Genomic DNA, 113,395 nt, shown 5'->3' with positions numbered 1-113,395 from the left:
CTCGTTTATAATAATATCTTTAAAAGTTATCGATAATTACAAAATACCTCTAAATATTGTGCTAGTTCTATATTAATTGAAAAACAATAATAATAAAATTCAATAAATACAATATTGATGTCAGAAATAAATATCATTAAACAATATTGAGTTGCTTGTTTGATTATTTATTTAAATCGATCTTAATATGTTTAAAAATTGAACCACATACCTTAAAGTTTATAAACCTCCCGTATTGTGTCTGCCGCTAAAAGCTTCAATCTCATGTATGCAACCACCACTGATGTGTATGCATGGCTAGTCAGATGAGTAGTACACTTCTAGTTATCACGTGATCGTAAACGTTCAGTGTTCAACGCTCATTTTCATCACTTAAAGGGACCTTTTCACACATTTTGGCATGTATTGACGTTTGTCATTAAATGAGTTATATTGATAAATGTAAACATTGGATCTAAAAAGCTCCAGTAGAAACAATACTAAAATTAAAGAAAGAAAAAAGTAACCCTCAACTGGGCTCGAACCACTGACCCCTGGAGTAAACAACTAATGCTAAGACCACTCGTACAACGAATAATGTACTTCATTCTTTATATAAGCAACACTCTTAGTGTCACAAAATATAAAGACAACGACAGAACTCTCCAAGCTATTCAATTGTTTCGCGTTGCAACGCGTTATATTTTTCAGGTTTTTAAATCGTCAAAAGATGCATATAATGGATATTTCGAGCATTGTAAATGTTCAGTATTTCTGTGTTCTCGCAAATGTAATAACTACAACGAACATTTGCGAATCGGAAATATTTTTTAATATTGTCATTTTACTGAAACGTAAAAGATCCCTTGAAGCACACAGGGTTCACATTTTAGCAACACATTTCTTGTCACATAGTACTATGCAATTTCAATATTTCACATTTGAAGACACAATTCTTATGGCAATCCAGGACGCCGGGGTCGTAGTGAAAAGGCATGTAGACGGCTGCAACTCAGAGATGCACACCGTACTACGACTACTTTGAACCTTTAAAAAATAAGGGATGTGCTCTACAAAATGGCGGTTTAATGCATGTGCGTATAGTGTAGTCCCAGAGTAGCCTGCACTGTCCGAATAGGCTTATCAGGGACGACACTTTCCGCTTTTATGATATTTTTCGTTTAAAGACACTCTTCTTAGCGAAAATCATGATTAGGCGGAAAGTGTCGTCCCTGATTTGCCTTTGCTGACTGCAAAGGCTATTTTGGGCGACACTCTACACACATGCATTTAACCCTCTGTTCACAGAGCAAGGCAGTATAGCCCAGCGTTGGACGGTGCTACTGGGTTCAGCTGACGCCTGAGATAGAAAGACTAATTGTTAAGGCATGTCTGCCTCCACTACATGATGTAAATGCGATTACACACACTACAGATGCAATGCTCGACAATAAATTGTTGTTCTTGGTTCGTGGACGTGGACATACTTGCCGTGGGACACGCAACTGGTGAAGCCAATACATCACTGCAGCGAAGAAACGGCGTGAATATCTGTAGCTTTACTTTAACTCAGTCGCGGGATCAGTTCATTTGTAGGACACTATGATATAAACATAAACGCGCACAAATAGTTTACGAAAGAAGTTTCTGCAACTCAGTTCGATTAAAGATTCGCAATTTTATGAATATGTTTTAATGAAAGAATTATTTTTTACAAAAAACGCATCAGATGAGTTTGTTTTAAACAGTAACATTTTTGTTTGTCAACTGAAATCTTCAGATATACGCTGGAATAAAAACATTTACTTGCTTGAGTTGACATCGTTTTCGCATAATATAACATTCGCTGGTTTAAGCAAATACATAATTGTATGTACTTAACATTCTTACTGTCATCCCTCAATGCTAATTGCGTATTCCTACGAAACTACTTGGATTTAAAGTCTGAAAAAAAAACACGTCCGATTACCGAGTTATGTCATCATCATCATCATCATCATCATCATCATCATCATCATCATCATCATCATCATCATCATCATCATCATCATCATCATCATCATCATCATCATCATTATCATCATCATCATCATCATCATCATCATCATCATCATCATCATCATCATCATCATCATATCATCATCATCATCATCATCATCATCATCATCATCATCATCATCATCATCATCATCATCATCATCATCATCATCATCATCATCATCATCATCATCATCATCATCATCATCATCATCATCATCATCATCATCATCATCATCATCATCCTCCTCCTCCTCCTCATCCTCATCCTCCTCCTCATCATCATCATCATCATCAGCAGCAGCAGCAGCAGCAACATCATCACCATCATCATCATCATCATCATCATCATTGTGCACTAGCGTTATTTACAATTAAATGTATATGTATCAACCAAAATCTTAATAGACGTCAACATTCTATATAAATTAAACGCACACATTAACATCTTGGTAGAAATATGCTGTCTTACAATATAATAACAAATGAAATGTAAATTAGCTGTGAAGTCAGATTGACAAATATGAGTTACAGCGGAAACGTATTCTTTAAGGCGTAAACCGGATACTGTTGTTATGCCTCATTCCGATGTTTCAATTTCGAAGAATTAATCTTTATTATCCTGTATGATATACAATCAGTTGAGTGTGTACTAAACCAGTCATCCAGCTAATTACCTCTCGACTGTCGAATTGTCCACTATGAGTACTTTAAGTACTCTGCTCAATTATTATACACTCTTATTAATGAGTTATACAATATATTTCGTAAGAGGTTATAAATGAATGAAGTCCTTAGTATTTTTCATTGTGAGTTCCAAAATCTAAAATATTTTTTTTACAGTTCTTGACTTGAAATTCACGAGAAACACAATTATATTCAATAGACGAATAACACCGAAAAAGAGACTTTCACTTCCGTTTCAGTGAAAGGAAAAGCGGTAGTAGATCATGAGTTCACCGAATATTTAACCTAAATTATCAAACATATTTGAACAAGTAAAAAACTGTCTTGGCAACCAAAGTACAGTTGAGGCGTTAATAAGTAATGTTGATGGCTTATATTACATTGGACTCATCGAAAAGTAAACTTTAAGTGCATATAAAGAATTCTCAGGAATCCTTCCGAAATAAATCTAAGTCCTGGTGGGATATAACTGAAGATGCATTATACAACGAAACAAGCTAAAGTGAAGATTTTTTAAATGCACCGTACCAAACGCGAAAATCTCCAAGTTTAACAGCTGTGTCGGAAGCAACAAAGACTATATGGATCGAGAGATCAACAGTCATACACAAATGAGATACATCAGCAAATGAAACTACAGGCACAGAGGATCCTAATATTTTTGTAGAGCATGAAAGTATTAGGAACAACACAAGGCTCGTTCATGCTGAGTGAAACGCTAGTCGAAAACGGCAATATTGTAAACGCCAAACTCATTGTGTGTCCTTAAAACATGGAAGACTGACTTTAAAATTGTTTTAAAATTAGCAAAATAATGAAAAATATTTAGCTTTGAAGAACACACGTTTAGCGACCGTTGGGATCAACGCGACTGCGATGGCCTTGATGGTTCTACGCCGTTCCTAGCGTAATAGCTGCGATCTGTATTCAGACCGATTGTCGATATTTCGGACAGTGTTGTCGTCAGAGCGACGTCATTAACGTCACCATACAGGCGAGACTACAACTAAAGCAGCTGTCAATGTTTCTCTGGGACATTGCATTGAATGGCTTCAAAATTGTTACTAAACGAACAACAGTGTTCTCAACGGGCTCAAATATCGTGTTTTCCTCATAGATTCCTGTTGTTCGCATAGATTTCATAAGCCCGACAATGCGTTTAGTCATTCGTAAAGTCACTAGTATAACATGAGAACTTTTAACCTTGAAATACCTATAGGGGCCGTGATGATCTCGAAATACAAAACTGGTTCATTATTTTAAAATAGTGAAGCTAAATATATATATCGATTTTAAATATTGTTCAGTAAAGTAAAAAGCTATATATTTGCACCTCGTATGATTTGGCATGTTGAGGGTATATGTTTGAACAATATAATTTAAGAATTTGCATGATAAATCGAATATATGTTTGTTGACTTTTGATAGCATGCGATTAATATCAGATTCCTTCAAAATGGTGTGATTCATACACCTTTTAGACTCGTCTGATATCAGATGATCACAAACGTCACCAACCATATGTTCTCTATGTATATGCTTCAATACACATATTTTGTTCATGCTTTATTAAAAATAAATTAAAGCATAATTTAAGTATTTAAGATGCTCTAAGCCACGTATCTTTCCCGTTGTAAAAAATCCCATCCATGTTCTTATTATTAAAAAAACATTGATCTTGATCTTACATTTTGGGAAAAGGGATTAAGCGTAATCTACAAAAGCCGTTTCCAGCCTTAGATTAACAACTAACTTTTAAAGGGATCTTTTCACGCTTTGGTAAATTGACAAAATTGAAAAAAGTTGTTTTAGATTCGTAAGTTTTCGTTTTAGTTATGATATTTGTGAGGAAACAGTAATACTGAACATTAACCATGCTCTAATATAGCCATTATATGCATCTTTTGATGATTTTAAAACCTAAAATTTATAAAGCGTTGCAACGCGAAACGATTGAATAATTTGGAGAGTTCTGTTTTTGTCGTTAAATTTTGTGAAACTACAAAGATTGCTTATATAAGGTATAAACTACATCACGAATCTGTACACGGCGGAATAGCTCAGTAGGCTAGAGCGTTTTTACTTCAGGACTCTGGCAGGACTCCAGGGGTCACTGGTTCGAAACCTGCTCCGGGCAATGTTCTTTTCCTTTTTTTAATTTTTTTCTTGATTTTTTACTGGAGCTTTTACGATCCAATGTTTACATTTATCAATATAAAGCATTTAATGAATAAGTTAAAAAAATGCCAAAATCTGTGAAAAGGCCCCTTTAAGTATAATATTTGCTTCTATGCAAGGTACACAGGCCTAACAGGCAACATGAAGTTACCGAATCGCCTACATTTTTTGGCAATATGTTTTATGTGTCCGATTAATGATACATTTAAAATTTGCGCAATATATAATACGTTGATATACTTACGATGATATACGTATTTAGCTTTTCCATTGACGTAAAGCCTTTATGGATTTTCTACGGATACAGGTTTTGCGAGCGACGCCTTGTGATAATACAGTGTACAATTACCCCATAAATGAAGTAATTTACAGATCTAAATTTGACCTTTGAACAGGAAACTCAGATCTTGCATCCAATAGGCCATCTCTAAATTAAGCTTTTTTCCAGGCGATTTGAATACAGCGGTAACTCTGTGAACAATTAAAATTACCACAACGCTGGAAATTTTAACAAGCGGTTGCTGTGATCCCAATTTTGTCTTAATTGAAAAACGACAAATCGAATCACGCTGTTAGCGCATAGGGGCTTAGACATGACGTCATGTCATGATGTACATTTATGATAGGTTATTTAAAAATAGTTTGATGAATGAAGTTGCAATCGGAAAACCTGTATTATGCCCACACTTTGAAATTCTTGTATGTGTGAACTTGACGATTGTGGAAGATATATATTACCCGGAAAACAGTCCGGAATGCTGTTGTATGTCCAAAGCTGAAATTTGAACCAAAAGCGTTAAATGACGTTTGATCTTTGTGCACGGGTCATGCAAGCGTTTCGAAATCTATACATGGAGTTTATTGATGTTAGCATATTGCAAGATTTGCCGGAGCGGATTTGTATTTCGCTTTTGTATTTATTTAAGTCCATGATTACTGATTAAGTTGCAATGCCGAGTTGCAGTGAAGAACGCACGATTCACGCAATAACATATACTTAACCATTGCGACATCTATATTGAATTTCATGAGAGAAGATTCGACAAAAACAAACAAACCACATTTTGGAGGGTCCCACGTATAATATGGCAAATCTTTTCTGGTTTATTGCCATGATGTATGAAATAAAATCTTAGAATATTAATTACACGACGCATATCTTTCAAATCATATTACAACTTTATAATATCTCACTTACACAGTATATCCATAAAAAGAAAGACAGCACGAATTCTGTCTGTTCTTTTCTGTTAATAAGATATCGAATTAAGAATGGAACATAATAACTATAGCACTTGTATTGTGAAGACCCAATGTGGACTCAGGTCGACGTGGTGTAATATATGGTATCCGCCTAGCGACCGGGAGGTCCCGGATTAGATCCCCGTGAGGGAGCGTTCGTAAGATCTCCCCCAAAGACACCAAGCACTTGTTCTAGGCCGAGGAAATGGACTTGAGATCGTTACAATAAGCCTTAGGCTTAAGATGCATTCGAGTTTTAATAAAAACGTTAAAACTAAACCGGGACTTGTCGTAATCTGTTTTTTGATAAAGGCGTAATTATCAAGAATTTTGTCAAAACAATACAAACGCATAAATAGTTGTTTTAAAGGCAAATGATTTTATTTTCATACATACAATACAGCATACAAAGCATAGCTCTCTCTTATATCATGATGTAGGTTTACAAAGATGTGCATTGTTTTACAGTAATGTACATTACACACGTTGTCCAAAAATGCGATAATCATTCAAATAGCCAAAAACGTATTTACTATAGCTTCATATCAATTATGGAAAAGGAATATTGAATTATATGGGGTCAAACATGTTAAAAGACGATACTGAAAAATAAAGATGACTTTAATTTTTAAATATACAGAATTTTGCAAATTTTAAGGCAAAATACTGATATAAAAACAAACACAAAAATGCAGAAAAGATCATTAAGAATTGTTTGCAAAACGAATGAATCATAAACAACTACATTTGTCATATATTCGACTAAAATATTAATATTAATATACGTTATTGAAACTATATTCCTGCAAAAATAACTAATATGTATTCTAATCGCGTTTTCAAAAAATTCTTTACACGTGCATGGTTCACTCTATAATTATGTTCACTTATGTCTATTTCAATATATTTCTAAAAACATTCATGCGTTATAACACATTCATTTATTTTTCGAAGCGAAACTATCATGCTTCATGCTATTATAGTATGGTTATTACGAATTTGAAAATGTGTTTGACAACAAAACCCAAAAACATTCATTATGATACACCACAAAACTCACGAAAATAAGCTTAAGACTGAAATCAGGGTGTTATTTAAAAACAAATCGTATTCAGGAGAATGATGGGAACAAAGTGTTCGATACATGGTTGCTTTGTTAGATTGCTACCATTTCATTTTAAATTGATGTTCATCAACAAATAAAACATCTATCATTTGCTCAAACACTAACTTGTTATTATGGCAAAAGAAAAGCTGCCAGCAAACGACGGATACACTGCTTACTAAAACATAACATACACACATTTTAAAAGAACTAAAATTTTGTTGAACCAAAATATACGAAGTCTGAAAGAAATACAGAATAACACAAGAAATGCAAAACTTTAATATACAAACATGGTGAAAAGCCAACGATCCTTAAAGGCTCATGGATAAAATTATCATTCCTTTTGAGGCATGGAAATTGCGAAACTATTGCACTGTGTATATTGAAAAGCTACTGTGATGTGATATGTTAACTGTCATTAAATTTTTGGAATCATTGTTAAAAATACGGAAACTATTCGTCTATCTAAAAACAGGCCTCTTGGAGTGTTACAAACAACCGCATAACGTAGCTTAACAATAATAATAATGAGTAACACAATACATATGCAATTATTTCAAAGTCGATTCATCCAATTAGACATAAAGCTTTACAATATAATACAATATCATGGTTGCACTAGACAAATAGGAGACAAACTATATATTATCATACACTTTAATGGCTTGAATATTCAATATAAAGAAGTGAAACTCCAGCTGATGTAGCAGTAGTGCATTCTTTTTATATACAATTCAATTTGTTGGTCCTTTATTTAAGGCAAGTGATCAAATGCCAAAACAGTACGAAACAGCAAAATACGAAACAACATACACACATAGAAGAATAAAGATTGGGTCACCGCCTTGGAACGGTCAATGCAAAGCACCGGGGGTATAAAAAGGAAAACAGATATATAGTATAAAACATTTTAATAACTGCAAAATTAAAATAGGAAACCATATAATACACTTTAGAGATTAGATTATTCGAACTGACATAACATAACAGTACATATTTTACACCCCGAGTAAAATAACGGTCAAAAACTAACATTCTTACTTCAGAAATACACTTGAAACGAAATGTAATGTAGATTTTAGCATGGTATAACATAACTTTACAGTCATACATTATATTTTCGCCTCCCAAATAAACATGGTTAAATAGTTAAGATAAAGAAATATAAAGAGACAATAACACCGCATTTTGAAATTTCTGTGTTCATAACATTAATAGTTTTAAAAACAAACTTTTGCTTATTTCTGGTGCAAAACGAACATCACAAAAATGTTGTGATTTGTTTTCTGCTATAATATATGTAAAAAAACAGTTAGTGTTTTCATAAGATTCTTATTGATTGAATGACACAGATCATGATGCATTTTTAGCGAAATGATAAACGTAATCAGCAAACGACGTAAAACTTTTAAGCAGCTTTAACAGCTACCACTCGTCGTAACGTACTATGCTTAATTATACAAGCCCTAGAATTTTGTCAAAATTCTCGAAGAAGCTCGCTAATTGCATATACAAATGTTCATAAACTCATGATAGAAAATGTACTGACAAATTAGAATTGACTAAAGGTAAATGTATTCGTGCCGAGCAAAGTAACATGTTTGACAGTATCACCAGATTTTTTAATCGTACATATTCCTCAAAATAACCGATCTTTATATTAATGACAACAAACTGAAGAGTTTGTCACCCTCCCATAATAATACAAATTAACGAATACCATAAACACAAATAGACGGCATTTGATATAATTACGTCCTTCTTTTGAGCATTACAGCTTTATCCAGGAAATGCTATTATCAAGCAGGTTATTTCGCGGACGTTTATTTGTTTTAAAGCATGCCTAATGAGTGGTGTAAGTATTTACATTTTCAAAACGAACATGTAAATTTGCGTTAAGGAGTTAAACAATTGGCACTTACAGAACTCAAGCTATATTAAAATACCTTTTTGGACGTAATTCCTCTAGGTTTACTATATTTGACTACACAATAGAACTCTTCGTTTACGTATTCCTTGTTTTCTCTCATTTACTGTAATTCTCCTAAATTACGAAGTCTGAGGAATTGACCACCTTGACGTTATTTTTCTCCTCTTTGGCCTCTGCGTTATGTGTCTTCACTTGCATGTCGTACTTTCGTACTTCATTAACTACAACATTTGATAATGTAGTCATGGGCGTCATCGAGCATCACTTCAAAATGAATAAACTGTTTTCATTAAATTTGAGAAATAAAATATACCACAACTGTCATTGAATGCGTTTAAGGGTTTAATTTTACTAAAAATAATTTGGTACTGGAATGATATAAAGCACTCACCTTTTTGACTATTCGATGATTGAAGTTGTTTCCTGAACATAAGAAAAAGCAGTAATCATTAAATTGTAAACTATATACATTAATAAACTGTTATCGATAACGAATATATGAATAAAATTGATAACTATTTTATATTCAAACTCCAATTTGAACAAACATCTATAAGCGTTTTACGTAGGTACTTACAGTTGAACGGCATTCAGAGCCCTCCTCCCTGTATTTTGAACAAAAAGAATGAATGTTCTTAACTATATTAAACAATGTTTATTAATTATAGGCAGTACGGAAAATGATGATTACTAAATACAATAGCTGGTCAAAAGTGATAATGCGATGTTACACCAAGTATAGAAAAAAACAAGAAACCCAGGAGAGATTGTTTTGATAACCTCCACTATTAATTTATGTAACAATCACCTATATAATACACGATACTACGTGCAATACAAACATTAACAGAAAACACGTATTAACAATTTGGTTACGGCAATTAAAAAGTCAGTCCGAAACTTTCGGGATTTAAATCGATGTATTTTTAAACACACCAAAACACTGAGCTTGATATTAACCACAAACACACACGTGTTAAAAACAAGATTATTATCTTAGATTTGAAGTTCTTTAATGGTTACAACACATCTTTGATGTTAAGACATGTGTTGCTGTTTTATTACACTATGACAAAAACTGTGAATGTTGTATTAAGTTAACACATTGCGTGAACCGCCATATACACCACTTAACAAATGATCTTAAGCATGTATCATTTAAGAAATGACGTTTGGTTTTAGTTTTACTACAAATAACTTGTTACTGGAATGATATCAAGCACTCACATTCAGCTTGGGGATTATTCGATGATTGAAGTTGATTCCTGAACATGAGAAAATGCATTTATCATCATATTGTAAACTATTGACTGTTATCGATAATGAATATTTTGATACACTTATAAACCATTTTTTACTCAAACTCCAATTTGAACAAGCATTTATAAGCGTTGTACGTAGGTACTTACAGTTGAACGGCATTCAGAGCCCTTCTCCCTGTATTTGGAATTAAAGAGTGATTTTTCTTAACTATACAAAAATATGTTTATTAATTATAGACAATGAAAATGTTACTTACTCAATAAAATAGCTGGTCAAATGTGATAGTGTGTTTTTACACCAAGTATATAATAGAAAAAAACACAACAAGAAACCCAGGAGAGATTGTTTTGATAACCTTCATTATTCATTAATGTTACAATCGCCTACACAATACTCGATACTACGTTCAATACACACATTAACAGAAAACACGTATTAACAATTTGGTTACGGCAATTGAACTGTCAGTCCGAAACTTTCGGGATTTAAATCGATTTATTGTTAAACACACCGATACACTGAGATCGATAGTAACCACACATACACACGTGTTTAAAACAACACAATTATCTTAGATTCGCAGTTCAAATTTAAAACGATTAATATCTCACAATTGTCATTGAATGCGTGAAAGGGTTAAAACACATCTTTCATGTTATTACATGTGTTTTTGTTTTATTACACTGTGACAAAAAGTATGTGAATGTTGTATTGAGTGAACCAATTGCGTGAACCGCCATATACATCATTGAACAAATTATCTTAAGCATATATCATTAATCAAAGGACATTTGATTTTAATTTTACTATAAATAACTTGTTACTGGAATCACATCAAGCACTCACCTTGGGAAGTATTCGATGATTGAAGTTGATTCCTGAACATGACAAAATGCAGTTATTATTATATTGTAAACTATATACTGTAATTTATAACGACTACTTGAATAAAGTGTTAACCATTCTATATTCAAACTGGATTTTGAACAAGAATTTATAAGCGTTTTACGTAGGTACTTACAGTTGAACGGCATTCGGAGCCCTCTCTGTATTTGGAATAAAAAGAGTGATTTTTCTTAACTATGAACATGTTGCCTACTGAATAAAATAGCTGGTCAAATGTGATAATAAGTTGTTACACCAAGTATATTATAGAAACAATAAGAAACCTAGACGAGATTGTTTTGATAACCTCCACTATTCATTTATGCAACAATCGCCTTTACAATACATGATACTACGAGCAATACAAACATTACCAGAAAACACGTATTAACAATTTGGTTACGGCAATTGAACAGTCAGTCCGAAACTTTCGTGGTTCAAATCGATTTTTGTTTAACACACCGAAACACTGAGCTCGATATTAACCACAAACACAAACGCTTATAAAAAACAACAACATTACTATTTTAGATTTGAAGTTCAAATTTAAAACAACAAATATTTCACAATTGTCATTATATGCCTTTAAGGGTTACAACACATCTTTGATGTTAAGACATGTGTTGCTGTTTTATTACACTGTGACAAAAACTGTGAATGTTGTATTAAGTAAACCAATTGCGTGTACATCAAATAACAAATGATCTTAAGCATATATCATTTATGAAATGACGTGTGGTTTTGATTTTACTAAACATAACTTGCTAGTAGAATGACATTAAGCACTCACCTTGGGGATTATTCGATGATTGAAGTTGATTCCTGAACATGAAAAAATGCAGTTATCATTATATTGTAAACTATGTACTGTTATCGATAACGAATATTTGAATACAATTATAAACCATTTAATATTCAAACTCCATTTTGAGCAAACATGTATACGCGTTATACGTAGGTACTTACAGTTGAACGGCATTCGGAGCCCTTCTCACTGTATTTGGAATAAAAAGTGATTTTTCTTAACTATATTAAAAAAGTTGTTTAATTATAGGCATTTATGAAAATGTTGCTTACTTATTAAAATCACTGGTCAAATGTGATAATGTGTTGTTACACCAAGTATATTTTAGAAAAAAACAAGAGATTGTTTTGATAACATCCACTATTAATTTATAGAACAATCGCCTTAACAAAACATGATACTACGTGCAATACAAACATTAACAGAAAACACGGATTCAAAATTTGGTTACGGCAATTGAACTGTCAGTCCGAAACTTTCTTTTAAATCGATTTTTTGTTAAGCACGCTGATACCCTGAGATCGATATTAACCACAAAAACACACGTGTAACAATAAACAACAACACTATCATCTTATATTTGCAGTTCAAATTTAAAACAATAAATATATCAAACTTGTCATTAGATGCCTTTAAGGGTTACAACACATCTTTGATGTTCATACATGTGTTGCTGTTTTATTACACTGTGAAAAAAGTATGTGTATGTTGTATTAGGTGAACCAATTGCGTACACCGCCATAAACGTCATTTAACAAGTTATCTTAAGCATGTTTTATTTAAAAAATGCAGTTTGTGTTTAATTTTACTAAAAATAACTTTGTACTGGAATGATATCAAGAACTCACCTTGGGAACTATTCGAGGATTGAAGTTGATTCCTGAACATGACAAAATGCAGTTATCATTATATTGTAAACTATGTACTGTTATCGATAACGAATATTTGAATAAAATTGTTATCCATTTTATATGTTAACTCCAATTTAAATAAATAATAATCATCGTGTTACGTAGGTACTTACAGTTGAACGGTATTCAGAGCCCTACTCCCTGTATTTGGAATAAAAAGAATGATTTTTTCTTAATTATATAAAAATATGTTTATTAATTATAGGCATACATGAAATTGTTTCTTTCTAAAAACAATAGCTGGTCAAAAGTGATAATGTGTTGTTACACCAAGTTTAAAATATAACAAACAAGAAACATAGGAGATATTGTTTGGATAAACCCCACTATTCATTTAAGTAGCAATCGCCTATACAATGCACGATACTACGTGCAAAACAAACATTAGCAGAATACACGGATTAAAAATTTGGTTTCGGATATCGAACAGTCATTCCGAAACCTTCGTAATTTAAATCGATTTATTGTTAAACACAGATAAACATTGAATTCGAAATTAACCACAAACACACAGGTGTTAAAAAAACCACAACATTATTATCTTAGATTTGCAGTTCAAATTTAAAACAATAAATATATCACAATTGCCATTGAATGCGTTTAAGGGTTACAACACGTCTTTCATGTTAATACATGTGTTGCTGTTTTATTACACTGTGACAAAAAGTATGTGTATGTTGTATTAGGTGACCACATTGCGTGAACCGCATTATACATCATTTTACACATGATCTTTTGCATGTATCATTTAAGAAATGACGTTCGGGTTTAATTTTACTAAAAATAACTTGTAACTGGAATAATATCAAGCACTCACCTTGGGTACTATTCGAGGATTGAAGTTGATTCCTGAACATGAGAAAAAACAGTCATCATTATATTGTAAACTATATAATGTGATCGATAACGAATATTTGAATACAATTGTTAAAAATTTTATATTCAAACTCCAATTTGAACAAACATAAATAAGCGTTTTATGTAGGTACTTACAATTGAACGGTATTCAGAGCGGTCGTCCCTGTATTTGAAATAAAAAGATAGATTTTTCGTAACTATACAGAAATATGTTTATTAATTATAGGCATTAATGAAAATGTAACTTACTGAATAAAATAGCTGGACAAAAGTGATAATGTGTTGTTACACCAAGTGTAAAATAGAACAAACAACAAACCTAGGAGATATTGTTTTGATAAACCCCACTATTCATTTATGTAACAATCGCCTATACAATACACGATACTACGTGCAATACAAACATTAACAGAACACACGGATTAAAATTTGGTCACGGCAATTGAACAGTCAGTCCGAAACATTCAGGATTTAAATCGATTTATTGTTAAAAACACAAAAACACTGAGCTCGATATTAACCAAAAACACACTCGTGTTAAAAAAACAACATTTTTACCATAGATTTTTAGTTTAAATTTAAAACAATAAATCACAATTGTCATTGAATGTGTTTTAGGAATACAACACATCTTTCATGTTAATACCTGTGTTGTTGCTTAATTACATTGTGACAAAAAGTATGTGTTTGTTGTAATAAGTTGAACCATTGCGTGATCCTCCATATACACCATGGGGACATGATCTTAAGCATATATTATTTAAGAAATGACGTTGGCGTTAAGTTCAATTAAAAATAACTTTATACTGGAATGATATCTAGCACTCACCCTGGGGACTATTCGAGGATTGAAGTTGATTCCTAAACATGACAAAATGCAGTTATCATTATATTGTAAATTATATACTGTTATCGATAACGACTAATTGAATACAATTATTAAATATGTTATATTCAAACTACAATTTAAACAAAAATTAATAAGCGTTTTACGTAGGTTCTTACAGTTGAACGGCATTCAGAGCCCTTCTCCCTGTAATTGGAATAAAACGAGTGATTTTTCTTAACTATTTAAACAATGTTTATTAATTATAGGCTTTCATGAAAATGTTGCTTACTAAATACAAAATTGATTATGTGATGTTACACCAAGTATATTATAGAAAAACAAGACACCTAGAGGAGATTGTTTGATAACCTCGACTATTTATTTATGTAACAATCACATATACAATGCACGATACTATTGCAATACAAACATTAATAGAAAACAAGGATTCAAAATTTGGTTATGGCAATTGAACAGTCAGTCCGAAACATTCGGGATTTAAATCGATTTATTGTTAAACACACCGAAACACTGAGCTCGATATTAACCACAAACACACAGGTGTCTAAAAACTACATGATTATCATAGATTTGCAGTTCAAAATAAAACAATAAAAGAGAGTTATAAGTTGAATACCTTGCCTGTTAATACTTAAATGGTTACAATATACAAGAATACCATAATTCCAACTTGTTTATGAACAATGAAGTGACGTAAATATACGTATCATCTCAATCCCATCTTGTTGACAAGATTTTAGAACTTATCACATAGTGCATCAAATAATGTTTCTTACTTACTTCTTACTTGGCGCAAGGCAATTCCGCTGCCAATCAGTATCGTCAGGACGATTGCAATTAAAGTCCATATAATTGTTTTTGTATAATCTTCTGAAAAATTAAACTATAATGTAACCGGCAGACAGTACACTTGGAGACTTTTCTAACGTAACACGTAATCAAATCAATATAGCTCCCTTACTTTAGAACTGATTTTGTTGAAATTTGGACTCAGAGTAAATCAACACATATATAATACGTTATTTGAATTTAATTGAAATTGATCAACATAAAAATATTAAACATAACACATTTAAAAAAATCAATGGAAAAGTAAAGTTCTCAAAATCGTTCAACGTAAAATAAAAATGTGAAAAGTAAAACGCATTAACACAAAGGTCTGAATGACCGACTGGGTTGTATAATTGCGCTCCTGAATATTCATGCGAACCATTTTTTTTAATTAATGTAATGTTTTCCTGAGGTAAAAACTGAATTATGGAAATTAAATTAAATTGGCATTATATAACGTCGATGTCTTTTCTAACCCAACATTTTTCAAACTTCAATATTTCAATTATGAGTACATATGAGTACATATTTTTATTTGAAAGTGTACATGTGATCATGATACTACATTATGTGCAAGCAAACGATGAAATCATTCATCCGTGACGATCGGATGCTTTAGCAAGTGGGGAAGGTAGCCTGCAACATGATGATTGCGCGAATTTTTATACGAGACATTTTGATTTTTAAATTAATTTCATGTTTTCCTGGTGTATTCAACCACCTTAAATTAAGAAATTGAAATAAAAATTATAATCATGTCGCGTTTAACCCTTCCACGTGACGAAACCACACCTACCCCACGTGCAAAAGCGCCAGATTGTTTAGGATAAATGATTTTATCGTATATACACCAACTATTGCTGCTTCTTTCTGTATTAGAAAGAAAAATGATGTCCAGGTAAGTTCTACCTTTTTGTGATTTATTTACGCTATAACAGGAACGTAAAAGCTTAACGTGTCTCTGCTGTAACATGTATCGCATGGTATTTGATAAGGTTTGAATTTTACATCGCGTCAACTGAAGTCAGTAGTTACTTTATTTCACGACGTTCGTCTCATTAGTGAAAGAGGAAGGCGCCAAGCCTGAACAACTAAATCAATAATTGGGTAGGACGGTGGTCCAGGGATATAGCCTTTGGACACGAAAGTTATTTGTTCGAGTCCCGTGATACCCTAGCTCTTTCTATGACTTGTCTATGAACTTTCCTGGTTCTTTATCGTGCTCTGTATAAAACACAGAGAGATGGGCTACCCTTTGGGTTTCATACACGTTCACCTCTACTTGGGTTGGAAACATGGGCATTGTCTCTAAAACCTCTGCCCTGACCGGGATTCGATTCTGAGACTTTTGGATTGGTGGTCAAGCGTAAAGTCCCTGAACCACAATGCATCAATCAACATCAAACACAAGTAGGCCTACTGGTTATGTATCCAGGTGGCAGAATAGAGAGTGATAGTATAAATTTGGAGAATTTATTTCACAATTGGACATATACTATTTAAGAAATGATATCCTTTATTATTTCTCTTTAATTCTTTGGTTTTTAAGTACACATCAATTTATATTTATTTACAATAATTGCCAGAGTAAATAGTCAAAAAGTAAATCTATAAATGCAATATTCAAAATTTGTTCATGCAGTTACATACCACACATTAATATTGTTATGGGAAAACAGGGTCAAATGCGTGCAGTGTTGTCCCAGATTAATGAGGCTTATCAGGAACGACACTTTCCGCCTAAAGATTTTTTGTAAGAGAAGACTTCCTTTAAACGAAAATACCATAAAAGCGGAAAGTGTCACCCTAATTAGCCTGTGCAGACTACACAGGCTTATCTGGGAAGACATTACGCATTTGCACTAAGCTGTGTTTTCACAGAATGAGGCTAATTTATTTATTCTCACTTCACTTTGTTTGTATTAATGGTTTTGTGTTATCATATTTTGTATTGCATAGAATTGTGGTTATTAGTGAATATTCCTGAGCAAGAAACACTTCCCTAGCCTTGTAATAGTTTGCAATTCAGGGATCATGACTTAATGAATTGATGCCGCAATATAGTTGAAAATAAATGTTGAAAATAACATAGAATCAACATACAAGTATAGAATTGTAGCTGTACGATGTTTTTTTAGTAACATTCTATCTTTATCATTTTCTTTTCAGTGACAAGTAGCAAGAAAGGCAAATAAAAGATCTATGTCGCCGTAGGTTGCTGCATATAGAACAATGTCTAGAAAACCAAAGGACGATGGATTAATTGTCTCAAATTGAAGTGGTTTCATTGCAGTAGTCTGTTACGTTTAGTTCAGTTATATTGCGATCCTCTCATTTGTGATGGAGGAAGCTCCTTTTCACTATACAACTAGATCAAGTACTTGGATAGAACGATGGTCCACGGAAATTGTCTCTGCCTCGGGATACGAAAGTTTTTGGTTCAAATTCCGTGATTAGCGGGACAACATTTTTTATCTTTGCTTACTGCCAACCCTTTTTTCAAGTATTAAAGGCAGATATTAACCACAGTCTGCACCTGGATACCTAACCAGGGACTACTAGTATTTGAAATCCATTTAACATTTGTTGTAAGAGGCCACTTTTTTTCCAATCGTTATGAAACATGGTCCGAAGGTTTGTTATACTGATATCCTGTACTGAGTTCGGAAATTATCAGATTCCATCCGTTGAAAATCATGGTTGCCAGGGGGCGGGGCATTTTTCCTTGTATCCCTATAGTAAAACATTGTTAACTCTCTTTAAGTCGCATTTACATTCCATTCTTCACCAAACTTGGAAAGGTTTTAAAAAGCGTGGGGATATTGTGGTCATCACCGCCATCCGCTGTCCTGGCCACAATAATCTCCTCCTACACTATAAGCACTAGAACCTTGAAACTTACACACATGGTAGCTATGAGCATATGTGCGACCCTACAATATTTGGAATGTTGATCTGACCCCCGTGTCAAAAGTTATGGGGGTTGGGGTGGGGCCGGATCAGAGATTTTCACCAATTTTTTATGTTATTTTACAGTCATTAACTTCTTCATTAATTTTATACACCGATTTACTAAAAAATGATACTAAACATCTCTTATGACGATACGGTCAATCTGAACTATGCATGGCCCGATTACCAACCCTGGGGGGCCCCACCCACATAGACCACGCCCACGCACAATTTTGTTTTAACATAACTGCTTCATTTATTCACAAATTGACTTCAAATTAATACTGGCTATTATACTGAACATCACATGGTCAAGATAACAAGTTATTTTGGCATAATCAAAATCAAAGCCAGATTGGCGGTCAAGGCCCCGAGCTAATTCATATTTAAAATCAAAGCCAGATTGGCAGTCAAGACCCCAAGCTTTTTCAGCATAATTTAAATCCAAGCCAGTTTGGTGGTCAAGGTCCCAATCTATTTCAGCATTATTATAACCCAAGCCATTTCGGATGTCAAGACCACAAGCTATTTCAGCATAATTAAAATCCAAGCCAGGTTTGCGGTCAAGACCCCAAGCTTTTTCAGCTTAACTAAAATCCAAGCCAGATTGGCGGCCAAGACCCCAAGCTATTTCAGCATAATTTAAATCCAAGCCAGTTAGGTGTTGAAGATCCCAAGCTATTTTAGTATTATTAAAATTCAAGCCATTTTTGCGGTCAAGACCCCAGGCTATTTCAGGACAATTAAATTCTAAGCCATTTTTATGGTCCAGACCTCAAGGTATTTCAGGCTACAATCCAAGCCAGTTTGGTGGTCAAGATCCTGAGCTATTTAAGCATAATTAAATCCAAGCCAGATTGGCGGTTAAGGCCTCAAGCTATTTCAGCACAATTAAAATCCAAGCCACTTTGGTGGTCAAGATCCCAATCTATTTCAGCATTATTAAAACCCAAGCCATTTTGGATGTCAAAACCCCCAGCTATTCTTGCATTATTAAAATCCAAGCCAGATTGGCGGTAAAGACCCCAAGCTATTTCAGCACAATAAAAATCCAAGTCAGCTCAGTGGTCAAGATCCAGAGCTATTTCAGCAAATTCAAACCAGATTTGCGGTGAAGACCCGAGCGATTTAAGCATAATTAAAATCCAAGCCAGTTTGGTGGTCAAGATCCTGAGCTATTTCGGCAATTTTAAAAATCCAAGACAGATTGGAAGTCAATACCCTGAGCTATTTCAGCATAATTAAAATCCAAGCCAGTTCAGTTTGGTGGTCAAGATCTTAAGCTATTTAAACATTATTAAAACACAAGCCATTTTGGATGTCAAAACCCCCAGCTATTGTGGCATAATTAAAATCCAAGCCAGATTGGCGGTCAAGACCCCGAGCTATTTCAGCATAATTAAAATCCCTGCAAGATTGGTGGCTAAGACGGCAAGCTATTTCAGCATAATTTAAATCCAATCCAGTTTGGTGGTGAAGACTCGGAGCTTTTTCAGCATAATTAAAATCCAAGCCAGATTGGCGGCCTAAACCCCAAGCTATTTCTATCAGCATAATTTAAATCCAAGCCAGTTTGGTGGTCAAGATCCCAAGCTATTTCAGTATTATTACAATCCAAGCCATTTGGCGGTCAAGACCACGGGCTTTTTCAGCATTTCATGATCCTAAGCTCATTTTTTCCGTACCCAAATTATTTTTGGCATAATTTTTGTGTACCCGAAATTTTCGTACCCACATTTAGTTTTCGTACTCATAATTTTATTTTTTCTACCCCATTTTTTTTCGAGCCGAAATTATTTTTTGGCATAATTTTTTCGTACCCAAAATGTTCATATCCACATTTTTTTCTTCATAAAAATTTTCGTACCCACATTTGTTACCCAAAATTTTCGTACCCACATCGTTTAGTCCACACTCATTCCTTCCCGCGAAACCCTAAAGGTGTCTCAACACTAGTATGGAATGAGTGCTATATTGACGTCATCATTTGATGACGTTCAATTGAACGAATGATAAAGGCGACTTAAATTCGTTAAGGTCCGGGTTATAGCCGCGATTTGATAGTCTTGAAAACTGGCCCAACGCGTTTGCTGAAATGTGACATGTTTATGGACCAGAACGCGATCTACACGATGGCGTATTTGTCATATCTGCGAAAAATCTAGTTTTTGATAAAATGACGAAAAAGTGGTGTTTTTTATTTGCGCAATCGCTATAAATACGTGGCTTGGCCGGAAGTACATGTAGCGTTAATAGCAACCCCAAGACAATTCACCCCCAGGAGAAAATTCACGCGCTAGACAATTCAAATTTGATTTTAAATATTTATTTGTACCCAAAATATTTCGAACCCATATTTTTTTCGTATCCGATTTTTCTCGTACCCATGTTTGTTGTACCCACATTTTTTTCGTACCCAAATTTTTTCGTCCCAAATTTTTTTTGTACCCATTTTTTTCGTACCCAATATTTTTTCGTACCCAATTTTGTTCGTACCCAATTTTTTTTTCGTACCCAATTTTTTCGTAATAATTTTGTTCGTACCTAAATTTTTCTTTCGTACCCAATTTTTTCGTACCCAAATGTTTTGGGTTCCCAATTTTTGTAGTACCCATTTTTATTTCGTACCCATTTTTTTCGTACCCAAATTTTTTCGTACCCAAATTTGTTCGTGCCCAATTTTTTTTCGTACCCAAATATTTTTCATACCCAAATTATTTCGTACACAAATTTGTTCGTACCCAACTTTTTATTCGTACCAATAGTTTTTCGTACCCTTATTTTGTTCGTACCCTTTTTTTTTCGTACTAAAATTTGTTTTCATACCCATTTTTTTTTCGTACCTACATATTTTTTCGTACCATTTTTTTTTATAGAAATAATCGATTTTCGATTTGATTTGATCTCTCCACTGATTCCATTCCGCGAAACCCTTAAGGTGTCGCAACTCTAGTATGGAATGAGTGATGTATTGGGCGTCATTATTGATGACGTTCAATTGAACGAATGATAAAGGGGGCTAAGTTTCGTTAAGTTGAGGCATATAGCCGCGATTTGGGTTTCTTGGAAACTGGCCCAACACGTTTGCTGAAATTTGACATGTATATGGACCAGAATGCGATCTACCTGTTGGCGTAGGTGTTGTACCTGGGAAAATCCAGTTTTCGAGTATTCTGTGTTTAAATACTTGTATGGGAAAGGGCACGCGTGCAGATATACATTGTGACGTCACGTCATGAAAAGCGCTTAGGCTAGCTTCCATCTTGAAACTAAGTTACGCGTTATTAATTTAATATAAAGTTAAGCGTTTAATCGATAAACAAAGACGTAATAATTGTGTTGGAATATCAATCGGAAATACACATGCATGTCTTTTGTGCACAATGTGTTTCTTTAATAAACATGACATAAATCTATGTGTTATTCAACGTATTGATTGTGTGCGACGAGTTGAAGAAAGGTTTACACGGCTAGGCTTTCCGAGATAAATGTAAGTACACACTGGTATTAGAATGGTATTTTATTTATCCGATAATATCTTTAATATAAATGATAATGAGACAATTACATTATAAGGGTTTAATAATTGATTATTAAATCAATAAATAAACGTGAGCAGCAAATCACTTAATTTCGTTTGCATGTGGAAACCGAAAGTAAACAAACCAACCGTCAAAATGGCTGACAGCAACGTAGGAATGAACACTCAGAAATTATTTACATAAGATCATCAGAAATGATGTAAAGTGAACGCTAGTTAGCTTTTTTTGTAGATAAGTATACGATCCAATGAAAAACAATTAAATTTGACCTAAAAAACACCAGTGGATATGGAAATCATCAGCGTACGAAATTGCAGGCATTTAACAATATATTAATGGAAATGACAACACTCAGTAACTGGCAAACATATGCATTAGTAGGTTGTTTTGTGATTATTTTGAAACGACAAATTACTTCTTGTGGTTCAGCCAGTGCAACTCAACAGAAATAAGTATTAACAGTTTCTCCACTGGACAAGAAAGTTCCAACTTAATACAAGATAAGTGGTTTATATTATTTAAAATATTGCAAGCTTAGAGTTTATATTGACTTTTGACAGTAATATTTATTATATGCAGGCTTCCTGAAAAGGCCGGACCGCCGGTCTTGTCCGCAAAAATTCTTTACGGTCCGGCGAAGTTTATAATATCGCCGGTCCTTGTGACAGGCCAAAGAAATTATGACTAAATACCGAAAAGTCTGTTTTTTCGAAAACGTCAATTTTATTTGTTCGACATATTACTGTGCCATATCAAAACAAACAATATGAAGCGAAACTGTAAACTTTTATACAGGATTATGGAAACATCACAGTTTACTTCGGAACCAAGAATGCACACGAGCAGAAACTTGTTTCAATCTGCGAGTTAAACACGATTCTTTTCAATCGTACAGTTTCCCCTAAAAGTCTTCGAAAATTAAGCATTTTGATGTAAGGCCTTCTTGTCCCCAGACTTTTTCAACCCTCAATATTGCGAATTAATCTTATAAAATAGCCTATTACATGCATTCGATCCCTATACAAATATATATTTTCCTTTGAGTCTGGCTACAATTTAAAGCTGTTTTCCATCATACACTGTAATCACTAAAACATGCAAGTGTTTTGTTTTTCTTTATTAAGTGTACTTATACACAAGCTGCATATTGCAATAAATACAAATTAAACTTTACTAATTTATTCAGTTATAAACTGACACTTCGGTCAGGTGAATTTTTGTCCCGACAGGCTTACTTTTCCATCAGCCTGTCCGGTTGACAGGCACTTTTTGAGACTTTTCAGGAAGCCTGATATGAATGATGACAAACGGCAAAGGGACCGGATGTCAGAAAATTGCATTAATTTAAAAAGTGTGGATCCAAATTAGATTCTCTGCTATCAATTTTGATACCATCATCATATACACAGTACAACAATAAAAAGCTATTAGTTATGCTCGATTGGTCATTGTCGGCTTACTAACATGTACCCTGGGTACTCTTAAGTATACTTACATGTACCCCGGGTACGGTAAATATACTAAAACGTACCCGGGAAATTTAACGCTAAATTGGTCTTTATCGGTTATTTTTTTAAATTAATTATATTTACGTTTATATCAATTTTCTGTAAAATGGCCTCTATATTATCGAAACTCATACTCAAAAAGCATGTTGATGCATTTTTTTTATTAGAAGTTTGTTTTAGATAATCGGTAGCGCGTTTTTCGACAGCGGATTTGGGTCGGGATTACAACTCAGGTACAGTCTAATTTCGACCGGGTACGATTAAGTATATTTACCGTACCCGGGGTACATGTAAGTATACATAAGAGTACCCCGGGTACATGTAAGTAGTACCCGATCCGACAATGACCAATCGAGCATAAGTTATAATTAAGAAATGTCATTGTTTTGAATTTATTGTTTGAATTAATTTGGACACTCTTCGTCTCAGCGTTGTAAGCCTCGTGTTTAATTTATCTTTTTTATTTCATTGTTAATTCAATGCACCTCTAACACGTTCAATTGACTCTTTCATGAAAAATAAAACACACTACAGTGTTACACACACTCACACCTTTGATAACTTTCATTACCGGTAATATGCAAAATATGTTTTTGTTGTTGTTTTTTTGTATTACATTTTATTGAAGTTCTTATTCTGCTTATTTATTGTTTGTTATGTTCATTGACGGTTTTAAGTATTCAGACCACATTTATTCTGACGCTGATGACTACATTGTAACTACCGGTAGTATTTTTATAGATTAAAGGATGATTTTTTTTATTATAACTTACACTGTTAGAAAGTGATGGTGTAAACACCCTCAGTGCATGTTATTTCATACCATACGAAGCTCTCGTATGGTATGAAATACCTGAGGGTGCAAATCCCATGCACCATCAGTCACTTACTAAGGCTTTTTTGGTCATTGTCGGCTCAGGTACTACTTACATTTACCCCAGGTACTCTAGAAACTTACATGTACCCCGGGTACGGTAAATATACTTAAACGTTTTCGGTGATATTAGACTGTACCTGAGTTGTTTATCTGCCCAAAATCCGATGTCGTAAAACGCGCTACTGAGTACCATAAAACGATATTGTTAACCTTAAACAAACTTCAATTTTAAAAAATCTACATCAACAGGCATTTTGAGTATGAGTTTCGATAATATAAAGGCCATTTAACAGAAAATTGACATAAATGTGAACATAATTAATTTTTACAAAATAGCCGACAACAACTGATTTAGCGTTAAAATTCCCATGTACGTTTTAGTATTTTACCGTACCCAGGGTACATGTAAGTACATGTAGTACCCAAGCCAACGATGACCAATCAAGCCTTACTAACTGTATAATGATTATATCTGACCGACTTTACTACCAACAGGAGATGTGCATATTATCAGCCGGTTATGGTTGGATGATTTTTCACAGAGCTATGGCCCTTTGAAATTTTCTTTAAACTGTACATATAGTGCAATTCTTGTCCAGGCTATTTCTCCCCAACTACTGACTGGGCCTTAATGAAGCTTTATGGGACGCTTAACTACCTTCAGGAGATGCGCATGTTATTAGTGGGTTCTGGTTAGATGATTTATTTACAGAGTTATGGCCCTTTGAAATTGTTAAGTAGCTACACCATCCATTGTATTATTTTGTCCAAAGTTATGCCCCTCTTGACGTTTCCTGTTATCTGAATATATAGTGCAATATTGTGACAAAAAATTTTTTGGGGAGCATTACCCGTCTACGACGGTTTCTTGTTTATTGATTGTTATGTTACATTGTCTGCGTTAAGTAAACAGACCACATTTACTCTGATGCTAATGACTAACTACTATTTTAATAAGGATGATTTTTTGTCATTGTAAGTTACACTGAAAGTAACTGATCCTGTGTGCTGTATTCACCCTTAGAATTTTGTGATCTGTGTTTTTAGATGTTATTATCATATGAAATTATTAATAATTTCATATAAATATGAGAGGAAAGTTACACGGGTGTGTACTTTATTTTAAATTAAAAGAAAATTAATAGTCTTTGAATTTTCCGCATCACAAAGTGGTTCAACATTGCCACTATATTTTAACAAACATTATATGAGTTATGATAAGAGTAAATCTGGTGTTAGGGTTGTATTGGTGTATATCAATTCATAGATATACATGCACACCAGTTGTATTGATGTATATGAAGATACAGACAAATGTGGGGAATTATTGAACTTACATTAATTTTGCTGGTAGAGCATGGTTAAATAGCTTCCCTCTATAGTATCTCTATCGCATATGGGCATTATTTTTTTGGGAAAATATGGTTAATAATGTAATTGTATTGTACTTTAGTATATATATATAAGAGTGGTTTAATGTGGTACACTTGAAGACAGGGAGTATAGCCATAATGCTCCAACTCTGTATGAAACTTCAAGAGAATCAGGCTATGAAAAAGAGACATCATCCCAGAGTGGCGTTATAACAATATTTAAAACGAAAGTCAAAACTAATATTTATATAATAAAGGTTATAACTAACCTGTCTTCAAACGGTCACCTTTATAGGGCGACATAAAAATAAGAAAGTAAAACAATGTACTTTAGAGTTAAAATTAGACAAAACAACTATGTTTATACATAACAGTAGATTAATTACATCATGAACAGTACTATATGCATTTATTTTTAGGTAAAATATATAGTGCAACCCCGGGGGCTAAAAGGGGCAGTTTTGGAAGTGTAGGCTGGTGTGGGTGCGGGGTTTCCAGCAGGGGAAATACATCTGGGTTGGTCTAAGGGGGATAATTAGGATGTATAGGAGTACTTTTATGATGGTTTTGTCCCCTGGACCAGAGGGATTGCACGGTAAATGGAAAGAAAAATAAAAAAATATCACACAATATGATATTTGTGGTACTGGGATATTCCAGTAAAATATGAAATTGGTAAAAACACAGATAAAACGCAACCTTCCTATCTTATTCTCTATTCGACTATACACAGCACACATAATTTGACTCTATTGGAAACTGGCCGATAACTTTTGCTGAAAATTTACATGTATATGGACCAGAACGCGATCTACGCAATGGCATACTCGTCATTTCTGGGAAAAATGTAGTTTTTGATAAAATGACGAAAAAGTGGTGTTTTTTATTGCGCAATCGCTATAAACACGTGGCTTGGCCGGAAGTACATGTAGCGTTAATAGCACCCCAAGACAATTCACCCCCAGTAGACAATTCACAGGCTAGATAATTCAAATTTGATTTTAATTTTTTTTTCATACCCTAAATATTTCGTACCCATATTTTTTTCGTACACAAATGTTTTTCGTACCCAACTTTTTTCGTACCCCAATTTTTTTTTCGTAACAATTTTTTTCGTACCCTAATGTTTTTGGTACCCAAATGTGTTCGTACCCAATTTTTTTTTGTACCCATTTTTTTCGTACTAAAAAGTTTTTCGTACCCAAATTTTTTCGTACCAATTTTTTTTTTCGTACCCAATTTTTTTTCGTTCTCATTTTTTTCGTACGCATTTTTTTTTGTAACCAATGTCTTTTGAACACATTTTTTTCGTACCCAAATGTTTTTCGTTCCCAATTTTTTTAGTACCCAAATTTTATTCGTACCCATTTTTTTCGTACCCAAATTTGTTTCGTACCCAAATTTTTTCGTACCCATTTTTTTTTTAACCCTTTTTTTTCGTACCCATATAGTTTTTCGTACCCTAATTTTGTTCGTTCCCTATATTTTTTCGTAACCCAATTTTTTTTTCGTACCGACATTTTTTTTGTACCCAATTTTTTTTCGTTCACAAATTTGTTCGTACTCAAATTTCTTCGTACCCATTTGTTCGTACTCAAATTTTTTTCGTACCCAAATTTTTTCGTATCTTATTTTTTATTTGTAGCCATTTTTTTCGTATCCAAATAGTTTTTCGTACCCTTATTTTGTTCGTACACTTTTTTCGTATGGAATGAGTGATATATTCGACGTCATCATTGATGACGTTCAATCGAACAAATGATAAAGGGGGCTAAGTTTCGTTAAGCTCCAGCGTATAGCCGCGATTTGATAGTCTTGAAAACTGGCCCAACACTTGTGCTGAAATTTCACATGTATATGGACCAGAACGCGATCTACACGATGGCGTATTAGTCATATCTGTAAAAAATCCAGTTTTTGATTAAATCCAGAAAAACTGGTGTGTTTTATTGTGCAATCGCTATAAAAACGCGCTTGGCCGGAAGTAGCGCTGTTCGTGACGTAAACACATCTTCTGGTGACGTTACAATGTTATGGTTTGCACGCGGCGTTTGCCAGATTATTATTATTTTATGTTTCTGTCAATGCGTTGATAACTAGTAATACTACAAACTTCGTTCGAGGGTATATACTATTTAAATAATCAACGACGGAATTATCCGTGTTTAAATATCATCAATATTTGCAGTGCACAGTTGTTCAAAAAGTGTGGGGGGGGGGGGGGGCAGAAAACTTAGTAATTGTGTTCTTGAATTTTGTCCAACGAGTTGAATTGTATATACCATTAGGCCTACCACGCGAGAAAGTTTGCAAACCCATTTATTTCTTACACAACTTAGCTTGATGTTTTGTCCGGCATCGGGGATTCGGTGCTAGTGAATAAGTGTGTTTGTTAGCATGGGTGGTTACACACCAAAAATAAAGAGTTGCAATCACGACGTTTTTGTCTTGGCAATTCCAGCCTTAAATTAATAGTTTAATCGTCTTGTGAACCCTTAAATTAACATTGGCGACAAGGATTTGTGATAGGCGAGTGTCGGCTGACCGTTTTCAACGTCAACTCCGCATTTTCAAGTATAAAAATTTGATTTGTATGTCGTCAACCGGTGTCTTGGTAGAAACATTCTCTGAAAAATGGCGACATTCATCGGAAAAAATGATATTTTCGATGACAGTACGGAGTCGTGGAACTGTTTTAGTGAAAGGTTGGAGGAAAATTTTACTGCAAATGAGATAGCCAACGAAAAGCGTGTGCTAACTCTTCTGTCATTAGTCGGTGGAAGAACTTACCAGATTTTGAGAGATTTGACTTCACCAGACAAACCAGGTACAAAGACCTATAAAGTACTATGTGAACTGTAGCAGAAAAACTTCAACCCTAGACCATTAGTGATAGCGGAACGCTTTCGATTCTATAAAAGGGATCAGAGAACGGATGAGTCTGTAAAAGACTTTAACGTTAGACCCCGGGCTATTTCAGCATTTTCAAAATACATGCCAGTTTGGTGATCAAGATCCCAAGCTCATTTTTTTCGTACCCAAATTATTTTTGGCATACATTTTTCGTACCCAAATTTTTTGTACCCACATTTTGTTTTCGTACTAATATTTTTCTTACCAACATGTTTGTTTTTGCACCGAAATTTTTATTCGTATCTAATTTTTTTTGGCATAATTTTTTCGTACCCAAAATTTTCGTACCCACATTTTTTTTTCGTAACCAAAATTTTCGTATCCACATTTTTCTTACCCAAAATTTTTGTACCCACATTTTTTAGTCCTCACACATTTCATCCCGCGGAACCCTTAAGGTGTCGCAACTCTAGTATGGAATGAGTGATATTGACGTCATCATTTGATGACGTTCAATTGAACAAATGATAATGATCATGGCGACTAAAATTCGTTAAGCTCCAGCGTATAGCCGCGATTTGGTTCTATTGGAATCTGGCCGATAACGTTTACTGAAATTTGGCATTTTTTACTTGACCGGAAGCGTTAATTGCGTTAATAGCAACCCCAAGACAATTCAGCACCAGGAGACAACTTACACGCTAGAGAATTCAGATTTGATTTTAAATAGTACATATTGCGATTTAACATACGAGGCTGAACCCGTTTTATAAAATATTAACAAAACAAACAAAAACAAACAACCGCTAAATTTCATTGATGTAGATAGGGTAGTAAAATATGCAAAATAGTAGCAACCTGATTACACCCACTAGCGTCTATGCATATTTACACATAAAAAATAGATCGCAAGTAAGCAACAAACAATCAAATTTAAACGCAAATAATTAAACAAAATATAAAAATTGAAGCAAGAAATCGATACTTCAAATTACAATTTCTGCACTATAAACACAATACTTATTTTTTTTTACAAGAACACATTCGACATGTACATGTACTTCCAAGTACACGCCAACCGCTATTTTCAAAGCGAATGGGTAGAGTAAACATTTCAAACAATAAAGACAATAACCAAACGGAACTGGAGTTTAACGTAGTGCGCACATTGGAAGTGATAAGAGTAATTTATTTTTCAACTTGTCCATCTCCGTAGTATACGTTTAGTTGTGAGATGTTAACGGTTTCCCCCCTAAACAGGCCTTCGCTGCGAAGTCAAAGTGGGTGGGGAACGCGACTGCTTGTGGATTTCGAGTTGCTGGAACTTTGTAAGGAAGCTGCTTTTGTGCAATAGTCAGCGATTTTGCAAGCTGTGTGTTTGAAGTCGGAGATATATATTGCTGAGATAAATGATGTTGTGTACGTTCTTGTGACCAATGATCTGCATGATATCAGTGGGAGAGCATCCTGAATCCCATATGTTTCCTGGTCGAGTGACGAGTGGTTGGTAAGTTTTATCGTTATACATGCATATTACACATGTTACATTATTTGTGCTTTTTTGACACCCATTTTTCATGCTGATGAACCAACGGTCAGTGCCAGTAGTCCTACTTTCATTGGTCTGTGTGCTTGTGGAAAGTAGAAAGGTGTGTTTAGCTCCGATAAGCCATGTGGATACTTTTTTGGTTTAAATTTCATGCAGTGGGCTTTTTTATCTTTGTGCAGCAACCTCGGCCGCCTCATTTTGTGAAAACATTATTCGCACACTGTTTATAATGTGGAAAAATGAGTCGCGCACTGTTCACAGTGAGAAAAATGGGTGGTGACTATTCAACATTGTGAAAAAATGAGTCGCGCATTGTTTAAAATTCTTAAAATATCAGTCGCAAACTTTTGAAAATTGTGAAAAAAAGTGTCTCGCAATGTTGAAAATTGTGAAATATGAGTCACGCAATGATGAAGATTGTAAAATATGAGCCTCGCAATCTTGACAACTATGGACAAAAGTTTCACACTGTTCAAAATTGTGAACAAATGAGTTGCGACTGTTGAAAATTGTGAAAATAATTAATTGAGCATTGTTCAAATTTGTGAAAAAAAAACTGTTGAAAAATGTGAAAAAATGAGTTGCACACTTTTTAAAATACTGACCTATTGCATCGCGAATTCCTCTAATTTGTGCAAAAACAGCTATCGCTATTAATGATTGAGGAAAAAAAAAACCAAGACTACTATAAAAAAGTTTTCAGTTTAAAGAAATTCGTAATTATTTTGTATTTAAAGTTGTTTACGGCTATTTCATATGCCTATATTATCATTTTTTTTATAATGATATTGTGTGCCTGTCTAATTTGTAATTTGTTCAAGTTGTGCTATAAAGATGTTATTTTAATCATCTTTATTTTGACATTTTGTCTCATGTTGGATTTGTTATATTTTTTGTTTTTATATTTCAATTGCAGAAAGTTGCAACCACACATTGGGTCATGATCATTCTCCCGAGTTCTTGGCGATACAGTTCTAGCCTTATCAGTTTAACCGGTCTCAGTCTTTCTCTGCCTCTCAAAGAATTCAAGATTTACCCTCTCTGCATTTAGGCAGTGCTACAAATCAACCCATTTTATTACTTTTTTTGGAAAGGTAAAACTTTTTTCAGCAAATTTATTATTGAGAAAAGTTGTTATTGTTATTTATTTGAATGTTATAGGTCTAAATTAATTAATAAAATTAATATAAATTGTCTAATTATTAAATAATACATATTGCGATTTTATTCCCAAATTAATAAATAAGTTCATATTGCGTTTAACATACGAAGCTACACCCGTTTTATGAATGTAATAAAAATCCAACCATCAAAATGGCTGACTATAAAACGTCCTAAAGAACTTTAAGAAAGTATTTACAAAATAACATCATCAAACATTATGTAAAGTGAACGCTACTTAGCTGTTTTGTAGATAAGTATACGATCCATTGAAAAACACTAACATTTGACATAAAAAAAGCGTACGATATTGCGGGCATTTAAGAATATATGAATAGAAATGCACAGACTCAGTTACTGGCAAACATATGCATTAGTAGGTTGTTTCGTGATTATTTAGAAACGACTACATAATTCGTGTGGTTCAGCCAGTGCAACTCAACATAAATAAGTATGAAAGTTTCTACACCGGACAAAAAAGTGCCAACAAGGTAAGTGGTTTACATTATTTAAAATCTTGCAAGCTTAGGGTTCATGTTGACTTTCAACAGTATATGTCAGTTCAAAAACAAATAGCTTGTTATTATAATTGATTGATGTGAATGTTTTATTTTATTTGTTTGCAACAATTTGGAACCTTTTGGTTTGACGTTGTAAGCCTAGTGTTTAATTGCCCCTTTGTTCAGCACAAATATGAAATACATGTCTCGTGTGACGTATTTTCATTTAACTCTGGATTTTTATGACTACAAGTCGGTCATGCAGTTTAATATTGTTTAAACCATCGAGAGAATCCAAAGGTATTTTGTGTTTGTTATGCATAATTTAAATTTCCATAGGAATAAAATAACTCCCTGCCACTGAATTATGGCTTTGTTATGGTAAGCATTTGATACAAATGTTATTAAAAAGTAGTGTGGTTTAAAATAAATTTTGAGAAAGGGAACGCACAAAAAAACAACAGAAAATGGAAGTGCGTACATGTATCTTGTAATTTTATTGTTTTAAGCAATGGAATAAAGTTTAAATTTAGGTAAGCGTGTCGCTCATACTAAATTTAGTTTTTATGTCTCTTTTGCTCTTAATATATGGTATGAAATGTGTATCTCATGTAACGTTATTTCATTAAAACTCTGGATTTTAATGACGACAAATCAGACGTTTTATTTTATTTAACAGTAAAATATTTTTCAAAGCATAAAAAAATCCAAAAGTTTTTCTGATTGAATTTTTGCCATGCATAATTTAATCTTCCATACGAATAAAATAACTCGCTGCGTCAGGATTTCGGTTTCCTTAATCATGTTTTAGGTAAGAATGGTTAGCGTTTGATACACATGTTATTAAAAAAAAGTGTGTTTTTAATAAAGTTTGAGAAAGAGAAGGAAGAACAGAAAATGTATAAGGTTCATATAGTTGTAACTTTGTTGTTTTAAGCAATGGATTAAAGTTTAAATTGATGTAAGCGTGTCGTTAATACTAAATTAAAACTTTTTATGACTTCTTCGCTTTCGAAAAATATGAAATACATATCTCGTGTAAAATTATTTTATGTAAACTATTGACTTTAATGACAACAAATTGGATGTGTTATTTTATTTAACAGTAAAATATTATTTAAACCATCGAAAGTATCCAAAAGTATTTGGGATTGTGTGTTTGTCATGCATAATTTTTACTTCCATATGAATAAAATAACTCATTGCGACAGGATTACGGTTTCGTAAATCTTGTTTTTGGTCAGAATGGTTAGCATTCGATGCAAATGTTATTAAAATATAGTGTGGTTTTTAATAAATTTTGATGCAAATGTTATTAAAATATAGTGTGGTTTTTAATACATTTTGAGAAATGTAAGGAAGAACACAAAATGACAGCTCATATCGTTGTAACTTTATTGTTTTAAGCAATGAACAAATTGAGGTAGGCGTGTCGTTAATACTAAATTAATTTGTGTATGACTCATTCGCACTTGTATACTATGAAATACATATTTCCTGTAAGTCGGATGTGATATTTTATTTAACAGTAAAATATTTTTAAAGCATCAAAAGATTGTTCGATTGTTTTTTTGTCATGCATAATTGTATTTTCCATGGGAATAAAATAACTCGCTGCAACAGGATTAGGGTTTCATAACTAGTGTTTTGGGTCAGAATGGTTAGCATTCGATACAAATGTTTTTAATGTCTCTTTCTGCTCTGATATGGTATGAATTTGCTCAGGTGAGCTTTTGTGACCGGTCTTTGTCTGTCGTCCGTCCGTCCGTCGTCCGTCCGTCCACATTTGTTCGTAAACACTCTAGAGGCCACATTTATTGTCCGATCTTCATGAAAATTGGTCAGAAGCTTTGTCCCAATGAAATCTCGGTCGAGTTCGAAACTAGGTCAAAAACTAGTTCACTAGGTAAAAAAAAACACAGTTTTTTATAAACACTGTAGAAGTCACATTTCATGCCCAATCGTCATGTAACTTTGTCAAAATGTTTGTCTTAATGATATGTTGGATGAGTTCAAAAGTGGTTCCGGTCCGTTGAAAAACATGGCCGCCAGTGGGCGGGGCAGTTTTTCTTATTTGGCTATAGAGAAACCTTGTAAACACTCTAGAAGGCACAATTTTTGCCCAATCATTATGAAAGTTGGTCAAAACATTGGTTTTATTGATATATCAGACGAGTTTGAAAATGGTGCAGATTGGTGAAAAAACATGGCCGCCAGTGTGCGGGGCATTTTTCTGTATATGTATATAGAGAAAACATGTGAACACTCTAGAATTCACATTTTTGGCCCAATTTTCATGAAATTTGGTCAGAACATTTGTTTCTTTGATATGAGAGTTGACTTCGAAAATGGTTCCGATCAGTTGAATAACATGGCTGCCAGAGGGGGGGGCAGTTTTCCTTATTTGGCTATAGAGAAAACTTGTAAACACTCTAGAAGTCACAACTTTTGCCCAATCTTCATGAAAGTTAGTCAAAACTTAGGTTTTATAGATATTTCGGACGAGTTCCAAAATGGTCCAGATCGGTGAAAAAACATGGCCGCCAGTGGGCGGGGCATTTTTCTCTATATGTATATTGTGAAAACATGTGAACACTCTAGAAGTCACATTTTTGGCCCATTTTTCATGAAATTTGGTCAGAACATTTGTTTCTTTGATATGAGAGTTGAGTTCGAAAATGGTTCCGATCAGTTGAATAACATGGCTGCCAGGGGGGGGGGCAGTTTTCCTTATTTGGCTATAGAGAAAACTTGTAAACACTCTAGAAGTCACAACTTTTGCCCAATCATCATGAAAGTTGGTCAAAACATTGGTTTTATTGATATCTCGGACGAGTTCCAAAATGGTCCAGATCGGTGTAAAAACATGGCCGCCAGTGGGCGAGGCATTTTTCTCTATATGTATATAGTGAAAACATGTGAACACTCTAGAAGTCACATTTTTGGCCCAATTTTCATGAAATTTGGTCAGAACATTTGTGTCCTTGATATGAGAGTTGAGTTCAAAAATGGGTTCGGTCAGTTGAATAACATGGCTGCCGGGGGGGGGGCAGTTTTCTTATATTTATATAGTAAAAAAAGCTTGTGAACACTTTAGAAGTCACATTTTTGCCCAATCATCATGAAACTTGGTGAAAAGATTGGTTTTATATATATCACATAATTAATGCCATAATTATTGCCATTAGATTTTCAAAATTTTCATTATATTATACAAAATCCTTGTAAACACTTTAGAGGTCACAATTTTGTTTCAGATTTTATGAATCTTGGTCATAATATTTATTTTTGTAAGCAAAGTTAGATGTTTGGTAAGGGGGGTCAAATCAAAATATAGGTCACCAGGTCAAATCTTACAAAAACAAAATCACTCCATATGCGAGAGTTTTGGTTCAATAATGATGAAACTTGACCAGTTTGTTTGTCTGGACAATATCTAGGTCAAGTTTGACGTTTGGTAAAGTTTGAATGAACCGACTCCTCTCAGGTGAGCGAACTAGGACCATCTTGGCCCTCTTGTTAAAATCCAAGCCAGAATGTCGGCCTAGACCCCGAGTTATTTCAGCATAATTTAAATCCAAGCCATTTTGGCGGTAAAGACCCCGGGCTATTTCAGCATTTTCAAAATACTTGCCAGTTTGGTGATCAAGATCCCAAGCTCATTTTTTTTTGTACCCACATTTTTTTTGGCATAAATGTTTCGTGCCAAAAATTTTGGTATCCACATTTTGTTTTTGTACTCATATTTTTGTTTTTACCAAATGATTTTTTCGCACCAAATTTTTTGGCATAATTTTTACGTACAGAAAATCTTCGTACCCAAATCAAAATGTCCGTACCCACATTTTTCTTACCCAAAATTTTCATACCCACATTGTTTAGCCATCAATCATTCCATCCCGCGAAACCGTCAAGGTGTCGCAACTCTAGTTAATGGGGGCTAAGTTTCGTTAAGTTGAGGCAAATCACTGCGATTTGAGTTTCTTGAAAACTGGACGATAACTTTTGCTGAAATTTGGACCAGAATGCGATCTACCTGTTGACGTAGGCGTTATATCTGGGAAAAATTAAGTTTTCGAGTATTTTGTGTTTAAATATTTTTTATGGGAAACCACACGCGCGAAGATAAACATTGTGATCTCACGTCAAGAAAAGCGCTTAGGCTAGCTTCTATCTTGTTACGAAACAAAGAAACTAAATTACGCGTTATTAATTTTACAGTTAGGCGTTAAATCGATAAACAACGACGGAATAATTGTGTTTGAATATCAATACGAAGTACACATGCATGTCTTTTGTTCAGAGTGCTGTTGTTTATATATACATGACATAAATCTATGTGTAAGTGTTATTGTGCACTTGTCCGACGAGTTGAAGAAAGGTTTACACGGCGAGGCTTTCGGAGACACGTCGGATAAACGTAAGTACACACTGGTGTTAACATGGTATTTGATTTATCCGATAATATCTTTAATATGCATGATAATGAGACAATTACATTATTAGGGTTTAATTATTAAATCAATAAATAAACGTGAGAAGCAAATCAATTTAGTATAAACGACACGTTTACCTTAATGACGACGATAATATAATATATCTATTTATAACAATAAAGTAAAACGATATTCACTTCCATTTTCTATTCTGCCATCCATTTATCAAAACTCATTTAAAAACACAATAGTTAATGTATTCCTATCGAAAAATTACAATTATGTATAATAAACACACACTCCGAAATACGTTTTTTCATTCGTTCGATGCTTTAAACAAATAAATAAGTGTTAAAAACATCCAGAGAATTTAACTTAAAATGGTTTGTTTCGACAACAAATTACGTCACATGACATACGTCATAAATTGGGCAATCAGTTGCATGCAAAATAAATGTACGGAAAGGCGGTTTTGAGAAATTTTTAAGTAGAGGAGCAAAATATTATTATATGATATTTATATAAACAATAACAAACGGCAGAGCGGGGACGGACATCTCAAAATAGCATTAATTGAAATAGTTTTATGTATATTAAAATCTCAGCGGTATCTTTGATTACCATCATCAAATGCACAGAAAAAAACAACAATGTAAATATCATGTGTTCTTGACTTTGTCCGACGAGTTGAAGAAAGGTTAACAAGGCGATGCTTGCCGTGAGCAACACTTTAGTATCATAAAGTGAGTAACAAATAAACAAAATAATCAAACATAAGTGTAGCACATTAAAATACATATTGCAAATGACACCGTTTTGTAGAAAAAGTTGAACACTCAATTTAAGCTTTAATAAGAGTAATAAAAAAATAAAATAGAATGTCATCGTTAATCCTATAACATTAAGTTGTCAACTTTAACCCAAAGTTTATAACAAACACCTTGAAGCGATATGCACTTCCACTTCTATTATTCCATGTCTTTATCGAAACTTAGTTAAAACCAAACAATTGTATTGTATTCCTATCGATGTTTACATTTATGCATGATAAACACAATCCGAAATACGTTTTACATTCGTTCGATGCTTTAAACAAATAGTTTACAGATAAAAAACACCACGTCCGCGACATGTCCTTAAATTCCAGAGAGTGTAATTCAAACTATTGTGTTTCGTCATCGAAATGACGTCACACAATGTACTGGGTAATACATTTCGTAATATAAAATCAAAGCGCTGATTGCATTGCAAAATGAATTCAACACTATCTTATGCAAAGCTATAATGATGTTTCAATAAAATACACAGAGTTTTTTAGACACAGAAAAAGGTTAAATGCTACTCGATAGTGTTTTGGCTTAAGATGGGGATGTCCGACAAACTGCAGTTGTTTGCTCTTTTCACGCTTTTAATATTATAGTCATGGGAAATAAGTTCTTTTTTTTAAGGTAGCTAATCGAACGGCATCGAAAAAATAAAAATGTCTGCGAGTAATATGGTTACTTTCATGTGATATGTATATTAAAATCTTTGCGAGAACTTTGGTTACTATCATCAAACGTACAGAAAGAAATAGGTTTTCAATTTTATTTCATCTTGAGAAACCCTTAAGGTGTCGCAACTCTAGTATGGAATTAGTGATATATTGGACGTCATCTATCGCTGACGTTCAATTGAACGAATGTTAATGGGGGCTAAGTTTCGATAAGCTCCCGATTGTAGCCGCGATTTGGGTCAATTGAAAACTGGACCATAACTTTTGCTAAAATTTTACATGTTTATGGACCAGACTGCGATCTATACGTTGGCGTTTTCGTCATATCTGGGAAAATCTAGTTTTAAATTAAATCACGAAAAAGTAGGGTTTTTTATTGCGCAATAGCAACAAGATGGCGGCTTGGCCGGAAGTAGCACTGTTCGTGACGTAAACACCTCTTCTGGTGACGTTAATGTTATGGTTCGGGCGCGGTGTTTCCGCGATTATTATTTTTTAATTCTGACTATCATTCCGTTGATAACTAGTAACACTACAAACTTCGATCGAGGGTCTTGACTAATTAAATAATCATCGACGAAATTATTGTGTGTAAATATCATCAAAAAAGCGGCCCACATTGTTCGCAGTGTACGGTTGTTCAAATAGGCGTGATAGAAAACTAGATAAGTGTAATTGTGTTCTTGAATTGGTCCGACGAGTTGAATTTCATATACCATAACCACGCGAGAAAGTTTGCAAACACATTTATTTCTTTAAAAAATTAGCTTGAAAAATAAACAACACAAATATCAGTGGCACGAACTGTAGTCACAGGTATTTGGCGCGTGGCCAAGTCACTTTAACACTATCAATATGTCATAAAACAACTTTTTTCATCAAACAATCAACATCTGATATAATTTTAATTATATATATATATATCAGAATTTTTAATTGTTTTCTTTTGCTGAAAAAAAGTTGTTTTATGACATTTTGATAGTGTTAAAGTGACTTGGCCACGCGCCAAATACCTGTTCTGGTAGTGGCACGAAACGACCATCACCCGGGGCATAATTTCAATGGAAATGTGTTAAATATTGTATTAATTAATTGTTTAGCCCTTAAAGGGATAAGTATTTGGTTTGCTTTGTTTCATTGTTATATTTTTAACTTCCATAGGAATAAAATAACTCGCTGCGACAGGATTACGGTTTCGTAAATCGTGTTTTGGGTCAGAATGGTTATCATTCGATACAAATGTTATTAAAAAATAGTGTGGTTTTAAATAAATTTTGAGAAAGGGAAAAACAAAAGAGAAGAAAAAAAAGAGAAAATGGAAGTGCATATCGTTGTAACTTTATTGTTTTAAGCATTGGTTTAATTTTAAAATTTTGGTTAGCGTGTCGTTAATACTAAATTTAGTTTTTTAATGTCTCCTTCGCTCTTGTATGGTATGAAATACGTCTCTCGTGTAACAAAATAATATTTAAACTCTGGATTTTAATGACGACAAGTCGGACGTGTTATTTTATTTAACAGTAAAATATGTTTTAAAGCATCGAACGAATGATAATACAAAAGCATTTCGGATTGTGTGTTTGTCATGCATAATGTAAACTTCCATAGGCATACAATAACTCGCTGCGACAGGATTACGGTTTCGTTAATCGTGTTTTGGGTCATACTCGTTAGCATTCGATACACATGTTATTACAAAATATTGTATTTTTTTTAATATAAATTTTCAGAAAGGGATGGAAAAAAGTTAAAATGGAAGTGAATATCCTTGTAACCTTATTGTTTTAAGCATTTGATTAAAGTTAAACTTGAGGTAAGCGTGTCTACATTAAGTTTTTTATGACTCCTTTTAAAGCTGAAATAGTGTCATCAATATAACCTACAGCACGGAGAAATTACGTCACAAGACATACGTCATAAATTGCTCAATCCGATGCATCAAAAATAAAAGTACGGAAAGCCGGTTTTTAGAAATTTTTAGTGGAAGAGCAAAATAGTATTATTTGTGATTTAATCGATAACAAACGGCAGAGCTGGGCCGGACGTCTGAAATAGTGACAATTATATTTTATATAGTTTTGCATGTCGGCTGAGTATTGCTTTTTGTGTTTTTTACGTTGTTGCTTGCCGGGGTAATAGCTAGCTATCCGATGTGTCAGAGGTGATTTTTGAATTCTTAAATGAACCGATTGGCATAGTTTCAGTGCAGAACATAAAAAAACATAGCAATCATATATGTCATTAAAATACAGCATTACATAAAGCGTGTACTAAAGCATATACATTTCATTTATTTGTTAACATGACAATTCTCGAACTCACCCTGGGAGCCGTGCATCCTCACAGCGTCTCTATCCTTTGGGCCGTGCAGCCTCACAGCGTCTATCTCCACCCAGGTGTTTGCCAAGGTGCAGTCTATATCCAGCCGAATTTGGTTCGAGAAACAAGGAGTTGTAGACTGAAAATACAACCACGTTCAATGTTTACCGGTGGAGAAGGAATTTTCTGCTAATTTACTTCAAAGCGTTTTTAGAAAGCACAGCAACAATTATTGTGAGAAAATCAGATATACTACATGCATATTTGTATGAGTCGACTTGAATTCATAAAATAGTGCGGTGATACTTCTTTCACGTCAGAGTTGCGTGTTCTTACTACATCCGCCATGTCTACAAAGGATGCGGCGATGACTTGCGAAAACGTGTTGTGACCCGACAGATATGTGGAACGGTAATGCTGGAAGGTTTCACAGCGTGCGGAACGCACAGACGTAATCGATGACATAGAAAGAGCGCAGTGAGATAGATATTCTTGCGCATGGCGACTGAATTCACCGCTCTTACTGTATAGTCGCCTTATGTGTACAGGTAACATTACACTTAATATTTGCCCCATATAATTCAATGTAAAAGCAACACATTTAAGCGAAAAAAAATGCAACAATGTGTACATAGAGATCCCAATTACCATATCTTTACTTAAAGGGCATTCTAAGCTGAATCGATTGATTAAAGAAAATTAAAAAGACATGTCATGTACACAAATAAATACAAACGAAGAAAGAACTTGACACAAATCAAATTCAACTGTATTTTTTTCACCTTCTTTTTTTCCGGCCGTTTTGTAGTAGATAGTAATTTTTTCAGTGCAATGTCGTACTATAAGTAAAGTCTCTTACTTTTTAATATTTTAGGGATTAAAAAGGGCAGACCCATAAATATCTCTAAAAGATAAAACCAGAATAACAGTCAAGTGTAAAACACGCCTTCAAGTGAATTATGATGATTTGTTTAGAGAGTACAGCCTTGATGACTCGATTATGTAGTATAATGAAACCAGCGTTCGTAACACGCGCATGTCCTCCACCTCACAAGGACGGCACGTACTATTGAGGCCTATTCATGTCAATACCACGCTTTAAAAGTTCGTACTGTTCTTGTGTTAGTTGTGATTTAAGTTAATTCGTTCCTTCCGATAATTAAATTATAAGTAATGAAGTCTTCAAATTTTCTACACGACTATTACGAAATAACAGAACAATGAAACTCATGTTCCACTACTAGAAGAGAAATTAGTGGAAACTAGTATATTATTTAATGCAAATTATCAATTAACCGTATGTAAGATACAAGACAATACAAACAGTATGACAGAGCAAATTAGCATGGTTATGTCTAGGGTCAAGGGCCTTCGAATGGTCCATGCAAATAATTGCGGGTATAAACCGGTTAAGAAGTTTGAACTTACTAAACCTAAATTATCTGTTCGTTCTTTTACCGTAAACGATGGACTAAATATCCTCGCAGACTGAATCCGGGATACTTGAGGCGTCGACCATAGCGTTATCCACGTGCCTGAGACATCGAGGCACTTAACGGCCTTGACACCGCCAGCATTGTAAGTCTCGTAGACGTCGACTTTTGTTACGTAGACGGGAGTGGCGAACTGGAACTGAACACCAAATTTCACGATGGTACGTGTATTACGAGTTTCTAAGCACTGAATAATGCATTTCTTTAATATTTAAAGAAGGACACAGTAATAGTTTCAAATAGTAAGTTTTGTATTAACGGAGAAATACAATGCAGAAAAACCGGTGCTTGTAAAGTGATGATTTATTAAAAGAATCTCGCACTTCCAAGCTATTACGGTATTATTCTATGACGTTAACACTTTTGTTTAAAATTGATGTATAAATCTAACTATAGGAGGACAATACAATTGCTCAATAACAGTGTAATTTCCCAACCTCCAAGAACTGGTTTGCGTCGATGTCTTTTGAAGCCCATGCTCCATGGAGATCCCCGTATGAAGGGTACACATCTGGAACACCCAGTATTTGCTGCGCACTATAACTGAAAAACGAATTACACTAGATGAGCCGCGTTCTTGGAAAAAAAACGCTTACATTGTCGTCCAAGATTAGCCTGTGCATTTCTCACTTGCTAATCAGGGACGACACTGTCCGCAAAGACTTCATTTCGTTTAGAAAAGAGACTTCATTTAAACGCAAATTACATAAAAGCGGACAGTTTCCCCTATTACCCATTGCGGACTTCAAATGCTAATCCGAGAAGACCATTGAAGCACATGTATTAAGCCCCTTTTCCCAATGTGAGGCCCATATAACACAAATGTTTCTGGGAAGGGTGATTATGAAAACAGATGAAAACAGATGAAGGGTCCCGCTCTACCGAGGATGATCAGCAATACATTTTTAATGTACCTTTTACGTCCTGTAAACCAGCTTGTTTCGTTTTTCGTAAATGTTACAACGCAAAGCCGGACATGGCACCTCAAAATGTTAGCGAATATTGTGCTTAAATATTGTTTTAGCATAAATGGCACGCATCATCAAACTACAAACACAACAATATGATAGTATAAATAGCATGCACTTAAATATTCATAATTGCGTAAACTCCTATATTCGAGACGGGTAATATTATTTAGAAATAATATATTAAATAAAATATTCTTATTGTATGTGTTTACAATATGTTCAGATGTAGGGCACAATTGGTTCCAATGATAGTTTCATTTAAATGCCCTGTCGCCATAGAAGCCATGCAAATAACTTCTACGGCTTGCACACAATTGCTCGAGTTAATGAATATTCAAACTGCCGGTACTTACGTGCCGGTATTATACTGCGACGAAAAGTTTAACACTCCAGAGACCCACTGCCATTCATCTGTAATAATAGTAAAACTACTACATAGCATAATGCAGCAAAGCACATCAAATTTAAGTTTGAATTTGAAAAACTGTTTCGCTTCCTTAAAAAACATGGCTCCCAGGGGGGGTGGGACAGTTTTCTTATACAGCAATAGTGAAACCTTGTTAAGGCACTGTTTAACACATTTATTCGCAAATCTTCGTGAAATTTGGTCCGAACATTTGTATCAATTAAATCTCAGCCAAGTTTGAAACTGGGTTATATGAGCTAAAAAAATTAGTCAATATATTGAATATACAAAAAGCATGTTTATACCACATAAGTCTCTTTGTTTGTCTAATCTTCATGAACATCGGTATGAATATTTAACTTGAAAACTAACATTGAACATATAAATTAAGCATTTATGTTTCATAAGGTACTTTCATTTTTTTGTGATAATAGTTTAGTTACTTATAATCATCATCATCATTATCATCATCACCATCATCATGCGGATACTTTGATAACAGATGGCACTTCGATACCAGATAACAACAAAAGCCACGCGCGAGAGGTAAGTTCATCAGGTTTTTTTTACAATTTATATCATAAAGATTAGTTTTTTAGACAAGGCGCATTGTTGAGTTTATATATGGTGTATCCTTTTCTATTGCAAAGAAAAAAATCACGGAAGAATGGTAGATTTCCCCCCTCCCCCCCAAAAAAAAAAAAGAAAATTCGGTCGGAAAACAGCATAAACTGAATGAACAGTTCAACAGAATAAAACTACTTAGAAATATTGCAAGAAATTGTTTGATATTCCAGCATGAAGAGTAATCACTGTGCTTCAAATACTGAAATTTAGATAGTATTCAATGAAATATAAACGAAGATAGAGCATGTTTTAGTAGGTGGTATTCATGAAGTTGCGGATACTTTGATTCCCGATATAGGGCACTTCGGATAACAGAGACTTTCAGCAAATTGGGCACTCTGATAACCGAGTTTAATCTTCTACCTGAAATGCATTTATGTATATTATGGCTATTCTTACCAAATATTTTGAAGTACGATTCAATTTGCATTGTCAAGCCCGACACATTGGAAACCTATGCATAACGTAATTACATACACATGTAAAATATAACCAATGGCTTTGTTCGTTTTCAAAAATCTTATTACTATTAATTTATATAATTAATATTATAAGTGCAAATTTTAAATAAGATTCAAATGCTTATTTCTGAATATACTTCGTAAGTGATCTATCTATGCGTTGAATAATATATTGCAAGTGACGACCGAAAACAATTGTCTAAATAATCAACTGGTTTTAAAGGGGCCGTCCAACAGATTTTTGCATGAATTAAAGCTTGTCATTAACTGCTTTAAATGCTTTATATTGATAAATTTAAACATTTGAACTAAAAATCTCCAGTAAAAAATAAGAATACAATTTAAAAAGAGAAGAAAAAAACGTTAACCTCCACAGGGCTCGAACCACTGACCCCTAGAATCATGGAAGCATGGAGTAAAATTCTCCCGACATTACCACTCGACCATCCACGCTCACGTCAAAGGAAGGTATTTTTAGCTATATAACCAATCCTCGTAGTTTCCCAGAATATCGATTAGCGTCGAACGAGGCTTTAATCTGTTGGACAGTCTCTTTAAAGTGGTGAATTGAGATTAAGAGAATTGAAAATACAACGGATAATGTGGATCAACACGACTGTGTTCAATTGAACTTACAGCAGGATTCTACATGTAAAGCGGCCAATACACCTCATAAAATCCTTTGTCATTGGTGCTCATTAGAATCGCATCATGAAGACGATACTAATGCGTAGCCACAAAATTTAAAAGAGATTGGAACACTCCCTTTATATTGAGCTCTACTTATGGGAAGCACTTCCCTTTCTCTTTTATTATCATATTCCAAAGGGATAAGAACATGTTTCGGTATTTCGTTTTTAATTGACGTCAGTACATACATTTTTATTTATTGCCTGCTTAATATAGCAATATTCCACAGCGAATTCTGCATTTCTGATTCACTAAATAGAGTGCGTTATATCTGGTACAAAGTGTCGAGTTATCTGGAATCGAAGTGCCATTGTCTTTGAGATGATCGGTAAAAGAAGTGTCCATGAAAATTTGGCATCCGACTCTTAAAACATTTGAATTTCCTCAAATACGTTATTTAACTAAATTTTAACATGTTGTAACATTAATGGACATATTGATCTTTCATTTCGATAAGTTGGCACGTTCTTGATTTATTTCCAAGTATTTTTATTTTGTTGAAATACGAACTGATCATCGATTTCATGATGATTATCGATGAAATTTTATCTCTTTTTTATAATCCAATGTTTTTTTCACGACTTTCTTGCTCCGCAATACGAAGTACGCTACCATTAATCGACCAAACAATGTTACGTGTCTGAAAACCAAATGAACATAACATAAATGCACAAAAGCTGAAGAACTCAACTCTCGCGCGTGGCTTTTGTTGTTATCTGGTATCGAAGTACCATCTGTTATCAAATTATCCGCATACCCGGCGTGAATGCGGCAGGTGGGGTATCAAATTTATCAAAAAATTTAGATTGAACAACTGGTTTAGTGCCTACCTAACAGTTTAGAGTTAGTTCGTCACGCATGACTGACCAGTTTAATTGTCGAATTACCTACCAAACAACAGTGTGACAAGCAATTGAAATTCAGACAATACGGTACAATACGACAGAAGATCAGTCGAGGGTGACCGAGCCAGAGCGTTGTTTTTCTTTTATCGTGATTGTAGTGATTAAAGTAAAAGTAAAATCACGCGGTTATGACTACAAACAATGAATAAAAGACCCCATTCATCAACAGTAAGTGAAAGTGCTTTAACAGACGATAGCCGTTTAGAACCACCAGTTTTTGAAACAACCGTAACATCAAAGCAACAAAAGAGACATAATAAAAAGAAAAAGACCGACAAAGCTATAACGAACCAGAAAAGCCTGACTGATTTCATGACAAGTAAAGAAACGTAAATGCCAGCAGATCAATCGCAATCATCGATCGAAAAGCGCTTAAAAGAGATCAGCTCAAAATTGTCAAATGTACTAACAAAAGATGACAGCTTAATCATTAAAAATATCATAAGGGAAACGCTCAAAGAACTTAAAGAGAAACTTCTGGGCTCAGTGATGAAACGAATCGAAATAATCAAAGGGAATATGTTCGAACAAGCAAAAGAGGTCGAGTCGCTAAAACAACAATTCGAGGCAAAACACTTGGAAATCAAAATCAACAAACAATATTAATTAAAAAATATATACAAATATGCCTTGGTAACATACTTCCGGACTAAAACGACAAGTAAAGTTGTATATTGTACTTGTATAGAAAGCAACTGTACAATTTATTTAATTTCGTCACTTATCACTGTGTTTCTCATAGTTTGTTATTTTCAGAATCAAAATTGTTTATTAAAAGAACTGCGTTCTTATTAATTTACAAATGCATGTCACTCATCACTGTGTTTCTCATAGTTTATTATTTTCAGAATCAGATTTTTTTATTAAAAGAACTGCGTTCTTATCAATTTACAAATGCATATAACAGTATATGGGTTTACTGTAATTTGTGTGCTTTTTCTCCCCGGAAGATCTGCACCTTCTTTGATTATATTTGTTTATATAGCTCAAAACCAACTATCCAGACACCTACTCATGTTATATAACATAACTTCCACGTTCAATCCAATCAAATTAAGAGTAAAACAACCATGTGTTGATTATAATTATTTTGTCAATTTAGCTGTACATATTTACGTATTTTAATCCTGTGTTGAGGATTCATTTTTTGTACATTTAGCTGTACATGTTTACTTATTTTTATTCCTGGACATATAACACCTGCATTTTTATAATTACGCAATTAAGAACATTGATCTATATTTTTATATGAAGCGTGTGATGCTTAGAATATATATATATTACAAAAATACAGAAAATATGTGCTATACATACAAGTATGTGTAGTCAGTATGTTGTATTTGCTATACAATTCCACTTCACGTATGTTGTCAATTAACATCTTTCTAAACAGGGCAACAGATTTTTGTAATCCACTTGTTAATAAAAATTAGAATATTTCGCACGCGCACACACGCACACACGCGTGTACACAACCAGCACTCGCACAGGCACAGATACGCGCGCGCTCGCGCACGCACACACACACACGTGCACACGCGCATAAGAGCACGCACACATACGCACGCGAGCTCGCGCACACGTACGAACGTGCGCTCGCACACACACAAACAATACACAAACAAGCACACATACACACACGAGCGCACGAACACACGCACACGGACAAACAATCACACACACGCGCATACACACTCATAATTGAACCCGCGCGAACACTCCTTGAAACGTACAAGCACAACACACGCGCATTACACGCGCGCGCAACAGGCGCGCACACACCCGCACGCCCAAACACAAACACACACGCTCCGCACTATCCCCCCACACACAACTTGTAGTTCTGATTGTCAAATTATTATTATTATAAGTTACCATACAATCTACGGTGTTATATATATACACACACACACACACACACACATATATATATATATATATATATATATATATATATATATATATATATATATATTGTTTGTTTCTCAATCACTATTTGAAGTACTGAAGTGCGTTTTTTATGCCTCTCATAAACTGTCATTTAAGGATATTTATATATATTTATATATTTATATATTTATCTATATTTATATATGTAAGGGATATATTGTATTTGCTCTATAAATTCACTTCACTTATGTTGTCAATTAACCTCTTTCCAAACAGGGCAATACATTTTTGTAATCTTTTTTGTTAATATGGAATGAGTGATGTATTGTCGTCATGTATTGATGACGTTCAATTGAACGAATGATAAAGGCGGCTAAAATTCGTTAGGCTTCTGGTTATAGCCGCGATTTGAGTGTTGAAAACTGGCCGATAACTGTTGCTGAAATTTTACGTGTTTATGGACCAGAACGCAATCTACACGATGGCGCATAGAGTTTTTTTTTATTGCGCAATCGCTATAAAATAGTGACTTGACCGGAAGCGTTAATAGCGTTAATAGCAACCCCAAGACAATTCATCCCCAGGAGGCAATTTACGCGCTAGAGAATTCAGATTAGATTTTAAATAATACATATTGCGATTTTATTCCCAAATGAATAAATAAGTTCATATTGCGTTCAACATATGAAGCTGAACCCGTTTTAGAAAATATTAACAAAACAAACAAAAACAAACAACCGCTAAATTTCATTGATGTAGATAGGGTAGTAAAATATGCAAATTAGTAGCAAACTGATTACACCCACTAGCGTCTATGCATATTTACACATAAAAAATAGTTCGCAATTAAGCAACAAACAATCAAGTTTAAACGCAAATAATTTAACAAAATATAAAAATTGAAGCGAGAAATCGATACTTAAAATTACAATTTCTGCACTAAAAAAAACAATACCAATATTTTTTACAATAACACATTCGACATGTACATGTACTTCCAAGTACACGCCAAACGCTATTTTCAAAGCGAATGTGTAGAGTAATCGTTTAAAACAATAAAGACAATAACCAAATGGAACTGGAGTTTAACGTAGTGCGCAAATTGGAAGTGATAAGAGTAATTTATTTTTCAACTTGTTCATCTCTGTAGTATACGTTTAGTTGTGAGATGTTAACGGTTTCCCCCAAAACAGGCCTTCGCTGCGAAGTGAAAGTGGGTGGGGAACGCGACTGCTTGTGGATTTTGTGCTTTTGTGCAATATTCAGCGATTTTGCAAGCTGTGTGTTTGAAGTCGGAGATATATATTGCTGAGATTAATGATGTTGTGTACGTTATTGTGACCAATGATCTGCATGATATCAGTGGGAGAGCATCCTGAATCCCAAAAAGCCTGCACCATATGTTTCCTGGTCGAGTGGTTGGTAAGTTTCATCGTTATACATGCATATTACACATGTTACATTATTTGTGCTATTTTTAACACCCATTATTCATGCTGAGGAACCCACGGTCAGTGCCAGTTGTCTTACTGTTATTGGTGTGTGTGCTTGCTGAAAGTAGAAAGGGTTGTTTAGCTCCGATAAGCCATGTGGCTGTTTTTTGTATAAAATTTCTGGCAGTTGGCTTATTTATCTTTGTGCAGCAACCACGGCCCCCTCATTTTGTGAAAACATTAGTCGCATGTTGATATTGTGGAAAAATGATTCGCGCGCTGTTCACAGTGAGAAAAATGGGTGGTGACTATTCAACATCGTGAAAAAATGAGTCGCGCATTGTTTAAAATTCTTAAAATATCAGCCGCAAACTTTTGAAAATTGTGAAAAAAGTGTCTCGTATTGTTGAAAATTGTGAAATATGTCGCGCAATGTTGAAGATTGTAGAAAATGAGCCCCGCAATCTTGACAATTATGAAAAAAATAAGTTGCACACTGTTCAAAATTGTGAACAAATGTGTTGTGATTGTTCAAAATTGTATAAAAAAATTTTATTGAGCACTGTTCAAATTTGTGAAAATATGAGTCTCAAACTGTTCAAATTTGTGAAAAAAAATCGCTAAAAAAATAGTCGCTAACTGTTGAAAAATGTGAAAAAATGAGTTGCACACTTTTTAAAATACTGACCATTTGCATCGCGTATTCCTCTTATTTGTGCAAAAACAGCTATCGCTATTAATAATTGAGGAAAAAAACACATGTCTATTATAAAAAAGTTGTCAATTTAAAGAAATTCGTGATTATTTTGTATTGAAAGTTGTTTACGGCAATTTCATATGCCTATATTATCATTTTTTTATAATGATATTGTGTGCCTGTCTTATTTGTAATTTGTTCAAGTTGTACTATAAAGATGATATTCTAATGATCTTTATTTTGACATTTTTTCTCATGTTGGATTTTTTATATTTTATTATTATTTTTTATTTCAATTGCAGAAAGTTGCAACCACACATTTCGATGAGTCATGATCATTCTCCCGAGTTCTTGGCGATACAGTTCTAGCCTTATCAGTTTAACCAGTCTCATTCTTTCTCTGCCTCTCAAAGAATTCAAGATTTCCCCCCACTGCATTTGGGCACCGCTTCAAATCAACCCATTTAATTACTTTTTTGGAAAGGTAAAACTTTTTTCAACAAACTTATAATTGAGAACAGTTGTTATTGTTTTATTTTTGAATGTTATAGATCATAATTAATTAATACAATTCATATAAATTGTCTAATTATTAAATAATACATATTGCGATTTTATTCCCAAATTAATAAATTAGTTCATATTGCGTTTAACATACGAAGCTACACCCGTTTTATGAGCGTCATTAAAATAAATAATTTCGTTAGTTAGACGAAACCGGAAGCAAGCAACCAACAATCAAAATAGCTGACATGAAAACGTTGGAAAGAACGCTGATAAAGTATTTACAAAATAACATCATCAAACATTATGTAAAGTGAACGCTACTTAGCTGTTTTGTAGATAAGTATACGATCCATTGAAAAACACTAACAGTTGACATAAAAAACAACAATGGATATGGAAATCTTAAGCGTACAAAATTGCAGACATGTAAGAATATATGAATGGAAATGCACACACGCGGTATAGTACCAGAAAGGCCGTTTACCAAAAAGGCCTTTCCAAAAAGGCTGCACCAAAAAGGCCGCATAAGTGAACCTAAAAGGCATCATGGTATACCAGAAAGGCCATACAATATTTTGTATTATCATTGAAAATTTATGATGAATATAATTATAATATCTATTAAATAGTCATAACTTGTTTATTAGCCAACTTAAAAACCGTTAATTCTATCATCAAAGTCGACAAAAATATCGCGAATTATCGCATACAGTATGAATTATTCGTTAGTCACAATATTTTTCGTTGAGTAATAGATGTTTCAGTTTTTTAATTAAAAGCCGTTAATTTTGTAATCAAAGACGGCATAATTATCGCCAATTAGCACGTAGGAATAATCCGTTTAAGAAAATTTCAATTTTCTCTGAAATCTCTGTTTGCATCTAAAAGTGTAACAAATGAGTAATGAAGGTGTTGTAAACTTACATGTCGGCCAAATATATATAAGAATCCGAATTATTGAGAAATATATAACCCGTTCATGTGTCAAAGCTGTCTATAGTAGTTGCTTTGTTTTATTCGTTATATTGGAAAGTGTACCAGACTTTATTTGGCGTTTGAAATATAGTGTTTTTAAATCGCGTAAATTATACGATTTTCTTCACGAGTGTTAATTTTGTGTGTGTTGATATTGTGTGAGTGTTGTGGTATGAGCATTGTTATAATCGTATAACATAGTCAATGTCGTCAAAAAGTAGCATACACAATAATTAGTGTACAACGTTATGCTTGAATACTATGTTAAACAATAAAATAAATAAAACAAAATATACGCATATGGATAAGTGACTGCTAAAAGACAAACAATTAATATATTTAACATATATAATTAAGTACATAATATATCATTTTTTATTATTAATTTCCTCTTAAACTATTTTTTTGGCAATTTTTAAAATATAAGGAGTTGAAAGAATTTGCATGTACAAAAAAACTCGCTAATCAGACCGGGTATCCAAGTGTCAAGGGTCATTCACAGTTTGCGGCATTTGTTTTGATAACGGATTAGTAGAACGCCCACATATGGCGTAAAATGACACTTATTGGCACCTATTGATAATTACTTGCGCATTTTAAAATAGTTTCTTAACTTTTAACGATATAAAACTAGCTACATTAAATTCGGAAGACTTAAACCGAAATAAATAAAAATGCTTTATTCTATGTGATATTATTGAAAATTATAACATATTGCCTATATTACTACGCATTTCATTATCATTAAAAATTTAGTAAGCAAAGTTAATAATGTCTTTTTTATTAACCGACTGCATTAGAATGTCAGATTTATTTAATGCTGGCCACCTTTGAAAATATAGTTTTAAATGTTCCTTTCTAATTTCTCTATATAGAGGACAAACTGGTAAAAAGTGACACTCGTTTTCTATAGCGTGTCCGCTGGAAAACTTACATTTTCTATTATCGCGTAGTATCTTATTATAACGACCGCTTTCGATCTCTAATTTATGTGACAAGTATGAAGCGAAACAATGCACCACCTCCGAGTTCCCGGCTAAGGTCGGTCAAGTGTACGGTGTTGTGCTGGAGTAATGCACATGTGTATATTGTTTAAATTCTGTTGTATTTTGTCACGTTCTTTTTATATTCTATGTATTTTTTGTAAATGTATTTTTGTAATAAAGAAAATAAAAAATGTTCATACACGTTTAATGTCGTACTCCAATTTAATTTATTAGAAAATAGAATTAACATGCTAAACAATAATAATATCTAATTGAAATTAATTGAAATTATGTATATTTTGCAGTTAAGAAAATAAAAAAAACTTAATACATGTTTTATGTCGTACTTCATTTTCAATTTATTGAAATGATGTATATTTTGTAATAGAGAAAATAAAAAACTTCATACATATTTTATGTCGTACGCCATTTGATTTAATAAAAAATAGAATTCACATTTTTTATAATATTATTATGTAATTATGTTGTATTTTGTCAGTGTGACTGTATAACGTCTGTAAATGTTTGCTTGTAACTGTATATTTTGTTATATAAATTGTGTGATTGTGCTTGTAAATTGACTGTATATATCGTAAATGTATATTTTAACATAAACAACAAATAAAGAAAATAATTAACTTCATACCTGTTTTATGACTTATTCCATTTTGATTTATGTGTATTTGTTTGTAAACAAAATTTGAAACCTATTATAACAATAATTGCTTTAAGGCCTTTTTGGTTCATTTTTTTGGCCTTTTTGGGACGCTTTGGGGCCTTTTTGGTAAGGCCTTTTTGGTATTCGGTCTTTTTGGTATGCGGCCTTTTTGGTTTTCGGCCTTTCTGGACCTAAACCACACACGCAGTTACTGGCATACATAATTTTATGCATAAGTGGGTTGTTTCGTGATTATTTAGAAACGACTATATAATTCTTGTGGTTCAGCCAGTGCAATTCAACCGAAATAAGTATTAAAAGTGTCTATACCGGACAAAAAAGTGCCAGCTTAATACAAGGTAAGTGGTTTACATCATTTACAGTATTGCAAGCTTAGGGTTCATGTTGACTTTCAACAGTATATGTCGGTTCAAAAACAAATAGCTTGTTATTATAATTGATTAATGTGAATGTTTTATTTTATTTGTTTGCAACAATTTGGAACCTAATTTGGTTTGAGCATTGTAAGCCTAGTGTTTAATTGCCCATTTGTTCAGCACAAATATGAAATACATATCTCGTGTGATGTATTTTCATTTAAACTCTGGATTTTAATGACTACAAGTCGGTCGTGCAGTTTAATATTTTTTAAAGCATCGAAACAATCTAAAGTATTTTGTGTTTGTCAAGCATAATTTAAATTTCCATAGGAATAAAATAACTCACTAAGACAGGATTACGGCTTTGTTATGGTAAGCATTTGATACAAATGTTATTAAAGAAAAGTGTGGTTTTAAATAGATTTTGAGAAAAGGAACGCAAAAAAACACAACATAAAATGGAATTGCGTACATGCATCTCTTAACTTTATTGTTTTAAGCATTGGATTGAAGTTTTAATTTCGGTTAGAGTGTCGCTTATTCTAAATTAAGTTTGTTATGTCCTCTTTGCTCTTATATGGAATGAAATGCGTATCTCGTGTTACGTAGTTTCATTAAAACTATCTGTCTTTTGTTTTTGCCCATGGTTTATTGCAGAATAACCAACGGGAGTTTTCCTTCTTAGTATGTGGGTGATTTCAAAAATAATGAAGCCTAAATGAAACATGCATTAATTTTCTTACCATGCAGCATGTTTGAGTTCTTTTTCTATCTTATAGAAGTGTTTTCATGTGATTAACTTAAATGTGAAAATTCTTCTCGATAACTTGCTTCATTAACAAAATATCTTGAAAAAGATCCTTGTACTGGTTTTGCGGGACATTTTAAGAAAAAGGCAATTTTCAATTCTATACTTCAATAAAACTTTAAGAAATAGTAGGTATAGCCATCATTTAATGAATAGAAAAATGTATATAATTTAAGAAAAATTGAAATTTGCTTCTTGCTTAGGTTGATATCCCTTGTAGCAAGTGTTCAAAGCAATGATGTTCTTGGCAATTTTGTGCCACACTTTTCTCCTCTCTTCACATATTAAGAGGTGGCATCATAAAGTGCTTCACTATTTATAGGCAAATAGTGTCCTTTTAACCTGTCACATGCTTATTCTACACATTTGTTCAGGTATTTATACAATTATTTGTAAATGTAACTTTTGAAAAACTGAATACTAAATGTGGTCAGAATTTGTCCCAAGTGTACATTTTGTAAGAAAGTTCTGTTACGTTTTTCATTAGATAGAATGTTCAAGGGTTTAGATCATTTTCTTCAAACCATTAATGCTTCTCACAAGATGTACTGAAAATTTGATTCCAAAACCTTGTGAACTTTTTTTGCAAGACAAATATCGTGTTGTCCCAAGTGTACATAATTTTGATCATGTTTGATGGACAGGTGTCATCTTCTTAAAAATACACAAAGGCACTAATTTTCTGGAAAGAAGTACACAGAAGGGTGTAATCTTCAAGAGAAAAGGTGGCTTCTTCACTCCGGGGGTGAAATGCTCTTATTATATGGGTATGTCTCCATATTTTGTGTCCAGAAGGAAAATATAAGAATATTAATGATTATGTGTATGTTTTATTTGACTTTACCATAAGATTATAACAAACATACGTTTCCTCTTCTCAAATAAATGTCTATTTTACACAAAGTCTTTCTCAAATAATCTTGTATGTTAGCCTGAAGTTGGTAATTAAATGTTGTACTCTTGGGACACAAAATGAACGTTTTTCTTATAAACCTCCAGAAAGTGAAAACAAACTTAAATTATAGCGGAATTTATGATTAAATTTCGATTCAATAAAGCATTCAAAAGTAAAACTGAAGAAAAAAGCCAAAATAAAAGTTGAACATGGTCAAATGTCAAATATAATGAATGACAAAGTCTTTCAGACCACGCAGGCTGTCACCCTCGTGGTACAATTCCTACGCATCTCAACTCCAAACCATGTTAAAACCTACGATTAACAACGAAACAGCACTTATTATTATTTCTTCTTTTTTTAATTTTTTTTTATATTTCATTTTTGTTAGCTCGACTATTATATATGAAATATATATAGTGGAGCTATCCTAGTCCTACTCACCCCGGCGTCGGCGTGAGCGTGAGCGTGCAAATGTTAAAGTTTGCGTACTACCCTAATATTTTCAATGTCCCTTGTCATATTGCTTTCATATTTTGCATACGTCTTTACGAACATGACCCCAACCTATAAACAAGAGCAGACAACTCTATCAAGCATTTTGTGATAATTATGGCCCTTTTGCACTTAGAATATGCATACTATTGATAAATCTATGTTAAAGTTGGCGTACCACCCCAAATATTTTCAATGTCCCTTGACATATTGCTTTCATATTTTGCACACTTCTGTACCAACATGACCCCAACCTATAAACAAGAGCAGACAACTCTATCAAGCATTTTGTGATAATTAGGGCCCTTTTTCCACTTAGAATATGCATATTATTGATAAATCTATGTTCAAGTTTGCGTACCACCCCATATATTTTCAATGTCCCTTGACATATTGCTTTCATATTTTGCATACTTCTTTACCAACATGACCCCAACATATAAACAAGAGCAGACAATTCTATCAAGCATTTTGTAATAATTATGGCCCTTTCTCCACTTAGAATATGCATATTATTGATAAATCTATGTTAAAGTTTTCGTACCATCCCAACTATTTTCAATTTCCCTTGACATATTGCTTTCATATTTTGCATACTTGTTTACCAACATGACCCCAACCTTTAAACAAGAGCAGACAACTCTATCAAGCATTTTGTAAGAATTATGGCCCTTTTTTCACTTAGAATAGGTATATTAGTGATAAATCTATGTTAAAGTTTGCGTACCGCCTCAAATATTGTCAATGTCCCTTGACATATTGCTTTAATATTTTGCAAACTTCTTTAACAACATGACCCCAATCTATTAACAAGAACAGACAACTGTATCAAGCATTCTGTAAGAATTTTGGCCGTTTTTCCATTATAATATGCATATTACTTTAGTTACATTGCCATAACTTCCTTATTTATGATCAGATTTTATTAATACTTTGACAAAACAAAACTTACCTGAATACCACAATGGATTCCACCCAAACACTAACCCACGCCCCAAATCAGAATTCCTCCCCCCCCCACCCTCTCCCCCGAATTTTTATTTTTTTTATTTTTAAAAGATAACCTAATAAATGACCACACCCCACATTATACACCCCTCTCAACCCCCCTACCCCCCCAAAAAAAAAAAAAAAAAAATTATATCGCCTAATAAATTATTGAAGATTAACCCATCATTGCTTATGTTATACTGTCAAGCACTCAAATAGTCGAGCGCGCTGTTCTCTGACAGCTCTTGTAATGACACCTTACCAAAATATAAAGAGGGTATAGTATATTACAGAGTAAGTTCCAGTAAGTGGACATCGTGTTATGTATGAAGTAGGGATGGTAACGATTATCCAGATATCCGAATACTAGTCAAATATCCGAATTGTAAAAGAGGATCCGAATACTTGATTAAACTATATTACCCCGGTTGTTATGCACACTATGTTTCTTATCGTATATTTTGACGAAAATCTGTATACCAGACATCGTAGACAGATAGACATAAATCCGTTAAATGGTTGCTGCTTAGCTAGTGACAGGTGTGGTTTTAGGATTGGTCTTTGTCCGCTGTCCATCCGTCCACATTTGGTTTGTAAACACTCTAGCATTCACATTTCTCAAGCATTCTTTATCAAAGTTGCTGAAAAATCTCAGTCAAGTTTGATGATGAGCAAAATCACATAATTAATGCCATAATTATTGCCCTTAGATTGTCCAAATTTTCATAATATTATACAAAATCCTTGTAAGCAAAGTTTAATGTTTGGTAAGGGGGATCAATTCAAAATATAGGTCACCATTTCAAATCTTACAAAAACAAAAACACTCCCTACGCCAGAGTTTTGGTTCAATAATGATGAAACATGACCAGGATGTTTGTCTGGTCAATATCTAGGTCAAGTTTGACATAAGGTAAAGATTGAATGAACCGACTCCTCTCAGGTGAGCGAACTAGGGCCATTTTGGCCCTCTTGTTTAAAAAAATTACGACTTTAATATTGTTCTTAAAAATACAACTATTTAAATAAAGAACTCATATAAATGCGTTATATTGTTTGTTATTCTTAAAACAGTGCGAATTAACGTATTCACAGTGTTGTGATGATGATAAAAGCCTTTTGTAGTTTATTTACAAAAGAATACGGATATCCGGATATATTCAGATAGCGGATACAGTTATCCGGATACCGATTTCGGATACGATTCCCATTTAAGTATAAAGTATAAAGTATAAAAAGAACAAGGTCTAATTTATAAAGGACAAGGTCCAATACATAGATAATATAATGTTTAATATATTGAGAGAAAGGTCTTAATATAGAACAGTGAATTATATTATAGAGAATTAGGTCAAATATACTAAAAATGTAAACATGTATTTTGCTTACAGAACAATGTTCAATGTATATAGAAAAGCGTCCAATTATATCCAAATAATTTCTAGAGAACAATGTCCGATTGATAAAAAGAGAACACAATACTAGATCAAGTTCAAGTATAGAGAGCAATGTCTTATATATAGAGATCAAATTCCAACATATAGAAGAGGCATAATGTCTTATATTCAAAGAGCAAGGTCATTGCCATAGAGAACCATGTTTAAAATATAGAGAACATCATTTGATATTAGAGAACAAGGTCTGATATCCATTTGTATAGAGAACAATGGCCAACATGTAGATCTCCAGCATATAGAGAGCGATATTAAATAGATCTTTATTATATAGAGCAAGGTAAATTATGAAACCAAGGTCAAGTATATACAACTATGTGAAATATATTGAAAACCAGGTCAAATATATCAACAATTTGTGAAACACTGCATAATTATGGAGATTCCTTATTCCTCTGATATCCCATCTGCTATAAACATACTAAGGGCCACAAAAAAATACCTCAAATGAGATATATTGTTATTTTTCTTCAGATTTTCATGCATTTTGAAAATGCCCCAAGTGCACAGATTTTGCCCAAAATCGTGCTAGATCCTTTCAGCAAACACTTCCAGTTCCTTCTAACTTATCTTTATAATTATAACAATATGTAAAGACAATTTAATTTGTATTCCTTATTACTGACTGTTTGGGTATTTCTTAGAATAAATGAAAAATAAATTTGTCAAGTACAAATAACCTTAAATCTCTAAATATCAACCTTAAATCATCAAACGAACCTTCTAGCACATTATTATTCAGGGAAACATAAATTTTTATAGTCAAATGTAATAAAAAATTTAAAAGTATTTATATTTGTTGAATGATTTGCTTAATTTAGTTGTATACATGCAAGTGTCCCAAGTGTACAAATGTTTGAAAAATGTATACATTTTTGGCAAAAGCTAGTTTCTGCAGATTTTTTTATAATACAAAAAAAGACTTCACATATATTTGAAGGCAATCCTTAATTTTGAGTTTTTACTTTAAGATACACTGCTTTGAGGCAAGGAAAAAAACATTTAGGAGCATAATTTTGAAAAAGATGTGTTAAAAAACATGAAAATGTCAATTCTTCAATAATGTTTTGAAGAACACTTCTGATTTTGTATTTAAATTTTGCTGCAGAACATATATCATTTTGACAAAACACACAAATTATTGATCCATGTTTTAATAGGATTTTATTAAGTGCTATAGACATGTACATTTATCAACAAAAATTTCAAAACATTAATGGTTAATATCTTTTGTTGCGAAAAAGTGATTACATCTGACAGAACGGCCCTACTCATTTATAAAACTTGAACCCTTTCCCTATGCAATAAAAACAAAACTGATGCAATAACTTAATCTAAAATTTGAGAAAAATTTCATTCAGGCTTCATTATTTTTGAAATCACCCATATAGAAAATAAGTCAGTGACACGCTGTGGTAGAATAAAAGCTATTGTGGTTTTAAATAAATCTTTGAGAAAGGGAAGGAAAAAACAGACATCGTCTGTTGTGCGTCGTCAACATTGTTAACACTCAAGAGGCCACTTTTTTTCCAATCGTCATGAAACATGGTCAGAAGATTTGTTATACTGATATCCTGTGCTGAGTTCGGAAATTATCAGAATCCGTCCGTTGAAAAACATGGCTGCCAGGGGGCGGGGACTTTTTCCTTATATTCCTATAGTAAAACCTTGTATACTCTCTTTAAGTCACATTTACATTCCATTCTTCACCAAACTTGGAAAGGTTTTAAAAGGCGTGGGGATATTGTGGTTATCTCCGCCATCCGTCTGTCCTGGCCACTATAATCTCCTCCTACATCATAAGCACTAGAACCTTGAAACTTAAACACATGGTAGCTATGACCATATGTGCAACCCTGCACTATTTGGAATTATGATCTGACCCCTGGGTCAAAAGTTATGGAGGTTGGGGTGGGGCCGGGTCAGAGATTTTCACCTATTTTTATACGCCCGTTTAAAAAAAACGGGACATATAATAGTTTCACCTTTGCGGCGGGCTGGCGGGCGGCGTCCACAGTAGTTTCCGCTCTCTAATTTAAATAGTTTTCATCCGATCTTCACCAAACTTGGTCAGAAATTTTATCTAGACAATATCTAGGTCAAGTTCAAATATGGGTTATGCCGGGTCAAAAACTAGGTCACAGGGTCACTTATTGCATATCAAGCATTTAGCATGGTTTCCGCTCTCTAATTGAAGTAGTTTTCATCCGATCTTCACCAAACTTGGTCAGAAGTTGTATTTGGACAATATCTAGGTCAAGTTTGAATATGGGTCATGCCGGGTCAAAAACTAGGTCACGGGTTCACTAAGTGCATTTCAAGTATTTAGTATGGTGTCCGCTCTGTAATAGAAGTAGTTTTCATCCGATAATCACCATACTCGTACAGAAGTTGTATCTAGACAATATCTAGGTCAAATTCGAATATGGGTCATACAGGGTCAAAACTAGGTCACATGGTCACTTAGTGCATTTCAAGCATTAAGCACAGTTTCCGCTCTCTAATTGAAGTTGAAGTAGTTTTCATTCAATCTTCACCAAATTTGGTCTGAAGTTGTGTCTAGACAATGTCAATGTCAAGTTCAAATATGGGTCATACCGGGTCAAAAACTAGATCACGAGGTCACTTAGTGCATTTCAAGCATTTAGCATGGTGTCCGCTCTCTAATTGAAGTAGTTTTCATCTGATCTTCACCAAATTTGGTCAGAAGTTGTGACTAGATGATATGTAGGTAAAGTTCAAATATGGGTCATGGTAAAGTTATCAAGTTGTCCAAAACCTTCAAACGGGCGTATCTTGTGACAGTTTGGCACTCTTGTTTATGCTATTTTACAGTCATTAACTTCTTCATTTCTACACCGATTTACTTCAAAATGATACTGGACATCTCTTATGACAATACGGTCAATCTCAACTATGCATGGCCCGATTACCAACACTGGGGGGTCCCACGCACATAGACCACGCCCACGCAAAATTTTGTTTTAACATAACTTCTTCATTTATTCACCAATTTACTTCAAATTAATACTGAACATCTCATGGTCAAGTTATTTCGGCATAATTAAAATCAAAACCAGATTGGCGGTCAAAACCCCGAGCTAATTCATATTTAAAATCAAAGCCAGATTGGCAGTCAAGACCCCAAGTTATTTCAGCATAATGAAAATCCAAGCCAGTTTGGTGGTAAAGATCCCAATCTATTTTAGCATTATTTAAACCCAAGCCATTTTGGATGTCAAGACCCCAAGCTATTTCAGCATAATTAAAATCCAAGCAAGATTTGCAGTCAAGACCCCAAGCTATTTCAGCATTACTATAATCCAAGCCAGATTGGTGGCCAAGACCCCAAGCTATTGCAGCATAATTTAAATCCAAGCCAGTTTGGTGTTCAAGATCCCAAGCTATTTCAGTATTATTAAAACCCAAGCCATTTTTGCGGTCAAGACCCCAGTCTATTGCAGCATAATTAAATTCTAAGCCATTTTGATGGTCCAGACTTCAAGGTATTTCAGGCTTATTAAAATCCAAGCCAGTTTGGTTGTCAAGATCCTGAGCTATTTAAGCATATTTAAATTCAAGCCAGATTGGCGGTGAAGACCCCAAGCTATTTCAGCACAATTAAAATCCAAGCCACTTTAGTGGTCAAGATCCCAATCTATTACAGCATTATTAAAACCCAAGCTATTTAGGATGTCAAGACTCCAAGTTATTTCGGCATAATCAAAATTCAAGCCAGATTGGCGGTCAAGACCCTAAGCTATTTCACCATAATTAAAATCCAAACCAGATTAGCGGTCAAGACCCTAAGCTATTTTAGCATAATTTTAATCCAAGCCAGTTTGGTGTTCGAGATGCCAAGCTATTTCAGTATTATTTAAACCAAAGCCATTATTGCTTTCAAGACCCCAGTCTTTTTTAGCATAATTAAATTCTAAGCCATTTTTATTGTCAAGACCTCAAGGTATAACAGGCTTATTAAAATCCAAGGCAGTTTGGTGGTCAAGAACTTGAGCTATTTAAGCATATTTAAATCCAAGCCAGATTGGCGGTCAAGAGTTGAAGACCCCGAGCTATTTCAGCATAACTAAAATCCAAGTCAGTTCAGTGGTCAAGATCCAGAGCTATTTCAACAAATTCAAACCTGATTGGCGGTAAAGACCCCGAGCGATTTTAGCATAATTAAAATCCAAGCCAGTTTGGTGGTCAAGATCCTGAGCTATTTCGGTACATATAATAATCCAAGCCAGATTGACAGTCAATACCCCAAGCTATTTCAGCATAATTTAAATCCAAGCCGGTTCAGTTTGGTGGTCAAGATTCAAAGCTATTTTAGCATTATTAAAACCCAAGCCATTTTGGATGTCGAAACCCCCAGCAATTCTGACATAATTAAAATCCAAGCCAGATTGGCAGTCAAGACCCCGAGCTATTTCAGCATAATTAAATTTTTTGCCAGATTGGCGGCTAAGACCGTAAGCTATTTCAGCATAATTTAAATCATAGCCAGTTTGGTGGTCAAGACCCAAAGCTATTTCAGGATAATTAAAATCCAAGCCAGATTGGCGGCCTAGACCCCAAGCTACTCAGCATAATTTAAATCCAAGCCAGTTTAACTGGTGGTCAAGAGCCCAAGCTGTTTCAGTATTATTAAAATCCAAGCCATTTCGGCGGTCAAGATCCCGGGCTATTTCAGCATTTTCAAAATACGTGCCAGTTTGGTGATCAAGATCCCAAGCCCATTTATTTCGTACCAAATTGTATTTTACATACATTTTTAGAACCCAAAATTTTCGTAGACACATTTTGTTTTCGTACTCATATTTTAATTTTTTCTTTCTAAAATTTTTGTTTGCACCTATTTTTGTTTGCATTATTTTTTCGTACTCAAAATTTTCGTACCCACATTTTTTTCGTAACCAAAAGTTTCGTTCCCACATTTTTTAGTCTTTACTCATTCCATCCCGCGAAACCCTTAAGGTGTCGCAACTCTAGTTAAAGGAAGATACACAGGGGAAAATATAATGTTAATTTATGACATTATTCACTATACTGAAGAAACTTTGATCCCGGGTTTACTTCTCCTAATAGATTTTGAAAACGGCGTTGCTTCATTGTCGTTTTAAGTCGGTTGTTTTTTCATTGTGGTTAATTATTTATTTTTTCGCTAATGTATGGGGCTGCAGACAAGGAGATTCCCTCTTATGTTATATTTTTATCCTCTGTGCTGAAGTTTCGACACTTGTATGGAATGAGTGATGTATTGGACGTCATCTATTGATGACGTTCAATTGAACGAATGATAAAGGGGGCTAAGTTTCGTTAAGTTGGTGCATATAGCCGCGATTTGAGAGTGTTGAAAACTGGCCCAACACGTTTGCTGAAATTTGACATGTATATGGACCAGAATGCGATCTACCTGTTGGCGTAGGCGTTATACCTGGGAAAAATCAAGTTTTGGAGTATTTTGTGTTTAAATATTTTTTATAGGAAACCACACGCGCGAAAATAAACATTGTAACGTCACGTCGTGAAAAGCGCTTAGGCTAGCTTCCATCTTTGTTACGAAACAAAGAAACTAAGTTACGCGTTATTAATTCAATATACAGTAAGGTGTTAAATCGATAAACAACGACGTAATAATTGTGTTTGAATATCAATACGAAGTACACATGCATGTCTTTTGTGCAGACTGAATCAATAAATAAACGTGAGCAGCAAATCAATTAAGTATAAACAACACGCTTACCTTAATGACGACGATAATCCAATATTTATAACAATTACAATTATGTATGATAAACACACAATCCGAAATACGTTTTTGCATTCGTTCGATGCTTTGAACAAATAAATAACTGTTAAAATCATCCAGAGAATTTAACTTAAAATTGTTTGTTTTGACAAATAAATTACGTCACACAACATACGTCATAAATTGCGCAATCAGTTGCATGCAAAATAAAAGTACGGAAAGCCGGTTTTGAGAATTTTTTATAAATTAAATGAACAATAACAAACGGAAAAGGGACCGGACATCTGAAAAAAGCATTAATTGAAAAAGTGTATATTCGAATCTCTGCGATCACTTTTGATACTAGGGCTGTAACGATACATTCGAATTACTCGAATACGGCTGTGGAAGAATCGTATTCATTATTCTCCACCTCCCTAACCGAATATTTGACGAATACAAACAACGTTGTTTCGAGTTTGAAAGTTTAATCATCTTATCTTACCTTTCAAATTAAGGTTCATACAATAAACTCCTATATTTAAATGTTCTTCTCCTTATTCCGGCGTTTTTCATCCTGTTTTCCCCACCCACTATGTTACACAGTGATATTATCAACAAAAAATGCGGGCACCGGTTAAATATTTACGACATTAAATTGAAAAATCTTTCGATGATTGTTTAATGTTTATTTAGGTAAACAGGCGTGTTTTGATGCTCAAACATACACACAAAGGATTAGCAGATGGAATTTCTTTTGTGTTTATCTTTACGACAATTATTGTGCAACTTCTCAACAAACATGGAGCCTAGCAAAGGGAATGCTATTGATATTGTTATGTAATGTCATGTCAAGTTGCTTAATTGTTCTACTCAAGGATTTTATTGGTACTAGTCATGTTTTCAAAACTCTGTTCAAAGTTTAAGCAGTTCTAGTCAGTGTTTTGTTATTTCAAAGTGTTATATTTCATTTTTTCAGTATGCAATTATACTCAATTAATTGACAAATACTCATAGTGTCATACTATATACTGTCATGTCAAGTTGTCAGTATTACTTTTGTTCATTAAATTCATATTCGCGAATAAATAATCGTATTCGCCACCCTGTATTCATGATACGTATCGTATTCGTCACCAAGTGTATTCGTTACAGCCCTATTTGATACCATCATTATATACACAGTACAAAAATAAAAAGCTATTAATTGTAATAGATTAATGTCATTGTTTTATTGTTTGCATTAATTTGGACACTCTTCGTTCCAGCATTGTAAGCCCGGTGTTTAATTACCTTCTTTAGCTCGACTATTATAATATGAAATATATATAGTGGAGCTATCCTACTCACCCCGGCGTCGGCGTTGGCGTTTCCGTGAGCGTGCACATGTTAAAGTTTGCGTACTACCACAATTATTTTCATTGTCTCTTGACATATTGCTTTCATATTTTGCATACTTGTTTACCATCATGACCCCAACCTATAAACAAGAGCAGACAACTGTATCAAGCATTTTGACAGAATTATTGCCCCCTTTTTTACTTAGAATATGCATATTATTGATAAATCTTTGTTAAAGTGTGCGTACTACACCAAATATTTCCTATGTCCCTTGACATATTGCTTTTATATTTTTCATTCTTTTTTACCAACATGACCCCAACCTATAAACAAGAGCAGACAACTCTATCAAGCTTTTTGTACTAGTTATGGCTCTTTTTCCACTTAGAATATGCATATTATTGATAAATCTATGTTAAAGTTTGCGTACTACCCCAAATATTTTCAATGTCCCTTGACATATTGCTTTCATAATTTGCATACTTCTTCACCAACATGACCCCAAACTATAAACAAGAGCAGACAACTCTGTCAAGCTTTTTGTACTAATTATGGCCCTTTTTCCACTTAGAATATGCATATTATTGATAAATCTATGTTAAAGTTTGCGTACCACCCCAACTTTTTTCAATGTCCCTTGACATATTGCTTTTATCGAGGGGTTAGAGCCAGGACGTGGTAAGTGCACTTTTTATCAAAAATCACTGCACGTTTAGAAAGCTATTCAAATACTCTTCAATTTGCACTATTCCCTGGAATCATATCTTGTATACAACATAGTACATCCGACAGAACCAAGGTGCACTAAGTGCTTATCGACAAATCCCTTGTATGCCAGAATGCTTTATATCCTTTTCATGACTGCACTAAAGCTTTAATAGCACTTAAGTCTTTTTGGCACAATATGTTTTCATACATATTGAGAGGTAATACACGTGCAAAAGGATTAAGTGCACTTAAATCATTTAACATAAGCCAGTTGTGCCCCTTTTTCAAGGTAAAAAAATAAAATATGAAGCCCTTACCTTGTAAAGGAATTACTGTATCTGGTTTTTATCAACAGTAAACACAAACTATTGTGCTAATGGGTAATTTGATCGTGAGAAATATGACTTTAGAGGTGTTTATGTTCATAAAAGACACTGTTCTCCCACTAAGATGGTAAACTAATATAATTGTTTCAACACCTTTCTCCTTGAACGTTCTTTCATATAGAAAGAAGATGTTTTCAAAGAAAACTACTTTTACAGTAAAAAGTAAGATTTTTAGGTATTATATTTGTGTGTTAAAAGCTGTCTATTATAATTAACATACTAAAATGTTTCACATTTGGACTTGAAAAGCAGGAAGAAATTAATGCTTATCTTTTTTAGATTTTGCAGTGATTAATTTTATACTTGTATTACAGGTATATGTCTCTCTGACTTCAGTGCCATTTGATATGTTCACTATAGACAGGCTTTATTGCAGATGTATACTTTTATGGTTATAGCATTCAATCAGTTCATTACACATTGAAAGTTTGAAAAAGCATGTTAAAAGCTGTGCATCTATTAACTTATTTTCAAATAAACGTTTAACATGTTAAAGTTGTGCTTATATTTTTACAAAGAGTTCATATCAACGTCAGAAGAACGTCTTATGTTCAGACATAACGGCATAGGGTGTTACGACTGATCTGATTCGACGTTTCACTTTTAACGTGAAGAAAACCTTATTGGTAAATATTCCAGTGATCATAAATTGGAGAAATGGTAGGTGTGCGAAAATGAGACCTCCTTAAAATAAGTGAATCCACAGTATGACGTCATTGGAATGTGCGTTTAAAAACGTCAATCTTTATGTTTAAAAGTATAAACTGGTGGACAAAACTTGTCATAGTGTGCGCATCGTTATTAAAAAAACATTCTAATGATTTATGATAAACACATGTTTTGTGGATATTCTGAAGACATAGAATATTTTAATCATTGTTCTTATATGTTTACTGTAGTGAATAACATAATATCTTTAAATTTTTCATTGAAAATAAAGAAGTGAAACTCCAGGTGCTGGAGCAATATTGCATGTTAGTGACATGCAATTAGTTGGTCATTAATTTAAGGCAAGTGACCAATTGCCAAATAGTACAAAACAGCACAATATAAAACAACATAAACATATATAAGAATAAAGCTTGGGTCACCGCCTTGGAACGGTCAACCTCGCACTTGGCCCAGCAATATTCATGATACATATCAGTGTGAATAAAATTTAACCTCATAGCATTGCAACTCAAATTAAACAATAATAAAAGGAAACCAAAACGCATTCATTTTAATTACCATTTAATTACTCAATGGTAGGGATGATACCAGAGCAACAAAGTTACAACCTTTTGAGGAACGATGAAATGAAATTCGAACAAGTGTCAACTACATCCCTTATTTTTAGAAAAAAGATTTGAGAATATAGCAAACCAACTTTTATTTGAATAACATAAATCTTTACTCAAATTAAAATATATAAGGCGTAGGTTAACACTAAACCCATACATTCCAGAGTAGGTAAGCAGCTTGAAATTCTCGCATGATTTCTTGGCTTCCTCAACTGACTTTTTTCTCCTGGCAGATAAGTAAGTAATATTAAGTATTCCGTTAAGGGAATGATTTATTAAGTCGAGATAACGAGATACAAAAGAGAGAAGTGCAAAACTAAATAAATGAAGAGTGCAATGAAAAAAGAGCAGTGCATTAAATAAAGGAAAGTGCATTAAACACTTTCCTGCACCGCTCTTTGTTTCGTTGCACTCCTCTTTTATTGAGTTTTGCACTTTTTTTATCTCGATCGTTCCTTTAACTTAGTAAGTTGTCCCACAACATAGCTTTCTCGTTCCCACGAGTTAGTAAGTCGTTCCCTTGAGATAGTTAAAATGCTCTCTTCTTTTGTTTAATGCACCCCTCATATATTTACTGCACCGCTCTTTTTTGATTGCACGCCTCTTTCATTAAGTTGTGCACTCCTGTTTTTTCTATATCGTTCACTCGACTAAGCTGACTGTTCCCTCGAGTTCGAGTTAGTAGGTCGTTCTCTCAAGTAAGTTTGTCGTTGGAACGAGATAGAAAAAAGAGGAGTGCAATGTAAAACAAGAGGAGTGATTAACAAAAAGGTGTGAATGTCACCTATATGCCAACGTACTACTGATGATCAATACATGCATCTTACTGGAACGTTTTGAACAACTTTGATAGAGGATCACCCATTGATCATTTATGTGAAGGTTTGTTCGAATCTTCCCAGTGGTTGAAGTGGAGATTTGAAGCTGATTGTAGACAACACAAAGAGAAGCCAATAACCACGTTAGCTAACTCTCAGTAGAGGACCAAAATACAAGATGCAAGGTAAATACTAAAGCACAGAAGATTTAACAGTATGCAGTCGATAAAATTGTGATCAACCTTCAACTTAGGTAAGTCTCGGTTAATCTCTTAATTTTGTTATACAAATTATGTGAACCTCGTTTTATGACCAGCTTTTACCACTGCATTCACATTTAAACAACTGCTTTAGAGAATCACTATGCATTCACAACATAGGCATCAATTTACATAACCTAAGTGACAAGGCGGTTCAGAATATATTAAGTTATAAGTAGTTTTTGGTCTATCGATGTGTTTAAAAGGATGTTGTCCCTGACGTGCGGAATGTAAAGACTCCAGGATCATAATTAACAAGGATGTTAGCCAATATATATAATATGAAACCTATTGGCATTGCATTTTGAATGCGCTGATGTTGAATATTATGTTGATATTAATGAAATCTATATAACCCATGCGACCCTAAACCATTCAGGCTATATTTCATTTGACTAAGTTAAAACAATCAAAGCATTTATAGTGTTCATAAGCTTTTTCTTATATTTGACATGGTAACCTAAGTTTTGAATACACTTTACTTAGATTTCATCTTTGTTGTGATATTGTGATGATACAAATTCTTACAAAAATTTGATCAACATTTAGTCATAAGGGTAGCTTCTACAGTTGTTACAACTTTAGCGTAACCTTTAACCTGTTGACCAGGTTTTTGATATCAATTGGCCCAAATTTTACTTCGATTTAAATATTGTCGAGATAAACATTTTTACTTATATATTTTATTTGGCCTTAACCGAAAATCGGAGTTTGCTTTATTAGATCTGTACTGTAACTTTGCTCTACTTTGCTGTCGGTGTCATGAACTGTTATGAAATCATTGTAGGTCCCGACTTTGATGGCATGAAAGTATTAAACTTTGCATATTTTGTTGATTTACCCAGACAAAATGGACATGAGTTAATTAGAAGAGAATAATAATTGTCTTCGTGAGGTAATCTCCAACGGTTTGGAGTTCCGATGAATAGGAATTAAATACAAGCATCAGAATAACAAACCGTTGGTTATTACCTTAACACACAACGTAAGCTATATATAATTTTAAATCTAACATGATTGTTTATACGTAATATGCCTTTTTTCCACAAAAAATACATACATTTGTTTTCATGACGACAACACACCAAAATCATAAAAACTTTTGTCAGGTTCATTAAGATTATTTGAGGAAATTACATTCAATAAAAATATTAAGCTAATCATGCAAAATGTATACAAAGTAAACAGGTTTGGTAACTTATGTATGCACTTTTTACTACTTAAATGTGGTTTCACTGGGCCGAATGCAGACATGATATGTTTGTCAAACGTTTGTCTGGGAATTTTTGAATTACCATGACAACAGAGGGCTATCTTTCCTTTTTTGTGAAGTAAAAGTAAGACGCTCAATTTATTTGGAAAAAAATCCCACAAATTGCAAAATTGTGAGAAATTTAGTCACAAACTCCTCACAATTTTACAAACAATATTCACATACTTGTAGACATTGTAAAATAATGATTTTTATGCATAGGTATAGTAAAATATTTTCATTGGCTGGACACTTTTGCTTTCGAAAAATAAAACCATACATCATATGAGCAACTAAATTCTGACTGGTTTAACTGTATCTTCAATGATCCATAGTCAATACGTTTGACAAACATTAAAATGTTTGTCTATGTGATTTCTGTTGTGTGGCTAGACACATTAGTTCTAAATTGAGTTTTAGTTCTCGTGTGAGAAATGTAAGCAATATAATTTTTCCAAGTTTAAAACCTTTGTCAATAACAATTGTGCCATGTCACATGCGCATAGAAATCCCTATAAATCATACATATTAACAATATTTGACACTAAAATGCATTTCATGAAAATGCAATTTAATCTATTTGAAAAGAAATTATTCAAGCTTTAAAGAAAATTTCCACATATAAACGGATAAGAATACGAAAATCTACTCCAAATTGCTGCCCTTGCCTCGCTCTCTGCCAGTACTACATAACTCAAGTGTTTTCACTTTCGTCACATGATCTTTCTGATTCAAGGTATTTCCGTTGTAAAAGTGCATGCTTAAATCTTACTGTGATATCTTTAAAGTGACTCCTAATTCAAACAAATCTGGATCCCCATGCTGACTTTTTAAACAAAGGATCTCAAGTTTTACTATACAATTTACTGACGGTCCAATGCACTGGTGTGGTTTTTTAGCCGAACTAAGGTTACAACACTGGTTTCACCAGTTTCATACTTGTAATTCCTTAACAACAAGCAAATTCGTTGAATTGATATCCCCCTTCTCCTCATTTATATATAGACACCTATGAAGTTTCATGTTAAAAAACTTGAATAGTTTCTGAGATATAGCTCTAAAAAGTTTGTGACAGACAGACGGATGAATTGTATTTTTGAATATAAAATGTCTGTTAAATGACAAACAACTTACAAAGGCTAGTTTTGTAAAAAAGTGTGGATAAATTAGATTTGTGAAATGCTTGCAATAAAACTGTGAGATGGCTAACCCAGGCCACACGCAAAGAAGGAAAAAAGCCCTACAACATTAACAGGTTTTGATAGCAGAATAACTCCATTATGTATTGCAGTATAACCACATGATTTGTCGCAAAAAAACCTTTAATTTCAAAATCTGTCTACATAAAATAGGTAAGGGTGGTGGAAGAATGATAATTAATTAAAGCAAAGTTAAAAATGATTCTGTAAATTGCAGTGGAATTGTAAACTTGTTAAAATCCACTTTATACTGCAATTTGAACCAAAATGTTTGCTCATGCCATTTTAATAAGGCAAAAGGAAATTATTGCTTATATTGAGGTATAAAAACCATTGAAAACAAATGATAAAAAATGTATATGCAGAAATATGCAAGTACTATACTGCCATAGATGATCTAGGAGATAACATAGCACATGTATGTATTCTATATGATTAAACTATATATGTCAGTCAATTACAAATAATTTGGAAAGTATCTTGTGGAGCTTGCTTAAAATTGTATAATAAGTGTACGAACTGAATGTTCTTAAAACAAACCTCTTTAACCATTGGTGGGTTTTCATACTCAAAATACTTTTTTCAAGTATCGCAATGATGGTATTGTTAAGTTGAGTGTGTCTTTCAACAATCACTTTCAGTTTCAATTAAACATATCTCATTATGAATAAAAACTTCCTCGTTGAGGAAAACACTTCTAGTTATTAACTAGTGGTTGAAGTATGCATTCATGACTCTGTATTGAACCACTTGAGAACAATCTACCATTCATCCTCCTCCAGTCTGAGTGTTAAATTATTAAAAGTGTTTTTGGAAGAGAGCATAACAAAAATAGATTAAAGAATGTCTAGCATTAATATTTCATGTACAGTAAATTGTGGCCTTCAATTGTTTGCGTAAAATCTACTTAAATTTACATGGAAGGCAGATTGTTTGCGCGAAATCTATTAATGTCGACATGGGAGGAAGATGCAAATAGCATGAACATACAAAAAAAACATGAACATGTGCGCAATTATATCTGCCATCAATTTTCTCGCTGCATACAAGTATGGAAAGGAATCTAGATCAAAACCTCTGGATAAGACAGCTACAGTAAAACAAGAAGGTCAACACACACCCTTGTTGACTGTAAGTACTTAAATAGTGGATGGCTGGAAATAGCAATTAATAAAAATTGCATCCTTTTTCTGAATTACTGGCTCTTGACTGACTTCATAGAAATACATGTTGAATGATAATAAGCACGAATCTTTCCCCACTGCCATGTCTTGATAAAGATACATAATTATGTATATTAGGCACCTATTATGCATATTTCCATGTGAGCTGGTAGGGTGTTGGTAGTGAAATTCTGTCTAAAAAAGGACTTTTAAAAACACAGGATTAGACAGCATACTTTGCACAAGAAACATATTTTAAGATACGATATATAGATCAGTATTGTAAAGTCAGTAATTAGTCACTAGCCTTAAAGGGGCAGTCAACCAGATTGACGAAAAAAGAAAAGTTCTAAAATACCGTTCTAACTCTAACCATGCGAGTAACTCGCAGACTGTTCAGGTTTTTATGCTGTTTGCTGCTAATCATTATCTAAGGGTTGAAAATGAGGCCTTTACAACTTGCATCTTATTAAAAAGGAATTTAATTTAATAGTATTTTGTAAGAGACTACAAATGTGTACAAATATGTATCTAAGTTGAAAAGGGTTAAACAAGAGATTGGACTCTGCATTAGTCTGAGCCAAATGTAGGTCAGCGTCAACAGCAACATGAGGTAAGGTTAGAGTGGGTGTGTTGATAGTGTTCAAGGACAACATCCATGCAAGTATGAAAGCTTTGTAGGAAACATAATTGATATTCTATGGAATGTGCCATTTTGTGTTAACCATGTAGAGATGGAAGGATGAGTCAATCATTATATACCTCTCAGTCAGTCGATGCCGGTGCATACACAATATTTTCGGATTGGGTCTACTTTTTAAAATATTACTGTAAGTACCACATACAATTTGGTGTCACAATCAAGATCAACGGAAATAACTACTTGTGAGGAGCGGTAAGCAGATCTGGTAAACGAAAGGGCATACTTAAATGTTGACTGTGAATAAGTATTGCTATTATGAACATCATAGTTCATAGATACAATAACAACCAAATTAAACACGATAAGAGTTAACAACTTAACAGATATATCAGATAGTCACTAACAAATTGTCCTATGTATATTTCGCTCCGGATTCATACAAACATTGCTAATTTTGACCGGAAAACACTAGTTGGACTGCCGAGATCATGCTGACAAGCAAAACTTAGAAATGCAATATACATGTTATAATATTATCTGCAAAATAGCACTTTTTTAAATCGCCATACCCTTAAGGATGTTTCCTATTGATTGTTTATATTTGTATGACACGGAAGTTTTGCCGTACTGCTCCAGATGTATTTTTTTGTTATAAAAAAAAATAAATCAAATAGAAATGTAATGAAATAGATTGTGGGTAAATGACATGTATTATTTTACAAAAATTAGGTCTATGCCCTGCAATGTTGTTACCTTCTAGCACTTAAACAATATATCAGAGGAAGATAAAACGCTGCAATTTGAAAAACTCGGATATCAATAAGAAAAGAAATGAACAAAACATCAAATGCATAATTTCTTTGTCAAGGTATGAATGGCCATGATTTAGTTGTATTATGCAGAGAACACACTGACCTGATTGTTGAATAAAGCAGGGAGCACATTTACCTCAGTGTTGCATTATACAGATAACACATTGACCTGATTTTTGTATTATGCAGCCAACACATTAACCTGATTGCATTACGCAGCAAACACATTTATCTGATTTTTGTATTATGCAGCAAACATATTGACCTGATTTCGTTGCATTTTGCAGCCAACGCATTATCCTGAGTGTTGCAATATGAAGCAAACACATTCACCTGATTTAGTTGTGTTATGCAACGACCACATTGACCTGATTTAGAAGTATTATGCAGCGAATACATTGACCTGATTTAGTTGCATTTTGCTTCAAACACATTGAAGTGAGTGTTTAATTATGCAGCATTTACATTAAAGTGATTAAGTTGTTTAATGAAAAACAACACATTGACCTGATTGTTGTATTATGCAGTGAACACATTGACCTGTTTGATGCATTGTTCAGTTAACACATTGACCTGATTGTTGTAATATGCAGTGAACACATTGACCTGTTTGTTGCATTATGCAGTGAACACATTGGCCTGATTGTTGTATTATGCAGTGAACATATTGACCTGTTTGTTGCATTATGCAACAAACACATAGACATGAACGTTGCATTAAGCAGCGAACACAATTTGATCTGATTGTTGTATTATGCACCAAACACATTAAACTGATTTAGTTGCTTTATGCATTGAACACATTAACCTGATTGTTGCATTATGCAGCAAACACATTGACCTGATTTAGTTGTATTATGCAGCAAAAACATTGACCTAATTTAGTTGTATTATGCAGCGAACACATTGTCCTGTTTTTTGCAGTATGCAGCGAACACATTGACCTGTTTGTTGCGTAATGCAGTGAAAACATTGACCTGTTTGTTGCATTATGCAGCGAACACATTGATCTGATTGTATTATGTAGTGAACACATTGACCTCATTGATGCATTATGCAGCAAACACAATTTGACACGATTTAGTTGTATTATGCGGTGAACACATTTACCTGATTTAGTTGCATTTTGCAGTGAACATATTTACCTGATTGTTGTATTATGCAGCAAACATATTGACCTGATTTATTTGTATTATGCAGTGAACACATTGACCTGATTTGGTTGTATTATGCAGAAATCATATTCATGTGATTTAGTTGTATTATGCAGCGAACACATTGACGTGATTTAGTTGTTTTACGCAGCGAGCGCATTGACCTGGTTTATTTGTATTATGCAGCAAACACATTTACCTGACTTAGTTTTATTGTGCAACGTACACATTGACCTGGTTTAATTGTTTTATGCATCAAACACGTTGACAAGATTTAGTTGTATTATGAAGCAAAGGCATCGACCTGATTTTCAAAATCTCAATTTAAATAGGTTTATGTTAATTCATTATCTACATGGCTGTCCGGTTACGGTTAGCGCAGTGGTTGGTTCATGCACTTCTCACTTCTGCAGCCGGGGTTCAATCCACATTCCCAGGGCACTTGAGTGTGGTTGGTGGTCACTATAACGGACAGGTAGGTTTCCTCTGGACAATCCGGTCCCCCCCCCCCCCCGCCCACAGCATAAGACAACACCAAAATAACTTTCAGTAAAACCTAAATACATATGTAGCTGGAAACTGAAGCTTTAATTTAAAATTCGTTTCAATTTTCAATTTTCATGTGTCTAGTACTTAAATTAGGTAGGAGTGGTGGGACACACTATGGGTCTCCACATAATGTAGGCACTGTTCCGGAAGGACCTCATGAACTTGGAACATTATCTATGATTATAATCTTTTTTTTGTAACACCCCGCATCAATTTACGTAGATCACTTGTTTAAGCAATGAATGATTATCAGCATGTTTCTCAGCATGTGACATCCTGCCAATCTCTCTTAGAGTAATAGTTACGTCTACCTTAAGTCTCGAATAGCATCACGCACATCAGGGTGTTATACTTTACTACTCATGTATCGCTGTTACCACATAGGTTTTATTTTTTATTTTAATGAAGGACATGACCACAAACGCCAATAAGAAACATACAAAAATAATTTAACACAAATTATGCTACATTTATGAATACAATCAGTCAATATGTTAGGGTCGAATGGTATAACAAGGAGGTATTTTACTCAAGTTCAAAATGTAATTCACGCACATGAAATGGAGAACAAACATAAGTTTCCCTCCTACCAGTTTATAATAAACACATTATAGAAATTTTATACAGGGTAACCATACTAGTGTTATGCATGAGGAATTTGAGTTAAAACCTATGTTACTATTTTTTATACCAGACGATGGGTATACAATGTATTAAATATTATAGTCTGATCGGGATATATGTTAAGCCAACCTCATTCATATTCACATAATTTATTATTAAAACCCAAGCCATTTCGGATGTCAAAACCCCAAGCTATTTCAGCATAATTAAATTCCAAGCCTGGTTTGCGGTCAAGACCCCAAGCTATTTCATCATAACTAAAATCCAAGCCAGATTGGCGGCCAAGACCCCAAGCTATTGCAGCGTAATTTAAATCCAAGCCAGTTAGGTGTTGAAGATCCCAAGCTATTTCAGTATTATTAAAACCCAAGCCAATTTAGCGGTCAAAACCCCAGGCTATTTCAGCATAATTAAATTCTAAGCCATTTTTATGATCCAGACCTCAAGGTATTTCGGGCTTATTACAATCCAAGCTAGTTTGGTGGTCAAGCTCCTGAGCTATTTAAGCATGATTAATCCAAGCCAGATTGACGGTCAAGCCCCAAGCTATTTCAGGACAATTAAAATCAAAGCCACTTTGGTGTTCAAGATTCCAATTTATTTCAGTATTATTAAAACCCAAGCTATTTCGGATGTCAAGACCCCAAGTTATTTCGGCATAATCAAAACCCAAGCAAGTGTTGCGGTCAAGACCCTAAGCTATTTCACCATAATTAAAATCCAAGCCAGATTGGTGGCCAAGACCCTAAGCTATTTCAGCATAATTTAAATCCAAGCCAGTTTGGTGTTCAAGATCCCAAGCTATTTCAGTTTATCAAAACTCAAGCCATTTTTGCGGTCAAGACCCCAGGCTATTTTAGCATAATTAAATTCTAAGCCATTTGTATGGTCAAGACCTCAAGATATTTCAGGGATATTAAATTCTAAGCTAGTTTGGTTGTCAAGATCCTGAGCTATTTAAGCATAATTAAATCCAAGCCAGATTGGCGGTCAAGACCCCAAGCTATTTCAGCACAATTAACCACTTTGGTGGTCAAGATCCCAATCTATTTCAGCATTATTAAAACCCAATCTATTTTGGATGTCAAAACCCCAGCTATTTTTGCATAATTAAAATCCAAGCCAGATTGGCGGTCAAGACCCCAAGCTATTTCAGCACAAATAAAATCCAAGTCAGCTCAGTGGTCAAGATCCAGAGCTATTTCAGCAAATTCAAACCAGATTTGCGGTGAATACCCCGAGCGATTTTAGCATAATAAAAATCCAAGCCTGTTTGGTGGTCAAGATCCTGAGCTATTTCGGCACATATAAAAATCCAAGATAGATTGGAAGTCAATACCCCGAGCTATTTCAGCATAATTAATATCCAAGCCAGTTCAGTTTGGTGGTCAAGATCCCAAGCTATGTTAACATTATTAAAACCCAAGCCATTTTGGATTTCAAACCCCCCCAACTATTCTGGCATAAGTAAAATCCAAGCCAGATTGGCGGTCAAGACCCCGAGCTATTTCATCATAATTAAAATCCCTGCCAGATTGGTGGCCAAGACGGCAAGCTATTTCAGCATAATTAAATTCCAAGCCAGTTTGGTGGTCAACACTCAATAGTTTTTCAGCATAATTAAAATCCAAGCCAGATTGGCGGCTTTGACCCCACGCTATTTCAGCGTAATTTAAATCCAAGCCAGTTTGGTGGTCAAGATCCCGAGCTATTTCAGTATTATTGCAATCCAAGCCATTTTGGCGGTCAAGACCCCGGGCTTTTTCAGCATTTCATGATCCTAAGCTCATTTTGTTTGTACCCAAATTATTGTTGGCATAATTTTTTTGATCCCAAAATTTTCGTACCCACATTTTGTTTTCGTACTCATACTTTTATTTGTTCTTACTAAATTTTTTTTTCTAGCCGAATTTTTTTTTTTGGCATGATTTTTTCGTACCCAAAATGTTCATATCCACTTTTTTTTTCGTCATAAAAATTTTCGTACCCACATTTGTTACCCAAAATTTTCGTACCCACATCGTTTAGTCCACACTCATTCCATCCCGCGAAACCCTTAAGGTGTCGCAACTCTAGTATTAGGAAATAACATGAATATAAAAGGTATAACAATACATTAAATTTACCATCTTTCCAGTTTACTCTAAGTTTGTTAGCTTTTAATGTCATTTTGTATATTCCTTGTAATGATTTGATAGGTAACCCCAAACAAAGACTTAATACTGCATGTGATCTTCTTTATCAACATCAGTCATATTTACACTCCTAAGAGTATATCTCTTATTCTCATAGTGTCGGCCGTCCTCATTGTATCGTGTCTTTTAAGAAAACCTTTCAATAAGTGCTGGATATTAAATGTTTTTCCATTTTTAGAAGTGTTAATTCATGTGCTGTTTAATAATGACAATTACGACGATCTTTCCCATGATTTCCGGTTTTCATTTGTAAGTTGGTCATGTTCATTCTATATTATGAGTACACATAATATATTTTTTTTTTTTGGTTATAAGTAGGTTTATCGAATGCTATATAAGCGGCTTATTTGTGAAAAAAATATACAAATAATAAAAAAAATATGAAGAGTTTCGATTTTCCATTAAGCAACTTTTTATAGAAAAAGCACATGCGCATAGTAACACACATTAGAAACCAATAAGAAGAGCCGATATTATGAGTAACGATGAACATAATAATGATTACTACGTGGAGCTGAGTCTCGCCAGTATTTTACCAAAACATCAGCGATTTGAATGCAGTTTTTGTTGCTATGTCCGATAATGCACATTAATCTATAGATTGACGTATTAAAAATGTATGTTTTCCAATCTTTTCACTTAAAATATTTCCATGTTTTCACTAAGAGGGCCGATACTAAGGATACACATGCTAATATGTATAGAGGATATGTATATGTTTTGTAGAATATTTCAATAAAAAAACATGTACTTCGACATTAAACATTAGCTTTAAAGCTGTGTATTATGTTTAAATCTTTCTTTACCCAACGTAACTAATATTTGAGGCATCATTGTATAAATATATCATAATTGAATTAAGGAAATTATCAATAGATGTTTAATTGTAAAGAATATAATGGTATAAATATGTGTAACGTAACGAATATTTGGAGCTTCAATGTATACATATATCATAATTAAGTAATTTAATTTTGGAAATTAATAATATATGTTTAAAAATAAAGAACATACTGGTATAAATATAATTTTATTAAAATATTTCCTAAAAAGAAAGTTAACGCAAATATTTTACATTACAAAGCACATAGGTTATTGAAGAACGTGACTTACTTGTCAATCAAACAGTTTCCTTAAGGCAAATACATAAAATATGACAAAATAGATTATTCATTAAACTGCCGTCTGCTTGCCTCATGTAGATTACTGCAAATTAAATGTCAAAACATCCTGTCAACAATGGTTGAACGGAAAAATTAATTTAGGCTATTTCCGACCATGTGATGTAATCGGTAAAATAGCGATTCAGTCAATCAACAATTGACCAGTCGCCAGCTGTCAATCAAACTCACGAAATAATCAATCAGATTTCGTTTATTGCGGCCACATGGTCCGACAAACAAAGACTGTCGGAGTAATTGATAAAGCATTTTATGAAAACACAACTTAGTGGGCGGAGCGATCTCGCATTTGACGACTGGTCAATTAGCACGTGCGGAGACGAATACTTTTGACCAATCAACGGTAAGATAAGTGAATGTTTGTTTACACATCATATACCTAAAATACACATTGGCTCAAACACGCCAGACCACTGTACAAGGAGGTCATCATTTCTTGCTGTCGCGGGCGAAGCCTGTTAAGGGTCTTGATGTTATATTGTACTTTACAAACACATGAAAACGTTGTGTTAGAACTAAATAGGCAATACTAAATCGCAATGAAAACTGAAATGGACTCGCGTATAATTTATCGTCTACCAACGACTATGCTTCATTACTTGTATGTTCAATGTAAGATTGGTTTATTTTTTATGTCAGAAACGCTTCTTGAAGTTTTATCTGACCATTACATTTGGCTTGGCAAGACAAAAACAAACTTTTTGTAATAAAAAACAATACTCAAATGAATTGCAATTGAACATATGTGTTTGTCCAATATACATATGCAATAATTTTCATTGCTTACTGGTACCAGTTGGTCCATTTTAATGTATTGTTTATGTAAGAAAAAGGCAGTTCCTAATTCGGTGTGAATAACTAAAAATCAGTAATACTCCGAAGTTAGCTCAAGTGTTGCACTGAGTATGCGAACAAGAATGCACATATTTTTCTCGCTCGTTCAGACCAACGGTATATTTGAGACCTTTATATATATTTCGGACAACGCTAACGTTAGAACGATGTCACTGATATAACCATAAAGGCGAGACACGACTGGAAGCAGCGATCCCGGTGACTATTATATCCTGGAAAGCGTTAACGAGATGCCTTAATATGTTCTTTCATTCAAAGACCCATGCGCATATCGTAATAGCGTGTTTTGTTTCATGTGGTAACGCCGAAACCCGTTTTCTTGTTCGCACAGAGCAAAGTTATATCCTGTAGCCATAGTCCTCGTCAGACGTTAGGGTCCGTCCGAGGGGAACTACAAAAGGGTCATGGTCTTTATGATTACCAATTCTACGCATAAGTTGGAGCACCTGGTTTTGTTTTACCTTATTCAGCCGCGAAGGAAGTTTGATATCATTTAAAAAATCTGTTTATAAATAAATTGCAATTTATATATTTACAATTCAACCTATGTTTTCAACAATATTTATTCATATATAGTATTTTTTGTTAGTTCATATTTAAAGCGGGTATATACGATTTTGTCAAATATTTATGAATTTATATAAAATGTGTAAAAAATTATTATATATATATTTCAATATAAATTAAAATAAAAGTTAAGAAGAACATGTGTCGAAAAATGCGAAATAAGCCAGATATTAAATTCTGAAATTGAAAACGGCTGTACAGCCAAATTCGCCAGCATGTATACCATACATGTACGATGTGAATCTAAACTTAGTTTAACGGATTATTTGAATTCCCGCAACGATATCTATTCATACGACACACGAACACTAACTCCGATCCTAATACAAAGACGAATGCTTCGGTTATTGTAGGAAAATATGTACGTCACAATCGGCTCGGGGCGCTAATTTGTCTTTGCTGCATTTTATGAAATTCGGCTTTAATGTATAATTTTTCTTTCCCATTTTATGTTATTGTAACATATTTTATCAATATATTACAATTAAACACATATAAAAAATCGTATATACCCGCTTTAAGTAACACAACGTCAATTTCGCTTGGAATCGGGAATAGTGAAAGCTTTTGCATATAACTACATGAACTACAAATTTGATGCAACGGATCCGTCACATTTAAGCTGACAATATCAGCGTATAATGTATTGATGGTTTGATATTACGTGAATGTATAACGCTTGTGTAGTGCGACAAACAATAACCATTCCTTCCCAATATCAAACATTAATAGTTTAACATAATTGCGCGGGCCACCCTCTACAACATCATCTCTCGACAATAGACACGATGCTAGCTGTCAACCTATTCTGCTCCATACTCTTCATCAGCTAATCAGCACTCAGGCAGCCGAATACACGCATTTCACATGGAGATGTATACAATCCTAGAACGTATTACATGTCAATAGTAACCTATCGCGACCATTGAAGCACTAAAGACAGCATAAACGATTTGTTTTAATATGAGAAACGGGTTTTCACATTTAACTTAAATGCACTACACATTGTATAGCTAAAACTAAAGACTTCAACGTTCGCTGGGCCACGTATGTTTTATTAATATATTGATAAAATATGTTACAATAACACACAATAGGCAAGCACAACTATACATTAAAGACGAATTTCATAAAATGCGGCAAAGACAAATTAGCTCCCCGAGCCGATTGTGACGTACATATTTTCCTACAATAACCGAAGCATTCGTCTTTTTATTAGAAGCAGAGTTAGTGTTCGTGTGTCGTATGAATATATATCGTAGCTGGAATTTAAAATGAACCGTTCAACTAAGTTTAGATTCACATAGAACATGCATGATATACATGCTGGCGAATTCGGACTGTACAGCCGTTTTCGATTTCAGAATAAAATATATGGCTTATTTCGCTTTTTTCGACACATGTTGTCTTAACTTTTATTTTAATTTATATTGAAATATATATATATATTTAATAAGTTTGCTTACACATTTTATATGAATTCATAAATATTTGACAAAATCGTATAATCTCGCTTTAAGAATTAAAGCGCACGCTTTTCGTGAACACGAGGCGTCGTTGTACATGATTCATAATTTTCACCTGTTTTTTATCAGGACAATTTTTTACATTAAATTATTTACAACTGTTTATTTGTTATTATCACATTTAACAAATTCAATAATGCGTATCGGATTTAAAAAAAAATGAATAACACACATTTAATAAATACTTCCATTAAATAATATATAATTTTAATCATTTTAAATATATGGATATAATACTTGATGCAACTACAAAAAGGTTGGCAAATACTTCCTTGAGACAGAAAAACTATGCTAAAGCATATATAACTACACGAATGACCTGTCAAGTTATATCGCTATCGCGATGATTGTATCCCACGGCCGTGAGGATGTAAATGATATGTGTTGGGTTCGCCATTTGAGCCATTTGCGTAAATATTGAAAATTAGACAAACACTTTCTAATTGGCGCACATGATAGTGTCGACTGTGATACCAATGGGCGATGTTGTGCGGCATTATTGTGCATTTAATAGGATTATATGCATTGAATCGAAATATCATAATAATTCCATGCTTAACTGAGCATATATAAATCTGATCGACTTAATAAATACAAAGCTGTCCAAGTGATACAGATACAGAAAACATCGTTAAAAAACAAAATCCAATGTCTCTTAAGCATACGCACTTGTGAAATAATTCAGTTAAATAAATATTTGCATGGTGTCGAAAACTGTGATTAAACTAAACATATTTATTTGAAATATTAAAAATTATGAGTTATCTTAGTGTTCATTTTTGCATCACGGCAGACTTCTTTTATCCCAAAGTACATATGTTTAAATTTTTTGACGATGTCCGGTAATCATTTGTTTAATTATATTACCCAAATAAGCTTATTAACAGAAGTTTTAAGACAAACATACTCAAAGAAATATGTTTACATTTTTTTGTGTGTAGCAGACTTCCGGTAAATAAGAATATGCGATCATTGCGTATGGTGGGCAATAGATCGAGACGATTAGATGATTGTGTCAGGAAATAATACAATTATTTCCAAATATATTATTATTTTATTAACTATTGCTAAAGTGAATAATTCTTCGAAATTTAGATTGTAATTTGATATAATTGCTGACAAATAATGTCATTTCATTATAAAACATCTTTCGATAATAGGAATGACAAAACAAATTTTAGTAAATAATACGCATTGTACAAACATGCAAAACTTTGTGAAGTGCGCAAGTTAACTGCATATTATATTATTGTCCCCTACCGGTTCACCGGAGGGGACTAATGGTTTTCGCTCTGTGTGTCCGTCTGTCCGTCAGTCCGTCGGTCCGTCAGTCTGTCACACTTTTCTGGATCCTGCGATAACTTTGAAAGTTCTTCATATTTTTTTTCATGAAACTTGAAACATGGACAGATTGCAATATGGAGATTATGCACGTCATTTCATTTTGTTCCTACGTCAACAATTCTGGTTGCTATGGCAAAAAATAGACTAGAAATACTGCTGAAAATGGTGGATCCTGCACACTTTTCTGGATCCTGCGATAACTTTAAAAGTTCTTAATATTTTACATGAAACTTGCAACATGGATAGATGGCGATAGGGACATTATGCACGTCATTTCATTTTGTTCCTACGTCAAAAATTGTTGTTGCTTTGGCAACCAAAAAATAATAATTCTGAAAACGGTGGAATGGTGGAGCCGGTAGGGGACCATATTGCTTGACAATAGCCTTGTTTAATCAGTAGAATTTATTGTTAAAACGGTGCAATTGCGTCAACCTATATGCGAATTCTTTATTGCGAGAGTTTATTAAGTCAAAATCTTGCTTGCAATAACATTGTTTGAATTACGTACGTTTTTTTTTCGTAATATGTGTCTTCAAAATGCAGTTAATTAATGTAAATTATAACTTTGCATGTGCATTAAATATAAATAAAAAAATAATTTTTTGATATACATATATTGCTGAACATGTTTTATTTGTCCACATACATATTTGTACATAAATAAAAATGAAATGGCTAATATGTTCTCAGATTTCTAGAGTACTATAAGCGGATGCTACCTTTCTTATTTGCTTATGTCAGATTTTTGTTTTGTGTGTATGGTTTTGTTTTATTAATATTAATTGACAACTTACTTTCATCACACGCTATTCCTTTCCATCCGTCTTTACAGCCACCATTTCCACATGCACCCGTCACATCGTCGCATGAACTCTTACGGCAATGGCATTGCTTGGAACAGTTAACACCGTAACTTCCGAGTGGGCAGCCTGAAAACGAAAACGAGTGGTGTATTCATAATTTGATAGTAAGTACATGTTTACAATTTCGTCGTATGTTACAATAACTTGACACTGGGTTTCAAATACGTCTAATTACTTGAACGGACATTATTTATACAATAACAAAATACCAAATGGAAAGTAGTGGTTATCGCCGTAACCCGTACAGACTGTTATTTGCATGTAGAAGTTAGCCTTTTCTACGCATTTGTCACGTTTGAAGTAAATAGTTCATAACGAAGCGATTTATCCCTAAATCTCATTAAAAAGGCGGTATGTTAAGACCAGTTAACACCAAATGATTTTTTTTCACCTTAGTGAAAACTTGTTTCGCTAGTAGATACATGAGGTAATCATGTGACATAACGTTGTTTGTATCTGGGGATTAGTTAATTTCCACATTAATTAAATCAAATGTACTATGGTGATTCATTGTGCAATACTTTGCCAATAAGCTGCAATCTGATGATAAAACTAAAGATTTACCTATAATTACCTCTTAAATTGATACTGAGTTTATGAAAAAAAAACATTTCAAGAGACCGTTATAGACTTTCACGGCCAGTTTGAAAAAAAAATGTATTTAGTTATACATTTAACAAATATATATAAATGTATTACTATTTATAAGTCAACGTCATAAACATGCCTGTTAGACATGTAAACTGGTAAGCTTTCCCAAATTGAACAATTGTTTAAACCTGTTAGTCTGTTTAAATCATAAATACAAGTAAAACCGGTTACATTCATAACCAAATATGACTTATAATCCGACAGGCGTTCCACTATGTGTATAATCTTACGTGATTAAACACGTATTATGTACTTAAAATCTAGTTAAAATCTCTACATTTACCCCAATGCCTGTAGAGATTAATTCTCCAATGATCGCCACATCTCTTGCTTGTTTCGCCCGGACAAAGTCGCGTACACTCTGACTCTGGTACTTGGGTTGCAGAATTAATCGTATTACCACAAAGGCAATGACTCCACGCCTAATTGCAATCAGATACAAATAAATATTGATTGCATTGCCGTTGACTACGAATAAACAATATAGAATTGTCTTAATATCTTACTGTTCAAAGGGATCACATCTGTTTCAGTTTTTATTAGTAAATGTACGCATGCTTAGATGATATATTTCTGCCAATGTTCAGATTAAAGACATTATCAAGGTGAAGTACGCGTATGGTATACTCTATACAATCACAATAATAATACAAAGTTTAAACACAAAAAGTACAACAAATAGGGAAAAAAAGGGATTAAACATAATATTATATAGTAAGTTTTGATTGCTAAAAGATTTTATTTATATTTTTGGATACCTTTGTATTGAGTTAATGTCTACGCTATACATTTCCTACGTTAAATATACAACCAACCTCCACTCCGAAAAACTTGTAGTTTCTGCAGTTGTTTGAACACTCGGTTGGTGAATTCGAATTAGAATGGTAATCATAATCTGCCAGGACTTGGTTTCCTCCGCTATCTTGATAACAGCCCATATAAATCATACCTGAAAATATATGTTTAATGATTCTTAATTCATCTATTAACGTATATGTGTGAAGCAAAATTGACAATATTATGTCATATATAATGGAAACATCGATTTTCTGAATTTTGTGTATTTATCATAAGTATGTAATACTAAATAATTTTCAGCCGATGAGCAAGTGTTATAAAGTCCGTAGGCACGATTAATATTCTGAATGGTAATTACGAATGTATTTTTTATGTTTTATGTAGAAATTGATATGATAAGTCATGCTTATTTTAATTAATAGGAATGATCGAACAATATACACATTAGGAGCGTTGTTTGGTAAATGTTGAATCATTGTGCACTATGTCATGTTACATTTTAGTCAAGCTAATCACCAAGTATCAATTTCTTTAGTTTAAACCTATTTATTTTAGCTCGATTGCATCGAAAGCCTTTGGCTTATTTAAACGCTCTGGAATCCCTTTCCTGGGCTTAGAACCAGTACTTGGTGTCTTTGGTGGTGATCTTAAGAACTCTCCCACGTCGGGGATCGAACCCGTGACCTCCCAGTCGCTAGGCGGATACCATATCCAATACATTACACCACGGCGACCGTTTTTAATTACTTTGGCCATGCACATACCAATCAAGGAGATTAAGAGCAGTTGTGTGACTTATAAAGACCATGATCCCCGTCGAACGTATTTTTACGTTATTTTTATTTTCAAAACTGCTTTACAAAACTATGAAGCTTTGTATATAGTAGAAAAAGGAACATAATTATATTGATAAATTAAAACACGACATAATTATATACATTAAGTACCATAACATACACCTTGGAGCTTTACAATCACCTGTCGCAACTAAACTACATAAAAATTAAATTAAACAATGTGTGTTTGTTCAACTCTAATTATTTTACTAAACCAACTACAGAACATTTACGAAATATACAGGTCCATATAACACAAATAGTATACGAACACGGATTCGTTTTAAGGACTGGCACTCAATTTTACAATGAGTAGCGTAATGATCGGAATTTAAGATAAGTAGGAATGTAAAAAAAAAACATATGTTAAAGTCAGCAGAACGCTATCAAATGGAAATGTATCAGTACAAAACCTAAATCAACAAACCTTCCAGGTTGCATAAATAAGCCTGTCATAGTAGATATAGAAAGTCACAGTTATTTTGGTTTTGACTTTGATTAAATAACAGAATTAGATTTATTCATAACATGTTTAAACCATCTGTTACGTAATACATTGATAAAAGTGGATCGACATCATCTGCGACGAATATTTCAAATGTAAAACAGTGTTGTACAACATACTTCAAATGTAAAACATTTTTGCGACATTGAACCTGAACAATTGTCATATAACAGACTTAAAATTAAAGACACTTTGGCATAACGAAATTGAACTTAATTTCCACGACCAACTTGTTTGTTGTAGCTATCAGATCCATAGGCAACCATTTAGTATAACAAATTCTAGCTCGAGTTCAACTAGCATATACATCGGATTCATTTAAATTGTAAATCGCGGGGCAGGCCCGTAAGGGCCTCGCAGCCCGCCGTATTTTTAATTACTGGACCGCAATATTTTACGATATCGAAAGTTACTGAATGTATCTAAACAATTAAAATATTTTGTGGAATTATTAATTAGCAGAATACAATCTCAATGAACATTTCATCGGACTTGTCATCCTATCGAATTATGTTACACATATGTTTAATCGCAATAAGTAGCATGCATAGCACACTTCTTTGGACGAAATACGGGAGTTATTTATCGAGTCCAAATTATTATATCAACAATTATAGCAATAGTGACGGCTGAAAAATGTGTTTAATTTAGAGAAAAGGTTAGTCGTACTCTATCAAAATTGCACTGCAAAGTGTAATGCTTATTCGGTTATCAAGTATTTAAGCCCATTCATTTCGCGTGGTAATGAGACGTTGTGTATGAAGCATGCTTTTTGCCTTTCAAATTTCAAAACTCAATAGTTCGCATTCGGAACAATCTTACATGCAATAATTATTTGAGCAATGTTAAACATATGGATATAACACTTGATGCATCAAAAAGATAGGTTAAACGTATTTTTATCATATCGCTGCATTGATATATGCCTGATATAACGTTGCAATATATATTTAGTTAAATCAGTTCAACAGGAAGCTATTATATCAGTCGACGATAGGAGGTAGATCATAACTCTCAGAATCAACTTTAAAATAATCATTTTTAGTAACAGTGAATCATATTCAACATAAAAACAAGTTGATACCAAGATGTAATATATTTTAAACACAATCTGCAACACAAACAGCAAAAAATTCTGTTTTACAAACATTAAGAGCAATTGCTCGTGGCGTCTTTATTAACACGTCAAACGACATAAATCATAGTATTTCCCGCTAAAAAAGCAACTTTATAGCGATTGTTTCATTATTTCTTGACGATTCGGGGACATGGAGCCTGAGGTATGATAAACAGGAAAACAGGTTACTGCCGGATCTTTTTAATAATATGTGTCGTGTTCTGAGACTTTTGGTACTTATTCGGCAAGCGTCATTATGAGAAAACTCATTCGAAATGACGTCGCTAAACTTGCGCTGAATTTTGTATAAATTGTCTAAGGTTGTCTGTGATTTTACCATTTATCTTATGTAAGTAATATAAATATTGGCATAGCCTAGTGAAAGAATTGTTTAGCAAACAAATAGTTGATTTTGACATTTTAATGTCAATTGGCTGAGTTATTACTTCACTTTAACCAATGTCGGCCACCGAATATTTATAGCCACACACAATTTTTCAACATATGTTGAGATACCGGTTTCAGCTCGATGCTAATAATACTGTTTGGATTGAACTCTTCTTTGAAAAGGTAGGTGTTATTCTTTAAATCAAATTCACTTTTTATGTTAAATGTCCAAAATATTTACAAAAAACAACATATTTACAACTGAAAACGAAAGTAAAAATGGCGACCCTGACTAGCAACAACCACCTATTTTTAATAGTTAAATATTATGTACAATTTTTTTTTTCTGAATCTGTGACTTGTGTGGAAAATAAAAATGTATAGTTTGACCATATAAACAGAAAACAAAAAAACAATTGACGGAATAGAAGTTGAGAAAAAAGGCTATATAAATTCTGCTGTATTTAATTTTGCATGAAAATCTGACCCCATATGTAATTTTAGTAATGTAAAACAGTGTGAACTAATACTAGTGCTTTATTTGTATGCCAGTTATGTATGAACAAATTCCAACTGTAACATTCAATCCAAGCTGTTGAACTAGTTTATTTGTCGCCTATCAAAGACCTTTGGGGCGTTTGGAAATATCAGAAAATATAGAAATAGCAGGAAAAACAATGATTAGTCTCATCATTTCAATAACTATCTTATAAATGATATTAGTTGCATCAATAAATATGTTTGAAGACACACAGCATACAATTATAGTAATAAATTAGTAATACACATGAGTGTATGGTTTACAAATGGTATTGCTTTTCCCCACCCACTACCAGCACAATAAGAGAAAAATATTGTGTGTTTTATCTCATGATTTTTAGCTTGTCTATGAAAATAAAAGCCTCATATCAATAATTCATAAATCTATTTTTTAACATAGTTAAGTTATTACCATCTCTATTTTTATAAGTTAACTGTTTACTCAATATTTGACACACTCTAGAACTATAATTACAAAGTCGAAACATGTGGTCCTGAAATAACGTACTAAAATGTTAATTTGAAAACAAGATGAGTTTGTGAAACCGCTACATACATTTGAATGCCAAACATGAAGTTGCTGTCTGCAATGGCTCAACAGAGCTCAAGTCTAGACAAAACTCAAAAGTTATGTCAATGCCAAAATGTTAAGTTGTTTAACAAACTGACAGACAGACAGACGGCACAAAACAATATGTTTCCCCCATGGGAAGGGACATACAAATGATGCTTTCTACGATAACAAATGGTTAATATGTTCTCAGATTTCTGGAGTACTTTAAGCGGATGCTACCTTTCTTATTTGCTTATGTCAGATTTTTGTTTTGTGTATGTGTATGGTTTTGTTTTATTAATATTAATTGACAACTTACTTTCATTACACGCTATTCCTTTCCATCCGTCTTTACAGCCACCATTTCCACATGCACCCGTAACATCGTCGCATGAACTCACACGGCAATGGCATTGCTTGGAACATTTAACACTGTAACTTCCGAGTGGGCAGCCTAAAAACGAAAACTAGTGGTGTATTCATAATTTGATAGTAAGAACATGTATACAATTTCGTCGTATGTTACAATTACTTGACACTGGCTTTAAAATACGTCTAATTACTTGAACGGACATTATTGAGAGATGAGCAAATGCAAATTGTCTTAATATATAAAATAAAAACCACTAATACCCAAATTTTGTTTAGATGATCACTGCATATTTACTTTATCTTTCAATGAAGTATACACATGAGTGCAACTGAGCGATTGTGCAATGCATTTAGATTGCACTATGAAAATAAGTCAACAGATGTCAACTATTTCCGTGTTTGTTCAATGTTTCTTATATGTGAATTTAACATTATTTTAATTAATACATTTTGTATATTCTATTGATTCGTGAAGAGCATTAATTAGTTTCTTTTTTATATACAGTAAATACGTCTATTTTTTAAGTGGTTTAGTGACCCAAATTTAATAAATCAATATTTCGTTTCTGACACAACCGGTTCATGCGTTGTAGGCATAATAGTTTAAAACTTAATCAGACAGGACAGATTGATAATGAATACGCACAAGTATGTGAGCGTGCTGACTACGCGCTTGTTATACGAAATTACAAGAGCTATTACATTTCCATTAAATGCTAGGTTATTCTCAATATACGTGCAATTAACAATCAGCGTTAAAGTCCGTTCTCGCTTGTGGGTAGATTATACAATAACAAAATACCAAATGGAAAGTAGTGGTTATCCCCGTAACCCGTACAAACTGTTATTTGCATGTAGGAGTTAGCCTTTTCTACGCATTTGTCACGTTTGAAGTAAATAGTTCATAACGAAGCGATTTGTCCCTAAATCTCATTAAAAAGGCGGTATGTTTAGACCAGTTAACGCCAAATGATTTTTTTTCACCTTAGTGAAAACTTGTTTCGCTAGTAGATACATGAGGTAATCATGTGACATAACGTTGTTTGTATCTGGGGATTAGTTAATTTCCACATTAATTAAATCAAATGTACTATGGTGATTCATTGTGCAATACTTTGCCAATTAGCTGCAATCTGATGATTAAACTAAAGATGTATCTATAATTTCCTCTTAAATTGATGCTGAGTATATGAAAAAAAAAACATTTCAAGAGATAGTTATAGACTTTCACGGCCAGTTTGAAAAAATGTATTTAGTTATACATATAAACAATATATATAAATGTATTACTATTTATAATTCAACGTCGCAAACATGCCTGTTACACATGTAAACTGGTAAGCTTTCCCAAATAGAACAATTGTTTAACCCTGTTAGACTGTTTAAATCATAAATACAAGTAAAAGCGGTTACATTCATAACCAAATATGACTTATAATCCGACAGGCGTTCCACTATGTGTATAATCTTACGTGATTAAACACGTATTAAGTACTTAAAATCTAGTTAAAATCTCTACATTTACCCCAATGCCTGTAGAGATTAATCCTCCAATGATCGCCACATCTCTTGCTTGTTTCGCCCGGACAAATTCGCGTACACTCTGACTCTGGTACTTGGGTTGCAGAATTAATCGTATTACCACAAAGGCAATGACTCCACGCCTAATTGCAATCAGATACAATTAAATATTGATAGCATTGCCGTTGACTACGAATAAGCAATATTAAATTGTCTTAATATCTTACTGTTCAAAGGGATCACATCTGTTTCAGTTTTTTATTAGTAAATGTACGCATGCTTAGATGACATATTTCTGCCAATCTTCAGGTTAAAGACAATATTAAGGTGCAGTACGCGTATGGTATACTTTATACAATCACAACAATAATACAAAGTTTAAACACAAAATGTACAACAAATAGGAAAACAAAGGGATTCGGATTAAACATAATATTATATAGTAAGTTTTCATTGCTAAAAGATTTTATTTATATTTTTGGATACCTTTGTATTGAGTTAATGTCTACGCTATACATTTCCTACGTTAAATATACAACCAACCTCCACTCCGAAAAACTTGTAGTTTCTGCAGTTGTTTGAACACTCGGTTGGTGAATTCGAATTAGAATGGTAATCATAATCTGCCAGGACTCGGTTTTCTTTGCTATCTTGATAACAGCCCATATAAATCATACCTGAAAATATATGTTTAATGATTCTTAATTCATCTATTAACGTATATGTGTGATGCATAATTGGCAATATTATGTCATATATAATGGAAACATCGATTTTCTGAATTTTATGTATTTATCATAAGTATGTTATGCCAAATAATTTTCGGCCAATGAGCAAGTGTTAGAAAGTCCGTAGGCACGGTTACTATTCTGAATGGTAATTACGAATGTATTTTTCATGTTTTATGTAGAAATAGATTAGATAAGTCATGCTTATTTTAATAAATAGGAATGATCGAACAATATACACATAAAGAGCGGTGTTTGGTAAATGTTGAATCATTGTGCACTAATGTCATGTTACATGTTAGTCAAGCTAACCACCAAGTATCAATTACTTTAGTTTAAACCTATTTATTTTAGCTCGATTGCATCGAAAGCCTTTGGCTTATATAAACGCTCTCGAATCCGTTTCCTGGGCATAGAACCAGTACTTGGTGTCTTTGGTGGTGATCTAAAGAACGCTCCCACGGTGGGGATCGAACCCTTGACCTCCCAGTCGCTAGGCGGACACCATATCCATTACACCACGGCGACCGTTTTTAATTACTTTGGCCATGCACATACCAATCAAGGAGATAAAGAGCAGTTGTGTGACTTATATAAAACAATGATCCCCGTCGAACGTATTTTTACGTTATTTTTATTTTCAAAACTGCTTTACAAAACTATGAAGCTCTGTATATAGTAGAAAAAGGAACATGTTTATATTGATAAATTAAAACACGACATAATGCTATACATCAAGTACCATAACATACACCTTGGAGCTTTACAATCACCTGTCGTAACTAAACTACATAAAAATTAAGTTAAACAATGTGTCTTTTTTCAACTCTAATTATTTTACCAAACTAACTACAGAACATTTACGAAATATACAGTTCTATATAACACAAAGAGTATACGAACACAGATTCGTTGTTAAGGACTGGCAATCAATTTTACAATGAGTAGCGTAATGATCGGAATTTAAGATAAGAAGGAAAGTATCGAAAAACCATATGTTGAAGTCAGCACAAAGCTATCAAATGGAAATGTATCAGTACAAAACCTAAATCAACCAACCGTCCAGGTTGCATGAATAAGCCTAGATATAGAAAGTCACAGTTATTTTGGTTTTGACTTGGATTAAAAAACGGAATTAAATTTTTTCATAACATGTTAAAACCATCTGTTACGTACTACATTGATTAAAGTGGATCGATATCATCTGCGACGAATATTTCAAATGTGAAACATTGTTTTACAATAGACTTCAAATGTAAAACATTTTTGCGACATTGAACCTGAACAATTGTCTTATAACAGACTAAACATTTAAGACAGTTTGGCGTTACGAAATTGAATCCAATTTCCACGACCAACATGTTTGTTGTAGCTATCAGATCCATAGGCAACCATTTAGTATAAAAAATTCTAGCTCGAGTTCAACTAGCGTATACAGCGTATTCATTTAAATTGTAAATCGCGGGGCAGGCCCGTAAGGGCCTCGCCGCCCGCCGTATGTTTAATTATTGAACTGCAATATTTTACGATATCGAAAGTTACTGAATGTATCTTAACAATTAAAATATTTTGTTGAATTATTAATTAGCAGAATAAAATCTCAATGAACATTTCATCGGACTTGTCATCCTATCGAATTAGGTTACACATATGTTTAATCGCAATACGTAGTATGCATAGCACACTTCTTTGGACGAAATACGGGAGTTATTTATCGAGTCCAAATTATTATATCAAAAATTATAGCAATAGTGACGGTTGAAAAATGTGTTTAATTTAGAGAAATTGTTTGCCGTACTCTTTCAAAATTGCACTGCAAAGTGTAATGCTTATTCGTTTATCAAGTATTAAAGCCCATTTATTTCGCGTGGTAATGAGACTTTGTACATGAAGCATGTTTTTTTGCCTGCTTTTAATCAGGACATGACATTCTGGAGAACTGTTATTTGGAGATAGGCTTTGTTAACGTCATATTTACCAAATTAAGAATTGCGTTTCAAATTTCAAAACTCAATAGTTTGCATTCGGAACAATCTTACATGCATTAATTATTTGAGCAATTTTAAACATATGGATATAACAATTGATGCATCAAAAAGATAGGTAAAATGTATTTTTATCATATCGCTGAATTGGTATCTGCCTGATATAACGTTGCAATATATATTTTGTTAAATCAGTTCAACAGGAAGCTATTATATCAGTCGACGATAGGAGGTAGATCATAACACTCAGAATCAACTTTAAAGTAATCATTTTTAGTAAAAGTTAATCATATTAAAAAAAAACAAGTTGATACCAAGATGTAATATATTTTAAACACAAACTGCAACACAAACGGCAAAAAACCTGTTTTACAAACATTAAGCGCAATTTCTCGTGGCGTCTTTATTAACACGTCAAACGACATAAATCATAGTATTTACCGCTAAATGTGCAACTTTATAGCGATTGTTTCATTATTTCTTTACGATTCGAGGACATAGAGCCTGGGGTATGATAAACAGAAAAACAGGTTACTGCCGGATCTTTTTTATAATATGTGTCGTGTTCTGAGACTGTTGGTACTAATTCGGCAAGCGTCATTATGAGAAAACTCATTCGAAATGACGTCGCTAAACTTGCGCTGAATTTTGTATAAATTGCCTTAGGTTGTCTGTAAGTAATATAAATATTGGCATAGCCTATTCCTTGAAAGAATTGTTTAGCAAACAAATAGTTGATTTTGACCTTTTAATGTCAATTGGCTGATTTATTACTTCCATTGTACCAATGTCGGCCACCGAATATTTATAGCCACACACAATTTTTCAACATATGTTGAGATACCGATTTCAGCTCGATGCTAATAATACTGTCTGGATTGAACTCTTCTTTGAAAAGGTAGGTGTTATTCTTTAAATCAAATTCATTTTTTATGTTAAATGTCCAAAATATTTACAAAAAACAACATATTTACAACTGAAAACGAAAGTAAAAATGGCGACCCTGACTAGCAACAACCACCTATTTTTAATAGTTAAATATTATGTACAAAACTTTTTTTCTGAATCTGTGACTTGTGTGGAAAATAAAAATGTATAGTTTGACCATATAAACAGAAAACAAAAAAACAAAGAAGTTGAGAAAAAAGGCTATATAAATTCTGCTGTATTTATTTTTGCATGAAAATCTGACCCCATATGTAATTTTAGCAATGTAAAACAGTGTGAACTAAAACTAGTGCTTTATTTGTATGCCAGTTATGTATGAACAAATTCCAACTGAAACATTCAATCCAAGCTGTTGAATTAGTTTATTTTTCGCCTATCAAAGATCTTTGGGGGGCGTGTGGAAATATCAGAAAATATAAAAATAGCAGGAAAAACAATGATTAGTCTCATCATTTCAATAACTATCTTATAAATGATATTAGTTGCATCAAGAAATATGTTTGAAGACACACAGCATACATATATACTAATAAATTAGTAATACACATGAGTATATGGTTTACAAATGGTATTGCTTTTCCCCACCCACTACCAGCACAATAGGAGAAAAATATTGTGTGTTTTTTTCTCATGATGTTTAGCTTGTCTATGAAAATAAAAGCCTCATATCAATAATTCATAAATCTATTTATTTAACATAGTTAAGTTATTACCATCTCTATTTTTATAAGTTTACTCAATTTTTGACACGAACTAGAACTATTATTACAAAGTCAAGACATGTGGTCCCGAAATAACGTACTAAAATGTTAATTTGAAAACAAGATGAGTTTGTGAAACCGCTACATACATTTGAATGCCAAACATGAAGTTGCTGTCTGCAATGGCTCAACAGAGCTCAAGTCTAGACAAAACTCAAATGTTATGTCAATGCCAAAATGTTTAAGTTGTTTAACAAACTGACAGACAGACAGACGGCACAAAACAATATGTTTCCCCCATGGGAAGGGACATACAAATGATGCTTTCTACGCTAACAAAGTTAAAGAAGTTAATCATTGTGATCGTTTAAAACACGGGTACGAACAATTTTTGGGATGAAAGTGGTCGGAATATATATACAATATTTTTCCAATAATATACACGTAGTAACAGTATTTGTTTATTGCAAGTGGTAAATTAATCTGATTTGAAACAAACTTGACATTGCAAATTAAATATTACCTCGAATACCTTGCAAAATGTGTGTTAATTTGCTGTGTTGCGCGCGTGAACTTTTGTTTTGGGAGCAGGTTACCTCCCTTCCGTGCAAGTTTTTTTCCTGCTTGTTTAACTTTCCGGTTTCGTTTTCATTGAATACGTCAACTATAACCACTTCCCTTTGCATGATTTAATATATTATCATTCGGAATAGTCGCATTTTGTCGCTGAAACGCGTAATAGTAAGTAGGGGTCTTGAGGTCAGTACTCATTTGCATATCTGAAAATTTTCTCCCCTGATTTCCGATGATGCGGTTGTTGCTACCTTGACATTTTCCAGTTCTTAATATTTGGTTTACATTTAGTTAATAAATGAAGTTTTTATTTGTTTTATTATAATTGATTGTGAAATTTCATCACTTAATCATTAATATTTCCCACCTAAATGTGTTTAAAAAAAAATACAGTTTTGTATTGGAGAAATTCCTATCAGGATATTCCCCTATACTCATTGTCTGTAACTGTATAAAAGTGAATGTGCAATTTGAATTTTATATTGCCATTTAGCAGCATAATGACCCTCAATTTGCTTAATTTAATAAAAACTGATTACATCTCATTTTTGTTTTACACAGAATAACATCAGCTGTCAGCTGGAAGATAAACAGCAAGACAGGATCAATGTGCAGAAGATGTCAAGGAATACTTGACCTTCTTGTTTCATAACCTATTGTATACCAATCCAACAGGAAACACTACGTCTCTCTTCTCAATGCCTGTGCTATAATAGGAAGAATAAGAATGATGTGCAAAAGGAACTATTCCCGTCTATTCCACTTGCAGATGTAGCTAGTCCAACAATATGTGATTAATAACGCATTTTACACCTAGTTGTTGTTGCATATTCAAATCATGAGCAGTCTATGATATTGTACTGCAACAATTGTAGATTTAAGAGTTAACTGCCTCAAGACCTGACTCATATTTATAAATTATGTTTTAATGAACAAGACATTTTACCTATACTCATTTTATTATGCAGTTTTTATAACTTTAATTCCATTCTTACATTATATGTCAACTTAAAACAACTGAATGCATTTTTAATTTTTACAATGGTAACCATTGTGACCACAAAGTTGTGATCATTTTCATGCAACTAACACATTGATGATTCCTGAATGTATTGTCGTTTAATAGGTTTTAAGATAGCCATGTGTAAATTAATTGTACAATTAAATGAACATTGAACAAATCTGAGAACATTATGTTTGTCTATGTATGTACTTAATTTAATGGGATCTGTTTCATTGCTTTAAAGATGTATATAATAATTGAATTACAATTAAATCTGAACAGCTAAGAGATTTAAAAAAACAACTTGTAATTACATTGATTTTGTTTACAAGATTAAATTAACATAATATTTAATGTTCAAGTCTTTTAAATACATTTTTTTATTTTCACATCTTTCAAATAATAATGTTGGGTATAGATCTTGGTTTCCTTGGTTACAGTACAATTAAAACATTGAGATTCTATGTAAACAATCACTGATGATTTTTTGGAAAACAGTAGATTCAAATTTTGAAATATGGTACAGTTTGTAAGACATATTTTGCAGTGTCATTTAATTTGTTAAAATTTGGTAGATGTAGGTAATCTTATCCGATCCAAATGTACTGCAAACGAACTTAGCGCAAATAACCACAAGAGTCTATATCTATTGAGATGACTTTGTACCTGCATTTAGTATGGAAGAATGTATATTTCAATATATCATTTATTTAACAAACAACAGTTAAAAAGTGATTGCAAACACAAAATTTCAATTGTTTGAATTATTTAAGGTGTTTTCGTGGTAACCAATATACATTTTATAATGTTTATTTTTTGTCCTTATTCTTGAGAAGTATTAAGTATATCAAACTATAAAACCATATGTTTCTGATTTATTTATGCACTTGACGACTTATTAAAAATGTATTAACATAATTGATTAACATAGATATAAATCAAGAATTTGAAATGTTTATTTTTGTGTTTTTGTGCATTTCTAAATCAGCCATTTTAACCTTAAACTGATAAATTTTGGAAACATCTTAATTTTAGCGTGTATACATGTAGCTTTCTGAATATGTAAATAAGTCATTTTGGTAAATGTATCCCCCGTTTTGACCAAAAATATCAGAACACATATATCAGGCAAGCCTCGCCGTTATATTATTCTAAGCCATGCCTGATATATCACAAAAACACAAGGCAGTAGCCTGTTATTCGCTATAAGATGGCCAAACTATGCTTATGAATATTTAACTACGTGAATGACCTGACAAGTGATATCGAAATAGCGATCCGTGGATCTGTGGATCTCGCCACCACGATGGAACGGACCTGTGCATGTAAATCATCAGAAACACGTAGAAGAAAAATAAATGTAATAAAAGAAAATCGAGAGGTTATGTAGATATGAAAAAGAGAACATTGTGATTAAGAACATTTTTTAATCGACGCACAAAGGGGAGCATTATAATAATGAGTATTGCCTTGTAAGGAAAATGTGTACGTCAGATTGAAACCCCTTTCACCAACGCCGGAGTCTGTAGAGAAGACAATACTGACAGAGTTCGACCGCGACTTAAATCCCATTGGTGGCGTTGTTCCGCAGAATTTCCCGACAGATGGATAGGAGGCGTTTGGTCCGTGGATAAAAATGTTGAAGTAAAATTGAATTATTATTTTGAAGATTCAACGTAAAATGCAGTTCAAAAAGACTGTATCATTTTCTTTTAATTCACCGAATTCAATTAAATTGTTTTGTGCAAACATAATTGTTTTCAAAATGAACATTAATACTGTTGGTCTCATTTATTTTTGAATAACCCTTGTTTATCAGCGCTTATAAAAAGCGTGATAAAATGTAAATAGTATTAATTGAAAATGCAATTGCTTACCCGGTGATAAAAAGTTCAAAACTTAAGGTAATTAATATGTAAATCGTGGTTAGAAAAACATTGTTTTAATTAAGCAAGCTAGTTTTTGTACGTTTTGCATGCCATTGGCGATTACGTCATATACATGAATACCTTTAAATGATTCTTTACTTTTTTAAAGACAATTCAAAAACCATGTTTGACATGGTTATTTGTAATAAATTAAAAACTGCATCTTAAGGTTAAATAACTTGTCAAATTGTTTAAATTCTAAACATACCAGAATAACACAACTGAATGTAACAGCCTTGCTAGGTTAGAAAAAAACACATGAATATTGTGTTTCTTTATAAACATTAAGATCAACATTAAACACAAAGGTTATACATATTTTACACAAACGTTTAATTTAACTTCTGTATGTTGAAAGCACCATTTGTTAAAATCAATTAATTAAAATATGACAATTCATTGAACACTTACAGCCCCCTAGTCCAACAGTGAAACAAATCGTATGCGCCCCCCCCCCCAGTTGAATGCTATATGGATCTGGAGCGAGAGACTAAAGTGTATACTGACTTCTGTAAGACTTATTAATAAATCTGCAATTTTGTTACATTGCATGCTCATTATAGTATCATTGTGGCTAAGGAACATATAATATATGTTGTATATAGCTTGGATATAGATTGTGTAATAAGTTTGCTAAAAAAGTTTCCATTCAATTTCGTGAATGTAAATAAAAAGTTCATGGTTGTTCATATTAGGTTTGCAACAAAATACCTGTAAATTGGTTTACCGCGGTACATTAAAATATATTGAGGATAACACATTCTATAATATATATCGTAACGTGGTACGGTTTTGTTGAATCGCATTTTTAATTAAAACTTCGTAAATAAGCTCTAGCCGAACTTGATTTGTTATTAGCAAAGCATATGAAACTAGCATCCATCCGTTTCTCTCTTTATTAAATTGATCAAGCGGAGTTTTAAACTTATTTGCAAACACATTCTTAAACAAACAAATACAATGCTTTTATTATGTAACTTCATTTTAGAAGCCCATTGAACGATTTATTGATTGATTAATTACAGAACAATAGTTTGCATTAGTAGGCGCTAAATTATTATGTATTTCGCACTATGCCATTACAAACATCAAAAGTAGAATGATCACATGTAAAATGTATAATAGGCTGTTTTGCTACTGTTGATACATGAAAACCATGTTTCTATTCAGGCCAAAATCCTTTTATAGATAATTGCTATGACAGCTTGCAAAAATAAATCTTATACTTTTTCATCAGCATGTTTAAGAAAAGAAACTCACAGAAAGAGTAAAGAAGCAGATTATACAATAAGAATAATAAAATCAGGTTACTCTCCGTTTCATATAAACTTTAAACATTATTTTTTCAATACGGGTTTTCTTTATCGCAATATATTGCAATACTGTTTATGCCGTATGTTTGCGCCCTTAGTGTATATATCATGTATGTTACTATATAGTCTTACAGTGCGATTCAATGACAATACTATGAGTCCAACTTGGATAATTATTATTCCAAGTATGTATTTACTTTGACTTACACTGCTTCGATTTAATTGAATGATTAAACCTTAACATGTCTACTTCGTCACTTGGAAAGACATGTAAACGGAAAGATAGTATACCGCATTCAAAAATGTACGTGTGTGTAAATTAATATGATCCAAGTTGCCAAATACTTTTTGTTGAAATTATCTTCACTTCAATAACATATAAACCTTCTATAACTGTTTCACTATTATAATTTTATCATGTCTTAAAGCGACGACAAATCAGTCAAATCGGTTTGGCTAAAGTAAATTAATATATTCTTTATTGGCTTAATTTTGCCAGTCATTCCATCAAGAAAACATTTATGTAAACAACAAATATAACAAAAGAAGATTTTATTTCAAAATCAGTAGGCCATAGGCCCATGTGAACATACATATATGTACATAAACATTAATAGCAAATCACGTGACACAATGAAAATAAAAAAGTTGTGTTGAAATAAATCAAGTACAAATAAATTTATAGGAATGAGTTGTGTTAAATAATTAAATATGACAAAGATTCCGATTAATAATACGAGCAGAGGCAAAAGGGGGGGGGTTATCGGAGAAAACGCAAATATTCAAAGAAGGTGTATATAATTATACATTATATGTATAAACAATATACATTTAGCAAATTATCTCGTTTTAACGAGGTGATGATTGTCAAGCGTAATTTAATCAATGATAAATCTTATTTAGTTGTTATATAAACGAGATCTAACATGAAATACCTTCAAACGAGCCGTTTTAGAGGCGAATAACTAAATCTATCTCTCTATTAAGTGGCATTTACAAATTTACTTTAAACATATTAACACGGATTGCATTTAAGGACGTTCACGGCAGTTGAGTTTTACGCAAATTTGTTTTGACTGTAACACCGGTTGCGCAATAAGTGTATGCTTTTTTGGATATTCGAATAAAAACGGGATGCATTGTCAATAAGGGAATGCTACCAAGAAATAACCTTTTATGAAGTTTAGAAAATTGATAAACAATGTGTAGCCCCTAAATAACACAGTAAGAATCAACCATCATTCCTGCGACTACAAAAACCTTTTTTTATCGCGTGTTTGTAACAACAAGCAAGAATCTCATTACGGAAAACAGTCAATACTTCCTTATAACTTAAAATGTTTGTGTCGCAAGAACGACCTTTAAACGGATAGCTTTTCTTCAAATTAAGCAATTTGTCATTGAATCATCATATATTAAAACCATGCCATCAAATTATATATAAAATCAAATAAAAATCGGTATGTGCGTTTTATGGTATGCTTAAAAATAAATCAGAAGACTTTAATTTCTCAAACAACGGCTTAAGATATCAAATTGTATGTAGAGTTGTTTGAGATAATTTACTACATAGACTATCTGATGAATTTAAATTTTTTATCCACGACGCTCGGATACTTCTGAACCATATGCGGATGTTGGTGCACCTTGCCGCACGTGAATATAAGACTTGCATTTTTGTTTTTAGCTTAACTTATTTCGCTCTGACCAATATTATTCCAAAAAATATCATTGCTTTTTTTGGTACGCAATTGATTAAAAAACACATTGATGTACACTAAGGCCTTGACAGGCCCGTCAATCGTTAAGCAAAGTATTTGAAGGTACGCCGGTAAGGCACCTGACACCTATTTATAATACACACATAACGTCATATTACACGAATGCAATGCAATCTAAATATTTCTACCTAAATATAGTGATTTTTTCTAGCAAATCCAATAATATTGTACTGCGTTTATATACATTATTTCATATGAATGATATGCCGTGAATTGGTGAAGTCATATCAAGAATCACAATTAATACCGTTGATTTGCCCCTTTAAGTGTATTGTATACGTATTGGTTTTAATTGAATACTTAATTAACCTAATGTAATGATCTTGATATACATCATTTATAATTTGTATATTCATTATATTCAAATCTACATTTGCATACAATAATACATTGGTAAAGTCATGTCAAGAATTTCAAAAAAAGTGGAATGTCCCTTTAAAAGTATTCAATTATCTTGTTTTTTGTTTGGTTCAGTATAAACTCATATTTGTTTGATCTTTCTACACATAATTTGTGTTGTCACTTAAATTTAAATCTTCTTTTGCATTGATTTACATACATAAAAACATTGGTCAAGTCATGTCAATAATTACACTCAATACCTTTGATATGCCCTTTTAATATATTGTATACATCTTGTTTTCAGTTCGTTACTGTATTATTCTTCTTTTACTCATCTTGCTACACATAATTTATGTTTTCATTTATATTTAAATCTACTTTTTCATTGGCAAACAGCAATACATGTAGTAGTATGTGTTTTGACCTGCACCATGTACATGGTTTTCACTGTGTTTTTAAACTGCATTTAAATACATGCAGTTAAACTGCATTTGTGAACAAACGACAACGGTGACCTATTGTTTTCTTTTTATATTTGTATTAATTTATAAGTCATTAAGCATTTAGGTAAATTTGGAAAAAATCTGGGAGGAGGAAGGCATGTTAAAATAAAAATGACTTTGATGCATTTTATTTATTTTCATATGTGAAATTTTGTTGTTTTTGTTGATGTTTAATAATTGATAAAAACATGAATGAATCGATTCATGTTTAAAAAAACTTAATTTACAGTCAAATTAAATCAGTAGTACATATTTTGTGAGAAATAAAGGTTGTTTTCAACACTGTTCTCATTAATTTACTCTAGTTTGTATGTTCTTACCTTATTGGTGAATTGTTCTTGTGCTGAAATATGCTTGTTGTTCAAAGGCGAATAAAAAATGAACAACAACGGTGACCCATGATTTTATTTTATTTTTCTATCCACAACATATGGTTCTACCTATATACCAAAAATTATCTAATTCTGGGTAATTCGATGACACCTTAACCACTAGCATATCGGGGGGCTTTATTAAGAATGTGTCTATCTAAAAAAAAAACTTTGGAATAATAGTACAAAACGCTTTATTGAAATGAAATTCAGTATTACTCATATTTACACCTAGCAATGAATATTATCGTGAATATGAATATTATTCATCATCATGAAAATGATACAAGTTCCAATAACAATCATGAAAGATGAAATCATACCTGCGACTTTGCGTGAATTTAAAAAAAATCCGAATAAAAACAAAGTTGTCGTTTGAAGTGTATACATTGTGAGAACATTACATTATGTTCTAGCGTTAATAACAATTAAATGTCTATTTATCAACTCAAATCTTAATACACATCATCATTATATTTAATATATTGCATCCATGAATGATCACGTAGAAATGTGCTGTCTAACACGATTATACAAATGATATGTAAATTGGCTGTGAGGCTAGATAGATGGCGCACGTGAGTGACTTCGGAAACGTATACTTTATAAATAGACGTGTGCATATAAAGGGATCTTTTCACGCTTTGGTAAATTGACAAAATTGAAAAAAGTTGTTTCAGATTCGTAAGTTTTCGTTTTAGTTATGATATTTGTGAGGAAACAGTAATACTGAACATTAACCATGCTCTAATATAGCCAATATATGCATCTTTTGACGATTTTAAATCCTAAAAATTATAAAGCGTTGCAACGCGAAACGATTGAATAATTTGGAGAGTTCTGTTTTTGTCGTTAAATTTTGTGAAACTACGAAGATTGCTTATATAAGGTATAAAATACGTCAAGAATGTGTACTCGGCGGAATAGCTCAGTAGGCTAAAGCGTTTTTACTTCAGGAATCTGGCAGGACTCCAGGGGTCACTGGTTCGAAACCTGCTCCGGGCAATGTTCTTTTCCTTTTTTAATTTTTTTTCTTGATTTTTTACTGGAGCTTTTACGATCCAATGTTTACATTTATCAATATAAAGCATTTAATGAATAAGTTAAAAAAAATGCCAAAATCTGTGAAAAGGCCCCTTAAAGAATTCTTAGTATATCCCTCCGAAATAAATCTAAGCCCTGGTAGGATAACACTCTAGATGCATTGCACAAAGAAATAAACTAAAGTAAATACTTTTTAAATGCAACGCGACAAAAAACGAAAACCTTAAACTTAGAAAACTGTATCTGAAGCAACAAAGACCAAATAGATCGAGAACAGTCGTTACCAAATTGTAGAACCAGATTGGTAGTAATAGAGCCTCGTTCTGGGAAAACTGGTCTTAATGCACATGTAAAGTATCCTGCCACATTAGCCTGTGCAGTCAGCACAGGGTTATTAGGGACTACGCTTTCCATTTGTATGGATTTTTTGTGAATATGAAGTCTTTTCTAAACAAAATTCCAGTTATGGCAGAAAGTGTTGTCCCTGATAAGCCTGTGCGGATAAAACAGGCTATAGAGGATGACACTTTACACACATTCATTAAGCCCAGTTTTCCCAGAATGCGGCTACCTACATCAACACTAATAGCAATCATGAAAACAATGATAAATCAAAAACAAGAAATGTGTAAAAAGGGACACAGATGCCACAGTGTCATGCTTAAGAACACGGAGATGAGTTTTGTGTGACATAAACAAAGTGAACACATTGAAACATTTATCATTATGGAGGCTGCAATTTGTCAAAATACAAGATATAAAGAAGGCAATTACATGTTAAATGACGAGAAAACTATTATATGCACCAACCAATATTTTAACAAAGAGAATAAAATAATAAAAAATGTTTTGTTGTGTGTGTTTTGGGGAAGGGTGGGAGGGGTGATCACTTTGATCTACATTTTAACAGAAGTCTATTAACATTGATCTACAATTATTAGGCATGTGGATTTCCAACCTGTTGTGAATCTCTATCAGTCTATAGTCCTAATTATGACAATTACTTGCATTTCTGGGACAATAGGAGCGAATATTGTGGGGAAAAGAAGTTAACCACTTCTTCTTTTGAATGTATTTCATTGATGTAGAATTTGAAATAATATTCTAATCGTATGCTTGTTGATCTTACAAAGAACAAAATCAAATTAAGCAAGAGACCTCTTGATTGATAGATGGAAATCACACTGTGATCAGTTTTAACAGAATTACCCTTTACCATTTAGATACGTATGATTACGCAGTTGTAGTCCCTTAGAAATTTTAATTTAATTAAAGACTTTTAAAACTAGATTCAAGTTTTCAAGGATTAATTTCCAACCCTTAGATATGATGAGCAGCAAAAAGTATAAAACCGGAACAGACTGCGAGTTTCTCGCATGTTGTTCTGGTTTTATGTTGTTTTCACATAGCAGTTTTCACTTTGCTTCTAAGTGGGAAAGGGTTCAGCAATTTAATCATATAGAAACATTAAAACACAAAGAGTGTTCACTACACATGTATGCAGAACAATTAAGAGCCATCCACTTTTACTTCCCCAACTATAGATAGAATAAGAGTTTGTTAATACAAGTATGATTCTCTGATAAGAAAACGCTGTTTTTAAGCTGTGTTGGTCTTTTTTAAATTCTATACAACAATATAATTTGTTGTATAAATCGTTGGTTTTATGTCACAAAAAGTATCAATTTTTAAAATAAATAGTTGTGTGTAATCCATAAATTTATTATGGAGCATATGAGAAAACAAGAGCTGTGTTTGTTAAACACAATGCCCCCTACTGCGCTTTGAATCCGAACGGCAGCTATGTTAGAAACAGGGTTATATTTTGAATGTAAGGTCACAGTGACCTTGACCTTTGACCTAGTGACCTCAAACCATGTTTGATTGTAGATCTCAATTAGATGCATGCCCATGTGACGTTTTAAGAACATAGACCCAAGACTTTTCATTTGATGAGCAAGGTTAAAGTTTTGGGACAGACACAAACATCCAATGACATACAGACCGACCGACAGACAGACCGACCGACAGACAGACCGACCGACAGACAGACCGACAGACAGACAGACCGACCTACAGACCGACCTACAGACCGACCTACAGACAGACAGACAGACAGACAGACAGACAGACAGACAGACAGACAGACAGACAGACAGACAGACAGACAGACAGACAGACAGACAGACAGACAGACAGACAGACAGACAGACAGACAGACAGACAGACAGACAGAAAGACAGACAGACAGACAGAGACAGACAGACAGACAGACAGACAGACAGACAGACAGACAGACAGACAGAAGACAGACAGACAGACAGACAGACAGACAGACAGACAGACAGACAGACAGACAGACAGACAGACAGACAGACAGACAGACAGACAGACAGACAGACCGACCGACCGACCGACCGACCGACCGCAGGCAGGCAGGCAGGCAGGCAGACAGGCACGCAGGCACGCAGGCAGCAGGCACGCAGGCAGCAGGCAGGTAGCAGGATGGCAGACAGACAGACAGACAGACAGGTAGGCAAGCAGACAGGCAGGCATACAGACAGGCATACACGCAGGCACACAGACACGCAGGCACGCAGGCAGGCAGGCAGGTAGCAGGATGGCAGACAGGCAGACAGACAGACAATTTATTGGCGAATATAATCAGTACATAGCCATATAAACATATCAAATAGTTCAATAACATAAAATGTCAAGGGAATGTGATTGATATAGAAGTATAATTGCGGAGAATGTTCTTAATATATTCGATAGGAGTTTAACATTTGGAGTCTATGTATTACTGAAACAAGATGGATATAAGATTTATTTGTACTTAAGCTATTTAATAACATTTCACCATTCGTATTATCAGATACAAAAAAACGACAACAAACTTCAGCAGACGATGCATACAGTATGACCAATAGCAATGGCGAAAGTGTCTAAATAGCTATAAATAAAAAGGTTTAAGCTAATGGCTATCAAAAGCACACATATATAACAGGAACGTTTGTTTATATAATACTAAGGTTAACATCATCCAAAAATATGTACGAATCGATTTGTTTTAAGGTTATTTGTGTTAAAGTATTTGTGTTATTAAGATTAACTTCTTCAGTTTTTCTCAAACTTCAGCTCGACAAAATTGAAATGCACTGGTGAACTCCATAAGCAAACGTTTCACGCATTTGTTTTCCTATATTTACATTCTGTGCTGTTCGTTCTTTTTGGAACGAATTTCATCAGACTTTAACAGTATGTTAAGTTATGAACGCTTCAGTTTCAATTGCTTCCAGAAACGAATTTAGTCTTTGAAACAATAGTTCAATATACTTGCATAGACTTCAGTGACAGGGTTAATAAAGGCGAGCCATAACTCATTCGAATCTGCTTATTTAAGCTGCTCATTATTTAAAATTTATATTTGCGCACATTACATTCAGTGATTTTGATACGTAAGTGCATCAGTTTTAGTATTACAAAAGATACATAGACAGTTTCTAGTAAAAAGCGTTCTTTACATATTGCGCGCAAGTAAAAAGTCTACGGACCGACCTTCAGACCGACATTCGAATTAGATAGTAGGTTGGGGTGGGGGCGTTATAACCTTTTGCGTTATTTCGACGTTTTCATCAGCAAGCAATAAATCAGCAGTGTTCAAAACAGATATGTATATATACACAAATAGCAAAGATGTCAACACATTTGACAATGCAAATGAAACACAATGTAAAATATCATCGAGAAGGAATATGAATCAAAGCGCCGTAGGCTAGATTTAGGGTGCTTGGAAAGAAGTGTAGTGACTAAACTGAAGTAAATGTAAACGGACCCACGCTATTTTGCTGCCAGATACATTGTACATGTATGCTGGTGTTATGAAGTGGAAGGTTTAATATGTTACTCGTGCTTAATATGTCTATCTAGTTTTAAACACTTCGACCTTTAAGCTAAGGTCATTCAATGGTCAAGGTCATCATAAAATAGGTCAGTGGGAAGGTCTTGTCCAAAGGGGAGTTATGGACAAAAATAAAGTAAATCCGATCATGAACCACAAAGTTTTGGTGAATGTTAAGTTATTGGGTGCTTTGACTTTTGAGTTCAAGGGCCAAGATCATCAAGAAATATGTCCATGGGAAGGTGTTGATCAAAGAAGAGTTGTGTACAAATATCAAGTGAAAAAATTATTCTGTAGTATGGAAGTTATGGCAAAAGTATAATTTTTCGGACAGACAGTTCAGAAACCATATGCCTGCTTTCGGGGCATAAAAACAATGTATGTATGAAAAAGTTTAAATTAAATATTAGATTTATGGTTGTATTTTACAGACAAACATTTTCAAGAGATGAAGAGGAAGATTCATAAGTAAGGCTAGGTTTCTTTAACTGAAGTGTTAATCGGATGTCAAGCTTCTCATTTATACTCTGGACAAGCAGTATCAAGTGTTGACAAGAGCACTGCCAACGGGTGTAGGACGCTGGAATACAAGTGCTTGACACAGACTAAGTTTCAAATCCAAAAAGAGGAATAGTTTCCTCATGTCAATAGAAGTAGGTCATCACATAATCATTCTACAAGAGTGTTGAATTTCAAGTTGAAAGCTTTTAATGATTGAGAAATTGAAGTCGGAAAAGGGGAATAACTCTTACAAAATGGTGAATAGTTGTCTTCTGTTGTCAGTAGATGAAGGTGTTGATATTCTACAAGTGCATCGACTTCGAAGTTGAAAGCTTCGATAGTGTTTGAGAAATTGTAAGTCGGTAATAACTAGTAAAATATGAAGGATAAAGTAATGTGCTTTTGTCAGAAGTTGCATGTCATCATATTATATAAGTATGCAGACTGTCAAGTTGAAAGGTTGTACAATGTTTGAGAAAATTAAGTTTTTTGTTGAGAATTTGACGATATTTCTTTGTACTAAGTCAAAACAAGGGCAGATAATTCCATAAATATAGGGCACATGGTAACCAGCCTTGTCAGTATGGACTTAACAGGCGAAATTGAGCAAGTATTGTAAGTTTGAAGAGGATATCTTTGATAGTCTTTGCGGAAATTGACATTTACAGACAACTAAACAAACGCGAACGCCGACTACCTGGCTATGACAATAGCTCTTGTTTTGTTCTAAAAGTCGAGCTAAAATGGGAGATATTAATTAAGTTATGTGTGACTGGTAGACTATTGTCAGTCAATATAATGACAATGATGGCATTTTGAAAGGAAAGTGCTAATGATAATGAAATGTTTGAAAGTGGTTTTGAGATCAATCTGACGGCAGGGCAAAGTTACCAATACCATCGTAATAAATGAACAAGTACTTAGTGCTGAGATCAATTTAATGAACACAATGTATCAACAACCTGTAGGACATTGAAGGTAATTGTTTTTAACATCAAAGCTTAATATAACTTTACATAATGAACTATTAACTAATAATCTAGCTCTACAAAATGATTCCATGCAATTCTCGTCCTTTTGTGTGAGTATTAACATATGTACTGTAAATGTACAAGGGCTAAATAACGCAGACAAATGCACTAAAAGTTTCAAATGGTTAGACAAAAAAAAGTAATATATGTCTTTTTTATACAGGAAAGTCACCTAAAACATACCTTAGCAAAAACATTGAAAAGTGGTTGGGACGGAGATATTTATCTTAGCGGACAACATACAAATAAACAAGGCATTGCTTGTCTGAGTAAAAGTCATACAGGAATAACAGTGGATTACTTGAACGAAATAATGATTGGCAGACAAGCAAGTATAGATATAAAAATACACGAAACACAATTAACATTAATGAACGTTTACGGTCCGAACATAGATGAATCCAAATGTTATAATAAATAACCAAGATAAGAACATTATAGTCGGAGAGGATTTCAATAATGTTCTTAACCCATTATTAGAGATAAAAGAAATGGAAATCTTTATACTCACTCCAAAAAAAGGAACATTTTGAATAACATAATTGAAAACTACAATTTGATAGACATATGGCATACAGTTAATCATAATGAAAGAAAATTCACCTGGCACTCAAATACAAAACCAGCAATATTTTGGAGATAAATTTTTTTTTAAATATGCGAGTCTATTTGCAACATTATCGACACATGCAACATAAAACCAGGATTTATGACTGATCACTCGATAGTTGAACTTTAACTGCATGAAATACAACCTGAAAGAGGCCCAAGGTACTTTAAAAGTAAATAATAGCTTCTGAAAAGATACATAATATCAAACACAAATATAACAGGCAATAACCAATACAGTTTAAGATAACAAAGATGCAAATCCAAACACCTTATGGGAAATAATTAAAGGCAAGATACATAACACAACAATAAGATGCACGTCATTTAAAACAAGAGGGCCGTTAGGCCCTAAGGCGCTCACCTGAGAGCAAAAGGAACTAGACTATTCTGGACAAATGCAAGCTGATTCATGAAGATTAGACCGAAAAAGTGACTTTCAACATGTTTTTTTTTATGTTTGACCTAGTGACCTAGCTTTTAAGCTCATATGACCCAGTTTCAATCTTCACTAAGATTTCATTGGGACAAAATAATGTTTTGACCAAGTTTCATGTAGATTGGCCAATAAATGAGGCTAATATAGCGTCAACAAGTTTTCACTAAAGCCATATAAGGACAACTGCCCCCCCCCCCCAGCGGCAATATTTTTCAACGAATCATGACAATTTTCGTACTCAGCTGAGCTATTGTTAGAACAAATGTTCTGATCAAGTTTCATAAAGATTGGATAATTAGTGTGACTTCTAGTGTTAACATTACTAAATAGCCATACAAGGAAAAATGCCACGCCCCCTTGCGGCCATGTTTTTAAACAGACCTCAACCATTTTCGAGCTGAGCCCAGATATCATTAGTACAAATATTCTGACCAAGTTTCATAGGCATTGGACCACAAATGTGACTTCTAGCGTTATAACAAGGTTTTACTATAGCCATGTAAGGAAAACTGGCCCGCCCCCTGGCAGCCATTTTTTTCAACAGACCAAAACCATTTTCAAACTCATCCGAGATATGGTCTGAAGAAATGTTCTGACTAAGTTTCATGAAGATTGGACAATAAATGTGACTTCTAGTGTTAAAAAGGTTTTACTATACACTAAAGCTATATAAGGAAAACTGCCACGACCACTGGCGGCCATTTTTTTCATTCAACTGGAACCATTTTCGAACTCGTTTAAGATTTTATTGGGAAACATGTTCTGACGGACTAAAAATGTGACTTCTAGAGTGTTAACAAGGTTTTACTGTAGCCATTTAAGGAAAAACTGCCACGCCACTTGACAGCCATGTTTTTCAACCAACCGGAACCATATTCGAACTCGTCCAAGATATCATTAGAACAAATGTTCTGACTAAGTTTCATGAAGATTGGACAATAAATTTGACTTCTACAGTGTGAACAAGTTTTACTAAAGCCATAATAGGAAAACTGCCCCGCCCCCTGGCGGCCATGTTTTTCTTCCAACCGAAACCATTTTTGAACTTGTCAAAGATTTTATTGGGACACATGTTCCGACCAAGTTTCATGATGATTGGACAAAAAATGTAACTTCTAGAGTCTTAACAAGGTTTTACAATAGCCATATTAGGAAAACTGCCACGCCCCCTGGCACCCAGGTTTTTCAACAACAAGAAGCAGTTTCGAACTCGTCCAAGATATTAATGGGACACATGTTCTGACCAAGTTTCATGAAGATTGGACAATAAATGTGACCTCTAAGTGTTAACAAGGTAAATGTTGACGCTGCACGACAAAGGCGATCACAAAAGCTCACCATGAGCACGTTGTGCTCAGGTAAGCTAAAAAAAAAGAAACACACAAACTTGAAAATGAAGCCATAAAAGTCATTGAAGCACTTGAAAAACAGATGCATTAAAGAAACACAAATTATACCACCTCCATTGAAGAAGGAAATTCTTACACACAAAAAATATAATAGAAGGAATTTATCACACACACCTCAATGGCATAATACTTCGAGCCAGGCACATCATGTTGAACACAATGAAAACAAAACAAAATACTGTGCAAACATTTTAAAACGTAGAAGCAAACACAAAACTATACACAGACTAGTAGTTAATGGCAAAGACATAACAAATAAAAGTCAAATAATAGAAGAAGCCTATTTTTCGAAACACTATAAACGAAAGAATGTCGAAAATAACAACCTCTGTAAAATAACACATCATGCTTTAAAGGAAGAGGAATAATAAGTATGTGAAGGATTACAAACTGAATATGAATATTGTGCAAATAATAGAACAAGCCTATTTTTTGAAACACTATAAACGAAAGAATGTCGAAAATAACACCCTCTGTAAAAAAACACATCATGCTTTAAATGAAGAGGAAAAAGAAGTATGTGACGGATTACTAACTGAATATGAATGTGGACTAGCTCTTAAAGAAATGCAAAATAACAAAAGTTCGGGATCTGATAGCATTACTTACAAGTGTTATAAAATATTTTGGAACGATATTCAAACACATTTAACTAATTCACTAAATTATTCATTCATTTAACAATGGTGGTCTTA

At 33.5% G+C, this 113,395-nt stretch overlaps 1 protein-coding gene across 7 annotated transcripts; it reads right to left on the bottom strand.

The window, feature by feature from the left end:
* Window positions 1-6,479: 6,479 nt before the first annotated feature.
* LOC127846389 (uncharacterized) lies at window positions 6,480-104,277 on the bottom strand. Of its 7 annotated transcripts, XM_052377595.1 has the most exons (28): window positions 104,090-104,277; window positions 92,134-92,267; window positions 91,595-91,733; window positions 90,017-90,151; window positions 85,777-85,910; window positions 85,245-85,383; window positions 84,242-84,376; window positions 42,947-43,004; window positions 42,537-42,605; window positions 42,060-42,165; window positions 41,588-41,761; window positions 40,133-40,268; window positions 15,514-15,603; window positions 14,889-14,916; window positions 14,713-14,744; window positions 14,019-14,046; window positions 13,843-13,874; window positions 13,139-13,166; window positions 12,963-12,994; window positions 12,276-12,303; window positions 12,100-12,131; window positions 11,446-11,470; window positions 11,271-11,302; window positions 10,571-10,598; window positions 10,389-10,426; window positions 9,739-9,766; window positions 9,553-9,584; window positions 6,480-9,382 (listed from the first exon to the last, which is right to left on the bottom strand). In XM_052377595.1, exons 1-28 carry the CDS (start codon window positions 104,154-104,156, stop codon window positions 9,276-9,278), a joined length of 2,046 nt encoding a protein of 681 aa, XP_052233555.1. In that variant the 5' UTR covers window positions 104,157-104,277; the 3' UTR covers window positions 6,480-9,275. The 7 variants fall into 7 exon arrangements, with proteins under 7 accessions (XP_052233555.1, XP_052233558.1, XP_052233556.1 ...); XM_052377598.1 differs by lacking the exon at window positions 42,537-42,605; XM_052377596.1 differs by lacking the exons at window positions 11,446-11,470; window positions 12,100-12,131.
* Window positions 104,278-113,395: the final 9,118 nt, after the last annotated feature.

This window comes from Dreissena polymorpha, chromosome 9 (assembly GCF_020536995.1).
Source record: "Dreissena polymorpha isolate Duluth1 chromosome 9, UMN_Dpol_1.0, whole genome shotgun sequence".
Classification (NCBI taxonomy): domain Eukaryota; kingdom Metazoa; phylum Mollusca; class Bivalvia; order Myida; family Dreissenidae; genus Dreissena; species Dreissena polymorpha.
Note: the sequence above shows the minus strand (reverse complement) of the source record. Positions and strands in the feature narration are given on the sequence as shown.

What these genes read in the sequence shown, in the direction of transcription:
- LOC127846389 (XM_052377595.1), bottom strand. Translation starts at nt 104,156, where the DNA reads ATGTATACACTTCAAACGACAACTTTGTTTTTATTCGGATTTTTTTTA. An exon ending in ATCCTCGAATAGTTCCCAAG is followed by an intron (nt 12,304 to 12,962) that starts GTGAGTTCTTGA and finishes TTCCAAATACAG; the next exon opens with TGAGAAGGGCTCCGAATGCC. An exon ending in GCTCCGAATGCCGTTCAACT is followed by an intron (nt 11,303 to 11,445) that starts GTAAGTACCTAC and finishes TGTCATGTTCAG; the next exon opens with GAATCAACTTCAATCATCGA.